The sequence below is a fragment of the Dendropsophus ebraccatus genome, chromosome 12 (genome assembly GCF_027789765.1).
Source record: "Dendropsophus ebraccatus isolate aDenEbr1 chromosome 12, aDenEbr1.pat, whole genome shotgun sequence".
Taxonomy (NCBI): Eukaryota; Metazoa; Chordata; class Amphibia; order Anura; family Hylidae; genus Dendropsophus; species Dendropsophus ebraccatus.
Window position 1 is genome coordinate 42,415,947 of NC_091465.1, and position 103,353 is coordinate 42,519,299.

At 44.5% G+C, this 103,353-nt stretch overlaps 3 protein-coding genes and 3 long non-coding RNA genes across 11 annotated transcripts in view; 1 reads left to right on the forward strand and 5 right to left on the reverse strand.

Annotated features, from left to right (window-relative positions):
* Window positions 1–545: 545 nt before the first annotated feature.
* SIDT2 (SID1 transmembrane family member 2) lies at window positions 546–53,844 on the forward strand. 6 transcript variants are annotated; one of them, XM_069948749.1, is made up of 29 exons: window positions 546–707; window positions 4,482–4,784; window positions 19,660–19,781; window positions 19,964–20,128; window positions 20,214–20,259; window positions 25,757–25,858; window positions 27,540–27,623; window positions 27,822–27,921; window positions 28,003–28,068; window positions 30,444–30,537; window positions 32,555–32,613; window positions 33,342–33,353; window positions 34,111–34,161; window positions 38,789–38,866; window positions 41,316–41,378; window positions 42,879–42,997; window positions 44,451–44,524; window positions 45,195–45,261; window positions 45,346–45,419; window positions 45,647–45,770; window positions 48,244–48,361; window positions 48,456–48,592; window positions 49,966–50,074; window positions 50,178–50,254; window positions 50,980–51,026; window positions 51,299–51,404; window positions 51,497–51,607; window positions 52,562–52,675; window positions 52,799–53,844. In XM_069948749.1, the coding sequence occupies exons 2-29, from the start codon at window positions 4,611–4,613 to the stop codon at window positions 52,859–52,861; spliced, it is 2,556 nt and encodes an 851-aa protein (XP_069804850.1). In that variant the 5' UTR covers window positions 546–707; window positions 4,482–4,610; the 3' UTR covers window positions 52,862–53,844. The 6 variants fall into 6 exon arrangements, with proteins under 6 accessions (XP_069804850.1, XP_069804851.1, XP_069804855.1 ...); XM_069948750.1 differs by having other exon boundaries at window positions 38,792–38,866; XM_069948754.1 differs by lacking the exon at window positions 41,316–41,378.
* Window positions 53,845–74,176: 20,332 nt separating this feature from the next.
* On the reverse strand, window positions 74,177–88,877 carry LOC138769045 (uncharacterized). Its single transcript, XR_011359203.1, has 9 exons — window positions 87,710–88,877; window positions 87,530–87,600; window positions 87,328–87,409; window positions 86,876–87,011; window positions 86,396–86,741; window positions 86,200–86,287; window positions 85,968–86,079; window positions 85,723–85,857; window positions 74,177–74,569 (listed from the first exon to the last, which is right to left on the reverse strand). It is a non-coding gene; the product is annotated as an uncharacterized lncRNA (long non-coding RNA).
* LOC138769891 (uncharacterized) lies at window positions 80,888–83,877 on the reverse strand. Its single transcript, XM_069948627.1, has 5 exons — window positions 83,812–83,877; window positions 83,049–83,158; window positions 82,174–82,477; window positions 81,984–82,091; window positions 80,888–81,383 (listed from the first exon to the last, which is right to left on the reverse strand). Exons 1-5 carry the CDS (start codon window positions 83,875–83,877, stop codon window positions 81,210–81,212), a joined length of 762 nt encoding a protein of 253 aa, XP_069804728.1. The 3' UTR covers window positions 80,888–81,209.
* A 1,884-nt stretch (window positions 88,878–90,761) lies between the features above and the next one.
* On the reverse strand, window positions 90,762–93,368 carry LOC138769912 (uncharacterized). Its single transcript, XR_011359348.1, has 6 exons — window positions 93,326–93,368; window positions 92,527–92,577; window positions 92,310–92,351; window positions 92,025–92,054; window positions 91,655–91,703; window positions 90,762–91,252 (listed from the first exon to the last, which is right to left on the reverse strand). It is a non-coding gene; the product is annotated as an uncharacterized lncRNA (long non-coding RNA).
* An 85-nt stretch (window positions 93,369–93,453) lies between these two features.
* Window positions 93,454–95,203, reverse strand: LOC138769059 (uncharacterized). Its single transcript, XR_011359205.1, has 3 exons — window positions 95,160–95,203; window positions 94,262–94,312; window positions 93,454–93,499 (listed from the first exon to the last, which is right to left on the reverse strand). It is a non-coding gene; the product is annotated as an uncharacterized lncRNA (long non-coding RNA).
* A 924-nt stretch (window positions 95,204–96,127) lies between these two features.
* LOC138768701 (nucleolin-like) overlaps window positions 96,128–103,353 on the reverse strand; it is a 26,993-nt gene continuing 19,767 nt past the window's right edge. Inside the window, exons 4-10 of the mRNA XM_069946654.1 lie at window positions 102,386–102,404; window positions 101,111–101,146; window positions 100,464–100,502; window positions 97,710–97,760; window positions 97,486–97,539; window positions 96,372–96,422; window positions 96,128–96,179 (exon numbers count right to left, since the gene is read on the reverse strand). Coding sequence (XP_069802755.1) covers window positions 96,128–96,179; window positions 96,372–96,422; window positions 97,486–97,539; window positions 97,710–97,760; window positions 100,464–100,502; window positions 101,111–101,146; window positions 102,386–102,404 — 302 coding nt within the window. The remainder of the gene's footprint in view (window positions 96,180–96,371; window positions 96,423–97,485; window positions 97,540–97,709; window positions 97,761–100,463; window positions 100,503–101,110; window positions 101,147–102,385; window positions 102,405–103,353) is intronic.

A 103,353-nucleotide genomic window follows, 5' to 3' on the forward strand; every position in this document is an offset into this window, starting at 1 on the left:
CTGCCCAGCAAATTTAAGGCATTGGCTCTTGAGGCATCATGGGAATTGTAGTTTACAACAGCCACAGGTTCCCCACTACTGGTAATGCTGTAGTGCTTTTACAGTGTTCTGCGCCAAGGATAGAGCAGAATAACACAACAGGCTTTTAATTATAATGTACATACCAGGTAGACGCGTTTATTAAATCAAGGTACAATGGAAATGCTTTTGTGACCAATAGCAACCAATCAAAACCCAGCTTTCGTTTTACCACAACAGTTAGCGTTGCGCTTATTGGTTGCTATGGGCAACGGTTTTCCAACACCACTTCTGTACCAATATACTGACTCCCCCCATTTATTATACATCACGTGGCCCAGGAGATAATAATATATTACAGGACTGTACGATTCGCAGTCCCCACAGGTGAGCTCTCTGTGTCATGTGACATAAGGGGTCCTGCGGTCACTCCCACCTCCCTCACGCCTCCTTACTTCTCTGTCAGCTCCCCATGTGACCGTCCCCTCTCAGCGGCAGCATGACGTCACCCTAGCCCCGCCCCCGTGTTGTTCTGCTCTTCCGGCTCCACTCAGTGTCTGTGGACATTACTGTGTACGGAGGATCCCGGAGCCCCGTGGGGAGGAGGAGCGGGGCCGGTGTGCCGGTATCGGGGACGGATGGGAGGCTGCCGGGGAGGATGAGCGCGGCGGATACATGGCAGGAAGGCAGTGAGTGCTCCGCCGTGGACGGGCATTGTTGTGTCTGCTTGTGCTGTCACACCTGCTGTGTCCTGTGCCATCTGCTCTGGGCTTGTTTACTGCGCCCATCACAGACCACGGGAGGGTTTACACCTAGCGGTTATGTCTAGCGCTCCTATGCTGTGTAGATGGGCGAAGTCATTACAGATATCCACTATGTGGGATAACAGGGCTGCAATGGACAGTGTGGTCAGAGGGATATGTAGGACAGCACTGTGATACACAGCTTATAGGGAGTGCCCCTATATCTACAGAGGGTGCTGCCCCTATATCTACAGAGGGTGCTGCCCCTATATCTACAGAGGGTGCTGCCCCTATATCTACAGAGGGTGCTGCCCCTATATCTACAGAGGGTGCTGCCCCTATATCTACAGAGGGTGCTGCCCCTATATCTACAGAGGATGCTGCCCCTATATCTACAGAGGGTGCTGCCCCTATATCTACAGAGGGTGCTGGAGCTGCCCCTATATCTACAGAGGGTGCTGCCCCATACCTAGTACAGAGGGTGCTGCCCCATACCTAGTACAGAGGGTGCTGGAGGTGCCCCTATATCTACAGAGGGTGCTGCCCCATACCTAGTACAGAGGGTGCTGGAGGTGCCCGTATATCTACAGAGGGTGTTGCCCCTATACCTAGTACAGAGGGTGCTGGAGGTGCCCGTATATCTACAGAGGGTGCTGCCCCTATATCTACAGAGGGTGCTGCCCCTATATCTACAGAGGGTGCTGCCCCTATATCTACAGAGGATGCTGCCCCTATATCTACAGAGGGTGCTGCCCCTATATCTACAGAGGGTGCTGGAGCTGCCCCTATATCTACAGAGGGTGCTGCCCCATACCTAGTACAGAGGGTGCTGCCCCATACCTAGTACAGAGGGTGCTGGAGGTGCCCCTATATCTACAGAGGGTGCTGCCCCATACCTAGTACAGAGGGTGCTGCCCCTATATCTACAGAGGGTGCTGCCCCTATATCTACAGAGGGTGCTGCCCCTATATCTACAGAGGGTGCTGCCCCTATATCTACAGAGGGTGCTGCCCCTATATCTACAGAGGGTGCTGGAGCTGCCCCTATATCTACAGAGGGTGCTGCCCCATACCTAGTACAGAGGGTGCTGCCCCATACCTAGTACAGAGGGTGCTGGAGGTGCCCCTATATCTACAGAGGGTGCTGCCCCATACCTAGTACAGAGGGTGCTGCCCCATACCTAGTACAGAGGGTGCTGGAGGTGCCCCTATATCTACAGAGGGTGCTGCCCCTATATCTACAGAGGGTGCTGCCCCTATATCTACAGAGGGTGCTGCCCCTATATCTACAGAGGGTGCTGGAGCTGCCCCTATATCTACAGAGGGTGCTGCCCCATACCTAGTACAGAGGGTGCTGGAGCTGCCCCTATATCTACAGAGGGTGCTGCCCCATACCTAGTACAGAGGGTGCTGGAGGTGCCACTATATCTACAGAGGGTGCTGCCCCATACCTAGTACAGAGGGTGCTGGAGGTGCCACTATATCTACAGAGGGTGCTGCCCCATACCTAGTACAGAGGGTGCTGGAGGTGCCACTATATCTACAGAGGGTGCTGCCCCATACCTAGTACAGAGGGTGCTGGAGGTGCCCCTATACCTAGTACAGAGGGTGCTGGAGCTGTCCCTATACCTAGTACAGAGGGTGCTGGAGGTGCCCCTATATTTACAGAGGGTGCTGCCCCATACCTAGTACAGAGGGTGCTGGAGGTGCCCCTATATCTACAGAGGGTGCTGCCCCTATACCTAGTACAGAGGGTGCTGGAGGTGCCCGTATATCTACAGAGGGTGCTGCCCCATACCTAGTACAGAGGGTGCTGGAGCTGCCCCTATATCTACAGAGGGTGCTGGAGCTGCCCCTATATCTACAGAGGGTGCTGGAGCTGCCCCTATATCTACAGAGGGTGCTGCCCCATACCTAGTACAGAGGGTGCTGGAGCTGCCCCTATACCTAGTACAGAGGGTGCTGCCCCATACCTAGTACAGAGGGTGCTGGAGCTGCCCCTATATCTACAGAGGGTGCTGGAGCTGCCCCTATATCTACAGAGGTTGCTGCCCCATACCTAGTACAGAGGGTGCTGGAGCTGCCCCTATATCTAGTACAGAGGGTGCTGGAGGTGCCCCTATATCTACAGAGGGTGCTGGAGCTGCCCCTATATCTACAGAGGGTGCTGACCCTATATCTACAGAGGGTGCTGCCCCATACCTAGTACAAAGGGTGCTGGAGGTGCCCCTATATCTACAGAGGGTGCTGGAGGTGCCCCTATACCTAGTACAGAGGGTGCTGCCCCATACCTAGTACAGAGGGTGCTGGAGCTGCCCCTATATCTACAGAGGTTGCTGCCCCATACCTAGTACAGAGGGTGCTGGAGCTGCCCCTATATCTAGTACAGAGGGTGCTGGAGGTGCCCCTATATCTACAGAGGGTGCTGGAGGTGGCCCTATATCTACAGAGGGTGCTGCCCCATACCTAGTACAGAGGGTGCTGGAGGTGCCCCTATATCTACAGAGGGTGCTGCCCCTATACCTAGTACAGAGGGTGCTGGAGCTGCCCCTATATCTACAGAGGGTGCTGCCCCTATATCTACAGAGGGTGCTGCCCCATACCTAGTACAGAGGGTGCTGGAGGTGCCCCTATATCTACAGAGGGTGCTGGAGGTGCCCCTATACCTAGTACAGAGAGTGCTGGAGCTGCCCCTATATCTACAGAGGGTGCTGCCCCATACCTAGTACAGAGGGTGCTGGAGCTGCCCCTATATCTACAGAGGGTGCTGGAGCTGCCCCTATATCTACAGAGGGTGCTGCCCCATACCTAGTACAGAGGGTGCTGGAGCTGCCCCTATATCTACAGAGGGTGCTGCCCCTATATCTACAGAGGGTGCTGCCCCATACCTAGTAAAGAGGGTGCTGGAGGTGCCCCTATATCTACAGAGGGTGCTGGAGGTGCCCCTATACCTAGTACAGAGAGTGCTGGAGCTGCCCCTATATCTACAGAGGGTGCTGCCCCATACCTAGTACAGAGGGTGCTGGAGCTGCCCCTATATCTACAGAGGGTGCTGGAGCTGCCCCATACCTAGTACAGAGGGTGCTGGAGATGCCCCATACGTACAAACAGTCCCATGACACACTACAGCCCACAGTCCCTACTAACTGCAATGGGTGCCACCATAGTAATCAGCATCTTACCAGACTGAGTAGCGTTGCATTGTGTCAGGATTAAGCCCCATATAAATGAAGAGGTGGTGGGGTTGCTGTTTCTATTTCTATTAGTATGAATGGGGCAGAGCTTCCCACATAGCACACGTTTTCTGTCTTTAAGTCTTACTAGAGCAGCGTGTATGTGGTAGCAGAAGCCGTACAACCTAAGACCATGTTCACACATCAGATCTCACTGCAGGCTTTCAAAACCACTATGGCGCAGGAAGGAAGTCTTGTCTTTGTGGTTCTTCTTGCAAAACATCAGCTCTGAATCTGTATGCTCTGTGTCTCTGCTGTGTATCTGGTGTCATCTGCTGTGTATCCTCTTTGTATCACTGCTATGATCTGCTGTCTGCCTGTCGGTGTGTCTGGTTGTCATCTGCTGTCTGCCTGTCGGTGTGTCTGGTTGTCATCTGCTGTCTGCTTGTCGATGTGTCTGGTTGTCATATGCTGTCTGCCTGTCGGTGTGTAGCCCACATTGCACACTGTGTATTCCCATATATCTTATGCTGCTCTATATCATGCAGGGTATCTGCTGTGACTCAGACATGCAGTCTTCTGATTGCCTAAGGTGTGGTATGAAGTTCTGCTGATGTTGGAAGGTGCACAGGACGGCAGCAGGGACTCTGCACTCCTCCACAGCTCGCTGCTGGAAAATGTCCCCCTTGGGCTTCATCCTGCTTCTCACATTGACTATAGAGGGGCTCCGAAACTCCTCAGCCAAAGAAATCCACCAGAAGAATGCTGACTTTAACCAGGATTATAATGACACTATCAGTAGTGAGATACAGAACATATATGCCTTTAATCACACCATGTTAAGGAACAAGGTAAGATCGAGCATGTGAGACTATGTATCCGTAATGTAGCAGTCAGTCTGGACTGTGTGACCACCATTGTGTATGTGTTAGACACGGCTTTAGTACAGTCAGGAGCTGCCTGGCATTATAGTCTGCAGAACGGCCATGATCACAGAAACTGAGTGCTTTCTATTTTATTATAGAGAGAGATGTGAACCCCCGACCCCAGTTTTAAGACAAAGCTTATTGTGCAATGCTGCAGCGTTTCAGAGTGAAATATAGCCTGTTGCATTGACCCTTTAAAGACCGGGCCAATTTTCATTTTTGCGCTTTCGTTTTTTTTGCTCATTGGGCTTTTAAGCCATAGCGCTTGCATTTTTTCACCTAGAGACCCACATGAGCCCATATTTTTTGCGCCACTAATTGTACTTTGCAATGACAGACTTAAACTTTGCATAAAGTATGCTCAGAAAAAAAATTATACGTGTGATGAAATTAAAAATAAAACGCAATTTTGTGTTTATGCTGTTTGCCCTAGGGGACAACTGACTTGTTATACATGTTCCTCAAGTTGTTAAGGTTACAACGATATGTAACACGTATAACTTTTATTTTAGTTGATGGCTTTTAAAAAATTAAAACCTTTAAAAAAAAAAAAAAAAGTTCCTTAAAATCGCTTATAACGCTTTATCCTTTGGTCTATGGGGCTGTGTGTGGTGTCTTTTGCGCCATGATGTGTTCTTTCTATCGGTACCTTGTTTGCCTATTTGTGACTATTTGATCACTTTTTATTACAATTTTTCCGGATTTGATACAACCAAAAATGCACAATTTTGCACTTTGGAATTTTTTCACACTTAAGCACCATACAAGATCAGGAATGTGATAATTTAATAGATTGGGCGACTACACATGCGGCAATAACAAACGTCTGTTTATTTTTATTTCTAAAATTGGAAAAGGGGGCTGATTCAGACTTTTATTTGGGGAGGGTATTTTCTTATTAATTAAAAACATTTTTTTTTTTTTTTTAAACACACCCTGGGGTACTTCTAGTATAACTACATTGATCTCTCATTGAGATCTATGCAATACATATATATTGCATCTGCATAGATCAATGAGATCGGCAATCAGTTCCACTCGGCTGCTAAAGTCGAGAACAATAGATTGCTGATCCGGAAACAGCGACATTACAGCGCAGACCCCTGGCCGGACCAGATGGAGGGACCACTTCTCTGCGATCGTGCCTGCTAATTGCTGCGATCTTGGGCTGCACCCAGCAGCTGGGATCGCGTCGGTGCAGAGCGGAGTCGACTCCCCTTGAGACGCCAGGGCGCACATGTACACACGGTGTCATTAAGGGGTTAAAGGGGTCTTCCAGAATTAGAAATAAACACAGCTACTTTCTTGAAAAAACAGTGCTGCCCCTGTCCCCAGGTTGTGTGTGGTGTTACAATCAAGCTCCATTCACATCAATGGAACCGAGCTGCAAAAGTGCATCAAAACTGAGCATAGGAGAGGTGCTGCTTCCGGAAGGAAGGGGCCATGTTTTTGAAATTCTGGATTACCCTTTAAGGACGCCTACCCCCGTTTTATACTGCCTGTGGCTTGGGCAACATGATACTGATAACAGGTTTCCTTTAACAAGTGGGAGAGTGGGGATGAAATACACTGTATACTAACTGGCTGGCACTTATGGTGAATTGTGACAGTACGTGGATCTTACAAGTAATGAGTCATTGTTACACTGTGCAATGACAAGTTTCCTAAGCCGAAGTGTTGAGAATTGCAGATGTATTGAGGTATGAGAATGTAGACACATAAAACATCTACAACATGGTCGGCATGCATGTAGAGATGTGTGCATATACAGCATCCCTATGGATCTGTGGATCCTACACATCTTGGCTTAGTAACCACACAGGTTTGTATGGAAGTCCCAGCTTACGTAGAGGGCGCAGAAGACCGCTAAAGCCTTCTGCTACCTGGGGCAATAACTTCTTGTGGACAAACCGCTTATCAGAGACTGTGGATATTTGACAATGCATGGGGGCATAGCTTTACCTGCACATGATGATCAAGACAAATGCTGCGTTTACACGTAACGATTATCGTGCGGATTTGCGCGATAACGATCGAATTCGAACGATGATCGTACGTGTAAACACAGCGAGCGATCAAACGACGAACGAGAAATCCCTTTAAGCGATCACAACATGAATTTTCCGTACGATATATCGCACCGTCTAAACGTTGATCGTTATGAAAAAAAAAATGTTAATCAGACATCGTTAATCGTACGATCGGGCCAATTATCGTTTCGTGTACACGCAGCATTAGCCCTGCGCTTCATGTCTTGGAAGACTTACTTCAGAGATGTGGAATCTCAGGAAGTGAGCGCCGGGGAGCAGAAGGCGTCACCCGTCTTCTGCTTCCCGGTCAAACCCCTTTGAATCCTATTTTCACGTGCATGCCTGCTGTGGCTCGGCAATGCCTTCTTGACATTTGAACTCTGAGGACAATATAAAGCTTACAGATTCCCTTTAAGCAGCACTGCTGGCATTGTCTTCATCCACTCGTACAAGGGCAGGGACGCTGGTCTGTGCAGTTCGATGTGTTCCCGTCTCAGATACTTAGCGGTAGATCAATATTAAGCAATTTATTAATTCAGGCTGTAGATAATTTCCTAATGCAGCTCTGAGAAATGGATAGTTGGACTTTGACAGCTTGCAGTGTCATGGGTCTGTGGGCCTGCTTGTGGCCTGGATATAATCATAGTGAATGTCCACGTCCTCAGCATTGTCTGTAGGACTCCAGGCTATGTCATCAATGCCGGCCTGTTACAGGAAAAGGTTTGACTTTTGACCCCTTTGACCCTCTAGCAATCAGATGATCATGTGGTTGGTGCTGAAGCATAGGAGTCTATCCGCAGCTCTTTGGTAGTTGTTATGTTCAGTATCATCACAACAGATCCATAACACTATAAAATAACTTTTCGCCAATGGACAGTGGTATATGTTTTTGCATATTTAGGCACTGGTTTGAATAGGTAGGCTTTTTTACCCTGCATTTAATGCTTAATTTTAAGTGCATTCACTAGGAAGTTTCCAAAGTCTACATTTATTGGACACTTCCGATGACGCCATGCAATAGCATCCATCACTCGTAGACTCCCATTGTACATACATGTATTCTGTGCATTTCACATTTTATTTAATGTCTATGTATTAAGACGCATGGTCTACTGTGTTTTTCCGTGCAGCAGATAAATGTAGGTTTAGGAACGTGATATCTTAGGTCCGCTCGGTTAATCATTGGCTGCAGTGGTGTCAGGGACCTGAGCTTCATTACACAGGCAGCAATGGGAGGAAGAAAGTATTTTATTTTTTAATTTACAACCTCCCTAACTCTAATTTAAAGCGAGTGTACCTTTAAGTACATCGCTTTGTGTTTTTCACGTGAAAAGGCTGGCGCCAGCGCATGATGACTGTTCCACTGTCGTCCACTGGTCCCGAGCACTGGCCTGGCATTAAGCACTGGGGGGCGGCCTCCAGTGTGAGGATCTCCCCTTCCCTTTGTGGAGCCACGTCACAGTAAGGGTCGGTGAGACAGCCCCCAGTGCTTTATGCCTAGCCGGTGGTTCAAAAAAAATAACTGCAGCACTGGCATCAGTTTATTCATGTGAGAAACACAAAGTTATGTACCTAGTAGTACATTCGCTTTAAAGAAGAATAATTCCCCTGAAACCTATCTGCATTCCAAGAACTTATTCTACAGGCCTTATTCCACGGAACGATTATCGTTCATAAACTCGCTCCAACGACCGCTCGTTAACGATAATCGCTTCGTGGAATTGATGTAAACAAGCAAACGACAAAGGCGAAATCGTTATATTGTCGTTCAAAATAGTTTTTCACCATGTTGGAAAAAAAAATTGTTGCTCTTTGAAAGATAATTCGCTAATCGGTTCGTAAAATTAGAAATCTTTCATTCGTAAAAAGTTTTAAAAAAAGTAGGTACTTGACAAGTTTATAAGAAAAAAGATGAGGGCACTCACCGCTTATGTGATCTTCTTTTTATTTCAATTCCTCTCTTTGCGTGCATGAATAGTACAGAGCATACTGGGCTTTAGCGTGGACGCCAGACACCTACCGGATCAGGTAACAGCTGTTTCACGCGCATGCGCGCTTCTACAGAAAGGTCTGTAGAATCGCGCATGCGCGTGAAACAGCTGTGGATCCGAAAGTGTGGAAGCCTAGGTTCAGCAGTGCCGGTGCTGTTAAAAAAAAAAGTAGGTGTGTCGTATGGTCATGATCACCCCGGCGAGCGTTTTAAACGACCATGTAACGACCGCAAAATAATCGTTACACTACATGTATCGTTCACGTTCCCACATGTGTTATGTGTTATCGTTCGTTAAAAAAAATCTTTAGTGATCGTTAACTAGCGGTCGTTGGAGCGAGTTTATGAACGATAATCATTCCGTGGAATAGGGCCTTTAGTTGTGACATCAGTAAGAGATAAGATTGTGATGCAAAATGGTAAAAAAAGAAAGGGGAACTAAGGTTATTTCCACCGTTGCACAAAAACCTGTGTATTATTTTGGCATCATAGTATTAAACAACTATATGTAGTGTGTCCTGTTTAGAATTTAATGTAAAAATATCTGGATTGGTGAACTGTAAAACCTGTAGGTCTTGTCAAGTTAAATATTTTAGTTAATGCATTAATTCAGCAAACTTTTCTCCTCTTCCTGATATGCTGCCCTTTCCCTCCCATTCTTAACAACTCGTCTTGGTTACCGACTCACGCTCTGCTCTAAAAGCAAAGGTTGGACTTGTCATTGTATTATGGTGCGTTTTCACTGAGAGATTTTTCCCTTCTCGCCCTATGACAGCACCCCTGGAGAGCGTCCATCCCCCTTCTCATGAGACAGGAAACAGCCGCCAGGCAATCAATCAATCAATCAAGCTTTAAAAGGAGCCGCATCAACCCCTTACACCAGTTCTGTTTCCTGTCTTCTGAGAAGAAGGATGGTGGAGGGTGCAGCTCCTCTGCACCTTCCCAAAAGTCGCCAGGATCAAGTGAAGCTGTGGGCGCCCGGTTCCTAAAGATTGATAGCCCGGGTTACCCTGCCGGTGTAAGCCTCTTACCTGAAAAGAGCCACCTGGTCAGTCTGCGGTCTTCCTGGTTCCCCTCCTTTTGGCTTCAATTCCCTTCTACCTCCGGCCAGGGTGAGTTCTTTCCGCCGGGTCCCGGGCCTGCGGGGAGGAGCCGGGCGTTCATGGCGGCAGGCGGCGGCTTCCGGCGGACGCGGGCGTACGTACGTGCGTGCCCGCGTCGGCGTGGTGACGTCGCGGGGCAGCCATGTGATGCGGCCTACTTCCGGTAGGCGCCCTAGGTGCGCAAAGACTTCCGGTTCGCGCCGTGCGTACTTCGGGCGCCGGCGTGGACGGGGGCCGGGCTGCGCTGGGGGCTCCGGGGCTTGGGGGAAGATCTGGTTACCCACCTGATGTCTGGGCGGCTATCAGGGGCTCGGAGGGGCGGTCCGTTGTCGGCGGTGTTCGGCAGCTCGCCACCGATTGGTGAGAGGGAGAGGGGGGGCGGTCCCCCTCTACGAATTAAAGCGGGAGTGTGGCTTGTTTCAAGTGTGTGCCAACCGGAACAGGAACCCAGCCAGCTTCTGGACCAGCATACTATAGCAGGTGGAGGTGCTTCCCACTACTGCGGCTACAGCTTCTTCAGCTTCAACATGGAGGAAGAAGCTGAACACACTGAGACACAGGAATCCCAGGCAGAGGTTCGCATGGTGGTGAGAGGGGTCGTACCCCAAATGATATTCCTGTGTTTATTTTTCCTGAGGTTGTTTTTTCTACTACTTCTACTGTAGGATTCTTCTAAGAAAGGAAAAAGTAGAAAGGAATGCCTGATGTGTCATAAGAAACTGCATTCCTCTTATTCTAAATCCCTGTGCAATGTGTGTCTTTCTAAAGTTATGGAAGAAGAGTCTCCTTCCTTTATGAAAAGCATTAAGGGTTTGATTAGAGATGAAGTTACAAAAGCTATGCCCAAGGAGAGGTCAGCCGCCTCTACCACAGCCTCTACCTCGGCTTCTTCAGCCTCTACATCCAGAACCGAATTGTCTATATCCCACTCTTCCAGTCCCGTTATTACGCTGGAATCTGATCCAGAGGAAGAGGGGGAATGTCAAGTATCTTCAGATAATTCAGCAGATGAATTGTCGGGCAAACCGTTATTCCCGGTGGAAAAAGTAGAGTCCCTAGTTAAGGCGGTTAGAGCCACAATGAATTTGGAGGAATCTAAAGAGACTTTATCTATTCAAGATAAGATGTTTGAAAGTCTGGCTCCTAGGAAGAAGAAAGTTTTTCCAATCCATCAGACTATGAAAGATCTTATAGATAGAGAGTGGAAAAAAACGGATAAAAAATTTTTTGTACCTAGGGCTATGAAGCGCAAATATCCCTTTGACGAAACCGAGACGGAGAGATGGGATAGAGCCCCTATGATTGACCCTCCAGTTTCTAAGATAACAAGGAATCAGGGGGCTCTGCCTTTTGAGGATACGGGCACATTGAAGGATCCCATGGATAGAAGGGCAGATAGTTTTCTTAGGAAAGACTGGGAGGCGGCTGCAGCTATTTTTAAACCCATGGTAGCCAGTACTTCAGTTGGTAGATCCGTAAAGCTCTGGTTAGAGGAATTAGAGTCCAATATCAGAGAGGGTACGCCCAGGGAAGATCTTCTTAAAGCCTTCCCCACTATTTTTGGAGCAGTGGATTTCATGACTGACGCCTCGGCAGATACCCTTAGAGCTACAGCGGTCTCCAACTCAGCCCGTAGAGCTATTTGGGTAAAAGATTGGAAAGGGGAAGCTACCTCTAAATCTAAATTGTTTGCCCTTCCATGTCAAGGAGAATTGTTGTTTGGTCCAGCGTTGGATTCTATATTAGAGAAAGCCTCGGACCGTAAACGAAAGTTCCCCTCTGTTCCTCCTCCTCCCAAGAGGCCCTTTCATAGCAAGGGAAGGGGGGGGGCTCAAACATCTTATCCAAAGCAGAGAAATTGGAAAGCCCCTGGTAAAGGGAGGGGTTATTTGTTCTCCAAAATTAACACCTCCAAGAAAGATGATAAAAAATGACGCCAGGGGGCCTGTGGGGGGACGCCTGATGCGATTCTCTCAGCAATGGGAGTTGATAACCTCAAGCAAGTGGGTGAAGGAGTCAATAAAGCATGGATTAAAACTAAAAATTCTGTCTCCCCCAGGTCATCGTTTTATTATAACAGATTTGAGCCGATATCCAGAGAAACAGACGGCTTTAGAATCCGAAGTCCTTTCTCTTCTCCAGAAAGAGGTGCTGGTTCAGGTTCCCAGTTCGGAACGGGGGTCGGGTTTTTACTCAACCCTGTTCCTAGTAAGGAAACCCAACGGTGCGTTTCGCACAATTATAAACCTGAAGGACCTAAACCGGCACCTCTGCTACGAGAAATTCAGGATGGAGACTATTCAGTCGGCCATCCTGAACCTGTCACAGAATTGCTACATGTGCACTCTGGACCTTCGAGATGCATATTACCATCTCCCCATTTACCCGGACCACCAGAATCTGTTGAGAGTGGCAATTCGCATGGGAGGGGGGATTCACCATTATCAGTACAGGGCTCTCCCCTTCGGTTTGTGCCAGGCACCCAGAGTATTTACAAAACTGATAGCGGAGGTCATGGCTCATGTCAGAGAACAGGACATTGTCATAATACCATACTTAGACGACTTTCTGATAGTAGGGCCATCAGAGAGGGCAGTCTCCCAGCATTGCCTGTCAGTCCAGAACATCTTCTCCAAACTGGGTCTGGAGGTAAATCTAGAAAAGTCCTGCCTGCGCCCAAACCAGATTTGCTCCTTTTTGGGGATAAGACTAGATTCTTTGGTTCAACGTTCTTTTCTTCCTCCCCAAAAGGTGGACCTGATCATAACAAGGGTAAAAGATCTTTTAACCCGGGGTTCCTGTTCCCTAAGACAGGCCATGTCAGTCCTGGGACTCATGACGTCTGCCATTCCAGCAGTAGCCTGGGCACAGTATCATTCCAGGACTCTACAGGCACAGATTTTAGACACCTGGGACAGACAGAGAGAGTCACTAGACAAGACTTTTACACTATCTCCCCCAGTACTAAGGTCCCTACAGTGGTGGGTGACGCGGAAAAACCTGACGGAAGGCATTCCTTGGGAGAAAAAGGATATATTTCAGATCACGACAGACGCCAGCCCCACAGGGTGGGGGGCTCATGCAGAATCCCTACTCCTACAGGGGAAATGGAACAGCTCAGAGTGTCAGGACCCTCAGAATCTCAGGGAATTAAGGGCAGTCCTTTACACTCTATCCCGTTGTCTACACATGATCACGAACAAACATGTCCGGATTCTAACAGACAATTCTACAGTAGTGGCATACCTGAACCATCAAGGGGGAACCAGGTCAGCTCAGCTAATGAGAGTATCCCATTTCATCTTCAGGCTGATAGAGAGTCATGTAGCTTCCATATCAGCCCTTCATCTCAAAGGGACGGACAACATCACGGCCGACTTCCTGAGCAGAGTATCACTCAACCAGGGGGAGTGGGGTCTCAGTCCAGCGGTATTTCAGCAGATCACGACCATGTGGGGAGTCCCTCTAATAGATCTTTTCGCTACCAGGGACAACAGGAGAGTGGAAAGATTTTTTTCCCTCAACCCCAGGGATCTTCCGTCGGGAGTGGATGCCTTTATTCAGGATTGGAGCAAGGGCCTGCTCTATGCTTTTCCTCCCATTCGAATGATTCCGAGGATGCTGAGGAAAATACGTCAAGACAAGGCACTAGTCATAGTAGTGGCACCCTTCTGGCCAAGGAGGGTATGGTTTTCTTGGCTCAGGAAACTCTCAGTAGCCAGGCCGTGGGTCCTTCCGGAGGTTCCGGATCTTCTATCTCAGGGACCGGTTCTTCATCCATCATCGCAAAATCTTCATCTGACGGCCTGGCTATTGAGAGGCGACTGATGCTGGATAGAGGTCTATCAAATTCAGTTATTGATACCTTATTGGCTAGCAGAAAGAAAGTCACTTCACAAATATATCTGAGGACTTGGAAAGCTTTTTGTAAATTTATGACTGTCCCGGTAAACGTGTTAATACCCCCAGACATTCCTAAAATCCTGGAGTTCCTGCAGAAGGGTCTTGAGTTAGGGTTAAAACCTAGCACATTAAAAGTACAAATATCTGCCCTTAGCGCTTTATTTGATCACAAAATTGCAGACCACCCATGGATTAGGCGGTTTATTAAAGCTGCAGGCAGACTTAGACCCACGATTACGCCTAGGACTCCACCATGGGACTTGAACATTGTTTTGACAGCCCTGTCAGTATCACCTTTTGAGCCATTAGAAGAACTATCAGATAAGATCTTAACCTTAAAATTGGCCTTTTTATTAGCAATTACTACGGCTAGACGAGTAGGGGAAATATCAGCCTTATCCATTAATATACCCTACATGAACATTCTTCCAGATAGAGTTGTCCTGTCACCAGACCCAGCTTTTTTACCTAAAGTAGTAACTGATTTTCATCGCTCTCAAGAGGTGATTTTACCATCTTTTTGTCCCGAGCCTAAAAACGATGGAGAAAGAAGATTCCATGCATTAGATGTTAGAAGGTGCCTTATCATGTATCTAGAAAAGACAAAGGAGTGGAGGAAATCTCAACAATTACTAGTCCTTTTTTCCGGCAAAAATAGGGGCCAGTCAGCTTCTGCAAAAACTGTAGCCAGATGGATTAAGGATACTATTTCCCTAACCTATACCTCTTCTAAAATGGTTCCTCCTACAGGATTTGGTGCCCATACAACTAGAGCAGTCTCCACTTCCTGGGCCGAGAGGGCTGCTGCATCTATCCCGCAGATCTGCAGAGCAGCTACTTGGAGCTCACCTCACACATTTTTCAGGCATTATAGATTACAGTTGCCAGGTACTGAGGATCTCTCTTTAGGGAGAAAAGTCCTGCAGGCAGTAGTCCCCCCCTAATTTAGCCTAGTCTAGTCTCCAGGGGTGCTGTCATAGGGCGAGAAGGGAAAACTTAAATTACTTACGGTAATTGTTTTTCTTTGAGCCCATGACAGCACCCCTCTAAATACCCACCCTTTATATATATATAAAAAAAAAAAAAAAAAAAAAAAAAAAAAATTTCACCGGGTGTATTTAAGTGGGGTTTTTTTTGTATTATCATTAAACATGTGAGATAAAATTATTCATTCAGTTCTCAATGAATGTAGAAAACTTTTTTTCTAGTTGCTTCTGCCGCCTTAGGTGGGAAGTGAACTCTCCGCTGAGGGGAGCTATTTTTCTCTGCTGGAGAGCAGAGCTGTGTTTATATCTTCTAGAATCCAGGATACTTGTGGAACGAACTGGTGTAAGGGGTTGATGCGGCTCCTTTTAAAGCTTGATTGATTGATTGATTGCCTGGCGGCTGTTTCCTGTCTCATGAGAAGGGGGATGGACGCTCTCCAGGGGTGCTGTCATGGGCTCAAAGAAAAACAATTACCGTAAGTAATTTAAGTTATCTGGCAGATTTGTGAAGCCAAAGCCAGGAACAGACTATAAACAGAGAATGGGATTTCTCCTTATTTTTAAATTCATTCTTGGCTTTGGCTTCCAAAATCGGTCAGATAACTCTCTGTGTAATCGCACCATTCGAGAGATAAGATTGTCTCATGGGGTGTATGGAAATGGCTTTTCTAAACAGAACAACCCCTTTAAATGTGTCGCCACTATTAGGCTTAGTTATTGGACATTGATGTTAATGTGAATTGTGGTTATATGCTGAAATTCTGATCCTTGTTCTACAACAGATTGCTCTGTGGATTAGCCCTCTGGGATTAGAGAGAGAATATGGTTAACAGGAGATGAATGAATGACGGAGGAATAGGAGGTTCATTTTATAAATTGTACAAATCCAGGTTTAACAAAAAACATGCATCATTGACCTCGCACACCGCATCATGCACCTCTATAGGCTAAATAGAGCAAAGTATCCCTGGCACATACAAGTCCCTGATCTGCCCTCTTTTGCTTAGTTTGCGGTTAAATCTTTTCAGCTATATCTTTAGTAGATCTGTTTCAGGAAATACTGGGGGCTAAAGCTCACCTGTACACAAACTCGCTCTCTGTGATCAGAGCTTATTTACAGAGGCTTCACAAGGCTTCATCAGTCATGTGGCCCTTTCATGCCACAGGCATGTCAGCTGCTTTCTTCCCAAAACAGTGCCACATATGTCCTTAGTTTGCCTGTTATATTGCAGCTCAGTGAATCCAAAGTGGTTGTCCAGGAAAAACCCATACTTAGCCATGCTGCCCGGGCTGCGAGGGACATGTCGGTAACATTTACTTACCTGTCTTATTCCTCTGCAGATGCCAGTTCCTGGGCCTCCCGTTGTCAGTGTTTTCATAACATCCGCTGACATCCCTCACCCATAGGAAATGGCTGGTCATCATAAGTTCTATGCTGAACGCCCATTTCTGGTGAGAGCAGCACGTCATCGGATGTTATGAAAAGTCTGGCAGTGGCTGGCCCAGGAACTGGCATCTGCGGTGGAGCGAGACAGGTAAGTATATGTTACCGAGATGTCTCCCGAAGCCCCAGCAGGTTGGTTAGGTATGAGTTTTACCCAGATAACCCCTTAAAGGACAGGTGTGACGCTGTTTTTGGAAGAAAGCAACCATGTTTTGTTTTGTTTTTGTTGTTTTTTTTAAATCCTGGATAACCCCTTTAATAACATTGTCAGAAGATATATTCAGTCTACTAGGCTTAAAAAATAAGGCCAGGTTTACATTTTAGTTGTGCCATCTGCTACACGTACACATGGGCAAGGAGTCCAGGTCATTTCCCACATGTATATGTGTATTTAGTCTTAGAAGTGCATCACACCATGCAAGAGACTCAATACACATATACATGCGGAAAACCAGATAAACGTAGTCACTAGTTAACTACATTTTGGCCATTAAATGAATTATCCAGGATTAGAAAAGGCACAGCTGCTTTCTTGCAAAAACAGCACCACCCCTGTCCTCAGGTTGTGTGTGATATTACAATTTAGCTTTATTCGCTTCAATGGAACTGAGCTGCGAAACTCATACCCAAACTGAGGACAATAGTGATGCTGCTACTGATGTTCTAAGCCTGGATAACCCTTTTCAATTCAATGGCACCCTATCCTGTATGTGCATGTATACATTGACAGTGTGCCAAAATATACCTGCAGTGTGTTGCACAATTATCATGTGAGGACTGTTACTAGGATACGTAAACCATTATCCAACAAGAAATGACGTGAACAGTGGAGGAGGAAGAAGGAAGCAAAAATGACATTACTGATGTGTATTGTTTCTTTGTCTGGGGTCTGGTCACATTTTCTGCACAACACTCTTCATTTCTGTAACGTCTCATAACCTAAACTAATGCTCATTCAGAACTCCCCAGTTTATGAATGGGATATCCTGACCAGTTCTGTGGAACTAGAGCAATACTTAGTATATTTTCTATCACAGATCATTAGAGGAAGCAATCCTGCTGTGTTGGTGTCTGAGATCATGTGCTCTGTGTGTCCATATACAAGTGTGCCGCTGTGTACAGGCTAGATCCTGCTCTGTTGGCAGCCTGGTCATTGTTACAGGCTACAAGAGAAACAGTGACCAGATTGGGACTGTGGCGTCTATTGTTATTAGTCCACAGTAAAGTGATAAACCAGTGACCCGACTGCCATGATGATGACCCCTCTACTCCGCTGTCTGTTAGCCTTTAGGTTGTATTATGGGTGTTTTTCATAAAATATAATTTCACTAGTTTTAATAAATCTCTCAGTATAATCAAAAGTGATTTTTTTTCAGCTCTCCACATTGAGCCACATTCTAGATGATTATGAGCAGTTAAAGGGGCTTTCCAGGCTTAACGCATTAATGACTAATCTAATGTGAGCTGAGCTGCAGTATTGTGTATTTACACAGATTTATCTGACAGATTTTTTTAAACCAAAACCAAGAAAACACTGTAAGGGTAGCTTCACACGTACCGACTGAGTCGGCCAGGTCCTGGCAGATCACTTTCACTACGTACACTTAGCGGTCTGAACGACCGCTGCGTGTATGTAATTCTGCCGGCCGCTTAACCCCTTCTGTTGCCGCCCGGCTCCTGCTCTGTATACATTACCTGTTTTCGCTGCACGAGGTCCCGGCGTACTGCTCTCCCGCCCGGCCAATCAGTGTGTTGCCCTGCCGCAGCCACTGATTGGCCGGGCGGGAGAGCAGTATGCCGGGACCCCGTGCAGCGAGGACAGGTAATGTATACAGAGCGGGAGCTGAAGGGGTTAAGCGGCCGGCAGAATTACATACACGCAGCAGTCGTTCGGACCACTGTGTGTATGTAGTGACAGTGATCTGCCAGGACCTAGCCGGCTCGCATCGTTATTAACGCTGCGAGTCGGTACGTGTGAAGCTACCCTAAGGGTGTGTTCACACCTACAGGATCCGCAGCAGATCCGCAGCAGATTTGATGGTGCAGATTTGATGCTGTGTTCAGTTATTTAAATGAAATATGCTGCGGATCCGGTAAGTGTGAACGTAACAAGGAACAGGTCATAAAGGAAAGACTAAGATTTCTCCTTTTTTTAAAATCCATTCCTGGCTTTGGCTTCAAAAATCTATCAGATTAATCTCTGTGTAAACACATCATAACCCTCAGCACCACTGTTACACAGTAGACGGCACAGGGCTTCTTACACCGTTCACTGTGTATGGTGCTAGTGTAGCATGGCTGGGGCACCAGGTGTTTAAACTCCACTGAACAGACTTTGATGACCTGTTCAGTAGATAACCCATCAATGTCATAAACTCAGACAATCACTTTAAGGTAGGTTATTCAGCCTAAGAAGATGGCTGCTTTCTTTCAAAAACGGCACCACGTGTCCAGGGTTTGTGTCTAGTATTGCAGTTTAGGTCCAGTGAAGTGAATAGGGCTACAATACCTCCCACAACGTGCATGAAATTGGACTCATACAAAAGTATTATAAGGTCCTATAGATTCCATAGGGTGTTGTATTGCTGCTGTGTACAAGTCATAGCTTCTATATAGCGATAATACGGCACGTGCCCTAAATCTGCTCATGGATGGTTATCAGCCCTGACCCCCCTCCTCTTCATTTACACATGACATAGGATGTCTAGCTGCATAACACTTGGTGCCTGGCACTGATGGGTCAGACGCTGTGGCTGTAGGAATAACAATGTACATTCAAATCACATCATAGCTATATCAATATCCCATCTATTACTAAGTCGTATAGACACAAGTATATGTTATAAAGCCAGGTCATCAGATATCTTTTGCACTGTTCTTTTGAATATCGAGTAATGTTTAACATTTGAGCCAATTAATTTTGTGTATATGAGGCACAGTTATACATTGTTGGTTATTATATTTTTTAGGGATTTATCATTTAGGGTTGCTTCACACATACCACATCACAGCGGATTTTCTGCTGCAGATTTGATGCTGTGTTCATTTATTTAGCCAAATCTGCTGCAGATGCGCATCAAAAAATCCGCTGTGACACGGTACATGTGAAGCTACCCTCAATATATATTGTATACTATATATATGTATATGTATGTGTGTATGTATATATGTATGTGTATATATATATATATATATATATATATATATATGTATAATATATATATGTGTGTATATTATATTTATGAGTATTAGTTAGTAAAATTATTATAATATACTATTTATCAGTGATGTATGACGCTCATGACCTTGTACTATGATGGTGCCTGTCTGTGCTTTGTGTTTAGACCGAAGGTGTCAGAGTGTCCGTCAAAGTGCTGTCTGATCAGAAGGGACCACCTCTGCTCTTTGTTGTCCGGCAGAAAGAGGGTGTTGTGTCATTCCAAGTACCGCTGACCCTCAGGGGTTTGTAAGTAGCATGCTTCTTTGGATTCTTTTAGCAGGCTTGTCTATTAACCACACAATGTGACATAGCACTTTGTTATGTCAGTAACAGAATTGTCCGTTAGGGTCTTATTAGACAAAGCGTTCTTTAACGATTGCAAACGAGATTGTTTATCGTTAACCTGAAATCATTCCTACTTTCCACAGGTACCAGCGTAATTACCAATATCAAGATGTCGGACGCACTCTGTGCCAACCACCCACTCGGGCAGAGTCCAAGACTGAGTCCTTCTTTGTGGACGTCTCCACCTTGTCCGAGAAGAATGCTACCTACTTCTTGCGTGTCACACACGTGGAGAGCTTTGTGTTGCGGTGAGGGGCAATGTCCTGTATGATGTTATAGTTCATACGTAGCGTTTGTGTCAGAGTGAACTTCATGAGTTTTTTATCTTTGTAGGACAAAAGAACGGTTCAGTTTTAATGCAACTCCTGCTCAGCCTCAGGTATAATGTGACAAGAGGTGACAAGTACATGTTCTGTGAGGGGACAGTGAGGTCTATGTGTGTGTTTGCCCTTGTCTACATTCTGTGTATGGTGTATGTGTACCTTTTTAAAGACCTATCAAACTGTGATTGATTTCAAAGTGATACACTAAGAAACATGAGACTATAGGCCCAAAGCCGCACTATTGACTGGTCATTAAGATGTGTCCTGTTGATTTTTGATGATGGCTGTTTTTTTGTTTTTTACAGTGGGGGTCTTGTATCGGTTTTATAGCATCTATGGATTTGCAACTGGCCTCTCCTCCCGCTCTGTGTTTGTGTTAGGAAGACTCATGCTTAGAACTTTTCCCAGCTGGTTCCCCTGATCAGTCATGGTCCGAACACTCAAACCATGACCCGTTACAAACTTTTGGCATGTCTCTATAACATATAGAGAGTCTGGCAGAAAGCAGAACCGTACAGCTGTCATCAGAACCTGGACACTGTTCGTCCTCAGGTTTTGGGCTTTCAGGTTCTCCTGATCACAGAAGATATGAAAAACTGCTTTCACACTATTTTATTGTACGATAAAGTGCCTTTTATACATTTCTTCTCGTTACGCCAATTTCAGATTTTTTATTTTTAATCACACTGATGATTAATGATTTGCTATATATAATGCTATTCCCAAAGGAAGGAGAAGTTCTTTTGCCTTGCATTTGTTTTAAAGGGAACCTGTCACCCCGGGCAGCCCCCCCACCCCTGAACTCACCCCGCCCCCTGGACAGGGCCCTGCATACATACCGCCCCCTACGTGTCCCGCTCCCGGTGCCGGTCACACTGCAGAGATCGGCCCATCTGCACGCTTAATATGCAAATAAGCAGAGATTAGTCCTATGGCCATGAGACTTCTCTCCGCTCTTTTGCATATTGAGCATGCAGATGGGCCGACGAGATCTCTGCCGCAGGACTGGCGCGGGAGCGGGACGTGCAGGAAGTATGTATGGGGGGCCCTGTCCAGGGGAGTGGTGGGTTCGGGGGTGCTGCCCCGGGTTGCTTGTTCCCTTTAACAAGTCTCCATTTTTACGGTTTCGGTGTCATATAACCACTTTACCTGATGTTTTTAGACACTTCTCCCATTAGTATGATGTCTTTTTTTTTTTTTTTTTTTTAACTAGGCAACCCCTTTAGCCAATATACATGTTAAAAATTTTAAAGTGGTCACTTTATGAAGATAACCGCTGCCTATAACATAATATATAATGTTGGGGCATGTAGATGGCACAAAGAAAGGTCCTGCTTGGGATCTCTAACTGTGAATGAGAGCAGAAAGCCAATACCATTCTGGTGGACTCCAGCCATCTTTGTAATACATATTGTAATGGATGCCTGCCATGTAATACTTCATCATATCCGCTGCAGTTGCTGCTGCAAGGGAAGAACCGGGCTGTCTTTACCTTCCCTCTCTAGAATTAACTATTTGCTGGAGATGTCAGGATCAAGACCCTTAGCAATCGCCTCATGTCTGATGAAACAACCTTTTATGTAAAAAAACAAACAAATACTTTTAAGTCTTAGATTTTTACTTCACAAAATTAAGATTACTTGTGTAGATGTTAATGAACCCAATATGTCATGTTATACAAGGAGTACAAAGTTGCACCAGACCTCATGCAAGTAATGGGGTTGCACAACTCACAAATGGCTGTGACTATGACTACTTGACTGTTTGGTCCTTGTCAGCTGTGGGTTGCTTTGTAACCCTACTTACATATATTAGGTGTGACTTGCCACGTAGCCCCAGCCCTATACTTGTTTCAGAATATCGCAATATATTCTGCTGTTCAGCATTTGGTAAAAGGGCCCAATTCTGAACACAATAATACTACGACGAGACTCTAGAATAACTTATCTTCCATAACCAGCCTGGCAATAAAGCAGCACCTCCAGCTTATTGTGCAGGATGGGTGACCGTGTCAGATGCCAGGTCGGGTTTAATGAGGTCTTTTTGCGTGTTCCTATTTTTACACCAGTCTTTGACCTGCATCTTGTGTTTTTACGAGCTAGTAGATGACTGCATAGGTTTAGGTAATAGATTCCTATGGTATCTCAGACTTTGCTCTCTAAATTTAGGCTTCTGTTTATAAGGATTTTGAAAAATCCACCAATATAATTTATAATACATAATTTATTAGCACTTTGTCATCGGGACAGAGCACTTTAACATGGGGCATGCTGCACAATCTCATAAGGGGGATAGACAAATGTTCCTACATTATGTACAGGTTATGAATGGCTGATCTCCAGCCAGTGTATGGCATTGTTCTAGGTGCTGTTGGGTTTGTGTGTTTGCTGTTATGGAATCCCAGTTCATTAAAGTGACTCTGTACCCACAATCTGCCCCCCCCCCCAAACCACTTGTACCTTCGGATAGCTGCTTTTAATCCAAGATCTGTCCTGGGGTCCGTTCGACAGGTGATGCAGTTATTGTCCTAAAAAAACAACTTTTGAACTTTCAGCCCCGTGCCCAACTGGAGTATCTGTGCCCTAACTTTGCACCACCCCTCCGTCCCTCCTCCCCACCCTCTTCATCATTAGGAATGCCACTGGAACATTTTCTCTTGTCTGAACATTGCACAGGTGCCTTAAAGGGGTTATCTAGCGCTACAAAAACATGGCCACTTTCCCCCTACTGTTGTCTCCAGTTTGGGTGGGGTTTTGAAACTCAGTTCCATTGAATTAAATGGAGCTTCATTGCAAACCGCACCTGAACTGGAGACAACAGTAGGGGGAAAAGTAGCCATGTTTTTGTAGCGCTGGATAACCCCTTTAACGATCCAGCCCATGTTCAGTATTCACACAGCTGAAGAATAGGAAACAATCTGCCTGGAGCATTTCTAATGATGAGGAGGGACAGAGAGGTTGTGCCAGCCTAATGCATACACAATCTAGGCCACACCAGTTTGGCATAGGGCTGCAAGTTTAAAAGTAGTTTTTTAGGACAATAACTGCATCACCTGCCAAACAGACCCCAGGACAGATCTTGGATTAAAAAGTGGTTTTGGGGGGACAGATTGTGGGTACAGAGTCACTTTTTAAGCTCTTGGGACCAATTTTGGCTCTTTTAGGAATCATTTAAAATTTTTTATTGGTTAGTGCAACTAAAAATAGACTATTTTTGCTTGTTAGTATATGTGATCTACCCCTTGGTTACTGAGCACTAGATGCGGCTTCATGATAACATCACTTTCAGACGATCAGGGCACATAGATTCAATTGGATGATCTTTGGCCGTGTGTCTCTAAACTCTTTAGTGCACCCAGTTTTATAGCTGTCTATGGAAATCATACTACTGTAGGCCGCACTTGCACCTGGCCATTGGGGTTACATACCCAAGCCCACTAATTAAAAAACGTTTCCATACTTTTACCCATGTACTGTATGTAGATATATAGTTGAATAATATAAATAATAACTTTTGTGCATAAACCCTTAATTGAAATTTTTCATTACTTAAAGTGACAGTCACCCCCTTTTTTTTCTGACTTCCCTACACAGGTTTTATGGGTAAATTGACCAGTTTTCATACCTTATTTTATATCATATGTCATGGTGCTTGTTCAATTAAAAAGTCATCTTTTATCAACTGCAGATTTTGCTAAGTGGGCTTTACGGCAACGGCGCCACTTAGCCCCGCCCACAGCCCCACCGGTGGCCCCACCCCTCCATTATGTCATAGACACAGGCCCGCACCTTTGCCGACCATTGGAAAAGGCTGGCCTAAAGGTCTAGGCCCCACCCCCTCTAGGTCGGCCCATACAAATGGGCGTTGAGTGGGTGGGGCCTATGTGCTGATTATGTCACGGAGGGGACGGTGCCAACGTGGCGCTGTGGATGGGGCTAAGTGGCTCTGTTGCTGTGAAGTCCCGCCCACTTAGCACAATCTGTAGTTGATAAAAGATCACTTTTTACTTGAACAAGCACCAAGACGTATGATATAAAATAAAAGTATGAAAATTGCTAAATTTACCCTTTACACCTGTGTAGAGAAGTTACAATGCAAAAAGGGGGTAACAGTGTCTCTTTAACAAACTTTTGACATGTCAAAAGTTTTGATTGGTCAGGCACTGGATATTCAGACCCCCCCATGCCCACAAACACACACACACACACACACACCGTCTGCCAGAATGAAGCACGTGGCTAACAGTTCTCTTGCTGTCTGATTTGTCGCTGTACTGAACGGGCTCCACAAAAAAAGTCTTCTACAATGATGAGTGTGATGGGGACAGTAGAAGTGTGTTTCTACTGCTTCTTTCTAGCAATCTCTTGTCTGAACACCCAGACCACAAATGATCAAAACTTTTAACTTGTCAAAATTTTTTAACTGCCGTTGACACCTTAAAGAGAGTCTAAATGCAATAAATGACAGTAGATTAAATTATAAGAGTTTTCTACATGGATTTACAAATCCAATCATTTCCCCTTAAGAATTAAAGGGAAACAGGTTTTACTTTAACAGCAGAAAGATATCAATATCTGGTGAGATTCTTCCCTGTCTCATTTTCTCTGTAAGGTGCCAACTGTTATCTGAGTTGCAGAATGGGTCTGTGAGCTAGGATCTGGCCGGGATTCGATTTGGGCGAATAAATTTGCTTGTTTTGCGTTTTATCAAGATGCTGGTCTGTGGAATACAACATATTAATTCACCAATAGGCAGCGAATCAGCAAAATGCAAATGGGGTGGAAGTTTTTCTCACTTCGTGTTGAGAGCCTGGATACTTCATACAGAACATTATTCATCAGCCGCATAATAGGATGTTCCAGTGTATTATACTTCCCAGCCAAATAGAGATACAGCTGCTTGTAATTGGTGGATCCGCTTTAGGAGGACATGAGTACGATAACATATTTCTCAGTAGTCTGACACTTATCTGGGTTCTGGATGCACAGAACAAATGTAAAGTAGTGTAGATGGTAAAGATCCTTTTATGCCACCATTATGGGGTATATTCTGGTTTATTTGATTGCTAATCGTCCTGCAGTGGCTTTTCTGTCTTTTGCTTCCATTGTTGATTCTGAATTACTTGGCAGTTCTGGTTGGAAAAGCGACAGACTATTGATGGATTTTCAGGGATTTACATTGATTACCTATATGAGGTCAAGCACACCCACTCTCATATGGATGTTGCTTTTCCAGGTACTGCAGTGGTCGGGGTGCTCCCACAAGACCTCCTGACCACTCAACTATTATTCAGGGTACTGGGACCTATAATAATTTATTGATGGCCTTTAGGATAGGAAATCGGTGTAAAATCCAAGGAAACCTATTAAAGTTCTGGTATATTTGGTGCCTAATTCTAAGAGCTGAATTTCTTTTTCATGAAATGTAAAGTATAATAATGTGAGATTGTAGACTGTGAAAGCATGCTGGACAGAGTGTGAGTGTCCTGTCACAAGCTCATTTGGCTCAGACCTTTGTTCTGTTTTACATATCATGTTTCTTGTCTGTTCGCAGTATTTTAAGTATGTTTTTCCACCGGACGTAGACTCTGTGATTGTTAAAGTCACTTCTCCGTCTGCATTTCCTTGCTCTGTCATCTCAGTACAAGATATTCAGGTAAGTGCCTTGCAGTAGTATGACAAATGTTACTATTACTGATATGGTGCTATGGTGTGGCGGTGGCTTTAGTTGATGGTGCAATGAGTGTAGACGTGGCGTAACAGCAGTTGAATACAGGAGATTTCAAGTTTGGGGAACAGCCTTAGGGCTATGATCTACTTAATCTGCACCAGGGCTTGGATAGGAAAACATCTGTTTGAGTACAGAAGGAAATTATTTTACTTAATAAAACCTATTACATAGGTTTTTAAAATCGCTTGTACTATTCAAGCGTATTGATTTCTAAAAAATGTCATTTAAATAAGTCATGCTTTAAAGTGATACTGTGTGAGGATTTCTCTACACAGCTGTAAAGCCTAAATTCGGCTTTTTTTATAACTTACTTTATAATAGATTACTTGGTGCTTGGTCCAGTGAAAAATACTTTTTATCATTGGTAGATTGTGTCACCTGGCCGAGGCTTCACAGGCGCAGTGCCACTTCACCCTGCCCACATGGGCACCATGGGTCTGGCCTCCTTTCGTGAAGTTGGCCCCTTGGAATGGGCCAACCTAGAGGGGGTGGGGCCTAGACCTCTAGGCCGGCCCATTCCATTGGCCTAGACACCGATTATGTCACAGAGGGGCGGGCCTACAGTGCAGATGTGGATGTGGCGAAGTGGCGCTGCGGACATGAAGCCCTGCCCAGGTGGCACAATCAACAAACGCTAAAAAGAATTTTTCACTGACCAAGCACCAACAAGTCTATTATTAAGTAAGGTATGAAAACTGCAGAATTTAGGCTTTACAGCTGTGTAGAGAAGTCCTCATACAGAAAGGAGGTCACAGTGTCACTTTTAAAGTGACTCTTACCCACAATCTGCCCACCCCAAACCACTTGTACCTTCGGATAGCTGCTTTTAATCCATGATCTGTCCTGGGGTCCGTTCGGCAGGTGATGCATTTATTGTCCTAAAAAACAACTTTTAAACTTGCAGCCCTGTGTCAAACTGGCATGGCCTAGAGTATCTGTGCATTAGGCTGGCACACCGTCTCCTCATCCTCCTCATCATTAGGAATGCTCCAGGCAGATATTCTACTATGCATCACCTGTGTGAGCATGGCACACAGGCTTGATCGTTAAAGGGGTACTCCGGGGAGGTAAGTGACTGGCGCCTTCTATATCCATCCCCCTCCCCAGGCTGTACAATAAAAATGACCCCAGCCTGCAGTACCTCTTTAAGGCAGCTGTGCAGTGTTCAGACAAGTGAGGAATAGGAGGCAGGAATAGGAGGCAATCTGTCTGGAGCATTCCTAATGAGGAAGAGGGCGGGGAGGAGGGACAGAGAGGTTGTGCCAGCCTAATACACAGATACTCTAGGCCACACCAGTTTGACACAGGGCTGCAAGTTTAAAAGTTGTTTTTCAGAACAATAACTGCATCACCTGCTGAACGGACCCCAGGACATATCTTGGATTAAAAGCCACTATCCGAAGGTACAAGCGGCTTTGGGGGGGACAGATTGTGGGTACAGAGTCACTTTACGTATGAAGCCTGAGAATAATACAGCAGCGGCCTTCTCACAAGATTACAGAGAGGCTGCTGGCTTTAGGCTTTTGATAATATTGTTTGCAAAGTTGGTCAATAAGTTCTAGTGTGGTTGCCAGGAATGTAACATTGTCCCATTTCTCCTTTTCAGTGCCCGGTATATGACCTTGATAATAATGTTGCCTTTATTGGCATGTATCAAACAATGACCAAGCAAGCTGCCATCACAGTTCAGGTACATTTTCAGGTTCCCTGCTAACATTACTGTGACACTTACAGAGTAAAATGAGTGAAGAATGTGAATATGAAATGGCGGCTAAAGTTTAGTAAAATGTGCTGTTTCATCAAAAGACCTTTTTTGATTTGATACTTTTTCGTTCGTCCTTTTTATTCTTACTGTCTAACACTTCATTTACTCATTTATTTATTACAGCGAAAGGATTTCATTAAAGGTGGTTTTTATGTTGTGGTGGTTGTAAAGACTGAGGATGAGGCGTGTGGTGGGGGTCTGCCCTATTACCCATTAAATCCAGGTAAATCTGTTTACCTGTCTTAACTTACAGCTCAAGTCTTTGAATACTTTTCCCCCCTAATACGTATGTACTGTGTTTCAGATGCTCCTGTGGAGCACGGAGATCGCCAGAAGACCCTGGAAGTCTTGGTCAGCCCAGCCATCAGCAGTATGTAGTTTATGGCTTCCCCCTTTATTAGCTGCCGAGCATACTTTTATTTAGCGTAGGGCTGGGCGATAATGGCCTAAATCAATATCGCGGTTTATCGTACATGTAGCGGCGGTAACGATAAATTGAACGATAATTATGACACGCCCCTTTTTAAAGCCACACCCCTTTTGAAACCCCCATTTTCCGATGGTAATACAAACGTGGATTTATTCCATATAACAATGTGCAGCAAACTTCACAAGTAGTACACAACGTTTTGGCATCTCCTACACCATTTAAAAGTGCCACTTGAAAATGGTGTAGGAAATGCCAAAACGTTGTATATTACTTGTGAAGTTTGCTGCACATTGTTATATGGAATAAATCCACGTTTTCACGTTTGTATTACCATCAGAATATTTTTACTAGCTGACTTGATCCAAGGTCTGGGATTCATCTGCTGCCACCCACAGTTTGTTTATTTTGCTGCCTATATTTTTTGCTATATCTATCTATATACTGTGGGGTAGCAACCAATCAGATTCCACGTTTCATTTTTCAAAGAGTCTGATTGGTTGCTAGAGGCAGCTGAGCCAGTTTCACTTTACACCATGTTTGAGAAATCTACCCCAGTGTGTGTGTGTGTGTGTGTGTATATATATATATATATATATATATATATATATATATATATATATATATATATATATATATATACATACACACACACACATACACACACATACACACACATACACACACATACACACACATACACACACATACACACACATACACACACATACACACACATACACACACATACACACACATACACACACATACACACACATACACACACACACACACACACACACACACAGATAGGAGATAGATAGATAGGGGATAGATAGTAGATAGATAGATAGGTAGACAGTAGATATCTCCTATCTATCTATCTATCATTACATCTATCATTTATCTATGTCTCTAGCTCCTATACCTTTCTATCTAATATCTGCCCCCAGTCACTGTCACATGCTGCCCTGCCCCCCCCCCCTCTCCCGCACATACAGTTGGGGTCAGGTATAGGTCAGCACCTCCATGCTCCCCCGGCCCCTCTCTCCTGCACAGGAATCCTCTGCCCCCGTCCCTCAGTGCTGTAGCACATATATCTGCCGGCAGCGTCCCGGGCAGATCGTCACACACGGCTGCTTCACCACTGCCAAAAGATGAGGCGAGGAGGATTCCTGTGCGGGACAGAGTGCGGTGCCTGGTGAGGGGAGGATGTGCTGACCTATACCTGACCCCAGCAGCCACTTTATGTACGGGAGAGGGGAGGCAGGGCACACTGTGCAGCTTCCAGAGCCGTCCGGAAGCAGCAGCAGCGCTGAACACACAGCACGCCTGTGCGCAGCCTGTCACATCTCCAGTCTTCCTCCTCAGGAAGATTAACAGAGGGGAGCAGAGCATGGGGCCGCAGGGTGAGGAGGAGGAGGAGGAGGGAGGGGGGAAATACCGCAGATACCGTCCTGGCAGAGTCGAGGTCGGTTAACCGACGCCAGAGACGGTATCGGTATTTTGACGGTATACCGCCCAGCCCTAATTTAGCGCTAGATATCCTGTTCATTCTCCTGTCCTGAATGGCCATGCCTTATCTCTTCAAAAGCAGTCAAAATCCAAAATGCCCCAACATCACCTGTCAGGAGAGAATTATGAGGCCCCATACTCATTAGAAGGTTGTCCTACCAAAATCAGCGGGGTCAGCCAACTTTTGACTAAAGTGTTTGGGAGCCTTTTAGCAATTGAGCCTTCTGTCTCTCACCTGGGACTTCCCTTTTTGTACCAGAACAGAGAGAACTTCTGACAGGCACCTGGTCAGGCAGAATCAAGCTGTTCCTGGGGACATGGACATCCATTTGTTTGAATAAATCTTAGCAGCTGCCTATATTATTTACCAGCAAAAGTAGCTATATGCTGGGTATCCTGGAAGTCTTTGAGATTAAAGGGGCTGTCTGTGATGACAGTCCCTTGAATTGTATACTGCATGTTTCAAAGACCTGCCTAATTTAATTGCATGTGAGAACAGAACCTCGCATGTAGTGCAAGCAGCTGTTTCCTGCTTTAATCTACTGATTTACTATGTCATATTTCAGTTAGATTGTAGTTCTATTCTTGAAATGTAAATGCAAATGTACGCTATCTGTTACACACAACATGGGATGGAAGAGGAATAGATTCTGTTTTCTGTAACCTAATGGGGGAGATTTATTAAACTTGGAAAATGAAAGGTGGAATCTGATTGGTTGCTAGGGGCAATTGAGCCAGTTTCTCTTTATGCCAAGTTTGATAAAATCTCCCCCAATGTGCTGACCATTTGCTTCTATCCTCAGAGACCACTTATGTCGGTGGGATGCTGTTCGGTTTAGGCGTGTTCCTGTCCTTTTACATTTTTGCACTTTTTGTATACTGCTGGGAACAGTGGAGGTAAGACATGAAAAATGGTATTGAGTATAAAGCGTGAAAGACAAAAACTGTGCTGCTAGAACAAACCTGGTTCACACCTATGGGCCGGCTCTGTTTGCTTTTCCATTCACCTGCCACATGTAGGAGCTAAACCAAAGAAAAAAATGGACCCAGCTGATCGGTTGCATGACAGACACCAGCAGAACAGAAATAATATTATTTGTATAAGACGTGTTAGATGAGGGTAAAGAGAGGTTCCCATATCCACTGGTGATTTACCTGTGTGCTCAGGGTTGTTCTGAGAATTACAAGAGAGGTTACAGCATGATTTATAACACGTTGGACACCAACTGAGCCCCACAGACCTTAATGGGACCTGTCTAGTTTCCAGCTGGTGTCATTTTACTAGAAATTGACTGGATAAAAAATTGTGACATTCGTATTCTTTTTGTCCAGTTATTTGAGTGGAGTCTGCAACTAAGACCCTGATTGAAACCTCTTACACACATGTGAACTTTGTACACTGTGTGACCTCTGTATATTATGCACATGGTAATCCCACTGCCTGTTGTACTTCATTTGTTGGTCACGCGTTTTAGATACAGTAGCTGTTGGACAAAGGCTTATTTGGTAAACAGCTACCTCTCCTCAGTCCTAACCTACACATGCACATACCGGCAGAGATGGAAGTGATTTTGTATGTATATGGGACAATTGTTACCACTTTGAAAAGTACTGGTGACGTGGATTGTCACATACTTATTCTCTTTCCTGATATAACACTACACTGATCTACCACCCCAATAAATAAAAGAACACAAAAACACAAAATAATTATTGTACATGTAGGTTTACTTTTACCATGCAATTCCTAATGTTATAGCTACAGCATGTCCCTTCCTCATGGTTGACCAGGAAGCTGAGGTACTGTATGTTTGGTTTGGTCTATAAACAAAAGAGCAGCCAAAAAGAGAACAGTACTTGCTGATAACCATAGTGTTTAATGACTTTCTTTTACTCAGATGACCTACTTTGGATCGTTCAGTCGCTGTTTAGTTTGTCAGGACAATGGAATCACTGGTACAGGACTGGCATAACCAGTTCTACAGTGCAAGAGCCCTACTAAATAACTGCCTATACCTATGCCACCTGGACCCCTATAGCAAGAGAGAAAAAGGGGGAAGGGCGCTTCCTAGTGCAATATTGTAATAATGAAAACGTGCAGAGAAATTTCCCTCAATGCACTCACCTTATTATGTTGTGCAACAAGTATAGGCACAACACTATATCACGCATGAATCAAGTACCGCAGCTCAGCACAGGATCGTCCACACAGCATAAGGAGTGAGGTACACGGAGAAAGCAGGATCCTTATAGGACTTTAGGAGCCAATTGTGATCCTCTAAAGTGCATAGCGCTGGTACAACACTAGGAATAGGTAGTCACTGGTATAAACCACATCCACGGTTGCCAAATATATAACTACCAAAACACAGGTTAGGCTTGAGAAAGGCACTGATGGATTATAGTGCCGAAACGCGTCGCTACTTTTAATAAATTTTGTTTTTGTTTTTTGCTAACTAGTGTTTTGGTAGTTATATATGACTACCTATTCCTAGTGTTGTACCAGCGCTATGCACTTTAGAGGATCACAATTGGCTCCTAAAGTCCTATAAGGATCCTGCTTTCTCCTGGACCCCTATAAATAAGCAGGGTAAGGAGTGGGATTATGGAGTTTACTGTAATCACATGTAAGGTTTTTAGGTTATGCTTTAATAGCCATAGACAAGAAATATATATCCGTAGGGAACAGTACATGCTATATAGTACATCAGTATAGATTATATACTGTATAATCAATCAGATCAAAGCAGTCGTCTTTTCTGAGATCAGAGCTTAGTTTGGACAGTATATTATATAATAATATAGTATATTATAAGAATTGCTTCCATGTTTTGGTGTAGGATCCTCCATATTTTAGCTTACGGTTAAAGAAGGACATTTGTCCATTAAGTCATACATCTTCTTTATTAAACAGGAAGAACAAGAAAGAAGCTGGCTTGCTCCATTCTGTAGGAACCCTAAATGATGAAACAGGTACAAATACAATATACATGAAATAGTATACAAATGAAATAACAATTTTTGAACACCTGTTCTTACAGTCTCTATATTTTAGTCTTTCTTGTTTACTCCTCCTTGAAGCATGAATAAATTGACAACTGGGTGTTACCATTTTAATTGTCATAAAAGTGTGTCCCCTAACAACCAGACCCTGTCCAATCAGTGTTGACATTGTTGGACTATACAGGGGTAAAACCTTTACCTGGGCCAATTTAAGTGGGTTCCAAACAGACCTGTAATTATATTTGTGGTTCCAAATCCAGATATGATGTAGTGTGCTGGGAAGCGTGTTCATACATTTCCAGAAGAAATACCAGACATACGGCACAATACAGTCCTAAAAAGATGCTCCAGTATTGCTTTACAGGGAATACATGTATTTACTAAACAGGCATATCAGGAGAGCTATTTATTGAGTTTCTGTGCAGAGAAAGAGATGGCCACACACAATGTATATAATGTAATGTAATGCTGTCAGCTTTAATATGGGAGGAGCCCCGTATTGCTGTATAGCATGTGGATGTGAAGCCATGTCTATTTTACCTCCTTTACTGAGTGATACTGTGTTTCACCTTTAATAAAGACATTGTAATGGCATTGTAATATATGTTCTTCTGTATGTGAAAAAGTGCATTAGCTTGTTGTACGGCAGTAGGTTAACCAAGTATTTTTTTTTTACTTTTACTGTTTACCATTTCCAGCTTCTTTGCTCGGTAAGAGATTTGGGGGGGCACATTCATCTGTGGGTAGAACTGCATGCAGTGTATTATACTTTGCACAGTTCCATGCCAGCCACATTACTAGTGTGACTAAAAGATTGCTGTTTATGGGTAGCTTCCTCCTTGGTGTATCTTTGATCTCAGGTCGGACTTTTATATAACACTGAAACCATTTACTAACATTCTAATGAACACCTTGATGCATGGATTACTCAAATTATTTTCAGTAAAATCCATTCTAACCCTGGCACATAACTTGTTCAAAACCAGGTGAAGGGTACAGCCCTTATATCTGGATAAATTACATATTGTAAGCTTCCAATAGTCCAGCATGCTTGAGATCAATGTATACCAGCATATCCTTCGGACTATTGAAAGTTTTGACTGTTTTTGCGAGTTACTAGTGCACTGGTTTGTGGTGCTGGATTCTTAGCTACAATCTTTGGAATGCTACATAGGGAAGTCTAAACTACATGAAATATAAAATGTATATTTGGTACAGTTTCCATGGATCTTGGTAAGTGAGCTGTATTTTACAAATTTTATTTATTGAATGATAGTATCTTATAAAAGTTTACAGCATTCCTTAGAAGGTCGACAACAATCCAGTAATCCTGTTATGGTTTGTTGCATCCCGGCCTCCATTCAATTTTTGTATACTGTTGGTTGTTGGTTGCAGCATGTCCCTCCCTAACTTACTATACATTGCTTTTTTCACTTTCTCTTTTCACCAGTCTCTCTTTGTTTATAGGGAAATCATCTATGGATCAGAGATATGATGGATGTAGTTATGGCTCCATGGGTAAGTGGAATGGGAAAAATATAATTTACATATTGCTGTATTTTATTTGTGGTTTCGTTGACAGCAAGTTACCAAGTGTCCTGAACAGAATCCTCGATGTTTTGGTCCTTTGTCTGGGCAGTATGGAATTACTATAAGGCTTATGTTCTCAGAGTTCTCATGTAGTATTTTAGTCATTACTTGCAGCCAAAAACTAGGAGTAGACAGAACAAAACTGTATTGGAAAGGTTTGCACCTTTTGAACTATGTGTGAACACGGCCTAAGGGTAGCTTCACACGTACCGTATCGCAGTGTATTTTCTGCTGCGGATCCGCGGCAGATTTGACTGAATGAATGAACACAGCATCAAATCCGCACTGTAAAATCTGCAGCAGATTTGATGGTGCAGATTTGATGCTGTGTATATTCATTTAGTCAAATCTGCTGCGGATCCGCAGCAGCAAATCCACTGCGATACGGTATGTGTGAAGATACCCTGAAAGTAATCTTTTAGGCTATGTTCCCACAGCGAATCTTTTCGTAACAACGCCATACTTTGTACGAAAAGACATGCTCCTTTATCATCAGATGTGCCAGCATCAGAACTTTGCGGCGTAAAAGATCATCTGACCGGTACTGCAGTACCGGCCGGGATGATCTTTTCAGAGACCGAGCGTTCCGTGACCCGGCCGTGTGAACATGGCCTTAAAATATAAGTTGGGTTTTTCAGTTATGCCAGCAGTATAACAAAATGTATGGAACAGGTAGAAATATAGAGGCGGTCACTCACCACTTGATGTGCCGAAAAAGAATCCTTTATTCATCCAGGAATGAACATTGCAGGGAAGGGGGAAGGTGGAAGAGCGGGTGCAATCAGACAAACGTTTTCGCGGTCTCCCGCTTCGTCAGGTCTGGCGTGTAACACACAGATGAGGGTGTGTTTTATAGGTCATGTGACACATGTGAACAAAGTGCAGACATTATTCATTACAAAAGACACATATGAAAAACACATTAAAACCAAGCCGTAGTAACATATTAAAATAGAAGGGCGTTCAGGTCATTTCTCTCGTTGAGACCAGACACTCCTGTGGCATCCAGACGGATGATCCATTTTGTCTCGCATTTCAACAGTAACTTTAGCCAATCACTGCCGCCGCTAGGGGGATTAACTCTTTCCAAGCCTATGACGCTTAGGCATTTGGCATCATTGGCATGATCATTCCGTACGTGGTTGATCAAGCGAGGAACCCCCTTCCCCGATCGCAGTGAATAGAGGTGTTCCTTAAAACGGACCCACATAGCTCTTTTTGTTTTGCCTACATAGTATCTATGGCAGGGGCAGATAATTGCATACACGACATGCGTGGTTTTACATGTGATAAATTGTTTTACAAAACATTCTACCCCTCCTAAGATGATGTATGACTGTGCCAACACTTGGGGGCAGTATTGACACTGTCCACATCGTTTATTGCCTGAGGGCAAGGATTTGTTAAGCCAAGACTTGGTGCGATTAATTTTGCCAGCCGATAATGTGTCCCCTATAGTTTTACTTTTCTTAAAAGTGAACATGGGCTTATTAAGGGCAGCGCTTTTTATATCGTCATCTTGTTCTAAAATGTGCCAGTGTTTTCTGACGATGTTTTTTAGAGTTTCATTCATAGGGGAATTCTGGAAGGAAAATGTGAATCTCTTGGAGCTGTCATTCTGGTAGTTAACCGCTTTATGTTTAGATTTACGCAGGGAAGAAATACTCATACTGCATGTTTTGATGTATGCATCATTAATGACGTCAGAGGGGTACCCTCTCGTCATTAGACGTCTGCGTAGTTCATTGGCTTGGATGTGAAAGGACTCGTCATGACTGTTGATGCGTCTGATTCTGACCATTTGGCTGAAGGGTATGGATTTTTTCACGGATGAGGGGTGGGAGCTAGAGTAGTGCAGCAAAGCGTTAGATGCTGTTTCCTTACGGAACACCGATGTGTGAATGGAATTCCCACATCGGTGTTCCGTAAGGAAACAGCATCTAACGCTTTGCTGCACTACTCTAGCTCCCACCCCTCATCCGTGAAAAAATCCATACCCTTCAGCCAAATGGTCAGAATCAGACGCATCAACAGTCATGACGAGTCCTTTCACATCCAAGCCAATGAACTACGCAGACGTCTAATGACGAGAGGGTACCCCTCTGACGTCATTAATGATGCATACATCAAAACATGCAGTATGAGTATTTCTTCCCTGCGTAAATCTAAACATAAAGCGGTTAACTACCAGAATGACAGCTCCAAGAGATTCACATTTTCCTTCCAGAATTCCCCTATGAATGAAACTCTAAAAAACATCGTCAGAAAACACTGGCACATTTTAGAACAAGATGACGATATAAAAAGCGCTGCCCTTAATAAGCCCATGTTCACTTTTAAGAAAAGTAAAACTATAGGGGACACATTATCGGCCGGCAAAATTAATCGCACCAAGTCTTGGCTTAACAAATCCTTGCCCTCAGGCAATAAACGATGTGGACAGTGTCAATACTGCCCCCAAGTGTTGGCACAGTCATACATCATCTTAGGAGGGGTAGAATGTTTTGTAAAACAATTTATCACATGTAAAACCACGCACGTCGTGTATGCAATTATCTGCCCCTGCCATAGATACTATGTAGGCAAAACAAAAAGAGCTATGTGGGTCCGTTTTAAGGAACACCTCTATTCACTGCGATCGGGGAAGGGGGTTCCTCGCTTGATCAACCACGTACGGAATGATCATGCCAATGATGCCAAATGCCTAAGAGTCATAGGCTTGGAAAGAGTTAATCCCCCTAGCGGCGGCAGTGATTGGCTAAAGTTACTGTTGAAATGCGAGACAAAATGGATCATCCGTCTGGATGCCACAGGAGTGTCTGGTCTCAACGAGAGAAATGACCTGAACGCCCTTCTATTTTAATATGTTACTACGGCTTGGTTTTAATGTGTTTTTCATATGTGTCTTTTGTAATGAATAATGTCTGCACTTTGTTCACATGTGTCACATGACCTATAAAACACACCCTCATCTGTGTGTTACACGCCAGACCTGACGAAGCGGGAGACCGCGAAAACGTTTGTCTGATTGCACCCGCTCTTCCACCTTCCCCCTTCCCTGCAATGTTCATTCCTGGATGAATAAAGGATTCTTTTTCGGCACATCAAGTGGTGAGTGACCGCCTCTATATTTCTACCTGTTCCATGTTGGACTGTTTTTCTTTTGGCGCCGAGCACCTCCACTAGCCGTAACCACATCCAGATAGGAGCGAGCCGTCCACAGCACTGCTCACGGTGTGGGATTCCCTGTAGTGCCAGCCACCCAGCTCTCACCTCGTATTGCATAACAAAATGTATGCCTCAACCATATGCTGCTATGTAACTATACAGTGAGATCTGTCAGCCATGCACCACTTATTTTTAGTGGCCCGCTATATAGGTTTTTTGTGTGGTAAATAAGGTATGCTGAGACACAGCAGTAGGGAAACCCAATAGAGTTGGTATGTCAGAAGGAGCAGGAAGATGTCCACTCCTGACAGGAACTTGTGAGGTGGTGGTGGCTTCACTAGAAGTCTTGTCCATTAATGTGATGTAAAGTAAATCACAACTGTTCCTAATCCACAGGATCTATAGAACCCCTTGAGCGTCTTGCTGTGATTGGTGCTACCTGTCTGAGACAAACATCTGACATAATCTGTTGAGATACACAGGAAAAGTTATGAAAACTAGCAAGGAACAAATGGCTGTAGCGAAGAGACTTTATGCCTATAAGACTATAGCCATACAGTATGTTGTCTGTAGATGAATAATCCCCTGTGGATGATGGAGGTCATTAATGTCCTGAATAAGAACATTTAATCGTTGAAGAAAAAGGCGAGATGTCCAGAATAAGCTCAGGAAGCAGTGGAGACAGTGGGTTGGACTTATGGGAGCGTCCTCAGAGACATTAGTGGGAAGTAATTTGGGAATAGTGGGGTTAACAAAAGAAGGTAGGAGAGTAGTAAAAAAGGCATGTATCTGAATATGAAGTGATGTTATTAAACTGGAAATAAAGATGGAGAAGGATGAGCATTTAAAGTGGAGCCTATGAACATTAAGGGCAGGAGGGACCTGATGATTGGATAACTTTTTGATATATTCAATAAAAACTCTATAGTTCTCCAGCTGAGGCCAAAATGCCTCCCTATTGAGGACCTTTGACTACATTCGGTACATGTGCAAGGTTCTCTCTCAGCACATAAGCCAAGTGTGTTCACGTAATGTGGTGTGAGCATAACCTAAATGTTCAGCAAAGGTCATCAGCGTGCTTTGTTTCTGTATAGGGGAGATTTATTAACTCAAAGTTAAATGTAAAGGGGATGCAACCAAATGAGATTACAGAAGAGGTGTCTTCCTGTCCGTTATGAATCTGGCAAATTGTACAACTCCACTGGGTCACACATTTGTCCTAGAAACTTATCAAAGCTGTCTAGTGAGGAGAAAAAAAAATGGCTAAAATGCAGAATATATTTGGTGCAAAGCTTGTATACTTTGGTTTACCTGGAGCCAAACTTCAGATGCATTTTACTTGATAAATCTCCTCCAAAGACTCCTGTCTATCTTTTCTATTGTACAGCAGAAAACAGCTCAGTTGCAAGCCCAGATGGTACAGAAAGTCTGATGTCATCCGCAGAGGCCACGTACAGTTACACAGGTAACCTACAAGCCCCTGTTAACATTCACACAATGGGCCACATTTTATAGAATTTGTGTCTTCATATAGAAATAATAGTGATCAATGATTGGAGGGGCTACATTGATGGTGTAATAAAGCTGATAATATATGTATGATAATTGTCCGCCAAATGTTCGATTAGTGGAAAGCTATCTCTTTAGGTCCCTCCATACTTATGAACATTCGGCTCAGAGAGTGTTCTGCTAGGCTACTCTGGCGGTGGCTCTGGGCCTTCCTAAGCGTCCTATTAGACAAATCCATATTTAGTTTTCTCTGATCAAGGGTCCATTTACACAGAAAGATTTTCTCACAGATTATTTGCCAAAGATTTGAAGCCAAAGCCAGAAACAAGTTATAAGCAGAGATCAGGTCATAAAGGAAAGCCTGAGATTTCTCCTTTTTTTCAAATCCATTCCTGGCTTTGGCTTCAAATCTTTGGCAGATAATCTGTCAGATAATCTTTCTGTGTAAATGGACTCTATCAATAAACTATTGCACATGAACACTTTTGTGAAAGACCTTAAATCGTTCACCATAATACACGGAACGATAGTTGCTAGTTACAATCGCAATTACGATCGTAATTATGAAGAAACGATGTGTACACGCACCAAAAGATATGTGATGGTTAACAACAATTTTATGCTTAAAAGATGCGATCAACGATATTCAAATTAAATTTTGTTAGTCATTTGATTGTTGCCTGCACAAACATGGAGAGATTATCATTTAAATATGAAAAATATAATTATTTTCGCATGATAAACTTTCCGTGTAATAGAACCCAAAGAGCATAGGGATCAGGCAATTGAATTTCAAAAGGCCTTGTCCCGCTTTACATCAACATTATCTGTAGGGAGGCCCCCAAGCACATTAGATTCTTGACCAGTCCCTCTAAAATTAGTGGGCTCAGCCAACACAAGTCATGTGTATGGGACCCTTTACTGCAAGGTAATACAGTCTATCTGCAGTCCTGTGCAACATCTCTGGATATAAGGAGGAGTAGTACAAAACTATGTACCTGTGATAATCCCCTAGAGCCCTAATAGATGGCACAACGTATGCTGCAAATCAACTTTCATTTGCTTGTGCTTTTCTATTGCACAGTCTAGTGGTTAAAGAGAACCAGTCAGCCGGATTGCGCTGATATGGTTTCCAGCAGCACATTACAGATCTAGTGTGCAGCTCACAGAGGGTACCAGCCCGGCTGCAGCAGTAGCTTTACCTCGGGGGAAAGATTTCTTATTATGCCACGCAAGGCCGGGAGAGGGTCGGCGACTAGTCGTCTTGGCAGGGAGCTGCCCGTTACTATTCACTGCTCTCTGCCTGTCAATCATCCCCACACTGTGCGCTGAACACAGGCAGCTCCCTGCCCAGATGACTAGTTGCTGCCTTTCTCCCGGCCTCGCTAGGCCTAATAAAACATCTTTTTCCCATTTGTAAAGCTGCTGCTGCTGCTGCAGCCGTGGCCGGTATGCTCCACGAGCTGCACACTAGATCTATACTGAGCTGCTGGGAACCATACTAGCACAAACATGCTGATTGATTCCCTTTAAAAGGATCATTTCTGATCGTGACCTTCTATTAGGGAATATGCAAAAGAAGGGTCTGTGGAGCCTCAGTTACCACGGGAATAGCCAGATATCTCTCCAGGGGAGGGAAGCCTATTGCCAAGGGGGTGCGTCCCAGTGGGGAGATCACCAAACCACCCTGATACGTAGCCCCTTAAGTCCCACTCGGTTGCGAGTATTGGAACATAAATAGGGAAATACCAGGATGGCCCCTTTTACGTCAAAGTCTAACTCTGTGGTGAGTATTGCTACATGACAAGGCTTTACCAAGGCAGGCATCCATTCACAGACGATCGTTTCGGGGTAGTTGCCCCTCGTCAGTGTGGAGTATAATTCTGGCTAACAGGGGCAATCCCCCCACTGGGAGGCACCCCCTTGGCAATAGGCTTCCCTCCCCTGGAGGGTGTATCTGGCTATTCCTGTGTTTTGAGACTCGTAACTGAGACTCCACAGACCCCTCTTGCATATGTAAATTTATAGGGGGCAATGCATCAGTGGAGACTCTTCAGTGAGTACTCAACTTGATTTTTTTGTCGCTGGTCTCCCTGAGCTCAGCGATTGCTGTGTTTTATTGTTCTTTTATTACGGAATCCCTATTCATTCAGTGCTCCAATATAATTTTTTTTCTCATTGCTGTTCAACGATTCTATTTTACAGGAATACTGCCCGCTGTTAAATGTCGTCTTTTTGTCAGATTTGTCTATTCCTCTGTAATCCATGTCCTTATCTGCCAGTCCTGTTTAAAGAAGGATTATCCTGTTCAGGGGGATCACCCAGATTCTCTCGATTTATATTAAAGATATTATGGAAGATCTTGTCCTCCCTGTTTATCTAACACTTCATTTCTCATTTTTAAGGTCAGGAGCAGTTCAAGCGCCGCTACCTGTTTGCTATCCAGCGGCCTATAAACTCATTATTCGGTATTACTAAAGGATAACAGAAAGCTTCCATACCTAATAAAACTTTTATCTCAATCTCTAAAAAAAAAAATAAAAAAAATCAGCAGCAGTCTGAGCGTGTGGCTTCGAGTGAGTCAGTGGCAGATGTTGAGAGATTTCTAAGCATCACAGGGGTTCAGAATATATTTGTTTCAATGAGTGCAGCGCATACAATAGTGGATCAGTGCTAAATAATATTATGAGAATGCCTCCAGGACTTACGCTGACATATTGTTTTCTTTTAGTAGTAGCGTTATAGGTAAAGGTAATAATTTACTTTTGTGGGCCGGAAGTGACTGCTGCTTATTTGAGATTGTCCAATCCTTATGTGCAGCACTCAAATTAAGATATGTCGGGGTTGTCTGTGAAACCTGGTGCAAAGGAAGAGGGCATGTGTGCACAATGTGCTAAGTGCCAGGGGGTGGTGACAAGCAGTTTTGCCTTGCCTGTGACATTTAGATGCAGGGTGTTGGTATAGATGAAAGAAAGCCAGGCTATGGTTTTGCTGCGGATCAATTTTTGCTGTGTGTTTATTTGGCTTTTTAAGGATATTTCTTCCTTTAGGAACTGATAATGTATTAAAAGGGGTTGTCTGGATAAATATTTTTAGACTTAAAAGTGCTCAGAGGTGAGGGGGGGGGAATAAAAATTCTCATACTCATTGGGCATTATCTATGTGTCAGAACAGAGTACAGGAAACACTAGGCAGCAGGAAACTGCACTGGGGGATTGGAGGAAGGTGAGTACTATTTTTTCCCTCCCCAATCACCTGCAACGCAACCCGACTGTGTGAGTGAGGAAGGGAAGCAGTCAGATTGCTTTGTAATTTTGCCATAAGAGGCACTAAAAGTGTCTGACAGCAATTTTATTTCCCTCTAACATATTAGTTCATCCAACCCACATCAGATGTTTATGATAATAGATGGAGGTTGGGGAAAGTGGATGATCAGTCACATGTCTATGGTCAAGTGTAGCTGGAATACTGTGACATTACCATGTGTGAAAAACTCTTGCCACACGTCTCAGGGCTATAAAATTAGACATTTAATTAATATTGTAATTTTATATTAATTAAAAAATCTAGTTTAAATTTTTAAATTGTTCCAAACTGATGGGGGGGGGGGGTCTGTAGCACATATAATATACTTTATGATTAGTTATAAAGACTTGATGACTTGCTACACAGTACAGTGGGCACAGGTCATATGATGAAGGAGCAAAAGCTGGTGTATATCTGGTAACAGACCAGAATAATGGAGGTATCCATAGTGCTTCTCTCTCCCCTCCAGATTCTATTTCAGTAATAATCCGGTTTGCTTTATGCGAGGAGACCTGTACAGATAGCAGCTCCATGGCTTTAGAGCAGGCATCTGCTATCTACATCAATGTTTCCCTTAATTATATGAACGTGATTGGGGTTACCTTCTTCTAATTTTCACTTTATGTCTTTAACATTATCTGTAACTTTTACATTTTTTGCAGACAAGTCCCTTGAGAATTTTGTGCCTCGTCCACGGCTGGAGTCTTTGAGCTCCGTAGAAGAGGATGATTATGATACACTGACAGACATCGAGTCCGATAAGAATGTTATTAGGACAAAGGTAAATTTAAAGCGAAATGTGATCTAGAAGACTTGAAAGCTTGTTGTGTAATGTTGGGGCATTAAAGCCTTCTTTAAGGTGCACATACACTTTCAATAGCTGTTGGTAAATTGTTTGTTTGTTCGATGGACAGCTGTCTTTCCTGTTCCCCACATGTATGTGGACGTTTATGTGTTCTGAATGGCGAGTGGAGGAGTAAGGCCCGATTCACACATTCATGGTGTTGTCTGCATGCTCGGACCCACAGCTACCTACAGTACTACAGATCCGCAGCTGGCTGCATTAGCATGGCTGTAGTCATCAGATCCAATTGTGGGCCGTATATTGGCTTGTCCGTTTTTTGTTTGTTTGTTTGTTTGTTTGTTTGTTTTTTCTGGCACGGATCCAGAACCCAACACAGACCCATAAGGGGGGGTGTCCAAAAATGCAGACAAATTGCGCGTATATGTGAAAGGGGCCAGACAGCTCTGGAAGAACTTAAACATGTCTGACACATGTCTTCCTGACATCATCTGACTGAGGGCCCCCTTACTTATTAGGCAGTCGATCAGCCCTGCCAAAATCAGGAGATCCAGCAGCAGACTTATGAGTAATGTGGGGACATTTATCTGAGCCTTTTACCAGCATAAAGACTTTATAAACTTGTTGATCTCTGGTAAAGACCTCAATACATGATGTGTGTGCGCTTTAAAAACGAATGTTCATATAGCAAATCTGTGGATTTTGTAGATACATAGATTCTTTTACTATTGTATGATACTAGCAGAATAAGGGAATAATAAGCAAGTGACACAATTTATTTTTTTTAAATTAAAGCGACTCTGTTCCCACTCGGACCGTCGGATAGCTGCTTTTAATCCAAGATCTGTTCTGGGGTCCGTTCAGCTTTGTTATTGTTCTTTAAAAAACAACTTTTAAACTTTGCAGCCCTGTGTTAAATTGGTGTGGCCTAGAGTGTCTGTGCCCTAGGCCTGCAACTTCCTTTCCTTCTCCTCGCCCTCTTCACCATTAGAAAGGCGCCAAGCAGGATTTCTCCTGATTATCACTTATCACATATGCAGTGTTCAGACAAGTGATGAATAGGAGCAGTCCTGCCTGGGTTGTTCCTAATTATGAAGAGGGCGGGGAGAAGGGAGAGGTGGTGCAATGCTAGGGCACATGTACTCTTGGCCATGTCAATTTGACACAGGGCTGCAAGTATAAAAGTTTTTTTTTAGGACAATAACTGCAGCACCTGCCAAATGGACCCCAGGACAGATCTTGGATTAAAAGCAGTTTGAGCGGTTTGGAAGGGGAAGATTGTGGGTACAGAGTCGCTATAAGGTTTACCAAATTTTAGAAGTGATAAGCTTTAATGGTGGTAGTAGTAGTAATATCAGATCCTCTCCAAATTCAGCCTCTCGTAATTTTGTTGTGTATTGCTACCTAAAGTATTCATGGGTTTTTTTTCCAGAAATTTTTATGTGTTGCTGACTTGGCAAGGAAAGACAAGCGCGTGATGAGAAAAAAGTACCAAATCTATTTCTGGTGAGGAGAAGCTGTAACACTTATTGTACACATACACACATTACATAAGTTTATTATCAAACAGATCTGAATAAAAACATCTACACACTGTCACCATTGTTTTCTTACTGCAGTAGTGCAATGAAGCCAAGTTGTAGAGGCTTAATTGTAAAGATCATAAGAACTCTGATAATTGTGAGCCAAGCACTTGTGTATCCAACATACTGTATAACCAGGATAGACTTCCTGCCCTCTGGAAATACATATTTCTATTAAATAACAGTAAGCAAAAGTCTTAAAACCTGCAATATAGAGTCAGTATAAAAAGTATACTGGAAAGTTTTCATTATACAAAGAGGAAACTTTTTATCTGTAACACACACATTGTTAAGCTTTTTTCCTGTTTTCTTTTACTGCTTCACATAAATGTGAACTGGGCCTAAGATGTTCTATCCCAATCAAAGTATCGGTTTAGTTTTCATCATGGTTGATCTTAGATTTTCTATTGCCTCCTAGTAAAATGCGCATACACTCAGTCCAGGTGTAAAGTGCCCCTCCTCTTGGACCAGCACTACAGAAGACCAATAACTATGTTATAGGGCATCATATAAGGACTTCTTATAAATTGAAAAAAGGGTCTTCCTTACTACTATGCTCATACCATGTCCTATTGCTTGTATCCCCTGTGCAGGAACATCTCCACCATAGCTGTGTTCTACGCCTTGCCAGTCGTGCAGCTTGTGATAACTTACCAAACGGTGAGAGAATAGAGAAGTCTGAACATTATATAGTCTCATTCCCACATCCAGACCTAACACATTTTCTCTCTCGTCTGTCTCTAGGTGGTGAATGTAACAGGGAACCAGGATATTTGCTATTACAACTTCCTATGTGCTCATCCACTTGGATATTTGAGGTGTGTAAATAGCAATGGCCTGGTGGTCGGGAGATGGTTGAGGAGTCATAGCTGTATATTAATAGAAACTTTATAATACGTGAATATGTGCATAATTATGAATCTGTGGGTAAAATGTTCTTTGCCGTATATACAGATTTGCTCGCAACGCATGAAAAATTACTGTTAACTATATCCAGTGGTAGTATATGTATATTTTAGATTTTTATGTTGTTTGTTTGTTTTAGTGCTTTTAACAACATTCTCAGTAACCTGGGCTACATTATGTTGGGGTTGCTTTTCCTCATCCTTGTGCTACAGCGAGAACTCAGTCACAACCGCAGCCGCATGTACACTAAGGGGCAGATAGAGGTAAGGATGACACACTAAACGTACAGGAATATGCACCTTTATAAGCATATGTAATGTCCCTAATATAGTGACAACTGCTGTACCTGGCACCTACCAAATGTAAAGAGAGATGGGGATATGTCCGCTTATTTTGTTGATTGTCATGTTACCTATGTAAGTGAAGGGTTCCCTGGTCCACCTCCCTTACTAAGGCAATGGAATATGTTTGTACTAGTTGGGTTAGTAAGCCTTCCTTAGGTAGCATTATAGTTGGTAAGGTTAAACCATGATTTGAATAGCTATGTAACAATCAACTATGAAAGAGACGATAAATAAAGCTGAAACAAGTCTCGTAGTGGTTAGGTTTTTTCTAGATGGTAGGTAGTATCTAGGGGCTGAGAGGCAATGCTCTTTAAATGTATTAAAGTGAAAGATATGTAAAATAGAAGTGAGTATTGAAAGAATATCCTTGGGGATACACCCCCCACCTGAAATTTTATATTAATGGAACCAAAGGTTCAGAGTTGTTACCTTTTTTTTTTTTTTTTTTTTTTTTTTTTTTTTTTTTTGAGTAACCAACAGGTAGCTGTGTATAACCTGTGGGAATATCTTTAAATGTAACCTCCTTGTCCCGTATGATTTTTTTTAAACTTTAAATTTGTATATAAAAAAAAATATATATGTAAATAAAGATGAATTAAAAAAAAAAAGCTATAGTAAGAAAGTTTGATAGATTGTTTAAGGGATTTTAAAGGGAAAGGCTAGCAATAGTAGATTAGGGCCCTATTAGCTGTTAGAGCTCTATTAGGGTGCATTTACACAGAAAGATTATCTGACAGATTATCTGCCAAAGATTTGAAGCCAAAGCCAGAAACAGACTATAAAGAGAGATCAGATCATAAAGGAAAGATCCCTTCTCTTTTCAAATCTGTTCCTGGCTTTGGCTTCAAATCTTTGTCAGATAGTCTGTCAGATAATCTTTCTGTGTAAATGGACCTTTACACAGAGGGATAATCAGCCAAGTCAGGCCGATTATCAGACCGTGTAATAGAGAGAATGATCAGCCGCTGATCGTTTCTTTTGGTCCAGACCTTAAATCGTTAAAGCGTAACTGTCATGTTTTTTTTTATTGCAGAAATCAGTAGTATAAGCGATTTTAAGAAACTCTGTAATAGGTTTCATCAGCCAAAAAAGCCTCCTTCTGTACTCAAGAAGTAATCTCCCAGCCTCCCCCCCTGACTTCTTATCTGTGCATTATCAGGCAAACACGTCTTCATTACAGAGAAGCCAGTGAAGACGGGTTCTGCTCTCTCCATTGTAAGCCTATGAAGGGGGGAGGGGCCGAGGGAGATGAGGGAGCAGGAAGAGGTGACATGAAGGTCAGCTGTTTGTAGACTGTCTGGGCACCTAAAACGCTAAATTCAGGTGTCAGAAAGGTCAGTGCTTATCTATGAACTTACTGAGAGAAGATTGCAAGGTGTTGTGCTTTGCAGAAATCCTCCGTGCTCAGTCACTCCTAACAGCCCCTCCCCTCTCCATAGCCACATAATGGAGAGAGAAATCCTGCTTCATCTGATGTGAGGGGGGAGGCTGGGAGATTGCTTTTTCACTACAGAAGGAAACTCTTTTAGTACATAAAACCTATTACAGAGTTTCTTAAAATCGCTTGTACTGTTGATATTTAATGTTTTCAGAAAAATGACCCTGAAATGACAGTTACGCTTTAAGTGTTGGACTCTCATTGCTAAGTGTAATAGCTTTGCGTAGCCGACGATTGTAATGTAAAATAAAGTATTTACTTTACTTAAATTATCACGTTCAACGGTGTCCTTGGGCCTTCCCCGGTCAGGCTGCTCAGCCAATCACTGTCCGAAACAGAACCGTGGCCAGTGATTGGCTGAGTGGCTGGTCAGTACAAAGACTAGAACAGAAGGCAGAGTTGTAGCAGATAGAGGGGAAGGCCTGAGGACACTGGGGACTATGGTAAGGTAAGTAAATATTACTTACTTTAAAATGTTATTTTACACTAAAAGCATCACTAACAATATCCGTGCAGCCCTTGCTGCCTAATAGTCGGCCCGTGTAATTGCTCAGTAAATGAGCACCGATCTAGCAGATCGTCGCTTGTTTACACTTTATGATCGAGCCATGTAATAGGACCCTTAGGGTATGTTAACACTGAGTAAATTAGGCGTCACTTCTTTGAGCTGAGAGCCACAGCAGCAGAGAAGTGCGTTCTCTCCCATAGACAGGCTATGACTAACTGAGGCAGGCACACTGAGACAGTAACTCTCCACCACGGAATTCTGCCTATTTTACTCAGTGTGAACATACCCTTTTGCTTTGCATTCTTTTTTTTGCCATGTCCACTGCTAGATATTGTACATTTCCATGTCACACATGCTTTCGCCATACATCTGAGACTCTATTTAAAATAGCCTATGGGCTATTATGTACACTCATGTACCTCCTCCAATGTTCTATATATTCACAGGAATGTGGGATCCCTAAGCACTTTGGTCTCTTCTATGCTATGGGCACTGCTCTGATGATGGAAGGTCTGCTCAGTGCATGTTACCACGTGTGTCCAAACTACACCAACTTCCAGTTTGGTAAGTATTCAGTCACTCCTGGAAATAAACCTTTCACTTGCAAAAATCTCTCTTAACACATCTGCTAATGTCCTCCTCTTTTTTTTCTTTTTAGATACTTCCTTCATGTATATGATTGCCGGACTGTGCATGCTGAAGTTGTATCAGAAGAGACACCCGGATATTAATGCTAGCGCTTACAGTGCCTATGCTTGCCTAGCCATTGTCATTTTTTTCTCTGTCCTTGGGGTAGTAAGTGAATTTTATGTTACTTAAAGTGAAGCTGCAGGCTGACTGTTGTACTGTTGTAAATTACTTCTTTTGTTGGTTTTTTGACTGTACTATCTTGCTGTAAATTACAGGGGTTATCTGGTTAGGTAAAATATATGTTGAATCATCCACCTCCTGGAGACTAAAAATTCATTCCATACACATCATTACCTTATCTGTCTCCTTCCCACAGTTTTGACCCTGCTGCTTTCTGCTGAAGACACAAAAGTCTGTGTCTGCTCTCAACCCCCTCCTCCCCCCTCGCTTCTGGGACAGCTCATGTAAACTGCTCCCTGGCCTGCTGTTTCTGCACATTTTCTTCTCTCTGTACAGCAGGAAGGGGTTATTCACAATAAAGTCACAAGTAACTTGACCTTAGATTACCCTCAAGAGTTCACACAGTGTATAAAAAGCTGGTCAGGGATATTGTTTACATGAGCCTCGCAGTAGGTAAGGTGGGTGGGTGGGGGGAGTCTAGAGTAGAGACTGACTGAACAGCTCAGAAAGAGATTTTTTGTATTTTTAGCAGAAAGCAGCAAGCTCAAAACTGGGAAGGAGACAGATAAGGTAATGACATGTATGAAAGGAATTGTTAGTCTCCAGGAGGGGGAATGATTCAACATATATTTTACCTAACCAGATAACTCCTTTAACTTGATGTTTATTAAAATGTAGAGGGCATTTCAAGGGCGATCATGATGCAGAGCTAGGCTGGGCCCTCAGTGCTTGGCTGCTCTTGGACTCCCCAGCAGGCTGGTCACCTTTGCCCTCCTCTTTGTATACTGCATGTGTTGTACAGAAAAAAGGACAGTAACAATCTGCCTGCTGTCATAGGACACCATAATGGTGAGATGGCTACATAATTACAGGTTTTTACAAGCCACAGACTGGCTGCAATGTTTAAGATGTCTGTATCTTCAGGCTCCTGGTTTTGCTGTGCAGTTGCCTGCTGTCACCATGTGGTGAGTGCAGTCTACTCTTAACAGTGAGTTGTGCTGGGCATGTGGCTCTCACCCACTCCTTTTTTCATTGACAGTCAGGAGCATGATCACTGCTCAGACTGTCTTGCCCGAAATTCCTCCTTTTCGTCTCAGCAAGATCATTGCCGAAGACAAAAAGATTTTAGAGATGGTCAGTGGATGGCGATATAAAAACATGTAACACACCTAGTGGCCAAACATATAGCAGTTGTTTTCTCAGATAAGACAGTGCCCATTTTAAATAAAATTGTTTACACCAGAACCACCATAGCACATATGTCTCTTTGGCCAATATAGTCAGCAAAAATGTGTGGCACCCTACCAAGCCATTTCCTCCAAGTAGTACTACTAACATTTTTTTTCCTTCTTCTTTAGGTGTTTGGGAAAGGAAACACGATTTTCTGGATTGTGTTCTCTGTGATTCATATAGTCTTTACATTAATCCTGAGCACTCAGCTTTATTATATGGGCCGCTGGAGATTTGGTAAATGTCAAGCTGGCTAAAGACGAGAAAAATCATTTTAGCAATCATCCCTCTTTTAATAATGTTCTGATCACTTCCCTTTCTTGTCTCACTTTACTTCTAGATTCTGGGATCTTCCGACGTATCCTGCAGGTTCTATACACAGACTGTGTGAGGCAGTGCAGCCCCCCGATGTATGTGGTGAGTAATTCCTTGTGTCCAGCTCCATTTGTTTATGTGGATCTTACATTTAGGTGCTTCATCATATCATTTCTTCTTTCTCTACATGTGTATAAATGTATTATATAGTCAGGGATCTGAGGGTAAGTGACTGTCTATGTGCATGTCTTGGGCAGCTGTCTTTTCTTTGCTGCTCCTTTCTACATGTCTGCCTACTATCGGCCAAAATGCCAGGGCTGAAGAGAAACTATAATTCTCCAAGAAAGTAAAGACTTCACTCAATTTTATATTGAGAGATATGGATCTTTGGCAAAGTGAATTGAAAAGTTATTATGGCATTGTGTAAAGCCAAGAAAATCAGAAGCGGAGTGCATTGGCAATTTGAGTGTGCCACTCGTTTTTTCTTTGGTGTCATTCTCTCTCTCTCCTCCCCCCCCTTTTTATACCTCTCTATGGTTCTCTCTTGTCCTCTTTCCATGTCTCTTTTTCCATCTCTGTCTTCCTTTTATGTCTCTCTCCATTCCTTGTATCTTTATCCGTCTCTTCCCTCCCATCTTTCCTCTCACTTTATCTCCTTCATCTCTCATTCTCTCCTCTACTTCTCTTCATCATTCTTCATGTCTCTTCTTTTCATCTCTCTGTCTCTCTTTCCATTTATTTTTCTCTTTTTTCCTCTCTTTCTCTCTTGATTTATCGTATTAACAATCCTAAAGTAAAAACCTATCCCTTGTATATTTTTTTTCCAGGACCGCATGGTGCTACTTGTGATGGGGAACATCATAAACTGGTCTTTGTAAGTATCTGTATTTTTCTGCAGGCATGTTTCCTGAAGAGAATGTTAGAAAATTGACAGAAACAAAAACATAGGCCCGGTATACACTTTGCATCTTGATGCAGTTTTTATTGGCTGAAACCAGGAGTGGAGTCTAATCCAAAGATCATTATAGTAGAAATTTCTATACTTCTATAGATAATGAAATGACATTCATGACATGACATTCATATTATCACAGCACCAAGTCAGGTGATGTCAGCCAGTAACACAGGTCTTCTCTCTTTCTTCAGGGCAGCATATGGCCTTATTGTACGACCTAATGATTTTGCCTCTTACCTTCTTGCCATTGGACTCTGCAACTTGCTGCTTTACTTTGCTTTCTACATCATCATGAAGGTGAGAAGGAAAGTATTTTTGAGATAGTTTGGGAATTGTTTTCTGGTATAGTATCCATAATTACAGTGTCTGCTTCCCATCTGTACTACTAGCTTCGCAGTGGAGAAAGGATCCTTCCTCTGCCCTTGCTTTGCATCGCCTGCACATCAGTGGTCTGGGGATTTGCTCTGTTCTTCTTCTTCCAAGGACTCAGTACCTGGCAGGTAAGACTAGATAATTGCTTATGCAGAATCTCCTGATTTACAACTTTTTCATAACAAGCTAAACATGCTGAAGGGGGACATTTTTGCAGCTCAGTCTTACATTGCTACATATTGAGATCTACATGCCTGTCCTGCTTGCTTTTATCTATTCATGGTTTCCTCCTGCACCATAGAAAGGTGTCATGAGGCATACTGTAATGCAGAGTAACGTATACTCACTTCCTTGTTCCTCTCCCTCTGCCGTTACACGCGCAAACAGTGAATGGTGGTGGTGAGGGGGGGGGGGGGGGGTTTAATGTTGCAGGAAACTGTGGGTAGGGCTGCCCGGATGATCCTTAGATAGTCTTGGGTCCACCCTTTGAAGACATCAGTGGTTTGCTGCCGTAGCTCCTATCGCTCAGAGTGACAGGCGGCAGACCATGTCCATAATTTTCAGTGTTAATGGCCACATCTCCACCTTGAAATATATGGAATATTATAATACTTAACATTTTTGTATTCATGACATTTGCCCATTAACCAAGTTGCCATTAAATTTTATATTTTTATTTTATGCACTTTTTTTTTTTTTACAGTTCCCAACACAGGTAGCAAAGATTTAACATACGTTCTGGTGTACCATATCACTGATGTGGGACCATATCACTGCTGTCCAGCCGCCATCACTTACTTCAATCCAGTTCCCACATGCGGTGTCCCCTATAACTCATGAGCACAGTATACCAAGCTGATAAAAGCCGTAAATAACTGAAACGTCCCAAAGCACTGATATGGTACACCAAAACATATGTTAAATCCTTTCTACCTGTGTTGGAAACTGTAAAAAAAAAAATTAGCTTCATAAAATATAAACATAAAAAATTATTGCAACCTGATAACCCCTCCACCCCCTCCGTTGAGTGCGCAGACATAGCATCAACTATATTTACCCACTAACATCTGTTTTATATTCAGAAAACACCGGCTGAATCTCGAGAACACAACAGAGATTGTATCCTACTTGGATTCTTCGATGACCATGATATTTGGCATTTCCTCTCCTCCATCGCAATGTTTGGTTCGTTTCTTGTAAGTGCTCTTATATATTGTATGTCTTTGTATAGTGCTGATCTATAACCTATGGAGAAGGCTTGCAGAATGGTTTATTTGATCGTTCCCCTTAAACGTGTGACATGTGTTTTTCTTTCCTAGGTCCTGCTGGTTTTGGATGATGATCTGGATGATGTACAGAGAGACAAGATTTATGTGTTCTGAGTTATGCTGCAATGGATTATACTTGTTATTAGTGAAGGATAGTAGGTCTGAGCTGTCACCTCAGTGCTCTCACAGGGTAATGGAGAGGAAAAACCAACCTGGAGAAAAGCTATCCGTCCAGTTACACATACATGAAGATGGCTTCTGAGGACACCTGTAGCTCGGATAACCTGAGGTGCTACAGATTTCCGCTAGGACACAGAGGCGGCCTTTTTGGTCTGACATTGTACTTTTCACATTGGCCACACGGTGTCAGTGCTGTGTTTTTTGTTGTCAAAACTGAGCTTATTGTGGGCCTAGCCTTTCAGCCATTATATGGCTTTATGCTGCAGAGCTGAAATCACGTAGATGAACTTTCATGGTTTTCTAACTGCTGGTAATCTACGAACAATGGGAGAAATTATACACTTATACAACAGTGACACTGGATGGCAAGGACACACAGATCAAGGAAGTATGGAGCAGTTCTTCTTATTGCCAATTTTTATGTAAGGGGTTGGTGTCTTTATCATTACATTTACTTGCTGAGAACGAGTTCAACTCCAAGGATGTACTAGAACTAATAAACCTAATGTAATGTTTGATTCCTAGTTGCAGGATCTCATACTTTACAATGTTGAGTCCAAAAAATTAAATATAATGGAGATTCTCAAGCTCTGACATGTAAGTTTACAATCATGTTATGTCCCTGTGATATATTTCTGCCCAGCCACTTGGGCACTTAGAGGATGACCTGAATTAGAATAAGGATCCAGCCATAGCACTGCTTTTGTCTATGGACAGGCTAGTATTGCAGCTCACTTCTCTTCAATGAAAGTGAGCTGCAACACCAAACTCAGCCTATTGGCAAAAGTGTTCCTGCTTCTAGAAACAAAATGCAAACGTTACATCTAATCCCAGAATGTCCTCTTTAAATATTCCTTACCTATCAAAGTACTCAAATGAACCGATACCTAGAAATAATAAAATTGTGTTACATCCTTCCTGCTGTCTTAAGGGTGTCTTATAGTTTTGCTAACACTTGATGTTTCCTCAGGAAACCTTCAGATCCTGCAGTATTCTGCATTTACTAGCACAAACATCCTTGCTCTTAAGTTACATGTCGTGTTACGCATTTATTACTGAAAATTCTTGATAATCTACGGTTGAGACCAATGACCATTATATAAATAACTATACTATTTGTAAAAGTTTCCTTTGCCTGGAAGATTCCTACAAAGGGTTAATGGGAACCTGTTATTACTTTCATTTTATTAATCAAGTCAGGTCGGGCAGGCAGAAACCACCAGGAATGGTGTCGTCAAGCAGATTGTGCATTAAATTGTGCAGTGATCTGGCTGGTATATTATACAGTGTGTATGTATGTATGTGATTGTGTGTCTGTGTGTGTGTGTGTATATATATATATATATATATATATATATATATATATATATATATATATATATATATATATATATATATATATATGTGTGTGTGTGTGTGTCTGTGTGTGTGTATATATATATATATATATATATATATATATATATATATATATATATATATATATATATATATATATATATATATATATATATATATATATACAACGTAGCAACGAGGCGGCACTCCAGATATAGTGAATGAACCCATTATGTGCGATACAACGTTTCGGTTTCTCAATGAAACCTTTTTAAAGCAACACATAAGGTTTCATTGAGAAACTGAAACTTTGTCTAAGGGCCCTATTCCACGGGACGATTATCGTTCGCATAAGATCTAAACGACTGCTATTACGAAAGACCTGAAATCTTTCGCCCATTTACATGGAAAGATAATTGTTACTTTTGATCGTTCTTGCGGTCGTCTTGTCGTTGCTATTGCGTTAGTCACTACTACGACCGAACGACTTCTTATTCAATGCGAACGATTTGCGAATGAGCAACGATAAAAATAGGTCCAGGTCTTATTAAACGATCAACTATTTCTCGTTCGGTCGTTAGTCGTTAACTACTATTCAAACAAACGATTATTGTTTAGATTCAAACGATTCAATGATCATCTTAACGGTAATCGTCCGGTGGAATAGGGCCCTAACTCCTACAGGGCTGTGCACCCACCGGAGCTATTGCTGAACAGTGCCGTCTACACTCACACACCTATCTATCTATATACACCTGCCACACCACTGCTTTTAGAGCAGAGTAACCTAGAAAAAGAGCTGTGAACAATGGGAAGGAAAGAGCAGATATATAAGCTTAAAGGGAACCTATCGGCTGGGATGACGGCGCTGAGCCTGCCCGACTCCCCGGTGGAGCCCCAGAAAATTACCCTATCCCATAAGTCCTGCTCCTGGACCCGATCCCGGGACGGAGATCTTGCCGTCGGAAGCCGTGCACATGCTCCAGTCATTCTGTATTGGCATCGGACTCATCTCAGGTAATTAGCATACTGCGCACGCTCACCTTCTGGCGCCGATATCGCCGTCCGGGGACCTGGTCCAGGAGCGGGACTTGCAGGAAAGGGGAGTTATCCGGGGGTCAGGCAGGCTCGGCGCCATCCTCTCGGGTGACAAGTCCTCTTTAATGAATGTATTTGCAAAAACTTTTAACTTGACGAGTCCTACAAGTTTGATTAAACAAATATTTGCATTGTTACATTGTTAGCTATTTATTTCAATCCTACATTTTGCACTAGAAATAAGTGTTACAAAAAATGAAAAGTGACTGTTCTCTTACAGCACAAACAGGTGAATTGTGTTTTTTTTCTTTATTTTTCCCCTCTTTGACTTGTTCCCGGTATGTTTACTAATCCGGTCCGATGTAGATCACTTTACCTTGTATGTTAAGCATGTTCATGTACGATGATGAATAACCAGTGTGAACTGGCTTATCCATTAAATTTCCACATGACGGCTAAGTAACCATGATGCAGAAAACATTACAGTAGCTGTATTTGGGATTTCTTTGTTGATAGTGGTTTTGTGATACATGGCGTTCACTGGAGATCTCCTTTTCCTCCCATTCTTAATCTCTGGCACTGCTATTGTTTATCCATTTATTTTACTGTTGATTTTTATACTGCTGAAATGAGAAGGCAAAAAGATATCTGTAAAAAAAAAGAGGTAATGTCCGTGTCTTTATTTGAGCTCTGCAAAAGTTTATGATAGTGGACCCTTTATGGGTTGGCTCCTGAAGACAACACCTTCGTAAAAAGCCGCTGTGAAGACTGTGTAACGAGAATCTAATTGACATTGATGTGTACAAGGGGCCTTAGACACTATCTAAGATGTATAGTGGTCTCCTCACCACCCACTGACTAATGAGCAAACCTCGAGCATGCTCGAGTTCATCCGAACCCAAGCGATCAGCGTTTGATTAGCAGGGGCTGCTTAAGTTGGATAAAACTCTAAGGCTATGTGGAAAACATGGATATAGTCATTGGCTGTATCCATGTTTTTCAGACAACCTTAGGGCTTTATCCAACTTCAGCAGCCACAGCTAATCAAATGCCGAACGCTCGGGTTCGGATAAACTTGAGCATGCTCGAGATTCGCTTATCTCTAGTATTTTTCACCACCCAACCCTATTGTTCCGGGAGGGATAAGCCAGCATCAGAGCTATTGAGCTGTGGCTTACCAATCCTAATAGAGAACACATGGATGTTTGGTTGGTTCGAGCATTTATATGTCTGGGGAGGTCGGAATACATAGCTGTTGGCCGTCGATTATTGAAAATGTATGTATGTAAGGCAGATCTGTCGGCAAGTTTTTCCATGTATAAGCCAACAACCTGGTTCAATGAAGCTTCTTCCCACCCTCAATCTGTAGGTGCCTATACTATGAAAATTGACCTATCGAGGTTTTACTACATATGAACAGAAACTACAATTAGGGTCTCTTTGTTACATAAACAAATGTGTAGGGCAACCAAATCAAATTACCAAAAATTAACTGTTACTTTACAAAGTAACGGTCCTCTAATGCGTTTCATCAGACTTTTTTCAAGGAGCGATAAGAGAAAGGTCTGACCAAATGCATTGGAGTGTGAGGAAGGCCTGGAAGCAGGGTATGACAGGGATAAGATCCCTGGTTCATTCAAAATAAATCAATATAGAGCTGCGGAATATGTTGGCGCTATACAAATAAATATTATTATTCTGTTATTAATATGTTCATTGTTTTTTGTTATTTTTTGTTCCGCTGCATCCCAGGAAACTAGGCTGGCCACCAGAACCATGGCCCTTTGCTCTTTGGTTAAGACCTTGGATTGGTGACAAAACATCTAAGTTACAGTTGTGTAACCTGGAATTTCAACCTGGAAAATTGTACATCCCCCAATCTTCAATCAGGTTATAGAGTGAGAGACCCCATTAACTCGCAAGTAAATATTAGCTGTTTAACCCCATCAGTGTCTGAGCCCATTCTCTATGCACCTCCGCTTGTAGGCCTAAACCTTCTGTACAACACAGCAGATATTTTCCAGTGGAATAAAAGAAATAAAAATACAAATACAGATGAAAAAAATCAATTTATTCTGAATTAATATTCAGTTAAAAATAAATGGCTATTTGTGTAGAAGAGAGGAGGCTTGGCTGCATGATGCTAGGAAGAGTAAAGAAGGCATCTATTGGATGGGCGTCCTCACTTGTACAATCCTGGATGAGGTGAAGGTTTCCCAGGCAGCAGGAATCTTGTGTTCTATGGAGTCAGGACAGGAGACGAGTCTTCAGGAGAACCTCAGATGTTATAGAGGTTATTGGGAAGCTGAAAAGAGACAGAAAATAAGGATTTCATCTTGCAGCATTTGTACGAGAGTCTACAGAGAGGAGCTGGTCATCACTGTGACGTCCTTACCTGCTGATGGAATTACAGCTCCCAATAGTTGTATGGCCAATAGAGGGATTCATTTTTATTTTTCTGTGATGACTTCCTCCAATGTCTGACTGGGTGGGATTTGCTGGCACCGATATATGACGAACCTGAAAGAGAGAAATATGAAGGCCAGTTATTTGCTGTGCGCTATCAACAAGTGAGATATTAGTTCTACCATTAGAATCTTATAAGTGTCACTTACCATAGCATGGAAACAATCACGGAGAGGAAGACACCCCCCAAAACTGCCAGGAATAACATCTCATTGTCGTCCAGGATGACTTTTTCTTGTCTCTGCACAACAATGGTTATTGTGTGCTGATCTGGAATGGGAATACAGAAACAATCATTACTTCTCCTTATTCATCTATTCTTTGAATCTTCTTACAGAAATGATAATAAAAGTAAGAAAAGTAATTACCCATCATCTTCATCATGACTTTCTCATCCCTGGCCTCCTCAGGAATGCCACCACAGGAAAGGCCAATCAGAAGAAAGATTACTGGCAAGTGCAGCCACATCCTGGCTGTAAAAGACCAAATCCAATAATATAAAAGGCTTCCAGTAGCCACTGGTCGCTTACAGTCGGAACTGTCCTCCTCAAAGGAAAAACTAGAACTGACACATTGGATAGCCCAACACACTGTATTAAGGGCTATGTCCTTATGACATCATGTTATGATGTCATCAGGTATATGCATGCAAATGAGACCTTGTAACACTTTTTTTTTTATTGTAGCAACTTTATTTTAACCCTTTTATGACAGACAATTTTCATTTTTTGCACTTTTGTTTTTTCTTCCTCGTGTTTAAAAGGCCATAGTGCTTAAATTTTTTTTACCTACTGACACAAGTGAGCCCTTATTTGCCACATCAATTGTACTTTGCAATTTCATATTATATGCTGCTTTGAGATGGTATATGCTGCTTTGAGATGGTAAAACAGCTGCATTGTCTTTAACCAGGAAAATATAACTGGTATTTGGCCACAAGATGTCACTGTTCTGTAATAAATAGTCTGTGTTATTAAGGCTGTGTTGTTTCCAAGGGAGACGAACCTGACAGTTGGAACATGTGACCTGAGGGAAGAACAAGGAGCAGATAAGGAAGTTCTGGATCAGCCATGTTTGATGAGAGGGCCGGCTGTAGTAGATGCAGACTGACCCTGTTTGTGTTTATAATTGTCTTCAGTTTGTTTTATTAGCTGATTGAAAATTAACATATATATTTTCCTATGAATAATAATTCCAGAAGCAGCACAATTTTCAATAAATGAGGATGACCAGCTGGCTGAGACTCTATGGGGGAGATTTATCAAGCATGGTGTAAAGTAAAACTGTCTCAGTTGCCCCTAGCAACCAGATTCCACTTTTCATTCCTCACAGACTCTTTGGAAAATGAAAGGAGGAATCTGATTGGTTGCTAGGGGCAACTGAGCCAGTTGCAATTTACACCATGTTTGATAAATCTCCTCCTATATTTCCAAATTCCTTCGCTCAGAGCAATCCTGACCCAGTGTAGGGAGAATCTTAATGCCTAAACATCATGGGTAATGGATTGTTACAATAACACCTGGGTTATCAATCTGAATGTCTCTTTCATTTTTTACAAACTTTCAACAACAATATTGGATGTGGAGTGTGTGTATAATTTAGGTTGGGTCTGTATACAGTGATTTTGGACCTAGTCATATGTTATCCCAAGGACTATGGAAAAAGTGCGAAATGTGCAAAAGGGGTGGACCTGCTGTGCTGCCCATCAGGTCTGACTTGGGCAAAACTTAGGAGTGAATCTAAGTACCCTCCAGGTTTTTGTCCTTTATCCCACACCAGGATGTGGAAGCTGCACTTAACTGTTAGGCCCTATTCACACGTCCGTGTCAGTTATTACTGTCAGGAAACCCTGAGCAGATCAGGAGGCCTCAAATGGCATCAGGAAAGCATCAGGATTTCCTGACAGTAATTAGTTTTGACCTGCTGAAAGGTCATGGTGGGAGTTGTTGTTCTGGAACCTGGATGGTCACAGGCTGCAGATCTACAACTCCCATCATGATCTGTTAACAGGACATGGTGGGAGTTGAAGTTCTAGGGGGGTGATCTCACTTGTCCTGGTTCCTGGTCTTCCCGTCCATAGTGGTGGTGGTGGGGGTTGCTGGGCGGTTGGTGCAGTCTGGCTGGAGGCGATGGCAGCAGTAGGTGAGTTCCGAGGGTGGGCTAGGGATGCCTGCTGTGGTCCCGGGGAGGGAGGAGGTTGCTGTCCAGAGGCTGGGCATGCATAGAAGATGGGCGAGGGGGGAATGTTGGGCAGCAGCAGGAGGCCAGGGCCACTGATATCAGTCCCGGGGGAGGGAACGACAATGCCAGACCGGGTGCCCGATCAGCAACGCACTGCGGCGGGAGGAAAAAGGGGTGCTGTGGGTCCGATCACCGCTGTGATGGGGTGTGTTGGGGTTGGAAAAAAGGTTTGAAAGGTGAACCGGGGTCGGGTAGAGGCCAGGACAGTAGACGCTAGAGGGGGAACCTGGTGTTGTGTCGGAGGAGCGACCGGTCACTTGCTAGATCGTGAGGTGTGACGCCACTTCTGTAGTGGATGGCTGAGATACAGCAGGACTTTAGAGTGTTGTGACGCCAGTGCCGGATGGGCACATAGGTGTGCTGGTATGCCTGCTTTTATTTTATAAGGCCGGTTGTACCCTTTTCCCCTGTGGTCAGTGTCCTGACTGGTTGCTACCGGGTCCCTTGTGATGATGTGTTCACGGATGACCAGAGTGGTGTAATGACCCTCTTAGACTAGTGGTCCCGCCACCCACAGAAAGGGGAAGTGTCCCAAGGCTGCGGTGTGTGCTGTGAAGGTGGAAAGCGAGTAAACAAAGAGTCTCTTTAACGTGGCTAAGCTGGTTTTACTTGCAAATGTGCAGCAGGTCATAAAGGTGCCTCTCAACAGTATGAGGCTTTTCTCGATAAAGCACTTGATAATACACTTGACAATGGTTCCAAATAAATATTTGACAATACAACCAACAAATATGTAGTAGAAGTGCAGTGTAGGATATAGTCGTGTCGACTGAGTTGTGTGCTGAGTAATGCAAAGAAGCAGAGTAGTAGAGAGGAGGATTCCGTGAGAGTCTCAACCCTGGTAGTACTGTGCTCTGCCGGGATGTTGGAGGATGAGGTAGAATACTTAGAAGAAGAAGAACACCACCTGTGCCTGTGTATTGACCTTGAATTAGTCTTCACACCACCTTATGCCCACTAGACTCGGCTGAACTTTCCTAGAGGGTGACATAGGCCCCAGACCTTGTTACCTGGGATGAGCGAAATGTTGAGGATTTCCTGCTGAGTTCCTAGGCTTACTGCTGCTTTGCTCTATCTTGATCAGTTTGGCCTTTGTGGATACTGTCCTGCTCTGTGACACTCCTTGTCCTCTGCATAGGATGAGGTTGTCTCTGGTTTGTCCTCTCCTAAGAGGGTTTAACAGTGCATTGTGGTGTGTAGCGGTACTAGTAAAAGAGTTGGTAGAGGTGTACTGTCTTGCATCCTTCCCATATGGGGTTCTAGCTAAGACTGACTTACTCTTCTTGTCTCCCACATGACATACTTCCCAAGTGTAACTAACGTGCACTGTGAGTGGGCGAAAAGTGCAACAGAAGAAATAAAGAGAGAGGTGATAGGAGAGAAGAAAAACAGATTCCTGCTGGTCTACAGATTGTGGTGACACATAAAGTAACAATAACCCTGTACATCCTTCAGCTGTGCAGTTTCCAAAGACCCATATATATTAGAGCGACAACTTTAGAACTACTTTCATCACCACAATAATACAATAAGTACAGACTTTTGCGAAGGGTGTATATAACTGTAACACCCATGGTGGGAAACCACACAGGGAGCCAATCCGGAACTCCGGACACTGTCCTGGTGTGCATAAGGAAAGAGCCTGTTTTCCATAGCTCCCATAGACAAAAAAGGGACAGGATCTAAAAAATCCTCTCCTATTTTCCGTAAAGGACACCCTTCAGGAAAAATCCTGAAGGGTGTCCATCACTAATGTACCCCTATGGGTCCGGAAATCAGCCCAGATTTCCTGGTAAGAAATCTGGGCAGATTTTCCGGATGTGTGAAGGGGGCCTTAGAAGTTGCCAGGTCAAAGGAGCGGCTCCAGTGCAGCTGGTCCAGTGGATCAGAAGTAGAGATGAGCGACCCAAACTTTGTGAAGCACGATTCATCAAGAACTTTGTAAAAGGTCTGGTTCACAACACATTCACATTTTTTGAAAAGGTTGTAACAAATTTGTAAAGATGGCGGCTGCACACATCTTTGGCTGTCCAGGCATGATAGGAGTTGTAGATTTACAACAGCTGGAGGGCCGAAGTTTCCCCATCCCTGACTTAGAGGAAGACCTGAATTAGAATAAAGATCCAGCCATAGCACTGCTCTTGTCCATGGGCAGCCTAGTATTGCAGCTCACTTCTCTAAACTCAGCCCATTGGCAAAAGTGTTCCTGCTTCTCGAAACAAAATGCAGACCTTACATCTAATTCCAGAATGTGCTCTTTAAATATTCCTTAGTAGCGATGAGCGAGCATGCTCGTCCGAGCTTGGTACTCAATCGAACATTAGGGTACTTGATGGTACTCGTTACTCAGACGAGCATCTCGCGATACTCGAGAAAATCTCATCATTAATTTCCTGTAAGTTAGGGCGCTATTTCTCAGCCAATAGACATGCAGGAGACTCTTTGGTACATCCTGCGATCACGTGGGACCTATACATGTCGACAACAGCGATTGGTTGGTTGGCCAGATCAGATGACCCTGCCATATAAAACGCGCAGCCGGCAGTGCTCGCTTCAGATGCGGTGTGAGATCAGGGACAGAGCTGCTGCTGGTCAGGGAGAGTGTCAGTGTAGGATTTAGTGTTCCAGTAGGCAGGGAATACTAGCAATATACTGTAAACAAACAGCCCTTTTCAGGGCTTCAATAGTATTACTACAGACTGCTGGCTGGGACTTGCAGTGCTGCTACCACAATTTCAGCAGCACACTGTGGTGATCGGCTGCTGGCAGAAAGGGGACATTAGGTGTTGCATACAGACCCCTAAGAGGTGCTCAGTGTACTCTTTTTTGATTTTGGGGCTGGTGGTGTTGCTGTACTACATTGGATTGCTAGGATTTGTAGTACACCTGCATAGAACTTCACTGCTCACTGTAATGGGGTGTCACAGAGTGTGTATAGGTCCAGCCACTACCAGATTGTATCGCACAGCCCCCCAAAACTAGTGGGTACTACATTGTATTGCTGGGATTTGTAGTACACCTGAACAGAACTTCACTGCTCATTGTAATGGGGTGTCACAGAGTGTGTATAGGTCCAGCCGCCACTACCAGATTGTATCGCACAACCCCCCAAAACTAGTGGGTACTACATTGTATTGCTGGGATTTGTAGTACACCTGCATAGAACTTCACTGCTCATCGTAATGGGGTGTCACCACGGCCGGATTAAAGGGGGGGGCACAAGGGGCACGTGCCCCTGGGCCTCCACCACTAGGGGGCCCCCACCAGCTGGAACCCGGAAGGGGAGTTCCGGAGCTTTTTTTTTTTTTTCGGGCGGTTTGGGGGGGAGGCTCAGGGGAGTGATGGGTCGGCCGGGGGATCAGGCAGGTACAGAGGCAGGCTGGAAAGGTCTCCCCCATGCAGGGCCGGCGTGAGCTTCAAGTACAGACAGGCCGGAAGCTCACAGTGCAGCCCCGCGATGCCCGAACTTCTCTCCTGTTTGGCAGCGGCGTGATGACGTCACACGCACGCTGCTGAGCAGGGAAGTTTGGGCATCGCGGGGCTGCACTGTGAGCTTCCGGCCTGTCTGTACCGGAAGCTCACGCCGGCCCTGCATGGGGGAGACCTTTCCAGCCTGCCTCTGTACCTGCCGCCCTGCTGATCCCCCGGCTGGTCCCCCTGCCAGCCCGCTAATCCCCCGGACCCCCGGCTGGTCCCCCTGCCACCCAGCTGATCCCTCAGCCCCCCGACCGCTCCCTCTTCCCTCCCTGCCTGTCACCTCAGCTGCCCCCACCCATTCTCTCCCCCTGCCACCCCAGCTTACCCCGATCTTCTCCCCTAGCCCCCCGATCTTCTGCCCCTGCAACCCCAGCCGCCCCCCATCTTCTCCCCCTGCAACCCCAGCCGCCCTCCCATCTTCTCCCCCTGCAACCCCAGCCGCCCTCCATCTTCTCCCCCTGCAACCCCAGCCGCCCTCCCATCTTCTCCCCCTGCAACCCCAGCTGCCCTCCCATCTTCTCCCCCTGCAACCCCAGCCGCCCTCCCATCTTCTCCCCCTGCAACCCCAGCCGCCCCCCATCTTCTGCCCCTGCAACCCCAGCTGCCCTCCCATCTTCTCCCCCTGCAACCCCAGCCGCCCTCCCATCTTCTCCCCCTGCAACCCCAGCCGCCCTCCCATCTTCTCCCCCTGCAACCCCAGCCGCCCTCCCATCTTCTCCCCCTGCAACCCCAGCCGCCCCCATCTTCTCCCCCTGCAACCCCAGCTGCCCTCCCATCTTCTCCCCCTGCAACCCCAGCCGCCCTCCCATCTTCTCCCTCTGCAACCCCAGCCGCCCCCCCATCTTCTGCCCCTGCAACCCCAGCTGCCCTCCCATCTTCTCCCCCTGCAACCCCAGCTGCCCTCCCATCTTCTCCCCCTGCAACCCCAGCTGCCCCCCCATCTTCTCCCCCTGCAACCCCAGCCGCCATCCCATCTTCTCCCCCTGCAACCCCAGCTGCCCTCCCATCTTCTCCCCCTGCAACCCCAGCTGCCCTCCCATCTTCTCCCCCTGCAACCCCAGCTGCCCTCCCATCTTCTCCCCCTGCAACCCCAGCCGCCCCCCATCTCCCCCTGCAACCCTAGCCGCCCCCCATCTTCTCCCCCTGCAACCCCAGCTGCCCTCCCATCTTCTCCCCCTGCCACCCCAGCTGCCCTCCCATCTTCTCCCCCTGTTCCCCAGGTTCTCCCCCTCCCCCAGTTGCCCCAGCTGCTCTCCCTGCCCCCCAGCTTCTCCCCCTGCCACCCCAGCTGCCCTCCCATCTTCTCCCCCTGTCACCCTAGCTTCTCCCCCTCCCCCTGCCACCCCAGCTGCCCTCCCATCTTCTCCCCCTGTCACCCCAGCTGCTCCCCCTGTTCCCCAGGTTCTCCCCCTCCCCCGGTCGCCCCAGCTGCTCTCCCTGCCCCCCAGCTTCTTCCCCTTCCCCTGTTGCCCCAGCTGCTATCCCTGCCTCCCTTCCCCAGTCACCCCCAGCTGCCTCCCTTCCCCAGTCACCCCCAGCTGCCTCCCTTCCCCAGTCACCCCCAGCTGCCTCCCTTCCCCAGTCACCCTCAGCTGCCTCCCTTCCGCAGTCACCCCCAGCTGCCCGCCTGCAGATGAGTTGTGGTCGGAGAAGTCTTCATGATGGCTGCTCCAGATGGAAAAGAAAGCGAAGTGTGAGCGACGGCGATAGGAGAAGACGTCACCTGTGAGTCATTAGTAACTGCACTGTAATTACTTCTATAGTGTGCAGAGCCTGTGTACCATTGGGGTCTTAATGGGTCAGTGTATCGTTTGCGGTAGTGTACTGACACAGCCCCGGGGTCACTACGGTACACTAGCGCAAATTTTTAAACTAGGACCCAACTACAAGAGCTGCAGGCACTACAACTCCCAGCATATGCTGAGGGCTGCAGACTGTCAGTAAATGCTGGGAGTTGTAGTGCCTGCAGCTGTTGTAGTTGGGTCCTGGGTGCATTATACACTGGATGCTTTGTGGGAGATCAGAATACAGAGATCTGTGGGGGCTCAGTGTAGGGAAGTGACCCCAGAACATCACTAATAGGGGATAGGGGGAGATGTTTTTTTCCTATCCCCTATTAGGGATGTTCTGGGGTCACTTCCCTACACTGAGCCCCCACAGATCTATGTATTCTTATATGTCACAAAGCATCCAATGTATGATGCACCTAGGACCCAACTACAACAGCTGCAGGCACTACAACTCCCAGCATGTACTGACAGTCTGCAGCCCTCAGGATATGCTGGGAGTTGTAGTACAGCAGTACAATCCTCTCACAACTGTAGACAGATGTATTGCTGGACCTTCAGGGCAGATGGTAGTCACCCACAGACTGCAGCCACCAGGACACTCTGCACACAGTCATTTATTCAGAGACTTCAACTCCCAGCATACCCTGAGTTTTAGTTCGACTGAAAATGTTATTTACAAGGGATTTGTCACAGATACAGATGAATCCAGGAAAGGAGCGGGTCAGCATGTTGTGTCTCATTGGTTCTATACTGGTGGGCCCCAGGTGCCCCAGTCCGACACTGGACAGAACCAGTCCCCAAATTAAGTCCCCGGCCTCCTTCCTTCCTCCATCACGTCTGTTTGATGAGAAGAGCTGGCATCAAGCAAAGCGGCACCCCAGTACCTAGTACTACTGCCAGCCGGGGGTTGCCGCTCAGTAGTACTGGGTGCTGGAGTGCGGGCCTCCAGCACCCAGTATACACCATGCAGGTAACCTGTCAGTGCCGAGGGGAAGGGCCTCAGCATGCAAAGTGCCTAGGGCAGCATGAACTCTAAATACAGGCCTTGGTGTAGGGTTAACTGTGTGTTGACACATCTCCCGCCCGGCAGGCTCCTCAGACTTCCCCCTGATAGAGGCTTCCTGGAAGGTCCCGAACAACACTCTCCTGCTGCGACCCCCCCCTCCTCCCCTCTGACCTCACTGAGGAGAGGACAGCGCGCCGACGGGACCTCAAGTGGTAGGAAGCCTGATTTCTCCAGCTGCAGCAGGGAGGTGACGTCACAGAGCCTGCTGGACGATCTGTCACAGCGGCTGCCAGGCTGAAGGAACCAGGAGAGAAGAGAGAAGACCCATCCCCCGCCCAGATCAGGTGAGTATGAGTGAATGGGGTATATTTACTATGGAGGACATTACAGCAGGGGTATATACTATGGGGGACATTACAGCAGGTGTATATACTATGGAGGACATTACAGCAGGTGGTATATACTATGGGGGGCATTACAGCAGGGGTATATATACTATGGAGGACATTACAGCATGGGGTATATACTATGTATGGGGACACATATCAGAGCAGGGGTATATACTATGTATGGGGTCACATATCAGAGCAGGTGGTATATACTATGGAGGACATTACAGCAGGGGTATATATACTATGGAGGACATTATAGCATGGGGTATATACTATATATGGGGACACATATCAGAGCAGGGGGTATATACTATGTATGGGGACATTACAGCAGGGGGCATATACTGTACTATGTATGGGGTCACATCACAGCAGGGGGCATATACTATGGGGGCACATTCGAGAAGGTGGTATATACTATGGAGGCACATTAGAGCAGGGGGCATATACTATGGGGGCACATTAGAGCAGGGGGTATATACTATGTATGGGGACACATATCAGAGCAGGGGGCATATACTATGTAAGGGGACATTACAGCAGGGGGCATATACTATGGGGGCACATATCAGAGCAGGGGGTATATACTATGTATGGAGACACATATCAGAACAGGGGTATATACTATGTATGGGGACATATATCAGAGCATGGGCCATATACTATGGAGGCACATTAGTGCAGGGGGTATATACTATGGGGGCACATTACAACAGGGGGCACAGCAGGGCTGGACATTATTACTATATAATGACACAGCAGGGGGCAATATTACTATAGGTGGGCACAACATGAGGACTTTATTACTATACGGAGGCACAACAGGAGATATTATTACTATATGTGGGCACAGGGGACATTATTACTATATGGGAGCACAGCAGCGGATCCTACATACAGGGGACAACCCACACACTCATTAAGAAAAAAGGGAAAAAAATTGAAGGAAATGTGCGGAGCCTGAGATGTTTGTCTTGCAGGTTGTGAAGAGAAGAATTGTAGCTGCAAGAAATCATCCTGGAGATCCAGGCCAGATGGAGAGGAAAAGGAAAGTGACACCTGAGATTAAAGAAGACGTCACCTGTGAGTCACTGAATTACATGTTTTTTCTTTGTTTTTTTGTAGAAAACTATTTGGTAGGGAACCCTGAAGTGAAAAGGGAAATATTGCTCTTTGCCATAATACACACGCTGCTTTTTAATAGCAGAGTTTTACTGTATCAGCTGAAATTGTGGCAAAACTGCATGAGATAATAATTCTGTAGTCTGTGTGCAGCATATGGTATGTACTGTATATAGTCTGTGTGCAGCATATGGTATGTACTGTATATAGTCTGTGTGCAGCATATGGTATATACTGTATATAGTCTGTGTGCAGCATATGGTATGTACTGTATATAGTCTGTGTGCAGCATATGATATACAGTATAGCCTGAGAGCAGTGGATGATATATAGCCTGTGTGCAGAATATGATATATAGCCTGAGAGCAGTGGATGATATATAGCCTGTGTGCAGAATATGATATATAGCCTGAGAGCAGTGTATGGTATATAGCCTGTGTGTAGCATATGGTGTATATTCTATGTATGTCATATGCTGCACACAGGCTATATATGCCATATCATGGGCTGCACACAGCTGTGTATTTTAATCCTTATGATACGTTCACATGTACCATATCCGCTATATATTCTACACAGCCTTTAAGTACTTTCTGGTTGCTCCTTACTGCTTCAGGTAGTGTACATGGTTGGGAACTGCAGATGGGGCTTAGACTTGCATGTCCAGGTTCCTTCAGTGATTCACATCTGCATATGCTGCTGTGGTGGCTAACACAGGGGGCAGGAGAGCACAGAAAGTACTGAAGGGCTGTGTTCTCGCATTGCATTATTAACATAAACACAAAGTGGAAACACACCCCGAGTGGGAATACACCCCTCCCCATCCTGTCTCTAGGGCCTGGCATCTTCCTCTGGACTGCAGCCTCTAGTGACCATCATATGCAGAACAGAGGAGGATGCTGAGCCACACAGCCAGGAGTGAGGAGGGGTAGGTGCTAAGTCTGCTGTGCCCTGTATGGGATATATTTGGGGAAAAAAAAATGGGGGGCCCCCAACAAAATTTTTGCCCAGGGCCTCCACCAACCTTAATCCGGCCCTGGGTGTCACAGAATGTGTATAGGTCCAGCCACTACCAGATTGTATCGCACAGCCCCCCAAAACTAGTATAGGTCCAGCCACTACCAGATTGTATCGCACAGCCCCCCAAAACTAGTGGGTACTACATTGTATTGCTGGGATTTCTAGTACACCTGCATAGAACTTTACTGCTCATTGTAATGGGGTGTCACAGAGTGTTTAATGGTCCAGCCACTACCAGATTGTATTGCACAGCCCCCCAAAACTTGTGGGTACTACATTGTATTGCTGGGATTTGTAGTACACCTGCATAGAACTTCACTGCTCATTGTAAGGGGGTATCACAGAGTGTGTATGGGTCCAGCCACTACCAGATTGTATCGCACAGCCCTCCAAAACTTAAGTTTAAGGGGAAAAGTATTTTTCCTGATATCATACACAAGGCCTATCTAAGTTCAATCCCATCACAACTGCTTTCACAGAGTAAAGGGTGTGTCAGATAGTGTGTATAGGTCCAGCCACTACCAGATTGTATTGCACAGCCCCCCCCCACACATTGTATTGCTGGGATTTGTGGTACACTACACCTCAAGGGATGATCCCTTTGCAATTGTCAGATCCTCCTTGAAAATCGAAAGGGTGGTGGGGGTAGAAGTGGGGAGTCACATTATGCAGGGAATGTTACCCCAACTGCTACAGTCAAATAGAAAATCGAAAGGGTGGTGGGGGTAGAAGTGGGGTGTCACATTATGTAGGGAATGTTACCCCAACTGCTACAGTCAAATTGAAAATCGAAACGGTGGTGGGGGGAGAAGTGGGGAGTCACATTATGCAGGGAATGTTACCCCAGCTGCTACAGTCAAATTCAAAGTCGAAACGGTGGTGGTGGGGAAAGTGGGGAGTCACGTGATGCAGGGAATGTTACCCCAACTGCTACAGGAGCAGTACTGGTTGCCGTGGGCCTGCAGATCGCGCCCCCGCCAACCAACCAGCTGTTTTATTTTTTGGTCTAGCCGTGGCCGGGGCCTCACCGCCCCCGGTCGAGAGGCATCAGGTGTACCCTTGATGGTGACTGACAGCTGGCCTAACCAGTTAGCTGTCAGCACCCGGGTTCGTGTGTAATTAGCAGTGAGCTTGGTTGCGTATGACAAGGAGTGGAACTTGGTGGCGGCTCTGCAACTTGGCTGCCTCACATATGTACCATGCCTGGCCCATGTCTTCAACCTAGTGTTGCTGCAGGGAATGTTACCCCAACTGCTAGAGTCAAATTCATAGTCAAATTCAGTTTACCTTCCTTGTCTTGTCCATTTCGAACCATATTATCTGTGGATGTCATCTTATCTTACTGGTGTCCTCTGCCATCCTTTCACCAGTACCTTCTACCTTTTTTCGATGTTGTAGCCGTTTTGAAGGCAGGATTGACCAGGCCTTTTACCAGTAGCTTCTATCCTTCCTTGGATGTTGTAGTAGCCTTTTTGAAGGCAGGATTGGCCAGGCCTTTCACCAGTACCGTCTACCTTCATTGGATGTTGTAGCCTTTTTAAAGGCAGGATTGACCACCAGGTCTTTTTAATACACAGGCTACCGCACTTGCCCTCTCTTAGAGACTCTTTAAAGGATTGAAAGTGTATTTGTGTCCCTACCTCCAAAGATATGCAAAACTGCATGAGGGTGTGAGGCTAAATCTAGCCATAATCTGGCTATTTTAGATTTAGGCGCAGCAGCACTGCCATGGGTAAGCAGCAGCAGGCGGTGCTCACAGTGATGCCCTGTGTCCTCACTGCCATGCTCTGACGTCACACTATGTTTGCGGAGGAGCAGGACTGGTTGCCAGGGGGGCCCGCCGATCGCGCCCTCGCCAACCAGCCAGCTGTTTTATTTTGTTTATTTTTTGTCTAGCCATGGCCGGGGCCTCACCATCCCCCGGTCGAGAAGCATCAGGTGTACCCTTGATGGTGACTGACAGCTGGCCTAGCCAGTTAGCTGTCAGCACCCGGGTTCGTGTCCACTAAATATCACAGCCCTTGGACTCTGGTGTCTGGTCTAATTTTTGGGAGGCTCACCTGCTTCCTCACTCACTTTTAATGGTTCTCTGTGTGCTCAATGCCATGCAGTGTCTGGCCTAATTTTTGAGAGGCTCACTTGCTTCCTCACTCACTTTTAATGGTTCTCTGTGTGCTCAATGCCATGCAGTGTCTGGCCTAATTTTTGGTAGGCTCACTTGCTTCCTCATTCACCTTTAATGGTTCTCTGTGTGCTTAAAGGGAACCAATCAGCCCGTTTGGGCTGATATGGTTCCCTTGAGCATTGTATAAAGCACCTGGAGCGTCCCCGACACGTACCGGCCGCCACCGCAGCAGGTGCTTTATAACAAAGAAAATGACTTTTATTCCCCGGCTCGTGACTAGATACGAGCGGGGAAGTAGACATGGTGGGCGGCTCCCCGCTCGTATCTAGGCACTGTGCTCTGCCTGTCAGCGCGCTCAGAGGAGATAATTGACAGGTAGAGAGGTCCGTTACTGGCCTCTCTGCCTGTCAATCATCGCGCCGAGCGATCCAGGGAACCATATCAGCTCAAACAGCTGATTGGTTCCCTTTAATGCCATGCAGTGCCTGGCCTAATTTTTGGGGAGGCTCACTTGCTTCCTCACTCACTTTTAATGGTTCTCTGTGGGCTCACTGCCATGCTAGGTCTGGTATAATTTTTGGAAGGCTGACTGGCTACAGCTTCTACCTTGTTTATTCTGTCCTCACCGCCATGCTGTGTCAGGCTGAATTTTTGGCTGGTTCATGATATCCTACCTCTGTTTTAATGTTTCCCTGTGTTCTCACTGCCATGCTGTGTCAGGCTAAGTTTTTGGGTGGTCCATATGCCTACCTCTGTTTTAATCAGGCTGTTGCACAGAATTAGGCATAATGGTGCCATTAGGCAGCCTCAGAGGCATGCATACATGCTGCCCTTGCTGTTTCCTGTCCATTTCCGTTGTGTTTCCATCAATTTTTAAGGTTGACAGGTTTTCACACGACCTTCCCTCTACTTCAATGGGGTTCGTTACTTGAAACGAGCACTCGAGTATCAGGAGATATTTGTTTCGAGTAACGAGCACCCGAGCATTTTAGTACTTGCTCATTAACTGGGCGGTCTCCTCACATACTCGCAGCGAGATGTCAATCCCGCTGAGAGTATGTGATTCTCATAGAAACTACAAGCAATGGATCCTCAGCGGATTTCGTTGTGAATTTGCAGCGAGAAATCAGCTGTGGATCCGCCCTGTGTGTTTGTATCCTAATGCACAACCCCTGCTACAGCTTGTAGAGTCTGACTCCTCCCTCATGACATTACCACATGTCCTTTAGCTCACACTAAGCAGGGGAGCCCGTCCTGCAGCAGCCTAGGTGTCCTGTCTCAGCTCTACCTCACAGGGAGAAGCAGGTGTGAGTACACACAGGCCGCTGCAGCCATACACTGTTAGCAGCAAACAGCAGAGGATGCCCAGCACTCACTGTAAGGTTACAAACTCACTGGGTGATTCCGCTGCGGATCCCTGCCCTGTATCCCCTATGGGCAGACAAACTCGCAGCAGGATGCACATCCCGCTGCGAGTTTGTCTGCAGCACGCCCCCGTTAACCCCCCGGCCGCCGGAGCCTATACGTCACCTGGTCCCCGCTCTGACTTGCTTCGGGGTTTCCCGGTAGGTCACGCTCAGCCAATCAGTGTGCTGCCCCGCCGCAGCGCACTGATTGGCTGAGCGGGATGTGAAGACACCAGGAGCCCCGAAGCAAGCCGGTGCGGGACCAGGTGACTTATAGGCTCCGGCGGCCGGGGGGTTAACGGGGCGGGCTGCATCCTGGTGCGAGTTTGTCTGCCCATAGGGGGTACTGGGCAGGGATCCGCAGCGAGTCTTGCTACGGGTCCGCCCAGTGAGTTTGTACCCTAAGGGTGGATGTGTATCCTCTACTGTTGGTACTTCTGTAGCACACCCTGCTTCCAGGTTCATGCTGGTGGAGGCCCAGGACAGGTGCCCCCGCTGCCCTCCTTTTAACACGGCCCTGATGTGTGCCCATCTGTAGTCTTTTCTGCAGCTGCAGGTCCAAGGCCACAGACAAGAACTACACATGTGTGAACGAAGCCTTAGTTCCAAGTGAAAGCTGAGCTGTGATTGGTTGTTATGGGAAACAGAGAGAATCTTACACTAAGACATCTGGTTACTTCTCCCCAAAGGGAACTGAGGTCTTGTAATAGAAGAGAAATGGGTGAAGCTTCTGAGGGAAGTTTTGGATCGTCTGTGTTGTCTTGTAAACCCAGAAGAGCTCCGTACATCTCAGCATTCTGGTAAGGGACGGCTTTCAGGCTCTAAACTTTGCATTCCCATCGTATTGCACTTTCCTTAGATGTGTCACATGGTCACTTATAATGCACCATCCTTTCATGATGAAGCAAACAAACTAGAAAGTGTTTGATAAATGCCAAAAGGCGTACAGACTTAAAGGGGATATTAGAGGAGCAGAAAATATCCTCCCTCTGTGTCTGTGGTGATAACTTCTGAGACAAGAGGGAGGTGGGAGCATGGTGCAGGAGAAACTACACACTATGTCCAATAGCTGCCGATGTCGCTGCAACAATGGTATCATAGGGCAACTATTGGTCATTGTCTGCAACATGCTCCCATCCTCCTCTCATCTTGGAAGTTATCACCAGAGACTGTCAGAGGGAGGAAGTGAGGAGCAGAAGAAGAAGAACCTTTTTATACCCTTTATCTGATTTGGCTGCTTGATGGTACTGCTGTAAAACACTTTGAACACCTCCATTAATGCCAGGCATATTGGCCCCATTATCAAACCTGTGAACTCTACTCTGTTCATATCCAGGACACATTTTATTATCTCATCAAGAAGAAGAATACTAAGTGCTTCACCAGATGTACTATCTCTAGGTCAGTCGGCAATGACATGCTCACCAGCTGGAAGCTGTTTTATTGTGACATCTACAAACCTAAGGCTGCGTTTACACAGATAGTTATCTTGACAGATTTTTGAAGCCAAAGCCAGGAACAGACTATAAACAGGGAACAGGTCATAAAGGAGATTTCCCTTTTTTCAAATCCATTCCTGGCTTTGGCTTCAAAAATCTATCACACCGTTAGGGTATATGATAGCTGCTCGACATGAGTACTTTGCATTCTGTACCCTGTGTAATATGGTGTTTCTCAGTTGAGAGACCATTAACTTAATCATCTTATTTTGAATAGGATTACCATAGTAATGGGTAGAAATATCTTCAGACATCACTCTAAATGATCTTTCATTACAACCTAAAATTTTACAAGAATGAGACCAAACAAGTTGCTGTTATTTGGTGTATATGGTTTATTTGCTGACCCTCAGAATGGCCAATTCTTTTTCAGAACATCTCTCCATTTGGTTTCTTCATTTCTCGGGATTTGTAGAGATTTCCCTCTTCTCAGGTTTCTTCTGCATGATTCCATCTCTGGCGGTAAGATTGTGGTCAGAGAAGAGTAATACGTCACTAGGTATTCTCCAGTATGCTGCCATTTATTATGTGATCTTGGGCTGAGGTCGGCAATGTACAGCAGAAGCAGGAAACTCTCTCAGGAGACAAACAATATCTTCTTCTTTAGGAGAAAACATCGTTGTTGCTTTTGCATCTTTCTCATCTTTCTCATCTTCACATATTTGCTGTTTCCTTTTCTTTCTGCTTTGTGCGTCTGTAGGTTTTTGGAGCCATTTATGTTGCTTTAAAGAAAACAAAAATTGTAGGTAACTAAAGATGTAATGTCCCCTTCTGTTTGTTTCAATAATACAAAGAATTGTGTTCACTTTGATATTCATTGCTATGAACATTGTGGGGTCAGGTATGTGGTCACTAAAGTGGCTGTATCTGACTTCTGGCCTAAAATAGGACGATATTATACTGTCTTTTAGCTGGCTGGGTGGACAGGTCCCTGTGCCGGCACCAACACAAGGAAGAGCAATGCCGCTGGGGACAAAGGAAGTGACTATATTTTATTTCCTATTTTACGGGACCTGGAGCCTTAATCTAAATAAAGATGTGAACCAGGGTTCAATGTTAGACTAGACCGTGTAAGTGTTCCTGAGATTTATACTTTTGCATCAGCCACAGTGATAAATCTGGCTTGTTTTCCAGACTGTCAGTTCAAAGTTTCTACTGTGTATTAGGAAATGTGCCCCGTGCAACCCCTTTAGAGAGGTATTCTTTAGAAATCTATCTATCTATCTATCTATCTATCTATCTATCTATCTATCTATCTAATTTCTTTCATAATGCTATACAACTTTATAACTTTTTTTTTAGTATAACTATTTTTTAATTGCTTCTTTGTCTGGGAGCAGTAAGGAGCATGGCCCTTCTGCTGCCACCAGTGGCTGTGTCTGGAACTGCAGGGCTTCAAAAGTCCTAGTCCAGACAAAGCTAGATATCATTAAGGGTACAAACCCACACACCGTATACACAGCAGATACGCAGCAAATACGCAGCAGATTTGATGGTGCAGATTTGATGCTGTGTTCAGTTATTTAGATCTAATCTGCTGCGTGTTTGCTGTGTATCGCAGCAGTAAATACGCTGCATATACGGTGTGTGGGTTTATACCCTAAAGGGGTAGTGTGGCGGTAAAGAATTATTCACAGAATAACACACATTACAAAAGTTATACAACTTTGTAATGTATGTTATGTCTGTGAATGGCCCCCTTCCCTGTGTCCCACCACCCCCACCCGTGTACCCGGAAGTGTGGTGCGCTATAAATACCTGTCACGTGCCGACCTCCGTCTCCGATCTTCAGTCAGTGACGTCTTCTTCGGGCGGCCGGCGAACCGCTCCGACTCTCCCGAATGCCGGCCGCCCTCTGCCGCGTCATCCGATGCTCAGCCGCGATTGGCTGAGCATAACTGTGCTCAGCCGCGATTGGCTGAGCACAGTTATCCTCAGCCAATCGCGGCTGAGCATCGGATGACGCAGCAGAGGGCGGCCGGCACTCGGGAAGATCGGAGAACATCGGCCGGCCGAAGATGACGTTGCAGCACAAGATGGCGGACGGGCGCGACATGGATCTGGTAATGTATAATGCACCAATACTTCCGGGTACACATTGTATAACTTTGTAATGTGTGTTATTCTGTGAATAATTTCTTAGCGCCGCACTACCCCTTTAAAGGGAATCTGTCAGCACCTATACTGGTTCTGAGGTGCTGACAGTGTGATGAAGGTCTGTGTCTCTTAGTGTGGTGGGTTACCTTTATTTTTCAGATCGGTGCTGTACTTTGTCCTCAATCTGTGCTGAAACTTTCTCCACAACTGTCAAAGAGGGGGAGTGGTGATGCATTCGTGCCGCACTTCGGCACACCTCACCACTACCTCCTCCCAGCTTCTCTTGAATATTCATGGCACCCAGGGTGGTGTCCCCCGCCGCAAACCATAAAATCATCCAACTGTATATGATACATCATAGCTATCTTACACCAGTACGTCTATTTCGTATGGGGAGAATGGAGACTGATGAGTGCCTCAGGTGCCGCGTCCCGAGAGCTGACTTTTGGCATCTCATTTCGTGATGTCCTTATGTTCACTCATTCTGGCAAGATGTGGTCTCCCTACTCCAAGAAGTAATAACCACACCCCTACCGTTGGATCCGTTAATATGTCTATTTGGGGTGCTTGACGAAGAAACATGGTCACACCATATACGAATATTCCTGAGAAGTGTTATTTCTAGCGCGCAAGGTCATAGCTTTGAGGTGGATGGACCCACGACCCCCCACTCTATCTCGATGGAAAACAATAGTTAATGGTGTCTTACCAGTTGAAAAATTGGTGTACAAGAATCGAGGCCACTCCCAGAAATTTGAGTCTGGGGACCTTGGTGTGCTAACCCTCTAACCTTATACTCAGTGCATTCTTACAGAACTACCATTGATACACTGTTGGCAGCTCGCAATGTTTAGATGTTGTTAAATGTTATTAATGTTATTATGCCGCACTATGCAAGAGACCTTGTATTTTCTTTATCCTGAATTACGTGTGGTTTGTAATGTTGAAATTATGCATGTGCAGAGCCCCTGCGTGGGCTATGAATTCCGCGACAAACAAATTAGCGGTGGTACAATGTTTATCTTTCTCTGTACAATTTTCAATAAACCAAATTAAAAAATATATATATATATTCATGGCACCCGTCCCTCGGCCTCCTGGTGACATCATCACTAGCTGCCTGGTTCTGAGTATTGTGCGCGCTCCCGAGGCCTGATTCGCGCATGCGACGTAGTGTGTCGGACTGGCGCAGGCGCACTGAGGGCCAAAGCCTATGCTCTCAATGGCTTCGCTCAGTGCCACTCCAACGCGCTACGGCGCATGCGCAAAACAGGCCTCGGGAGCACGCACAATACACAGAACCAGGCAGCTAAAAATTACGTCGCCAGTAGGCCGGGGGACGGGCGCCATGAATATTCAAGAGAAGCTGGGAGGAGGTAGTGGTGAGGCGGGCAGAAGTGCGGCACGAATGCATCACCACTCCCCCTCTTTGACAGTTGTGGAGAAAGTTATGGCACAGATTGGGGACAAAGTACAGCACCGATCTGAAAAATAAAGGTAACCCACCACACTAAGAGACACAGACCTTCATCACACTGTCAGCACCTCAGAACCAGAATAGATGCTGACAGATTCCCTTCAAAGGAGAAGTCCAGTCAAAATTTTTATTTAAAGTGACACTGTCACCTCCTTTTTGCATTCTGACATGACTACACAGGTGTAAAGGGTAAATTTAGCGGTTTTCGTACCTTATTTTATATCATACGTCATGGTGCTTGTTCAAGTAAAAAGTCATCTTTTATCAGCTGCAGATTGAGTTAAGTGGGCGGGGCATCGCGGCATTAGCGCCACTTAGCCCCGCCCACAACACCACAGTTGGCCCCGCCAACTGTGCCCCCGCCAACTGTGCCCCCGCCTTCTCGCCGGCCATTGGAACAGGCTGGCCGAAAGGTCTAGACCCCACCCCCTTTAAGTCGGCCAACCAATGGGCGTCAAGGGGGCGGGCCAACGGTGTCGTTGTGGGCGGGGCTAAGTGACACTAATGTCGCAAGGCCACGCCCACTTAATACAATCTGCAGTTGATAAAAGGACACTTTTTACTTGAACAAGCAACATGACGTATGATATGAAATAAGGTATTAAAAACGCTAAATTTACCCTTTACACTTGTGTAGAGATGTCAGAATGCAAAAAGGGGGGTGACAGTGTCACTTTAAGTATTGTACTGCCCCCCAAAAGTTATACAAATCACCAATATACACTTATTACGTGAAATACTTATAAAGTGCTTTTTTCCCTGCACTTACTACTGCATCAAGGCTTCATTTCCTGGATAAAATGGTGATGTCACGACCCGACTCCCAGAGCTGTGCGGGCTGTGGCTGGAGAGCATGATGGCAGAGGGATGCTCAGTGTCCCTCCAGTGTCCTGTGTCCCTCAGTGTGCCCCTGCCATCATCCTCTCCAGCAGCCACAGCCCGCACATCTCTGGTAGTCGGGGGGGTGACATCCAGGGCCAGATTAAGGTTGGTGGAGGCCCCGGGCGACAATCCCCCACCCCCCAAAAAAAATAAATAAAATATACCGTGATCTATACAGATGGCTGCTTACTGTAGGTGAATTAGCACAGGCCCCTCCTCGCTCCTGGCTGCATGGGTCAGCATCCTCCTCTGTTATGCATGTGGTCACTAGAGGCTGCAGTATAGGGGAAGATGCCAGGCCCTAGAGACAGGAGTAAAGGGGGGTGGGGGTGGGGGGTGGACTAAGTATCAGAGTGTATTCCCACATTGTGTTTGTGTTAATAACGCAATGTGAGAACACAGCACTTTCTGCGCACTGTTGCCCACTGTGTTAGGACCCTATTACATGGCCTGATATCCTGGGTAAGCAGCACCGTTCTGCTAGGGTTCGAGCTGGTGGGGGCCCCTAAGTGGTGGAGGCCCCGAGGCTCGTGCCCCTGGTGCCCTCCCTTTAATCGGGCCCTGGTGACATCACCTTGTTATCAGGAAGTGACATCACCTTGTTATCAGGAAGTGACATCACCAAGTTATCCAGGAAGTGACATGCCAAGTTATCCAGGAAGTGAAGCCTTGAAGCAGTAGTAAGTGCAGGGAAAAAAGCATTTTATAAGCATTTCCTGTAATAAGTGGATATTAGTGATTTGTATAACTTTTGGGCAGCAATACAATACTTTAATAAAAATTTTGACTGGACTTCTCCTTTAATGCTGCTGCATGCAGTGTTAGGGATACTGAGCCTCCCTCAATGTCTATTATATTGCATATTAACATTAGGTTAGACATTACAACTTGGGAAGAGGCCTGTGTCAGGAGGACTGAAGCCTCGCACAGAAAAGCAGAGAGTGGTGATTGACAGCTATTCCCGTCCACTCTGCTTTACTATGCCACAGCTGCAGCGCTCCTGACACAGACAGCTTCCCCAGATGTAATGTTCATTCTATTCTAACACTTCACTATGGAATAGTTAGATTATACATTGCATACTCTGACTCTTAGTTTGATTCTGCAATACATACATATTGTACTGCAGATCACTGCTCTTGTATTACAACCTGCTCTGACAGTGGCGAGCTGCTGCCTGTTTTAGGAATTACAGTTCCCATCACTAAACACCCTTATAAAAATAATAGGTATACCATGATAAAGAAACAACTGAACCTCTAATATATTATAACACAAATGAATTTTATTGTTAAAAATAAGACATAGTAATAGTTCATGATAATTGAAACAATGAGCAATGAACAAGGGCTGACTAGAATGTTAAAAACAGCGAACATACACGAGGGGGCTGCTGCGGGTGGACACAGTAAATAAATAAATTAATGGTATAATAAATTACATAGTTAAAGACACAGTGGAAATAGAAAATTTGATCATGTATCATACAGGACTCAAAGTGCTATAAGTGCTAAAAGGGTCATAGTATTACAAAAATCAAGTCCATGATATGCAAACATCAAAATGTGCAATAGTGCTAAATAAGTATAATACCAACAGTGATATGGAGTCCTAGCGTCCACTGGCTGCCCCCACCCCGACGCACGTTTCGGCGTAGCCTTTTTCAAGGGGTACCTGACTGCTGAGGGGGTCCCACTATAAATGCCCACAATCCCGCTTACCACGCCAATCACACCCTCGCTCCACACATGAATTGAATCTTTACCTAATTTGGCCATGTAGTCCCCATACCGCTGATTGCGGGTACAGCCCACAGATCTACGTCAGTACTGACGCCTCCACGTAATGACGTGACATTAACAGATCAGATGACGGCAAGTCACATGATGCGCGTGCACTTAAATATAAGGAAATAAAAAGGAAAACCGAAGGAGGGGGTCATGTTGCCACCTATGGGTGAAATCAGTAAATGGCAGGCAACATGCAACTATATTGTAGCTAGCATGAACAGAAAGAAAAAGAAAAAGGAAGAAGAATGAAGAATATGATATAATATGATAATAGGAATGTATAGATGTGTATAATATTGAAAAAGAGCAATTGAGCATACATCAATGAAAAATAGGAAAGAAATGATAATGTAATGAAAATTATTACAAATGTGAAATAAAAATAATAATAATAATAATAATAAAAATAATAGAATAAAAAAATAAAAAATGATAATAAAGAAATAAAGAAATAATACTGGCTCAGTGTACATGAAAAAAACATAACAGTGATAGGATATCGATAAAGTGATAGCCACACATAAAAGTGTGGACACAATTATACAAAACAACATAATTGAGATAAAGGTGAAAAGTGCTGAAGTGCAAGCGATGGTGCAACACACGTGTAAAGTGAAGTGGCAATAACACACGGCAAAACAAAAACCCACTAACAAACACACTAAAAAGTGCTAAGAAGAATATATATATATATATATATATATATATATATATATATACATATACCCATACTCTCGTATATATACATGTATATGAACACACATAAACATATAAATGAAAAAGTGACAACATAAGATGGGGAGATGAAATGGAGTGAAATGAATTGAAAAAGAATAAGAATGAGATGAAATGATGTTAAGTACTGTCAAACTACGAATAATGCATAATACACCGTGATATGATCATGAAGAGAAGATAATGAGAGCCGATAATAAAAGCGACCGGCAAACAACGACCAAGAACATGTATACACAGGCACAGCTTTACGTGTGTAAACATGCACGTGATCATGTAAGAAAGTGAAGAGAAAGTACAAAAATTTTTTTTTTGAAAACGGAAAAATGAAAAAAGCTTAAAACAAATTGTAAACAGAGGGATCAACCAGATAAGAATGGCCTATGTTATAGAGCTATATAGAGCATGAATACATGAACATCCACCGATTAACATAGAATAAATACACAAATAAGTCCATGGGGAAGTGTTGTATTGAATTATGTATTCAAAGATGGTGGAGCAGAAAATGGATCGAGCAGTCAAGCGGATGGACCAGATGTTAAATAACAAAATCTAAAAAGACAAATGATAATAGTTAAAATCAATACATAGAAGAATACAAAAACATACAAAAAAACATTAAAAGCGAAACCCACTGATGGGCGTAGCGGTCAGAGGAAAGGTGCATAACTGAGAGTTTCGTTCATGCCATTGGGAGAGAGGGTTTTAAGTTTCCAAATCCAGCGACTTTCACATTGAGCTAGGCGTTTCGTATAGTCGCCTCCTCTCAGTCCCATTTGTATTTTGTCAATCCCTTTTACCTTGAATCCGGTAGGGTCACAACCATGGAAATTCCAAAATTCCAAAAATGTTTCGCCACTGGTTTGAGACCTTCAGAACTTACCGCATCAGATGCTCGCAAGATGACCCTCATGTGTTCCCTGACTCTTGTTTTTAATGCTCTTGTAGTGAGGCCCACATACATTTTTCCACAGGGACATGTTGCATGGTACACGACCATTTTGGAGGAGCGGGTTATATGTTGAGTGATCCTGTAGCTCTGTTCACCAGTACTATCAAGGGATTCAGTAGTCCTCTCCATGTTGGGGCAGGCAATGCAGTTCCCACAAGGATAGAACCCCCATTTAGGACCTTTAGAACCAAATATCTTACCTGCCGGTTTGGCTTGGTGTTCGCTCTTAACGAGAATATCTCGGAGGTTCTTGGATCTTCGTGCGGTAATTGCCAGATGGGGAGGTAAATAGGTGCGAAGGATTGGATCTGAAAGCAAGACAGGCCAATGTTTAGCCAAACAATGTCTCATTCTTTCCCACTGACAGTGGTGGTTTGTGAAAAACCTCACCACATTATCGGATGATCTATTTCTGGTCGGTGACAGGAGTTCATGTCGAGGGGTGTTCCTAGCACGTACATACGCCCATTTAAGAGATCTGCGACTGTATCCTCGATTTAGAAAACGTTCTTTTAATTCCTTGGCCTGTTTCTCAAAGTCTTCAGAAGAGGAGCAAATTCGCTTAATACGAAGATATTGGCCTACTGGAATGGCATTGATCGTAGACGGTGGATGGGAAGATGAAGCATGCAGATATGAATTTGCTGCAGTTTTCTTCCGGAAGACATCAGTTTGTATATACCCATTGGCATCCCTGCGAAGGGTAACATCAAGAAAGTCAACAGATTCAGAGCTGTATGTGTAAGTGATTTTGATGTTACAGTTATCATTGAGGTTTTGAATAAATGACTGTAATTGATCCGTGTTGCCCTGCCAAATCATGAAGACGTCGTCGATGTAGCGCGCCCAAAATAGGACGCGGTCCATCGACCGCGGTCCATAATCTGACAGGAATATATCCGTCTCCCACAGCCCTAGGAACAGGTTGGCATACAAGACGCCCCCATAGCCGTGCCCTGGGGCTGCAGGTAGAGGAATCCCAAAAAAGAAAAGAAGTTGTGGGTAAGTGTGAATTAAAGTAACTCGCTCACCAAATTGGCCATCTTTTTGTTGATGTTACTTCCCTTGAGGAAAAACTCAACGGATGCTATCCCATCATCGTTTGTTATACTCGTATAAAGGAACTCAACATCACAAGTAACCATTATCATGTTATCTTCCAGTTGTATCCCTTCAATTTTACAAAGGAAATCTGATGAGTCTCTCACGTAAGATGGTAAACATTCCACAATTGGTTTCAGAAGATGATCAATAGATTTTCTCACCTTTTCAGTGAAGCTGTTGCTCCCCGAAATGATAGGCCTTCCCGGTGGTTTTGTTGCGTTCTTGTGAACTTTAGGGAGGAGGTATAATGTGTGGATAGGGGGATTCTGGACTGTTAAAGCAGCATGAAGATCTTTAGAAATAATCTCCTCATCCTCCACCTTAGAAAGAATCTCCTCTAGGCTACAAGCATAAGACAAGAGTGGATTGAAGGTGAAATTTGCGATAGCACGTATTATCGCGCAGATGGCGAATGGTCTCCATTTCATACATTTGTTTGGGCCATATAACGATGTTGCCACCTTTATCAGCAGGTTTGAATGTGACATCATCCATCGATTTAAGTTTACGTATACTAGCTCGTTGTTCAGGAGATAAATTGTCATGATGAATATTGGTTGGGATCTGAGATAATTCCTGCTCAACCAGCCGTACAAAAATATCTATAGATAGGCACAAAGTCAGTGGGGGAAATTTTTGTGATTTTCTTCTTATACATGATGGAACCCTACCTTTATCTGGAGATTGTTGTTCTTGTAAAAGATCATTCAAAGTGCGTAGTGCTTCCTGCTCCATTGTGGAGGGGAACAGCTCCTCATTTTCGTTACGATGATGCCATTTCCTAAACATAAGGGCCCTGGCGAAGAGATGCAGGTCTTTAGTCACTGTGAAATTATCAAATTTAGCACAAGGAGAGAAAGTCAGACCCTTCTCCAAGACTGACAGACCTATGGAAGATAATGTATGTGTAGATAAATTGATTACCTTGGAGTTGCTCGAACTTTCAGTGGCTCCTCTTTGTAAGTCGAATCTTTTACGGCTTGTGGTCATCTTGTGGTCCCATTTGCGTTTAAACCTCTGTTGTTAATAATAACCAGTTGCTGCTCCTACATCACTTCTATCGCTCATAGACGACATGGACGACACCGACATAGACCGATTTCTAGGCCTCATAGTCCTTCCAGCCTGCCATTTGTACATCTTTTTCTGTTGAAAATCATTAAGACCTCTCGACAACTTCTTACTTTTTATGTCTTGTTAAGTCTTTTTCCCATGTAGAGAATTGAGAATCCATATGTTTATGAAATGCCTCGGCCTCCTCATTGATCATTTTACTCTTTAATTGTTCCTGGATACGTTCAAGTTCAGGATCTAATTGTTCCAGGGCTCGTTTATTAAGTCCGATGAGTAGCTCCATGAACTTATGCGAGTTATTTGTACAGATCTCTTCCCATTGGGTAGTGAACATCTCATCCTCAATTGGAAATGATAGAAATACTTGTATGCGTAGACCACGGGGCACTAATTTGCGCTGTATGTAATTTTCCAGATAGGCACGATTCCACCAAGTTTTGGTGCGTTTGTGTAAAAGTTGGCTAAAATGTCTTTTGTAAACTCTGCACATCTCTCTGACTGCTACTTCCCTCAGCCACGAGTTCATTGCTGAAAACCTTTTCCAGTTGGTTTTGCCAGGACCGTTCCCTGGATTTATAGTCCATAGTTCTGCTAACACCTGTGGGTAAACACAGAAACAACCACTAAGACATATGCAAGATATGCAGAACTCCACCATATAAGAAACTAACTGTACTCTTCTAACATATGGGGAATGGGTATTAAGGTAATAAAAAACTTGGGTTCTAGTTACAACTATACACCGATAAAGAAACAACTGAACCTCTAATATATTATAACACAAATGAATTTTATTGTTAAAAATAAGACATAGTAATAGTTCATGATAATTGAAACAATGAGCAATGAACAAGGGCTGACTAGAATGTTAAAAACAGCGAACATACACAAGGGGGCTGCTGCGGGTGGACCAGTAAATAAATAAATAAATAAATTAATGGTATAATAAATTACATAGTTAAAGACACAGTGGAAATAGAAAATTTGATCATGTATCATACAGGACTCAAAGTGCTATAAGTGCTAAAAGGGTCATAGTATTACAAAAATCAAGTCCATGATATGCAAACATCAAAATGTGCAATAGTGCTAAATAAGTATGATACTTCAAATAATTTAGCACTATTGCACATTTTGATGTTTGCATATCATGGACTTGATTTTTGTAATACTATGACCCTTTTAGCACTTATAGCACTTTGAGTCCTCCTGTATGATACATGATCAAATTTTCTATTTCCACTGTGTCTTTACCTATTTAATTTATTATACCATTAATTAATTAATTAATTTATTTATTTACTGTGTCCACCCGCAGCAGCCCCCTCGTGTATGTTCGCTCTCTTTAACATTCTAGTCAGCCCTTGTTCATTGCTCATTGTTTCAATTATCATGAACTATTACTATGTCTTATTTTTAACAATAAAATTTATTTGTGTTATAATATATTAGAGGTTCAGTTGTTTCTTTATCGGTGTATAGTTGTAACTAGAACCCAAGTTTTTTATTACCTTAATACCCATTCCCCATATATTAGAAGAGTACAGTTAGTTTCTTATATGGTGGAGTTCTGCATATCTTGCATATGTGTTAAAAATAATAGTTATAATGAAGTGCTGTGTTTGTCACTGCTGAACCTACCAGGGCAGAAGATAAAGGAAATCCAGGAAAGGACACTGGCTGGGGACGGGGCTGGGGACCCTATGGAATTGCTATAGCAGTAATGTAACTGGCTGGGCAGCACTCAGCCTTCATAATTACCTTTCATATGAGCATCATGGATGGTGGCGGGCTGGATGGCTGGCAGGTTAGCTAATTGACTGGCTACGTAGATGTCTGTCTTTCTGACGGGATGGCTGGCTTTCAGGCTGACTTGATGGCTGGTTACTGCTGGACCTACCAGGATAAAAAATAAAATCATGTCACTGAAATCCAGGAAAGGTCAGGAGACTGGGCTGGGGACCACCTGAAATTGCTCTAACTGGCTGGGCAACCTTTGTATTTACCTTTCATTCAGGTGAGACTGATGGCTGGCTGGTTAGTTAGATGGCTTGATAGCTGGCAGACTGAATGGTTGGCTGATTGGAAGGCTGGCTGGTTGGTTTGCTGCTTCTGGACCTACCAGAACAGAGGATAAAATCCTGACATTGCGATCTGGATGGGGACTGGGCTGGGGACCTCCTGAAATTGCTATGGGGTACTGTAACTGGCTGGGTAGCACTCAGCCTTTGCATTTACCTTTCAATCATGGAAGAATCACAGCTTGCTGGCTGGCTGGATGGTAAGCTGTCTGGTTTGATGGCTGGCTCACTGACCACTGCTGGACCTACTAGGACAAAAAATAAAATCATGCCACCGGGATCCAGTGGGGACCTCCTGGAATTGCTATGGGAGTGCTGTAACTTACTAGGCAGCATGCAGCACTTGTATTTACCTTTACCACATGTAAGAATCAAGGCTGTCTGTTGTTTGGCTGGTTGGTTGGTTGGCAGACTGGACAGATGACTGTCTGGATTCCTGTATAGTTGGATGACTGGCAGACTGCACAGCTGGCTGGATGGATTCCTGGCTGGTTGGCTTGCTGCCATACTAGCTGGATTCCTGTCTGTCCGACTCACCAGCTGGCTGGCAGGATGGTTGGTTGGCTGGCTGGCTGGCTAGCTAGCTTACTGGCTAGTAGAAAATGTGGTCTCTGTATTGTCTGCTCAGATGTGGGCTGATTATTTGACTGACTGGACGGCTGGCTGGATGGTTGGCTGCATGGTTGGCCATTGCTGCACCTACCAGGACAGAAGATAAAATTACGACATTAAGATCCAGGAAAGGACACTGGATGTGGATGGGGCTGGGGACCTTCTGAAATTGCTATGGCACTGCTGTAACTGGCTCGCCAGCACTCAGCCTTCATATTTACCTTTCATATGAGCATTGTAGATGGTTGTCGGGCTGCATGGCTGGCAGGCTAGCTAGTTGACTGGCTACATAGATGTCTGGCTGTCTGACGGGATGGCTGTCTTGCAGATTGACCTGATGGCTGGTTACTGCTGGACCTAACAGGAAAAAAGTAAAATAAAATCAGCCACTGGAATCAAAACTGCCACTGGCGCTCAAAACTGGAGGTTTGAGCGCCAAGGAATCCACCATTGTTGCAAGGTCATTTGGATTTCGGTCCCGATCCCACATCCAGGGATATCAGAAGGTGGAAGGCAGCAGCCCTCCTTATATACCTACAAGCCTACATTAGAGGCATGCCTAATACGTACGACCTAACCAGGAGAGTGTGCATTTGTGTGAATTTACACATACACATCTCACAGGGTTAATCCGCCTGCACATGCAGCGCCACTGTGTTTCCTTTTTACGTACAATGACTGGATAGCTGGCAGACTGGATGGTTGGCGGATTGGAAGGCTGGCTGGTTGGTTTGCTGCTGCTGCTGCTGCTAGACCTACCAGAACAGAGGATAAAATCATGACATTGGAATCTGAATGGGGACTGGGCTGGGGACCTCCTGGAATTGCTATGGGGTACTGTAACTGGCTGGGTAGCACTTAGCCTTTGTATTTACCTTTCACTCATGTTAGAATCACAGCTTGCTGGCTGGTTGGATGGCTGGCTCTTTGATCACTGCTGGACCTACTAGGACAATAAATAAAATCATGCCACCGGGATGCAGTAAGGACCATCTGCTATGAATTGATATGAGGGTGATGTAACTGGCTGGGCAGCATGCAGCACTTGTATTTACCTTTCATACATGTGAGATTCATGGCTAGGTGGCTAACTGGAAAACTGGTTGGCTGGTTGACGGACTGGACAGCTTGCTGGCTGGATGGCTTGCTGGCTGGCTGGCTGATTGGCTTGTTGGATGGCTTGCTGGCTGGTTGGCTTTCTGGCTAGATGGTTGGCTTTCTGGCTGGATGGCTTGCTGTCTGGATGGCTGGACGGCTTTCCGGCTGTCTTGCTGGCTGCATGGCTGACTTACCCACTAGCTGGCAGGATGGCCAACTAGATAGCTGGCTGGATGGCTTGCTGCCTGGATGGCTGGCTTGCTGGCCGTACGGTTTACTTACCCGCTAGCTGGCAGGATGGCCGACTACAAAGATGGCTGGCTAGCTATCTAGCGGGATAAATGGAAGGCTGACTGGCCAGCTGACCGGATGGCTAGCTAGCTGACTGGATAGCTTACACAAGCAGCACTGCTTCCAGATTAAAAGGAGCGCCGCTGCTTTGTGTGCCCACATAACCTGCATCTATTGTCAGGGCAGGCAGTTTATTTCAGAGCAACAGAGTCAATCTGTGCATGCTTAGACATACTCTGATGCTCAATGGCCATCATTACTGTGTGTAAATTAGTGCCACCAGCTTTTGTTCTGCTACCACCCGTCTCAAAATAACACATATGCCACAGCAGTGCACAGGTGGCGGGGATGTCTGATTTATGTTGCCAAAGTGACTGAGTGACTACTTGGGCCCCCGTCCCCCAGCATATCTTTGGCGCTCTGGATGTTTACACCCTGGTGGTAGTAAGTTCCCTTCCTGCCCCAAATGAGGCACCTGATTCTTTTTTTAGTGTTAGTGGCGCATCTTTCAGACACCTCTTGGAATTAAGAGAATTCTGTCCTCAGTGTGTGACTTTAAAGGGGGCCTCTTCCTACCCCGTATAAGGCAAATGCAACCTCCAGATGGTAAAGGCGCCTGATTTGCCTCTAGATGTTATGGGCGCCTCCTCCAGACTCCACTAGGTGTTAAGGGAGTCTTTACCTCCAGTATTTGATGGTACAGTGGGGTTCCTCCTCCCCCATACGAGATAAATGGTCCCTCCTGATGCTAACGGCGCCTTATTTACCTCTTTTAAATAGGTTATCCAGGAATCTAAAAAGGTAATACCTTTCCTCTCTCCCTGGTGGCTAACCTCCAGAGTGACCTCAACTCAACCTGATCCTTTCTTATCTGGCCTAAACAGGTGAGGCTGGGATGGTGAGGCAAATACTATGTTGCGATCACTGCATATTGGTGAAACCAGGCTCACCGCTGTGGTCAAGGTATACATGATGTTGTGAGAAGATCAGCAACATTGTGTGTACATTAGCCACCACTGGTTTATCCAACATGCAGCGATCGCAACACAGTACTCGCTCCATCATCTCATCCTGACCCCTTTATGCCAGATGAGGTATGTTGATGACACAAGATGCTGGGATTACATAAAGGAGGAAAGTGGCTGAGAAGCAAGGAAAGGCAATACCTGTTCAGCTGTCTGGGTAACCCCTTTACAGGCGCCACCTCCAGACTCCACAAGGTCTTAAGGAAGTCTTTACCTCCAGTGTTTGATGGTAAAGTGGGGTTCCTCCTCCCCATATGAGGTAAATGACTCCTCCTGCTGATAACGGCGCCTCATTTACCTCAAGATGTTACATAGGTTATCCAGTAATCTAAAAAGGTAAAACCTTTCCTGTCTCCAAGGTCGCTGACCTCCAGAGTGACTTCGCCTCAACCTGATACTTTCTTATCTGGCCTAAACTGGTGAGGCTGAGATGGTGAGGCAAATACTATGTTGTGATCACTCCATATTGGTGAAACCAGGCTCACCGCCGTGGCCAATGTATACATGATGTTGTGAGAACATCAGCAACATTTTGTGTACATTAGCCACCACTGGTTTATCCAACATGCAGCGATCGCAACACAGTACTCGCCCCATCATCTCTTCCTGACCGTATCACACCCGATGAGAAGGTATGATGACATAAGCTGCTGGGAGTACATAAAGGAGGAAAGTGGCTGAGAAGCGAGGAATGGCGATACCTTGTCAGCTCCCCAAATAACCTCTGTACAGGCGCCACCTCCAGACTCCACAAGATCTTAAGGGAGTCTTTTCCTCCAGTATTCGATGGTAAAGTGGGGTTCCTCCTCCCCCATATGAGGTAAATGGCTCCTCCTGCTGGTAACGGCGCCTCATTTACCTCTAGGTGTTAAATGGGTTATCCAGGAATCTGAAAAGGTAATACCTTTCCTCTCTCCCTGGTCGCTAACCTCCAGATTAACTTTGTCTCAGTCTGATACTTTCTTATCTTGCCGAAAGGGATGAGGTTGAGATAACTACTAAGTTGTGATCACTGCATGTTGGTGAAACCAGGCTCACCGTCGTGGTCAAGGTATACATGATGTTGTGAGAACATCAGCAACATTGTGTGTACATTAGCCACCACTGGTTTATCCAACATGCAGCGATCGCAACACAGTACTCACCGCATCATCTCATCCTGACCCCTTCACGTCAGATGGGAAGGTAAGCTGCTGAGAGTAAGTAATGGAGGAAAGTGGCTGAGAAGCAAGGAAAGGCAATACCTTTTCAGATCCATGAAAAACCTCTTTAAGGGCGCCACCTCCGGACTGCATCAGGTGTTAAGAGAGTCCTTACCTCCAGTAATTGATGGTAAAGTGGGGTTCCTCCTCCCCCATACGAGGCAAATGGCTCCACCTGATGGTAACGGCGCCTCATTTACCTCAAGATGTTAAATGGGTTATCCAGGAATCTGAAAAGGTAATACCTTTCCTCTCTCCCTGGTCGCTAACCTCCAGAGTGACCTCAACTCAACCTGATACTTTCTTATCTGGCCTAAAGAGGTGAGGCTGAGATGGTGAGGCAAATACGATGTTGTGATCACTGCATCTTGGTGAAACCGCCATGGCCAATGTATACATGATGTTGTGAGAAGATCAGCAACATTGTGTGTACATTGGCCACCACTGGTTTATCCAAGATGCAGCGATCGCAACACAGTACTCACCCCATCATCTCAGCCTGCCTCTTCATGTCAGATGGGAAGGTATGTTGATGACATAAGCTGTTGGGAGTACATAAAGGAGGAAAGTGGCTGAGAAGCAAGGAAAGGCAATACCTCTTCAAGTTCCCTAATAACCTCTTTACAGGCGCCACCTCCAGACTCCACAAGATCTTAAGAGAGTCCTTACCTCCGGTGTCTGATGGAAAAGTGGGGTTCCTCCTCCCCCAGATGAGGCAAATGGCTCCTCCTGCTGGTAACGGCGTCTCATTTACCTCAAGATGTTTCAAACGCCACCTCCAGACTCCACAAGATCTTAAGGAAGTCCTTACCTCCAGTATCTGATAGTACATTGGGGTTCCTCCTCCCCCATATGAGGTAAAAGTTCCCCCCTGATGGCAACGACACCTAATTTACCTCTAGATGTTACAGGTGTCTTCTCCTTCTCCAGACACTTCAGATGTTACTGGTGTCTTCTCCTCCTGCCGATGGCACTGTGTTACCTAGATAAGAGATATACCAAACAAACTATTAACAAAATATCAATCATAAAAGTAAAATAAATAAATACATTAAATAATATAAAGATAAGTACAATAAGGGCCAGTTGACACTACGGAATCGGCACGGAGATTCCGTTTGGAACCAAATCCCGCCTGCTATCTCTTTTCAATGAGAGGCCTTGCCTGTCTCTTCTGTCCACGCCTCTCCTTTCAAAGACTTGTCATGTCAGGTGTTTCAGAGGAGAGGCGTGGAGAGCGGAGACAGGCGAGGCCTCCCATTGAAAGTGATAGCAGGCGGGATTCGTTGCGGAGTATGCTGGCGGGTGTTCCGAGCGTAATCTCTGTGTCGATTCCATAGTGTGAAAGGGACCTAAGAAAAACTGTGAGATTTTGGTTACTCACCTTTCAGTCGTCTTTGATCTTACAGCAGCAGCAGAACAGTGCCCGAAGTCTACAAAACAAAGAGAAAATCCACCATGACTTTCCTGAGATCAGACATATCTTCTGGTGACACATAGTGATGGCAGAATAGACGTTACACTGGAGAGAAGGGGGGCGGACATGTCCCTATCAGTGGGATGTAGATGGGGCGGCTGTGTTATGTACAGGAGCTCAGGTATAGGCAGTACAGTGCCGGGTACACTATGTGTGTTAGGCCACAACTGAATCAAACTGTTCCCAATTATCAAGGATAAAAAAGAGGACGACTCTAGATGACTGTTCACCCCTTAGGATAAAGATATCATGTTAGGACATTATCACTTGTATTTACCTGTCCATGATGGTCCTCCTGCTGCTGCTCCTAAGAAGAAATAGGGGAAAATAAATGGTTAATTTAACAAAACCAGAATAGTCGAGCGAGGAGATTAACACTTACAGCTATGTATATTATAATAATTCTATCCTTACAGTATGTATGAGCGACTCTATCCACTCCTACAGTAATATATATTCACAAACTATAGGGAAACTATCAGCAGGTTAGAAGCATCTGACTGGCTGATATGTGTTATTGCAGGTGTATGGCCAAACGCAGTCAGTGCCTTTTATAGCTCACCTTGGGGTGGCACTGATGTCCTCCTCCTCTTCATCCACTTCCCTGTATATATAATATAAAATGGCTCATATACAAATATATAGTTATTATGGATATGTCATTATATAGAGACTTGGGTGAGGAGTTTACAAGGCAGTGACATAGCATAATGGACTCTTTATATCTACCCATACACAGCAGCAGTATGATTACAGCTCTGCTCCTTCTTCATACTTACAGTATGGTGTCCAGACTAGGGCTCCCCTGGTGTATTGGGTATGCGTAGTCTCTGTAGCAATAAACATGGCTGTGGTTAGGGTTGTTGACACTATGTCCTATCTAAAATTACATTAAATCTCATCCATTGCAAAGTGTCACTAAAATATGACCTTAAACTCCAGGATTTATTCCACGTAAATTCCCATTATGTTTTATGCTGCTTGAACCACAAATTATAGTGGTGATCCCCATTGGCTTCTTTGCCCATGAACCTTGATTGATTTTCCTTATACTCAAACAGGAAGAGATCTATTAATCAATGGAGAAGCATGTGGATGCCGCCCGGATGATTCATAGTTCGGGCAGTATAAACATGTCTTTTTATTGACGCACTATTGGCGCCATTTTCACTAGCATTATCCTTCTATAAGCAATAAAAATATAGAAATCATACATATTATAGGGGTTATAGTCACCCCTGCACCCCTATAAGATTGGCCCTAGTTATAAGATTTCATGCTGCTGGACACGTTCCTTCAACGACTTTCTTTTTTGTTTTAGCAAACAATGTCCGTTTTTTTAATACTGACGGCCGCCAGTGATGATCATTATTAACGACCATCATTATCAAAAAACATAGCCAAAAGGTGAACCAGGGACTAAAAGTCACAAATTTCTTAGCAAGCAAACAGTTGCACAAAAAATGTTGACTTTTTAAAACAAAAACCTAGGACTACAATCTTGATAATTTCCCACTATTGTATTTGAAGGAGATAAATCATCTTCAATGGCTTCATTTTTTACAATGATTTACTTACCCGTCCAGTTGGTCGTTGTCCTCTTCGGTGTTTTCGGTCCTGTTAGTTGCAGAATAGAAAAGATATTGAGAACCCAACTACAAGAGGCATTCATATTACAATGATTACATATCACAATGATTTACTTACCCGTCCGGTTGGTCGTTGTCGTTGTCCTCTTCGGTGTTTTCGGTCCTGTTAGTTGCAGAATAGAAAAGATATTGAGAACCCAACAATAAGAGGCATTCATATATACTACTATAGTGGAGAAATATCAGCCCATAGATAAGTAGAGCCCCCCAAGTCCCGTCCTGTCACCACTCCCCTCTCCATACTGGATGGCAAATAAAGGTAATTTTGTGCATTCAGAGAAGGTCCCTATACACTATATACCTTGGCCAGCTGTGCCCAACCATGTTAGGTGTATGCGACTCTCCCGAACAACCGCAACAGATGATGCTGGTGGTGATAGGCGTCGGGTGTGAAGGAAAATCACTGCCCGGCCCCTTTGTTTAGGGAGAGATAAGCCACAGTCAGAGCAGTCTGGCTGCAGCTTACCCCTCCCCATAGAGAATACAGGAACACTCGGCCATACAGATCGTTCCTGTGTGTGGGGAGGACGGTCAGAGGGCGTAGAGAGAGAACTGACAAACGAATTATCTCTGGACCGTCAGTTATTGTATGTTTGTAGTGTATGTCCAAACGAAGTGAGTGCCTTTTATAGCTCACCCTGGGGTGGCGCTGATGTCCTCCAGCTCCTCCTCTTCATCAACTTCCCTGTATATATAATATAAAACAGCTCATACACAGATATATAGTTATTATGGATATGTGATAATATAGAGACTTGGGTTGGGAGTTTATAAGGCAAAGCAGTAACATAACATAATGGAGTTATTATATCTACCCATACACAGCAGCAGTATGATTACAGCTCTGCTTCTTCTTCATACTTACACAATAGTGTCCAGACTAGGACTCCTCTGATGTACGGGGTAGTCGTAGTCTCTGTAGCAATAAACATGACTGTGGTTAGGATTGTGGACACTGTGTCCTATCTAAAAATTACATTAAATCTCTATTAAATCTATTGCAAAGTGTCACTAAAATATGACAAACTCCAAGATTTATTCCTCTTAAATTCTCGTTATGTATAGAGAACCTGTCATCACTTTTATGCTGCTTGAACCATAAATTATAGTGGTGATCCCCAGTGGCTTCTCCTGATTGATTTCTCCTAATACCTATACAGGAAAAGATCTATCAATCAATAGAGAAGCATGTGGATCCTGCCCGGATGATTCATAGCTCGGGCAGCATGAACGTGATGGTTATTTTTAATATTGACACACTATTGGCGCCATCTTCATCAGCATTATCCATCTATTATAAAACAAGAAAAATATAGAAATAATACATATTGTAGGGGTAATAGTCACCCCTGCAGGTGCAGCACATTTGCACAATAAGTGACATATAATAAATAAAACTTGCCTATTAGACTAGCCCTAAATATAAGAATTTATGCTGCTGGGCACAATTTGAGGGGTACGTTCCCACAACGCCTTTCTTCTTTTTTTTTTTTTTTTAAAAAGTCAGTTTCCTGATAATGACGGCCATCACTAACAATCATTATTAATATGAATGGCCGTGATTCTCAAAAAACATAGCTGCAAGGTGAATCAGGAACTAAAAGTCGCAAATTTTATAGCAAACAAACGACTGCACAACAATTTGCGACTTTTTAACAAAAATACCCAGGACTATATTCTTATAATTCCCCCCCCCCTCCCCCCCATGATGTTTGAAGGAGATGAATCATTTTCAGTGGCTTTTACAACAATGATTTACTTACCCGTCCAGTTCTGTGTCTTTGTCCTCTTCGGTGTCTTCAGTCCTGTTAGTTGCAGAATAGAAAAGATTTTGAGAACCCAACAACAATAGACATTCATATACACTACTATAGTGCACAGGGCTGAGGATAAAGGTACATTTCTTACCTTCATTCTCATCACTGTTTTCGTGTAATTTTGTTTATTAAACTTATGCGGATGAGGTGGTTTGGTGCACCGGGGACGGGACTACCACTATCAGTTACCAATCCCCCCAGCCTGCCGCCCGTCCCGTCCAATGAATATTTATTCTGTGCTCTGCAGTGATGAGCGTCGGCGTGATGTCCCTGCAGAGCGCTCGATGAATATTTATTAGAATAGATGGACGGGCCGGCTGTGGCAGATCAGTCCACTGAGAGTGGTAGTCCCACCACCATTGCCACCAAACAGCCTCATTATCATAAGGATTAAACAACAAAGTACACGAATACAGCACAGAGGATGAACATAAGAGACTTACCTTCATCCTCAGCCCCCCCTGAGCTGTAGGGACATATCAGCAGGTTAGATGCATCTAATCTGCTGATAGTTTCCCTTTAACGACAACAGAATTATAGACTACATTTAGTCCATCTGGGCCATCAACAATGTAATATAAGAACTCTACACTATAGTTATAGTAACAGAAAGGATAAGTATGTTTAATATGCATTCATGTACATATGACAGATACGACAGATGATGCTGGTGGTGATAGGGGTTGGGTGTGAAGGAAAATCACTGCCCAGCCCCTTTTGTTTAGGGAGAGATAAGCCGCAGTCAAAGCAGTCTGGCTGCAGCTTACCCCTCTCCATAGAGAATACAGGAACGCTCGGCAATGCTAAACTTTCCTGTGTGTGGGAGAGATAATTGACGGCCCAAGTATTATTGGACCATCAGTTATTGTATGTTTGTTAGTCTATGGCCAAGCGAAGTGAGTGCCTTTTATAGCTCACCCTGGGGTGGCGCTGATGTCCTCCGGCTCCTCCTCTTCATCAACTTCCCTGTATATATAACATAAAACAGCTCATACACAGATATATAGTTATTATCGACATATTATTACATAGAGACTTGGGTTGGGAGTTTATAAGGCAAAGCAGTGACATAACATAATGGAGTCATTATATCTACCCATACACAGTAGGAGATAAATCATCTTCAATGGCTTCATTTTTTTACAATGATTTACTTACCCGTCCAGTCCGGTGTCTTCAGTGTCTTTGTCCTCTTCGGTGTCTTCAGTCCTGTTAGTTGCAGAATAGAAAAGATATTGAGAACCCAACAACAATAGACATTCATATACACTACTATAGTGCACGGGGCGCGGAGTATACAGGCAGGTTTCTTACTTTGATCCTCTGCATCTTTTTCATGTAATTTGTTGTTTAGTTCATATGCTGATGCGGTGGTTTGGTGCACTGGGGGACGGGACTACCACTATCAGTTACCAATCCCCCCCCCCCAGCCGACCCTCCCGTCCCTTCCAATAAATATTTTTTCTGTGTTATGGTGCATTTACACAGGCAGATTTATCTGACGGATTTTTTAAGCCAAAGCCAGGAACAGACCATAAACAGGGAACGGGTCATAAAGGAAAGACTGAGATTTCTCCTTTTTTCAAATCCATTCCTGGTTTTGGCTTCCAAAATCTGTCAGATAAATCTGCCTGTGTAAACGCACCGTTATGCAGTGATGAGCGCCAGAGTGATGTCCCTGCACAGTCCTGGAATGAGAGTGCTAGTCCCACCACCAGTGCCACCAAACCACCTCATTATCATAGGGATTAAACAACAAACTTCAGCGAAGACAGCACAACTAAAGACTTCATTTAGTCAATCTGGGCCATCTAGAATGTGATACAAGAACGCTACACTATAATTAAAGAAAGAGCCCCCCCTGTCCCGTCCTGTCACCACTCCCCTCTCTATACTGGATGGTAATTTTGTGCATTAAAAAAAAGGTCCCTATACACTATATACCTTGGTCAGCTATGCCTGACGCTGTAAGGTGTATGGGGTTCTCCCTAACAACCGCAACAGATGATGCTGGTGGTAATAAGGGTCGGGTGTGAAGGATAATCACAGCCCAACCCCTTTGTTTAGGGAGAGATAAGCCATTGTCAGAGCAGTCTGGCTGCAGCTTATTCCTCCCCATAGAGAATACAGGAACGCTCGGCCATGCTGAAGGTTCCTGTGTGTGGGGAGGACGGGCAGAGGGCAGAAAAGAAAACTGGCAGCTAAACACTCTTTCAGCCCTCACATATTGAAGGTATTTGGCCACATAAAATCATTGCCTTTTTTTGCTCACCGTGGGGTAATGATGATGTCCTCCTCCTCGACGTCCTCCTCTTCATCAACTTCCCTGTATATAATATAAGACAGCTCAAATACAAATATATAGTTATTATGGATATGAGATATACAGAGACTTTGATGGGGAGGGCAAAACAGTGACATAACATAACGGAGTTCTTACATCCACCCATAGACTGCAGCAGTATGATTTCAGCTCTGCTCCTTCTTCTTACTTACCAGATGGTGTACAGGCTGGGGCGCCATTGGTGCAGGGGGTACTTGTTTCCTCTGTAACAATAAACAGGTCGACAGGGATTAGGATTGGTGTCATTGTGTCCTGTTTAAAATTTACAGAAAATCTCATCTGTTGCAATAAGATATGAGCTTCAACCCCAGGACTTATATCTCTTAAATTCCCATAAGGTATTAAAGGGAAACTATCAGCAGGTTAGACAAATCTAACCTGCTGACAGCCCCCTATAGCGCCGGGGACGCTGAGGAGGAAGGTATGTGTATGTGTATGTACCTTCCTCCTCTGTGCCGCTACCGCGCTGTTTGTCGGGGTAAACTGTACAGCCTTAGGAGCACTGCCGCGTCATCCGGCCCATCCCCTCTAATGATAGTCTATGGAGGGGGCAGGACGGATGACGCGGCAGTGCTCCTAAGGCTGCTCAAAGTTAACCCTAAACAGTGCGGGAGCAGTGCAGAGGAGGATGGTAAGAAATATACCTTCCTCCTAAGCGTCCCCGACCCTATAGGGGGCTGTCAGCAGGTTAGATTTGACTAACCTGCTCATAATTCCCCTTAAGGGTACAAACACACTTGACGTATCCGCAGTGAGTTTCTCGCTGCAGATCCCGTCCCTATACTTTCAATGGCAGACAAACACGCAGCAGGGATGTACGTCCCTGCTGCGAGTTTGTCTGCAGCCCGCCCCGCTAACCCCCGCGGCCGATGGACACTATACATTACCGGGTCCCCGCTCCTGCTTGCTTCGCAGTTCCCGGTGTCTTCACGTCCCACTCGGCCAATCAGTGACTGATTGGCCGGACGGGATGTTCCGGGAATCAGCAGAGGAAGCCAAAGCAAGCAGGAGCGGGGACTCGGTAATGTATAGTGTCCAGCGGCCAGGTGGTTGAAGGGGCGGGCTGCGGACAAACTCGCACCAGGGATGTACATTGAAAGTATAGGGCCGGGATCCGCAGCGAGCGGGAAACTTGCTGCGGATACGTCGTGTGTGTTTGTACCCTTAACCCCTTAGCGACCCATGACGTATCTGATACGTCATGGTGCCGCTCGGGGTGTTCAGAGGTCTGAACGGCGCTGATCCCGGCTGACACGTGCAGCCGGGCAGTGCCTCTATTAGCCGGCGCGGGTCCCGTTGCCGCGCCGGCTAATTAAGCCTCTAAGTGCAGCTGTCAAACCTGACAGCTGCACTTAGAGGCTTCAGACCTCACGTCCCTGGTGTCTAGTGGGACGGATCTCCCCCCCGCGATGCGATCGCGGGGGGGAGATCCGTTCTTCTGCCCGTGCCGGGCCTCAGCGTCGGAATGACGCTGATCCCGGCTCGGCAATAGATTGCTATGGCCTGCAGCAGGCCATAGTAATCTATGACCGATCTAATCGATCTTTGCTGTGTATATACACAGCATTGATCTCTATGAGAGATCAGTGCTTTGTATATACAAGTCCCCCAGGGGGGCTTCTAGTTACAGTAAAAAAAAAAGTAAAAAAGTGTTTTTATTAATAAAAAATCCCCTCCCCTAATAAAAGTCTGAATCACCCCCCTTTTCCCATTTTATAAATATAAATTAATAAATAAATAAATAAATAAACATATTTAGTATCACCGCACGCGTAATCGCCCGAACTATTAATTAATCACATTCCTGATCTCGCACGGTAAATGGCGTCAGCGCAAAAAAATTCCAAAGTGCAAAATTGCGCATTTTTGGTCGCATCAAATCCAGAAAAAATGTAATAAAAAACGATCAAAAAGTCGTATATGCGCAATCAAGGTACCGATAGAAAGAACACATCATGGCGCAAAAACTGACACCTCACACAGCCCCATAGACCAAAGGATAAAAGCGCTATAAGCCTGGGAATGGAGCGATTTTAAGGAACGTATATTTGTTAACAATGGTTTGAATTTTTTACAGGCCATCAGATACAATATAAGTTATACATGTTATATATCATAGTAATCGTAACGACTTGAGGAACATGCATAACAAGTCAGTTTTACCATAGGATGGACGGCGTAAATGCAAAACTCCCCGAAATCAAAACAAATTAGTTTTTCTTTTCAATTTGACAGCGCAAATGATTTTTTTCCGGTTTCGCAGCATATGTTATGGAAAAATAATGCCTGTCATTGCAAAGTACAATTGGTTTTGCAAAAAATAAGCGCTCATATACGTCTCTAGGTGAAAAAATGCAAGCGCTATGGACTTTTAAACTTAAAATGGAATAAGCAAAAGCGCAAAAACGAAAATAGGCTTTGACCTTAAGGGGTTAAAGACAACAGGGGAGATTTATCAAAGGTTGTAAAATTTTGACTGGTGCAAACTACCCACAGCAACCAATCACAGCTCAGTGCTGAAAGGAAAGCTGAGCTGTGATTGGTTGCTGTGGGTAGTTTGCACCAGTCAAAATTTTACAACCTTTGAAAAATCTCCCCCAACGTGTCATTACTTTTATGCTGCTGGAACGACAAGTTATAGTGGTGACCCCCAGTGGCTTCTCTGCTCATGAGCCTTGATTGATGGATTTCTCTTTCTACCCAAACAGGAAAGGATCTATCAATCAGCGGAGAAGCATGTGGATCCTGCCCCAATGATTCATAGTTCGGGCAGCATGAATTTATGAATTTCACGTTTTTCTTAAATATGGACTCAAATCCTGGAAAATTCTCATGTCCATTTGCCCCCCCCCCCCCCCAAATAAATAAATAAATAAATAAATAAATAAAAGTGTTGTGATAGATACCTGTACACTCTCGGCGCATACTTCACTTCCATCAGCCATCTATTAGGAAAGAGGAAAAATATAGATATAATACATATTATAATGGTAACAGTCACTCCTGCAGGTGCCGCACATTTCTGCAGGACGTGATATGTAATAAATGATCCTAATGGTGCGTTTAAACGTAACGATTATCGTGCGAATTTGCACGATAACGATCGAATTCGAACGATAATTGTACGTGTAAACGCAGCGAACGATCAAACGAGGAAAGATACATCGCTCATTTTGATCTTTCAACATGTTATCAAATCGTCGTTCGCAAAAAAATCGTTCTGTGTGAACAGTCGTTCGCCGATTTAACCAATGTGTGAGATAGGCTTAAGCGTTCACAAAACGATCGCAAAACGAATTTTCCGTACGATATATCGTACCGTATAAACGATGATCGTTATGAAAAAAAATCATTACTCCGACATCGTTAATCGTACGATCGGGCCAATTATCATTTCGTGTAAATGCACCATAAGACTAGCAAACAAGCGATTGCACATAATATTGTAACTTTTTGATAAACCCAGGACTCCTCTCTTTATAAATTTTCCTCATTGTATTTAAAGGCGATAAATCACCTTCAATGGCCTAATTCTTTTCGATGATGTACTTACTCGAAGTCCGGTCCATCGTCCTCGGCATCTTCGTTCCTGTTAGTTGCAGAATAGAGAAAGTAGTGAGAAGCCAATAACAATAGACGTCCATCTACACTATTAGGGTGGGTTCATACTGAGGAATTCTCGCGGATAATGTCCGCGGAATTCTGCTGTATGTCCGCACTCACGGCCGCGTGCCTTTCCGCCGGCTCCATAGACACGTCTTTCGGCAGATAGTGGAATACGGCGTCCCATAGAATGGTGTCTATGGAGCCGGCGGAAAGGCGCCCTGCAGTAGTGGATTATAATAGGGGCATTTCGGACGGCAGCCTGGGGCCCTGAGCTCCTAGGGGGGCCCATGACCACCCAAAAAGACTTATACTTTCAGTGGTGTACTGTCTCCTGGCTACACTTCCGCCATGATTTGCAAAAAAACACAGTTTTTTTTTTATGGCAATTTTGCACAAATCAGAACATCATGATATTATCTATCCTGTACTATGGATGCCAGGCTAGTGCTGCCATAGTTACAGTGGGGTGGTGGGGGGGCCAGGCTTGGTAAACAGCTCAGGGCCTATGGTAAAGTTAATCTGCCCCTGGCGCACTGCCGTGCGTACGGACATACAGCGAAATTCCGTGGACATTATCCGCGAGAATTCCTCAGTATGAACCCACCCTTACAGCAGGTTTCTACCATCTAGAGGAAATACAGTTTCAATACTGAGATCCTCTCAGCAATTCTGCAGATGTGATTGTTGTCTATGGGGCTGAAGTTACACTGTGCTTTGTGTTGGTTGCGCTTTCACATCCAGCTGGAGCTGTGGGAGGGGTCCTAATTAGAGATGAGCGAACCGGGTTTGGGTTCGGGTTCGAGTCCATCCGAACCCGAACGGTCGGCATTTGTTTAGCGATGGCTGCTGAACTTGGATAAAGCCCTAAGGCTATGTGGAAAACATGGATATAGTCATTGGCTGTATCCATGTTTTCCAGACAACCTTAGCGCTTTATCCAGGTTCAGCAGCCCTAGCTAATCAAATGCCGATCGATCGGGTTCAGATCAACTCGAACCCGAACCTGGTTCGCTCATCTCTAGTCCTAATGTATCCTGGTCAGATGTCTGATAGGAGAAGGTCCCTCTGATGGGTCTATGGACATGTGGCTATAGACACTGACAATATACTCTATCCAACACTTAGGGAAGAGCCGGGTAATGTGCTGCCCAATCAGTTGGCGCTGTACAGATAAAGCATTATTATTATTATTATTATATGTTTCTAGTAAAGATTTACTTACCTGTTTGCTGGTCTCCTAGCTGAAAAAAATACACAAACATCATTACTATTATTATTGTTATTATTATTATTATTATTATTATTATTATTATTATATTATATTATAGGAGTCCCTCTCATGTTGGACAATGTGATCTACATAACACAGTCTCATTGTACAGAGTCAGAATATGGTTACATATTAGTGTCTGCATTGTGGCGGTAAGACAAGACCCCTATGTAGTTGTATACAACCGATGCTACATTGCCATAGAGCCCCATCCCCTTAGATAGATGGAGCTGCAGCGCTATGTCCTATGGATGTCGGGGAGAGATTACACCTAATTTATTAGATGTCGTCTCTTCATAGATCTGGTGCATTTAGATTGTGTGACTGGATGTCATGTTATTCTGGCTATGAGCCGTCATACATGTTTTAACCATTCATTTTTGACAAATGAAGATAAAATGGGAGAGAACAGGTGTATATTGCCGCTCAGATGTAGGGACAGCAGGGAGTCACCTTATATACCGGCAGGTCTGTGTGCAGGAGGCCTATGATGCTGGTGTCAAAAGTTATACAGATTTGTACATTATTTGTATTTTATAAAAAATCAAGTCTTCTAGTACTTATCAGCTGCTGTATGTCCCACAGGAAGTGGTACATTATTTTATATTCCAGTCTAACGCGGTGCTCTCTGCTGCCACCTCTTTCTGTGACTGGAATTGCCCAGAGCAGAAGAAAATCCCCATATAAACCTCTCCTGCTCTTGACAGTTCCTGTCACAGACAGAGGTGGCAGCAGAGAGCACTGTGTCAGACTAGAAAGAATACACCACATCCTGCAGGGCATACAGCAGGTGATAAGTAATTCACTAATCTGTATAACTTTCTGTGTGGGGAACCTTCAGCCCTCCAGCTGTTGCAGTACTACAATTCCCATCATGCCCTGATAACCAAAGCTTCTGCTGTCCAGGCATGATAGGAACT

Coding starts and splice junctions, on each gene's coding strand:
- SIDT2 (XM_069948749.1), top strand. CDS start 4,611: ATGTCCCCCTTGGGCTTCATCCTGCTTCTCACATTGACTATAGAGGGG. Junction 19,782..19,963: donor CCGCTGACCCTCAGGGGTTT/GTAAGTAGCATG, acceptor TACTTTCCACAG/GTACCAGCGTAATTACCAAT. Junction 48,593..49,965: donor TTTTCTCTGTCCTTGGGGTA/GTAAGTGAATTT, acceptor CTTCTTCTTTAG/GTGTTTGGGAAAGGAAACAC.
- LOC138769891 (XM_069948627.1), bottom strand. CDS start 83,877: ATGACCACAAGCCGTAAAAGATTCGACTTACAAAGAGGAGCCACTGAA. Junction 82,478..83,048: donor GCAACAGCTTCACTGAAAAG/GTGAGAAAATCT, acceptor TACCCTTCGCAG/GGATGCCAATGGGTATATAC. Junction 82,092..82,173: donor ATAGATCATCCGATAATGTG/GTGAGGTTTTTC, acceptor TCTTGCTTTCAG/ATCCAATCCTTCGCACCTAT.